The 104,163-nt window shown below is 40.8% G+C and overlaps 3 protein-coding genes across 6 annotated transcripts; 2 read left to right on the forward strand and 1 right to left on the reverse strand.

The window, feature by feature from the left end:
• Window positions 1-6,850: 6,850 nt before the first annotated feature.
• LOC100562128 (cytosolic 5'-nucleotidase 1A) lies at window positions 6,851-25,334 on the reverse strand. Of its 2 annotated transcripts, XM_003214825.4 has the most exons (7): window positions 25,179-25,258; window positions 21,134-21,193; window positions 19,196-19,363; window positions 16,588-16,717; window positions 12,970-13,092; window positions 11,413-11,591; window positions 6,851-10,088 (listed from the first exon to the last, which is right to left on the reverse strand). In XM_003214825.4, exons 2-7 carry the CDS (start codon window positions 21,176-21,178, stop codon window positions 9,756-9,758), a joined length of 978 nt encoding a protein of 325 aa, XP_003214873.1. In that variant the 5' UTR covers window positions 21,179-21,193; window positions 25,179-25,258; the 3' UTR covers window positions 6,851-9,755. The 2 variants fall into 2 exon arrangements, with proteins under 2 accessions (XP_003214873.1, XP_008106296.1); XM_008108089.3 differs by lacking the exon at window positions 21,134-21,193 and having other exon boundaries at window positions 25,179-25,334.
• Window positions 25,335-37,011: 11,677 nt separating this feature from the next.
• On the forward strand, window positions 37,012-92,802 carry syt8 (synaptotagmin 8). 3 transcript variants are annotated; one of them, XM_008108068.3, is made up of 11 exons: window positions 37,012-37,706; window positions 45,525-45,656; window positions 51,234-51,397; window positions 54,463-54,561; window positions 56,017-56,184; window positions 57,650-57,817; window positions 61,588-61,705; window positions 62,164-62,297; window positions 63,789-67,029; window positions 76,592-76,666; window positions 90,938-92,802. In XM_008108068.3, the coding sequence occupies exons 2-9, from the start codon at window positions 45,542-45,544 to the stop codon at window positions 64,020-64,022; spliced, it is 1,200 nt and encodes a 399-aa protein (XP_008106275.2). In that variant the 5' UTR covers window positions 37,012-37,706; window positions 45,525-45,541; the 3' UTR covers window positions 64,023-67,029; window positions 76,592-76,666; window positions 90,938-92,802. The 3 variants fall into 3 exon arrangements, with proteins under 3 accessions (XP_008106275.2, XP_062823704.1, XP_062823702.1); XM_062967634.1 differs by lacking the exons at window positions 37,012-37,706; window positions 45,525-45,656; window positions 51,234-51,397; ... (4 more) ...; window positions 62,164-62,297; window positions 90,938-92,802 and adding exons at window positions 79,372-79,443; window positions 79,959-80,137; window positions 80,708-83,594 and having other exon boundaries at window positions 66,900-67,029; XM_062967632.1 differs by lacking the exons at window positions 37,012-37,706; window positions 45,525-45,656; window positions 51,234-51,397; ... (5 more) ...; window positions 63,789-67,029; window positions 90,938-92,802 and adding exons at window positions 68,544-69,375; window positions 79,372-79,443; window positions 79,959-80,137; window positions 80,708-83,594.
• Window positions 92,803-97,397: 4,595 nt separating this feature from the next.
• On the forward strand, window positions 97,398-103,375 carry tnni2 (troponin I2, fast skeletal type). The gene is made up of 5 exons (XM_003214764.4): window positions 97,398-97,544; window positions 98,748-98,876; window positions 100,214-100,303; window positions 101,155-101,331; window positions 102,934-103,375. The coding sequence occupies exons 1-5, from the start codon at window positions 97,425-97,427 to the stop codon at window positions 103,027-103,029; spliced, it is 612 nt and encodes a 203-aa protein (XP_003214812.2). The 5' UTR covers window positions 97,398-97,424; the 3' UTR covers window positions 103,030-103,375.
• The last annotated feature ends 788 nt before the right edge of the window (window positions 103,376-104,163 follow it).

A 104,163-nucleotide genomic window follows, 5' to 3' on the forward strand; every position in this document is an offset into this window, starting at 1 on the left:
TTCATGTAATGCAGTTCAATACAGTTAGACTGCATTATATGAGTCAATTCTTACCTTTTAAAATTCAGTTCCAAACTGCATTATATGGCAGTGTAGATGGGGCCCAAGGCTCTAATTATTACACCTATATGTTCAAAGATCCACTTGGCCATTGAGCTTACTGGGGCTGGATCTACACTGCAAATGAATGCAGATTGAACTGTATTATATGGTCAGTGCAGACGCATATAATGCAGTTTGAATAGCATTCAACTGTATTATCATATATGGGTCTACATTGACCATATAATGCAATTAAAACTGCATTATTTGGCAGTGTAGATCTAACCTGGGTAATCTCTTAAGTCATGGTTTCTCTGCCTAGGACACTGTCAAGTGTGATGTCGTGGTTTGATTGTTGAACTGGGAGAACAAGGTTTGAGTTACCCATGGAAATTACTTAGTGGCCTTGGGCAATTCATGCTCTCTGTGGCATAAACAGAAGGCAATGGCAGACCTCCTCTAAGTAAATCTTGCCAAGAAAGCCCTAGGATAGAATTGCCGTATGTTGGAGTTGAGTTGAAGGCATATAACAACCATGCCCTTTTCCTTTTTCTATTTAGCTCAGTCAACTTTTGTCCCTCTAGTTCAGCAGTTCTCAAAGTGTGCTTTGCGGAGCCTCTGGGGCTCTGTGAAGCATACTAAGGGGTTCCGCAGTTTCCTCCTCCTCCAATCTTTCCCTCTTCTTTCCTTCTCTCTCCCGTCACCCTCGCTGCCAAAACCTTTTTCAGCCGGCCTTGCTTGCCACCAAAAGCCTTTTTCCCTTACCGTCAAAAGTATTTTTTTCCTCAACTCACTCACCCCCCCCTCCCAAAATGTTTTCCTCCAGATCCTTTTTACCTCGCCTCACTTGCTTCAAAAACCCTATTTCCCTCCCACCATTCAAGGGGTGCTTTGACTGCTTTTCCTGCATGGCAGAATGGAGTTGAACTGGATGGCCCCTGGGGTTGCTCCTATTATTATTGTTATTATTATTATTATTATTATTATTATTATTATTATTACAAAAGCTGGATGGCCATCTGCTTTGATTGTGCTTTTCCTGCATGGCAGATAGGGCTGGACTGGATGGCTGCTGTGGTCTTCCACCGAAATACTGTTAAGTTTATGTTGGAGCCCTCGGTGATGCAGCGGGTTAAACCACTGAGCTGCTGAACTTGCTGATCAAAAGGTCAGGGGTGCGAATCCGGGGAGCAAGGTGAGGTCTCACTATTAGCCCCAGCTTCTGCCAACCTAGTTCTTTGAAAACATGCAAATGTGCGTTGGTCAATAGGTACCACTTTGGCAGGAAGGTAACAGCGCTCCATGCAATCATGCCAGCCACATGACCTTGGTGACGTCAACTGACCATGCCAGCTCTTCAGCTTAGAAATGGAGATGAGCATCAACCCCCAGAGTTGGACATGACTAGGCTTAATGTCAGGGGAAAAGCTTTACGTTTACCCAACCATATGTTGGTCAAAGAGTGTGCCCATGCCTGATAGATATACCGTATATACTCGAAGATAAGACGAGTTTTCCAGCCCTTATTTATGAGCTAAAAAGCCTTCCCCGGCTTATATTCGGGTCAAGGTCAAGCCAGCAGCAGAGCCTGGAGGCCACAGTATGTTTTCTTTTCCAAAATCTCCCTCCTCTGCTTCTCCTCCCAGGCTGGAATTATCTTATTTTTTTTGAGAGAGAGAGAGACAGAGACAAGAAGCGAATGTTTTCAAAAGCAAAAGGAGAGTGAGAGAGAAACCCTTGCAAGCCAGATTGCATGGGTAGAAGGGGAAGAAAAAGAGATATTCTTGCAAATTTGCAGGATTCATTACTATATTATTATTATTATTACTACTACTACTACTACTACTGCAAGATCATTTAGTCCAAAGGGAGGGAAGGAGGGAAAAGAGAGCAACAGAAGGTGTGTATTTCTTTTTATTCCTAAAAATGAGGTGGGTTTTTTTGGGAGGGGGAGAGAAGTTTTTAAAAGCCTTTTCTGGCTACTTTTAGAGTTTGAAAAAGGGAGAAAGAAAAGAGGTGGGAAAGGGCAGGAGAAAAGAGGACAAAGTTGTTTTTAGGGGGACTTTGCTTGCATTTCTTCCTTGGGCAAATGCATGCCCCAAAGCTTCTAAATATTAATATAGATGTTCCCCCTACAAATACATTAATATATGAATTTTCCTCTCATATGTTTACAGGTCTTTGCAAATCCTATGTAAATATATCTAGAGATTTCCATGTACCTGTATATCTGTTCCTATATGTATACATTAATTTTATATATGAATTTTATATGAATTTTACCCTCACATGTTTGCAAGTGGAGAGGGAAAATGCGCACGCGTGTGCACACACACACACACACACACACAGAGAGATGTCTAGATAGATATAAACATTGATAAATAGGGCTTGCAAATATTGCAGGAGGAAAATGCACATAGAAGATTTGCAAAGGTTCCAGGGGGAGATACACATGTGAAATTAGTATATATAATGATAGATCTATATCTAACTCTGCATTGTTTATGTAGGCATTATATGTTTGCCTGTTACTATGTTGGAAGCTGGCCTGAGTCCCCAGGGGGAGATAGATAGGGCAGGGTACAAATGAAGCTGTTGATAATGATGATGATGATGATTATTATTATAAAGTTATTGTTGCTTTTCCACTTATAGAGTTAGTTTACTGTTTTTCTTTGAAATACAGTAAATATTCAAAACATTTAACCCACTGATGCCTCAATTAATGTAATTTTATTGGTATCTAATTTTATTTTTGAAATTTACCAGTAGCTGCTGCATTTCCCACCCTCGGCTTATACTCGAGTCAATAAGTTTTCCCAGTTTTTTGTGGTAAAATTAGGTGCCTCGGCTTATATTCGGGTCGGCTTATACTCGAGTATATACGGTACATTATATATAATATATAATATAATATATAAACATTCCTTGGGGTTCCACAAGAAACTCTTGCTTCAAAAAGGGCTCCATGGCTGAAAAGGTTTGAGAAGCCCTGCTCTAGTCAGACATCAGTTGTATTCATTTATGTTTTCAGCAAATGAACACGGGAGTGTTTTTTTATTTGTCCAGTGTTACAGAAGCCAGCCAGGGCTCTAGGATCCCACTACCCACCATGCCTCTGGATATTCATCCTATCTTTTTAGCTGCAACTTGCTTCTTTTTTGCATTTCTTTTTCACCTTGGTTAATCCCTTCTTACACAAATATTTGACTGAGTCAGCCATTAACATCATCACAAAAGCCTAGGGGATAGGGCTTAATTAAGGAAGTTCATTACATAGTGCTATGCAGTAGATTTGCTTCCTGCAGCAAAGTTTATCCTAGAATAGGTCTAGAAGAGCAAAATGGGGTGCAATAACTATGGCAACTATGCAGTTTTGTTATTGCTATGCAAAATGAAAATGAATTGTGATATTAGGAGTCAGCATAGTTGTGGGGTATTAGTAAAATAAACTTTGATTAATAACTCAGAGTGCATCTACACTGTATAATTAATGCAGTTCGGCAGCACTTTAACTGCCATGGCTCAGTGCTATGGAATCATGGGAGTTGTAGTGTTACAACATATTTAGCCTTTTCTATCAAAGAGAACTAATGTCTCACCGACATAATATTGAGCTATGACAGTGGATTCAAATTGCATTAATCCTATAGTGTAGATGTATTCTCAGTTGGAGCTGTTTTCGTTGGATGCTTTTCTAAGAGTATATCAACAGTTCCTAGAAGATATTAAGACTGGCACCACTAATAGACAACACGAGATGACATCACAGCCGATGTTGGGGGACTGTCAGAGGTGGTCATTCCCCATTTTTTCCTCAAACTCTTGATTGGAAAACTAGGTCATGCAATGACACAGTGTAATGTGCATTTCATATACTATCCCAGTGCTGGCATTCAAAGAAAAATTCCTTGGGCAGTTTGGTTCTGTCAATGGAAGTATACATGGTATGGGTGTTGATGGTGGGGAGTAGGTTGCATCTTCTAAAACTTTTCCTCAGGCAGCAAGACCTCTTCAATTGGGCCTGAATGTAACTTTGTTTTATATAATGTGGCATGTAGCTAAAGAGAGAACAAGAGATACCTTGAACAAAAATGGTGATCCACCTTGGTGTGAATTCTTATTTATGCTTCCTGTTCCAGAAACAGCAGCTTTATCTATCTTGAATTATCTGGGTAAAAACAATGCAGATGTGTATGTTTGAATGCTGCTAGCTTTTACAAATGCATACACATGCATTTCTCTCACACGTACATTGCAGACATGAGAGAGTGTGGTGTCAAGGGAAAGTGTGTTTTTGAAAACTTTAATTTTGGTAACTCTCTTTATGCTGTCCTCTAGTGGACATCACCAGATATAAAAAAGATTGATCTTTTAACCAACCCAGTGGGGTGCACTGATTTGAGTGTTAGATTATGACTCTGGATAACAGGCTTTAGTTCCATACTTGGTCATAGAAACCCACTGGGTTGCTTTGGGCAAATCACATTCTCTCGGTTCCTGTGACCTTTAGGGTTGCCATTAGTTTTTTTTTTTTGGGGGGGGACTTCAAGGCACTCAACAATTAGTGCAGTGCTAATCAAAGTGGTGGTACCTGGAATAGAGAGTATGTTATCTCAGTCAGTGGCCGTCATTTCTTGGAGTTTTATTAGAGAAACAATCATTGTGTAAATATGGTCCTAGTCCTTGACACAGTGAAGAAAAATTGCCAGTCCTCCACAACATATAGCCTGAAAAGCACTGTTTGGTTAACTCTTCAGCTTGTTTTTAAATGAATGCACACACAGAAATTTCTAGTACAATAAGGTCCTGAAATGTGAGACATATCTTTTCAGACAAATATGACACTGGATGTAGCTGAAGAAGAAAGTGGCATGTTCATTCTTTCACAATAGCTTTCTGATGCAACTGTGATCATACCTTGAGGAGTAATTTTGCAAGACTGTGGTTCAACCCTAGGTAAGACAAAGACTGAATGGTAAGAATAAACAATTTCCATTGTTGACCTCATCAGATGGGGGGGGGGGATTGGCAGCATGCGCTACTTCACTGCCACTTCGCCGGTTTCCATTACACGGTGCACAACTACTTCCGGCGGGGCTCTGTGCTTAAAGGGGAAGCAAACATGGGAGGCTTCCCATGTTCTGCCGGGAACAATGGTGGGAAGCCAGACAGTTGATGCTCTCCCTCCTCCTCCCCCGTGGGTGATCAACTGGATGAGTTGGGTGATCTGGGGTGTGAGGCAATGGGTTCCCCATGCCACCCTGAGGTGCACCACTGGAATTGCCACTAGGCATGGTGATTCCGGCGGCCTTTATGATGAGGTCATGAATCTCAAAGAATGAAAAATTCTACAGATGTTTATGACCAAACTTATGTTTGTCTTTGTTATTGTTGTGTCATTTCAGATATATAGCGACTATTATAGGTTTTTCTGAGACTACAAGTATGTAGACTGCTAAGAGTTGCCTAGTTTTTTCATGACAGAGTCGGGATTTAAACTCTGTTCTTCAGAACTGCAGTCCATCATTCAAACCACTATGCCTCCTAAAAACTATTTACTTATATATACAGCAACATTTTATAGTGGTATTTTACACATTTCTACTCACTAGTATAATCTTCCACAATATAAAGTTAACCATAAACTATAATATAGGCAATCACTCATGGCTGAGTATGATTGTCTTCCAAGGGTCGAGTCTTGGTGGTGGGTCCGTAGTGACTGTGGAAACTTATGTTGGATCCGCATGGTTGTTCACAATGAGAACATAGATTTCAAGATGGAAGGCAGCCTCAACAAGTGTTTGCTTGATGCGCCTTCCTCTTGTCATGTTTTCCCATTCACCTTCTATTTGTGCGTCTTCAAAGTCCATAGCATTGTTGGTAACAGTTGACCTCCAGTTAGAGCACTCAAGGGCCAAGGCTTCCCAGTTCTTGGTGTTTATGCCACATTTTTTAAGGTTAGCTTTAAGCCCATCTTAAAATCTCTTTTGCGGTCCACCGACACTCTATTTTCCATTCTTGAGCTGAGAATAAAGTAATTGCTTTGGGAGACAGTGATTGGGCATTTGGAAATTATGGCCAGTCCAGCAAAGTTGATGGTGGAGGATCATGACTTCAATGCTAGTTTTTGCTTCTTCCATAATGCTTATATTTGTCTGCCTGTCTTCCCAAGAGATTTGCAGGATTTTTCAAAGGCAACACTGATGTAATCATATATATTAATCATAGTACATACCCTCCAAGATTTCTCAGAAAATCAGAACAGGTGCCCCCCATCAATATTGAAGTGTCATCAAGATGGTAAATGCAAATAATGAATCAGAACAGACAGGCTAGTTGCAGCAATTTGTTTTTGCCTGAGCCTACTGAGAAGTGCAAACCTTTCCCTCTCTCTTCCCCACTGGGTTAACTGACTGCAAACTACATTTGCACTTTGAACTCAGTTTGAAATAATGGAAGTAATCTAGGGACCAAGGAGCAGAAGGGAGAAATGGGGCAAATTTAAAGGTAGCTGGAAAAGTGAAACAACAGAGGACCCCTCAACCTCTGAGGATGCCTGCCATAGACGTGGGTGAAACATCAGGAAGGAATGCTTCTGGAACATGGCCATACAGCTCGGAAAACTCACAACAACCCAACAGAGGATTAATCAGAACTGCCCCAAATTTGGACAGTTGTAGGATGTGATCTACAGCAAGAAAACCAGAAGTGTAAAATATACCATAGGCAGACAGTTTTCTTTTAAATAGCAACAGAGAAACAAAATATAAGAGGAGCCAATAATTAACATCCACTCACGTTACGTATTAGTTTTGCTTTTACTTCAAATTGTATTTGACAAAATGAAGAAAGACAAAGAAAAATACACTTGTAAAATTATCAACAATTTGTATAGTTATCAAGATGAAATGAAATCGAGAAAAGGCAAAGGAATAGGTCACTAAAGCTAATTTTTCTAGGTATAAACCACACTATGGGATAACTACATTTAATTTACTATTTATAAAGCACCTATATATATGTTAACAAATCCTTATCCTGCTCTATTTGCCTTCAACCTCTTTTCTCAGGCTACAGAAAATTCTACTTTTTTATTTAAAAATGTATAGTACTGTAGTGCAACAATCATCAGCATGTAAACTGTCCCACACTTCTCTTGAACAGGAAGGGTCTTGATCCCACCTTGGAAATATTACTCTTTCAGTGATAATCTTGGCTGGGGAATGCTAGGAGTAGAAAACTATTATTGCATCTGGTTAAAAAAACTAATTGAGGTCCATTTACATTAGAAAGAGAAACCTGTTAAAGTTATATTGATTCAAGTTTTAAAAAAAAAGAGATTCCACTTAAACATTAGGAAGAACATTGTGATGGTAAGAGCTATTAAACAGTGAAATATGCTGCCTTGGAGTGTCCGGAGTCTCCTTCTTTGGAGGTTTTTAAGTAGAGGCTGGATAGCCATCTGTCAGGAGTACAGTAGAGTCTCACTTATCCAACATAAACGGGCTGGCAGAATGTTGGATAAGTGAATATGTTGGATAATAAGGAGGCATTAAGGAAATGCCTATTAAACATCAAATTAGGTTATGATTTTACAAATTTTTTTTTCGTGTCAGGAGCAACCGGAGTTGCTTCTGGAGTGAGAGAATTGGCCGTCTGCAAGAACGTTGCCCAGGGGACGCCCGGATGTTTTGATGTTTTTACCATCCTTGTGGGAGGCTTCTCTCATGTCCCCGCATGGAGCTGGAGCTGATAGAGGGAGCTCATCCACACTCTCCCCAGGTGGGATTCGAACCTGGCAGCTTTCAGGTCAGCAACCCAACCTTCAAGTCACTTAGTCCACTACGCCATCTGGGGGCTCCAGATGAAGCACCAAAACATCATTTTAGACAACAAATTTGGCAGAAAAAGTAGTTCAATACGCAGTAATGCTATGCAGTAATTACTGTATTTATGAATTTAGCACCAAAATATCACGATATATTGAAAACATTGACTACAAAAATGTGTTGGATAATCCAGAACGTTGGATAAGCGAGTGTTGGATAAGTGAGACTCTAGTGTACTTTGATTATGTATCCTTGCATTATCGGAAATTGAACTGAATGGCTCCTGTGGTCTCTTTTAACTCTATGGTTCTGTATTAAATTTCCTCATAAAATTTAAGCTGAATGGCTGCACTAAAACCCTTACCAGAATGAAGTTGTAAAATGTCATCCATGATTATTAGTGATTTATTTCTTTATTGCTGATTTTCTCATGCCTCTCAGCAAAGGTTCTAGGATTACTAGTATCATAATTCAATGCAACAGACAATGCCATCTGGATGCAAAGACCACTCCTTTTCCAGGCTGCCCTTATTACTTGTTGATTTGATATAGCCTTGATAATAAATTAAATTATCATAACGTTTGCTAGCTTTTTAGCATTGTACAAAGCTTAAATGTGGTGTTAAGTTAATGCTGACATTTAAACTTAGGTCAATCACTTTAGTTAAAATATGAATTTAAGAAAGTTGCTTTTTTGTAAGAAAATTTCCAACTCAATTAATAGTGTAATTGATTTTAACAAATTAGTTTTTATCTCCAGACCTATAGGTGCATCATGTTCCCAACTGTGGGCAACAAGTTGTGTGTGGGTGTGTGTGTGTGTGTACATACACACACACACACACACACATAGAGCACCAATCCTACTGAAGTGGGGAAAGCCAACTGTAATTCCTCAAGTTGATTGTAATGAAGGAGCGATAACTGGAAATGAGCCTACCGAATGGAAGCATCTATCAACCCCTTCCAGATTGTGTTAAGGGGAACTGAAGATTCACAGCAAAGGCTTATACTTTTCAAAAATGAATAAATTTACAACTACTTTTTTTTCTGTGAGAAGAAAGCCACGCTCAATTGAAGCAGTCTTTGGAGTTCAGAGTTAATTGGACAGAGGCTCTGGACTGGAATTTTGATGAATTTTTCTCATAAGCCAAGTCCTAGTTTTTATCTCAACTGAATGGGTTCTCCCTCTGTTTCTGAACATGTAGAGCTGCAATTTCACTATGCCCAAATTTAATTAGAAAGTTCCTTCGCACTAACAGAACATAAAACAAGCTGGTGAAGGACAAAAAATGGAGGCAGATGAAAGCAGATGTCAACTTCAAACAACATTTCTATTTTGTACTTTTGAGAATTTTTTTGCTGCTCTGGTTAAATTGTCTTTGCTTTTTGATTTATTCCAGAAGCGGCACAATATTTTGTTTATTTATAGCCTTTCTGCCCAACTCATATCAGTTTTTTAAAAGCATCTGTCCCTTCCTTCAAGCCTTCGCTCTCAAAAGATCTAAAGTAAGAGAAGAAACACGAGAGGGAGAAGAAAAATAAGAAAATGGATGCACAAGATTTGAAGGGGGTTTTTTTGGCTTCATAACCATTGGCTGTCAGCAAGGGAGAGGCAAAACGCAATTGAAGTGGCTTCTAAGAGCTGGTGGTAATCCTGCTTTTCTCCTTGGCTACTGAATGATTTTTCAAGAGAGGCAAAACTCAAGGGAACATCATTGTCAGAAAGGTTTGCAGTGACTTTGCTTTCATTCTCCTTCTCTTCTTCAGCTTTATCTGATTTCATATTTTGTTTTCTTCATGACAAACTATGGTCAGAATGGATTGAGAATTCCACACTTCATTGTCCTTTTAGTCAGAAACTCTGCTCAGTAATCACATGGTAATATGGGCATTTCCATCCTCACTGCCACCAGAAAGGACCAGGGCAGAGGGAACACCAACATCCCGTGCACCTTGTATATTGTGAAGACCATCATCAAAGAAGATGTGGGGCTGGATTTTGGACAAGATGGGGCCTTTCGGAGCTCCATCCATGAAGAAGGCCTCATCAATTGCCAAGCCCCATTTCCTCAGGGTTTTGATGGTCCGGATGCCCATGTCACGGCCACTGCGGGCAGTTACCAAGTAAGTGCGGATGGGGGAGTCCTCTTGACCAAACTTGTTGCGAATTTTCCCAAGGTGCAAAGCAAAGGCTTTCAGTGGCCCCTGTAGAATATGATAGGTAAGAGAGGCAGAGGTGTATTACTCTAGGAAGCAAAAACAGACCAAATTGCTCTATGCAAGTGTGAGTGAGCCACAAGTATTTCAATCTATCCAAAAGCAAACATTCAAATACAGGCATACATCATTTAACAAAGTAGATGTGTTCCTGGGTATTACCTCTTTAACAGAAAATTTGGTGCTAGAAGCAGAAATAATATGAAAAAGAGGAGAGCTTCCTACACTACAAAAAAGGAAGAGCAGTTCAACATGTTTAGCAGACATTTTGTCTAATATAAACTGTATGTGCATATGAAATCAAACAACCAGGTCAGGTAAGCCTTGCATAGGTAAATCAAAAACATTCTGAACCTTCTAGAAATCAATTGAAGCCTTCTTCCAAAGACTATTTGGAGATGCATTATTTCGCTAGCTTCCACTATTCTTATGGTTTCAATTGGCCAAATGTATAGATCCCTCCTTTTTTTAATATAGAGGGTAGGCTGGAGTTGTGGAATTGATGAAGCAGGCTAATCTATTTCCCTTTTTTCCTATATGTTGTTAATACATGCTCAGTGAGGGATTCTGAAGGCAGGTGCTGTATCTGACCTTAGTAGGCAGGTGCACACAGCCGTACTAGGACTGACTAGAATAAAATTCCACCCATAACAGCTCAAGCTTTTATTGCATTGTTAACTGCAGGCAAATTGCTTTAAAACAATACTGTAAAAGTGTGTATTTTCAGCCCTTCTCCATTATCTTCTTAATACTGCAGTTGCTAAAATTCTCCAACTAGACAGAAAACAATAAGGAGTATTTTCTGGAGTATGAAAATACTTTAAAAAATTTTTTGTCAGATACTTTAACTGGGGTATGGCTGGGGTAGCTGTTCTGAAAACAATTTAATAACAGTAAGCAAAGAAGGAAAAGTTCCATCAATTTCAAACATCAAAAATGTTATAGCTTGATTTCTCTGCTAAATAACAGATGTTTTCTGACTTTGGTATTCATTAGATCAGGGTGGGCAAGATGTGGCTTGAAGTGACGTGCAAATCCAAAAAGGAGGGGGAAAGCCTCTTGTTGCAATTTTCTTTTCAAGTAGGTCACACCTCTGTTCCCCACAATGTTTAATAAAGAATACCAATTTTTGGAACCAGAAATAGGTTTCCAATGTCTGATTCCCCTTCCCCTTCCCGACATTGTCCTGAGAAAGCGGGGCACTCTGAATGCTTCCGAGAGTCTCAACAGTTGACCTTTGTTTGGGTCTGAGGAATCTGCTTGACCAACAAAAGTCACCCCCATAGCCTCTGGGGAAAATGCACAACCTTACCTCTCCCATGGGTACTGATTCCATACTTTTCTCATATGCGATAGCTCCCTCCAGTCCCTTTTCACGAAAGACACGGTCAGTTTCATCAGAAAAGAGAACGGCGTCTCCATCAAAGACGACCCGCAGCTGGTTGGTGGGAGCCTGTATCTCTTGCTGGAAGATGAGTGCTGCTGAGACTCCTGTGTATGAAACAGACTATTTACATGTTTTATACTCCTTGTTCAGCAGAGGCACACAGGAGGCTTGGCACAGGCCTCATTTTAAATGTGCCATTTCCTGAGTGAAGATGAGGCAAAGATATGGTGCTATGGGAATTTTACCCTCTTTCACTAGCAGAGGCATAGCATAAGCTTTGAAATGCATGTTTTAAAAGCTTTTCCTTTGCCATGGGTAAGGTAAACAAAAGATAATGGACTTCAAGCAGAAGCCATCAAATTGTTAAAGTACTCACAATCGTCCTTTCTTGTCAGAGTATCATAGACATACCCAACAAACCTTAGTCTCCCTCCTCCCCTCTCTGCCCATCATCTTTTCCTTTTGTCTTCCCCCAGCCTCACCCTTCACACACACCTTATGTTCAACAATAAGCCTTGATCCATGGCTGGTTTCTCTTCCCTTAGGATTAAGGGAGTATTTAGTCTTCAGACCAAGGGTGGGAGCTTCTGGCTCCCTCACACTCTTACAGGTGCATTTTTACCAAAGGAGGAAATGGTTCAAGGAATTCTCTTCTGCTTTTGGCAATGAATTCAAAATGTAGGAAAGGTGATCCCATGTAAACATTTGGAAGAACTTCTTGATGGTAAGACCTATCTGATAGTGGAATCTGCTGCCTTGGAGTGTCATAGAGTTCCCTTCTTTGGAAGTTCTTAAGCACAGTGTAGATGGCCATCTATCTTGTATTTTGCTACAGAAGGTTGGACTAGATGGCCCATGCGGTCTATTCCAACTCTATAATTCTATTATTCTTTCTGACAAGCGATGAACATTTTTAGATGTCATGGCTCACAAATCACAAGGGTACTGCGTTCATGTCATCAGCCTTTGGAGGAAGGATTGCTGGTTGATGTGGCCATCTTTCTTATCAAAAGAAGCACCAAGACTTAAGAAAGTCTTCCCTGTCTCTCACACTGGCTGAATAGGGCAAGGTTTCTCAAGAAGCCTGTACTAAGCAATGTGACTTGTGCAGAATATTAAGAGAAACTCTCTTTCTCTTTAATAGGAAACATGCTTATCTTCCACACTATTTCCCACTCTGGGAAGAATAGTGATTCCAGTTGTGAACTCTACACCACCAGCTGTCCTAAGGATTTATTTTGAGGAAGCCATCTGGTATAAAAATTTGCTGAGAGATTTTAGAGCAGCAGAAGGTTGTTTCTGTGTGTGCTCTAATGGTATGAATTTAATATTGCATGAATGTTTTCCTCAAGAGGGTGCTCACAGAATTTTGTAAACAGACACAAGGGAAGAGACTTGTTGAGGGAGAGACACATCATCAGAGAGATGGCAAAATCTAAGAGCAAGTATTTTGGCTAATGAAGGAAGAGAACAAGTACCAACCTCTCTGAAGTGCATTGCATACATCCTTCCTGTCAGCTGAGAGAAAAAGCTTGACATTATGGGTTTTCAAGTACTGGGTAGAGTCTTCATCACTGACAAAGCAGAACTTGGAGATCTCCAGACCTTAAAATCCAAAAATAAACAACTAATTTGCTAATTACAGTAAAAATGAAAATTCAAGCAATTCTTAGTATCACATATCACAATATCTCATTCACAGGGCCAAACTAGTAAACACTAAACATCCATCATATCCACATTCCACCCATTCTATGAGTGCTGTGCTCGCCACCCACAATTGAAATGTTAATGGTAAATACACATTTGAAACTCTGCAGGAGAAAGGGAAGAAGTAATGTGCATTGCGTTGTAATGTGTATTATTATCTATTGTATTGTTTAATGTGTTATGATGTGTTGTTCTTTTATATTTTGTTATATTGTTTTGTTCTGGGCACGGCCCCATGTAAGCTGCCCCGAGTCCCCATTGGGGAGATGGTGGCGGGGTATAAATAAATTATTATTATTATTATTATTATTATTATTATTATTATTATTATTATTATTATTATTATTATTATGAAGGATGTTTTGGAGTGAACATGAGATCCAAAATGAAAACAAAACAAAACTGCATTATCAAATATGATGATATTGTTTTACAATGAATTAATTTTGCCCCCTTATATCCTATTAGGTAAAAATAAAAGTTTACACAATGCAGGGTAACAATATAATTATATATAAGTCCTTCTTAATAACTTTAACAAAAAATGAAATTTAAAAATGATAGGTTAGTCATCAATAACAATTGCCAAAACCCTTCAAAGCTTGCATAAAAGCATAAAGAGATGGAATTTTATGGATTTTCCCACACAGGGCACTCTATAGCCTTAGAAAGGTTATGCATTTAATGCTGGTTTAATGAGACCCCAGAAAGCAGAACTAGAAATAACCTCTAGTTCAGTGTTTACCCGCTGTTAGGATTTTTGGGAGTTGAAAGCCAACACATTTGGGGACTCACAGGTTGAGAACCACTGCTCTAGGTCTTTAAAGGTCAGTACCAGCTATATTAGCATTTATCTTGCTAATTGGACTCAAACTCCTCCTTGCTTTTTTGTTGCCTGTTGATTACATTTAGGTTGTACTAGCTGGGAGATTTCTGTAGTCCAGGCTTTGCATTAAGTTTGTGGAAATATACCATGTAATGGACTTGAATGGCTCATTCCTGGCTAGTATGCAGATTTCTGTTGAAATGAGCAACCTTCTGGAAATTAAATTCAGGTATCTATTTCTGCCACATTTATCAAAAAAACTGCATCTGTAGCACTGTTGTCACCAGATGTCACTGTAGTGCCATAGGTACAACTAGAGCAAGAAGTCATCCCTCAAGAGCAACCAGTCTTTCACTGAAGCCTAAACTATACATTGTTCTGTATAAATAAGAACTGCAATAGTTGCTAAGAGATGTGTTGCTGGCCAAACTAAATAGGCAGAATTATGATGCATGGTGAAATACATGCATTCTTTCCCTCTGCCACTATCTTGATGAAAATTCACTCTAAAACTGCTGTTAGCCCTGGGAAGGAGCTCCTAGTGGTATAAGTAGAACATTTCTCCTGGAGAAATGACTGATATCCTAGTGCTGGTTTGAGGCAGCTGCCTCTCCCATCAGCAAGTGTACTGCAGAATTATCTCAGCAATATGACTCAGAATTTGAGACCACACCTTTGTTGTCCCCAGGTTGTTTCTGCTTACATAATTCTACAATGTCTTGCTTATTGCTTGTTTCCTCAACATGAAATTTCTGAAAGTTTGATTGCTTTGCTTGGTAAACGTGAAGAGGCTGCAGCAGTATTAATGCTCAATCTCTCAGTCATTAGCATTTCATGCATTTTTAGAATGTGGACCTAGTTACAGCCAGACTGGATGACATGAAGTCTATCTCACTCCCACATGGAAGAAAAGGAGGACATGCAGATTGGAGTTCTATTGGTCCATTATGCTGATCTAGCTACACTGGTTTAGACAGTGCCAGAAGGCAAAACGTCCACAAGCACAGTAGCTGTGATGGAAATAAAGCATTGAACAAATAGGCTGCTTGGAGTTTGCAGATTTTGTCTGTCTTTCATTGCCAGTTGATGAGGATCTGTTCCCTTGTCCATTGGGAAGCTGTTGACTAATGTTCTCACTAATGGAAGTGACCTAATGGAAGTCCCAACTGATCATGGTGGCTGCTACCTTGCCAGTAGGGTTTGGAGGACTTTCACGGTCTCTAAATGGTCCTTAACTAGGCATATGTAGGAATTATGAAAACAAAACAATTGCAAATTCGTAACTCTAGATTATGCATTCATAACTGTCTTTGCAGATTCTGACCAACTGGAAGAGGGGGAGACAACTGGAGAGAAGGAGAGAAAGATATAGAGTTGTTGTTTTTTTTACCTCAGGTAAATACCTTGAGCTCGTCCCTGATGCAAATACACTGCTGTGAAATTATATTTTTGTTGTAGAAATCCCTCCCTCCCTCCCTCTCTCTCTCTCTCTCTCTCTCACACACACACACACACACATATATATATAACACCTGTTATCATGTATATTGCTATAGTAAGGGATTATATATATAATCCTTTACTACAACAAAAAAAAAAATTGTATTTAGAAGAATCTCTACTTAGAAGGAACTCCTGTCATCTGAAGTTGTTTTGATACCCGAGACAGAAAACCCTCAAAGAACCTCTCCCTCCCTGTTAGTCAAGTACAGTTAATATAGTTATAATGAATTAAACGATTAGCTGTTGTTTCATGATAACCATCTCACTCTGCCTAATGGCAGAGCTGGTTCTGCATTAACACATCAAAAGGAAACTCCACCTTTGCCATTACAATGGGACTATGATTTAAATTAATGAAGCTGTGTAACTTCAAATGTTCCAAATCTTTTTTAAGATCATGTTTAAAAGTAGGGTTGGACTATCTATATATCTATACCAAGAATACAGAATCAGTAATAAAGCATGGAATGGCATTAAGAGGATAGAAATGATTGCGTTCCACAAGTAATACATACATGACTATGATGTAAGACATATAAAACCATTAAATTCTGAGTCTAAAATCACTTGGCAACAGTGAACTCGTTCCTAGTCTGGCGTAGATGTGAATGACTCTGCATCGCACTCAATCCCCTCAGTTCTCAAGCACAGATGACCTGGCACTTTTAAATGGATAAATTAAGAGCAGGTTAAAAAAAAGAGGGGGGGGGGGAATCTGTAAGAAAACAAAATTCAGCGTTTTGGTGTTTGTGTATTGGGAGGGCAACCTAAATTCTTTGAGGGCACCAGTTCCTGTCTGACCTTGGAAGCTAAGCAGGTCAGTCCTAGTCAGTAGCTGGATGAGTGACCACCAAAGATTGCCAGGTGCTGGAAGCTATATTTCAGAAGAAGACAATGTCAAACCACCTTGAAGTATTCCTTGCCTAAGAAAACTTTGAAACATTAAGTGGGTGACTATAAGTCAACAGCGACTTGAAGGCACATTAAAAAAATCCACAATGTGGGGGTGTTTCTGGGGGTAAGTGGGAGGAAGCTTGCTCTCTTCAGAGTAGAGAACCTACCATGCTGTTTAGCACTGTTGATGATGCGGGCACCACTCTCTGGGCTGTTATTGGAGAGAACTATGACATCAAAGAGCTTCTTTTCTTCAGGGTTTCTTTCGAGAAGTTTCTTGTTCACAAACTGCACCGCCTGAATGAAGCAGTTATGGGTGCATTATTGTTGGTATCTCAAAATCATGACCATATGTAGATACATTTTGGGTGTTGTTAGATGTATAACTTTTTAAGTAGGAGGGGTTGTAAATGTGGCTCCCTAATGTCCTGGGTGAGTCCTGAAAAAATAAAGGAAAATAAAACAGCTCTACATGTTTCTCTTCTGGGGGTGAGGGCTATGTTTGTAATGGATAACTATTTCAACTGCCTATGACATCTTTGTGACCTCTTCTCAAATCCTCTGTGTAGTTCTGAAAATGTCTTTAAAATCCATAGCATGTTTTGTTTTTGTTTTTTGCAATATAAAACAATGCTTGGAAATACTGGCGGTAGTAGCATCACACTGAAGTTGAATAATTAAATAATTCAGTGGTAAAATGTTACAGGGAAATTAATGTCATAGGGATTGTTAATGAAAAATGTCTAATCATGAAATTGTCTATTTTTTAAAGTAGCAAAATATGTCCATTCAAAAGTAATACATTAAAATAATAGGGAACAATAATGATTACAATGCTGTTGGTGTTCAACAAATGTTATGTTAACTGTTTAACATTTTAATGACTTAAGGGAATGAATTAATTTAATTAGGGAATTGTTTAAGAGCCCTGAGATATAATATATGTTTATAGACAAATATACGGGGTATGTATTGCATATATTGATGTGCAATAATGTTATGGATTTAGGGTTCTGCTGAATGCCCTCTTGGGAATACAGTAGAGTCTCACTTATCCAACACTCACTTATCCAACGTTCTGGATTATCCAACGCATGTTTGTAGTCAATGTTTTCAATGCATTGTGATATTTTGGTGCTAAATTCGTAAATACAGTAATTACTACATGGCATTAATGTGAAATGAACTACTTTTTCTGTCAAATTTGTTGTATAACATGATGTTTTGGTGCTTAATTTGTAAAATCATAACCTATTTTGATGTTTAATAGGCTTTTTCTTAATCTCTCCTTATTATCCAACATATTCGCTTATCCAACATTCTGCCGGCCCGTTTATGTTGGATAAGTGAGACTCTACTGTACTACTCAATCGTGTGAATGTAGATTATGAGAAGCAAGACCTTCAAAGCTAGTCAGGCAATTAAGACTTTTCAAGACAATCTTAATGGGTTGTCAAAGGCTTTCATGGCTGGAAACACTGGGGTGTTGTGTGGTTCCTAGGCTGTATGGCTGTGGTAGAACATGTCCATACAGCCCAGAAACCACACAACACCCCAATCCTAATGGACATTGTAAAATAGGCATGTATCCCTTGTTAATGAGAGCAGCTTTAACAAAGACTATGGAAATAGGCAGAGATTCATTCTGGAATGGAACATGTATTGTCTTTCTACACCAGTGGTTCTCAACCTGTGGGTCCCCAGATGTTTTGGCCTCCAACTCCCAGAAATCTTAACAGCCAGTAAACTGGCTGGCATTTCTGGGAGTTGTAGGCCAAAACACCTGGGGACCTACAGGTTGAGAACCAGTGTTCTACATCTACAGTTAGTGAACTGCATCTATGTAAATGAAAATACTTCTCTGAAGCCAGAATCCAAATGAAGAATTGGATTCGAGACCACAGCTGCAGTTCTGAACATTATGGGCATTTCTGGAGTGTTTAAGTTATGAATACCAAAATCTGCGGATGGTCATTATATACAATAATGTAATAAAATGGTATCCTTTATATAAAATGCAAAATCAAGGTTTTGTTTGGGATTTTTTTGGGGGGAGGGGAGGCGGGAATATCTTAAAGCTATGGATTGTTGAATCCATGGGTACTGTGAGCCAGTCATATAGCAATGTCAGTAAACCTTCGCCCCTCACTTCATTCTAAAGAAACTTGTGTCAAGCTGAATTCATACTGCTTGGAGAACTGAGTGTGTGTGTGTGTGTGTGTGTGTGTGTGTGTGTGTGTGTGTATGTATGTAGTGGGAAAATGGGTAATCTTCCTCAGACTTTAAAGCAGTCATACCTGGTTCAAAATGTGGCTATTTGTATACAGTACATGGGTACAAGACATTGTCTAAAGCCAGGTTCATGGTGAGCAAAAAAGTGAATGTGATCACTGTTTACAGGTGTTGCATCTGTGTTGTGAGCAGAACATCTACAGATTTCAAGATGAAGATTCTCTTTAGAGGACAGTAGGTACTGGCTCTACTATTACCCAGACTAAGGCAGTGGATGTTGGGTGGCATACAAGGAGTCTCAATGGCAACCTCTGGGTATTCCTTCCTGTTGTATAACAAAGCTGTGTGTTATGGGTAGCCAGCTCTGGGCCTGCTACAACAGCTTGTTGCTCTCAAGTATGGTGTAGAAAGCTTTCCCATCATTACTGCCGAAGTAAGATTCAGTTGGCAGTCCATGAAGTTCCTGTAGGTAAAATGGGGTGTACAGAGGAGAGATGGTGTCATTTTGCCTGTTAAAAGTCTTGGGCCATCCTGGCCTTTTACCTGAACAAAAGCAAAGGCTGTTCCTTGCTCCAAGCTGTTGTTCTCATTTTCTTGCTGATGCTTTACATACTCATCCTTTCCTTTGGTCAAGAAGATCTCGTGCTCCTTCTCCAGGTTGAAAATAGCCCTTGTCGTCACAGCAATAACCAAAGCTTCTTTGGGATCTTTCTGCGATAGAGAAGACCAAGAACAAGGTACAGATTTAGCTAACCTGACTAACATTGATTAAATACCAGAAGCAGAGATGAAAGGAATGAGAGCCAACATTTGGATAGCTCCACTTCCCAGTCAAATCCATGACACATATATTAAAGGTTCTTAAGTCATTTATGTTTATAACCTCCTCATATATGTCTGTTTTCTTGGAAACCCAATTGTCTAAAAGATTTTGCAATCTTTTACTTAAGGCAAACGATACATATAACTGTATCCACTGTGAGTATCACAGGTTAATGGAAGTAGCACTTTGAATCAAAGTGTCAGAATGCAGCACCACCAGTATCAACTGATATGCTTCCAAAGGAGAGAAAAAGGACATCAGATGAACCAGCAAAGATGCAGAGGCTTAGCTAACATTCAAGTGGGAGGGATACTGTCTTTGGATTTCCAGTAAATAGGGACTTCCTTCCACTGCACAAGCCCCTGCCTTGTCAGCCAAGATAACGGATGCTGTGTTTCGGAAGGGCACCAGCTTTTTTGTTTCGAGAGCAGCATCCTAATTCCTCCAGTTTAAAGCAGTGGTTCTCAAAATCTGGCCTTACAGATGTTTTGGACAATTTTCAGAATTTCCATTCAGGTTTGATAATAGATTGGGTTTCTGGGGGCTATTGTTTGAAACACCTGGAGAACCAAGGTTTGAGGTGGAATGCTAGACCCATTGTATACAACACCATAGTAAAATGGAGTCTTTCATATAAAACAATAAGATCAAGGTTTGCTTTTTGGACAATTTTCAAGTTGTAGATGGGGGAATCAATTAATACTGAATCAATTGGCCATCTGTACTCAAAATGTATTTGACTATCATTTGATTTCTTTCTTTTTTAAAACTTTTGGTTATGATTTTCTCATGGCTATTTCCCAACCACCCTTAGGGACCTTGGTTTTGGCATCTTAAACCACCTGGCTTTTATTTGCCTACAGCAATGGTGCCAAGTTGTCCATGCATTAGCACACTGTGTTGGTTTGGAGCAAAGAACACCTCAGTATCATATTAAATTATATTTAATACTTTTCTCTGTGCTATTTTCTTTAAGTTCTGTTTTAATTTAGATCTCACACACAGAAGCATACAGTGCTCCTTTACACTGAGGCAGTCCATTGGACTGACATAACCTCATCAGGGTCTCAATAAGTAATCTTGCTACCATAGAGCAGTGTTTCTTAAGCAACCCCATCTGGGGGACTGGCAATTTTGCTCCAATGGGCCAGGGACTTGGTGCCCTATTTGCCTTCTCTTCTACATCTGTACCTTCCATTCTTGGAAACTCCTCAGGGACTGACATGGGTCAATGGCCGACCAATCTGAGTAGCAGTGTCATAAATCATTTGAACTGGAGATGAACCTGGGCTCCTTTGCATATAAAGCATCGGAAATGTTGCTGAGTTATGCAATGCAATAATGAGTTTGTAAAATGATTCCATCAGTTGGCCATACTAATTTTCATCCTGGTGTGTGTGTATAACATGAGCTGACAAGAAATGCATCTGCACAAGAGGGCGCCCAGAAGAAAGCTTCTGGTCATTTTTACTGTGCATTAAATTTGCCATAATCCTAGACTAATATCGGATGACATGAATGAGTTCTTTGTTACATTTTAAAAACAAATCTATTTAAAAATGGAAGGCAGGGAAGTGTAAACACCTACAAGAAACAAAATGACAAAACAACAAAACCAAATCTGAATGTCAACAATTGTTGCTACTTGAATACCTTACCGGGTTCACACTGGTATTGATGATGGTGGTTTCAGGGTCTGACATCTTTTATTTCTTACTCTGAAGGAGAAAATGATACTAAATAAAACTGCCCAGAAAAATAGCATTTTCAGCTGTAAGAACAATTGTTTGGTGTGTTTTACAAACTGTATCCTTCCAAAATAAAGAGAAAAATCTGCAGGATCTGGCATGTGTTTTACTTACAACCTGTTGAGACTATGCTAACATGCTTTCTGTGGAGCTCCATTTGAAAAGTGTTTGGAAACTTTAACTGACCCAGAATGCTGGGACAGAGCTTTGAGCAGGATTAGTAACAGGCAACATGTTGCAAGTTTGAGTTCCTTGTCTCAACATCTTGATTGACTGTTGCTAAGTGTGACCTATAAAGACTTATGCAATTTGAGACTGTCCAGTTTAGAAGACTGCATTCTTCTACAGAAACTTGTTTTGGAGGAAATCCTTCTCTTATAATGATCACTCCGCTTGGGCTCCAGAAGTCCTTGTGAAGATAAGCTAGCATGGCCCCATTTCTCCTATTCTCATGCCAGGAAAGCAAAGATTTTCCTATGCAGGCAGCATTTAATTTGGGTCCCTGCAGGGTCTTTCTTTCTTTCTTTCTTTCTTTCTTTCTGCCTGCCTGCCTGCCTGCCTGCCTGCCTGCCTGCCTGCCTGTCACTTCACTTTTGAGGATGCAATTTTAATAGTATTCTTAATCTGGTCATATTTGAATTGTATTTCTGCTTGCAATTTGTTGTTGCTTTCCATTATTTGGCAAAGCAAGTCCAATCCAGCCCAATATCTTTTTTCCAGTTGTGGCCAACCAGCCAGATCTTTCTGGAAACCTATAACTTCCTTTAGAGTCCTTAAACTTATGTGTTTAAAGACTGTACTCAGGATCCTAAGCATTTCCAGATCTCTTTGAGCTTTTGTGCGCAGGCCTTATGATAGTTACCTTTGTGCCAGTAATAGCAACTCTAAAGACTGAGCTTGTAAATTGGATGAGCTTGGTGAGGATCCTTTGTCTTTTCTGCTCTGGATTAAATAAATGCCAACTCCTGGCTCTTTTCCCAGAATTGCTAACATGGTTTATAGTGAATGCGCCATAGTTTAAGAAAACTGCTCAATATGCTATATGTTTAAAGAGGATGTAGGAGCAAAGCTTCTTGATGCATTGGACTACAGTGCCTCCAAATGTGGAAGGTATAGCCCAGCACATTTGGAAGCACAAATGTTAGAGAAGAAAAAAGCTATATACATACACACAAACTATACATACACGCCACACACACACAGACATATCAGGGATGTAAAAGTTGGCAAATGTGGCCTCCAGGCACAACCATCAGCCCTAGCCAGTGCAGTTGATGAGAATTGCTGGGAGCTGCAGTACAAAAAGACACGGGTAATTACAATTGTTCAGATCTAAATTAATTACGTTAGCTAGTTAATACATTATTTGTGAGCATCGCATAAAATCTCAACAGACCAACAAAATCACCATTAAAGATAAAGTGAATCAGTAGTTCGTAAACTGGAAATCTTTAATGTCAACCTCACTATGTCAGGGAACAATGCCATATTTGTTCCCATTGGCAACATTAGTTTCTGTTCTAGAAACAGTTGTAGGGAAAAAAAACCTGATAATTTGAAGACTGGCAGCAGTTCATGGATGGGCAGTTTTATTAGCAGTTTTACACCTTACTCTATCATTAATCTTTCAAGGACTGTGACCTTACATACTGGAAGATTCCTTCTCTATGAGAGCTACAATCTCAGCATACTGTGCATTGAGCATCCCTTATCTGGAAATCCAAAGTCCGAAAGTGTGCACATGGTTGGCCAAGATAGTAACTCCTTTGTCTTCTGATGGGTCAATGTATACAAACTTTGTTTTATGAACAAAGTTTTTATAAATGTTTTGTATTAAATTATCTTAAGGCTATGACTATAAGATGTATACCACACGTAAATTGATTTCATGTTTAGATTTGAGTCCCATCTCCAAAAGATTTAAAGGCGACTTAAGGCACAGAACAGACTGCACTCTGGCTTCACTAGATGAAGAACTAACTTTAAGAAATGGGGCCACAAAGTGGAGTCCACGACATGCACGTGTGAAGAAGAGCAAACCACAGACCACCTACTACATTGCAGTCTGAGCCCTGCCACATGCACAATGAAGGACCGTCTTACAACGACAACAGAGGCACTCCAAGTGGCCAGCTTCTTGTCAAAGGAAATTTAATATGATGCCAAGTTTTTAACTTTGTTTGTGGTTTTTCTATACATTGTAACTGTATCCTCAATTCGCTTTTGACACAATAAATAAATAATTGTATATATGTGCATATTCCAAAATAAAATGCAAAAATCCAAATCACTTCGGGTCCATTTTGGATAAGGAATGCTCAACCTGTATTTACTTGAAAGGAAGAGCCAGTGAAGTCAATGAGACTTCTAATTTTTAGAAAAGACTAGGAACAGAGTGCAAGAGGTTTAGATTTCTAAACAACTATGTAACTATGATGACATGCTTCCTGATGTCTGAAATCCTGCTAAACTTCTGCAATATTCTTTTAAGCAATTCCTGGCTTAGCTGGCTAAATACACCATGCAAAGTATGCAAATAAGGATGTATCTATACCAGGCATGGACAACTTATGCGGCTGAGGGGGGAAAGGAAGGGGCCTGAGGCTGTTTGGAATGGTGGGAATTGAAGTCCATGGATCAATGATACGGAATCAGGGGAGCTGCAATTTGGTGTGGCGCCAGCACTGTTTGACAGAGAAAGCCGAAAAACTGTAAAACTACAACTCCCAGGCTTCCATAGCAATGAACCATGGCAGTGAAAGTGGCATCAAACTGCATTAAATTATGCAGTTGTAGATGCACTATGAGTCAAGCCAATTTGTAAATTGTAAAAAGCAATTCAAGATGGGTTGTCGAAGGCTTTCATGGCTGGAATCACTGGGTTACTGTGAGTTTTCCAGACTGTATGGCCATGTTCCAGAAGCATTCTCTCCTGACGTTTCACCCACATCTATGGCAGGCATCCTCAGAGGTTGTGAGATCTGTTGGAAACTAGGGAAGTGGGATTTATATATCTGGGGAATGTCCAGGTTGGGAGGAAGAACTTTTGTCTGTTTGAGGCAAGTGGGAATGTTGCAATTAGCCACCTTGATTAGCACGGAAAAGCCTTGCAGCTTCAAAGCCTGGCTGCTTCCTGCCTGAGGGAATCCTTTGTTGGAAGGTGGTAACTGGCCCAGATTGTTTCTTGTCTGGAATTCCCTTGTCTTCTGAGTGTTGTTCTTTATTTATTGTCCTGATTATAGAGCTCTTTTAATACTGGTAGCCAGGAAAGGATTTCCTCCAGCACGAAGCAGTCAGACCTCGAAGCTGCAAGGCTATTCAATGCTAATCAAGTTGGCCAATTGCGACATTCACACCTGTCTCCAAGAGACAACAGACAAGAGTTCTTTCTCCCAAGGGTGGTAGTTATAAGATATATAATCCCCACTTGCCTAGTTTCCAACAGACCTCACAACCCCTGAGGATGCCTGCCATAGATGTGGGCGAAACGTCAGGAGAGAATGCTTCTGGAACATAGCCATACAGCACAGAAACCTCACAGCGACCCAAGTCAAGATGGGCTCGAAAAAGTGCCATAACCTCCCCGTTAATAAGAGAATTGGGTCTCTGGCAGGGATGCGAAGAGCATGCACCAGCAGGAGCCTCATTTTGACCTGCATTCCTAACACTGTCGTACGCAAATGTGGTTTTGGGAGCCCACGGATCCCTCGACTGCAATGAAACTTTGTGACCATTCCAACCTCCTCCTCTTAAGTTTGTCCCTGGGTTAAAAGCAGTTCAGCATCTCCAACCTCTGACCGCCGTTGCGCTCCCGAATGTCCTTTTAAGGGCCGATCCCTAACGGAGCAAGGCAACGGGGAGGACCCACCAACTTTTCCCAGTTTCTAAAGCGCGCCCGGCACAATTCGCAGCTCATGGAGAAGGGGGGACACACGTCCCAAAGTTTCCAACTCACCGCGCTTGACTGCTCCCACATGCAACTTGGATCAGCAGCGGCATTCAGAGTGCGCAATTATAAAAGGAGATGCCTCTCCTTTCAGTTTTCCGGCAACGAGAGAGGCGTCGCTTAGGCTTCTGGGATTTGTAGTCATTGCTTCGTGGTGACTTTGACTTAGCCTGCGAGGGGAAGGGGAAGGAAGGACTCCATTTCCCAGCATGCCCCGCGCTGTCCAGCTGTCAAAACGAGAGGGCGAGGTTTGGGGCTGTTGTGGATGGGTGGATCTTAACAGCATTAATGACAGGTCAGGGATGACTCCGCATCTGCTGAGCTGCAAAGAGCGGGAACCCCAGCATTACATGTATGGCTTGTAGTGGGCAAAGCCTTTCATTTGGGAATAAAGCTAAATGGCCCTCTATCCTAAGCCCTACAAAAGATATATTTCTTTTTTCCCATAAGCTTAGCATGCCTATAATTTTCATCCAGCCTTTTAATTTTATGTGCTCTAAAATAGACAAATATAAATGGGAGTTAAATACAGGCTGAGCAGACCTTATCCAGAAGCCTGAAACCTGAAATATTCCAAAATTTAAAAATGCCAATATATGTGGCTGAGATACAGACTTCATTTCATGCACAAAAAAAATTACAAACATGGTGTATAAAATTCCCTTCAGGCTATGAGTTTAAAATGTATATGAAGCATGAAGGGATATTGTGTTAGACTTGGGTCCCGTCTCCTGATATCTTATTATGTATGTGTATGCAAACATAGGCATTCCAAAATAGCAACAAACAAACAGACAACAACAACAACATTTCTGGTTCCAAGCATCCAAGATACGGGAGGTTCTTACAACACTGCCATATAAAATCCTGAAAATGATCTGCTTTGAATTGGATTATATGGCCGTGTAGACTCATATAATCCATTTCAAAGCAGATAATGTTGATTATCTGCTTTGATAGTCTGGATTATATGGCAGTGTAGAAGGGGCCAAAGGTTTAACTAACATGCAAAAATCACACAATTTTTCATACCAAATAACTTTAAAATTGTTAAGAGAGGTTATTACAACTGATTTTTAATTAATTGTGCATCCCTACTTTCTCATTGATTTCATAATCTCCTTTATCTATAATTCAGTTACATGTTTGAACATTCAAGCATCCCAGACCTCTGGATCTCGGCAGTTGCCTTGGACAAAGCAAAGGATTTTAAAAAAACTTACTTTAATCAAAAGAAGGAGACCTTCAGAAGAAAAATGTCTTCGAGGATGGGATGTGTATGTTTTTCTTTCAAAAGGATGGAATGTTTTTAAAGTAATGTTTAAAAAACTATTTGGTTACAGTGTTGGGTAACAGTATTTACTGTCTTGTGTTCTGACATCTAGCCAGGAGGTGAAATTCTTTTGCAATCTGTAATGACATTCAAACTTATTACTAAAGGTGGTCCAATCCGCATCTTTCACCCTGTTTATATTCCCTGTAAATTCCAAAGCTGCTGACATAGATGGTTCCTCTGGAACTCTAATGCCATCTAACTATATACCACATTTTATTTGATTTTGGAAGCTAAGCAGGGTCAGGGATGATTAGCTTTTGGATGGGAATCAAAGAATCTCCAGGAAGAAGCAGGAAAGAATCCTGTGTCAGGCTCTGGAGTTAGATCATATGATCTGACCAGCTAGTCAGATCATATTGATCTAGATCAGTGGTTCTCAACCTGTGGGTCCCCAGGTGTTTTGGCCTACAACTCCCAGAAACCCCAGCCAGTTCACCAGCTGTTAGGATTTCTGGGAGTTGAAGGCCAAAACATCTGGGGACCCACAGGGTGAGAACCACCGATCTAGATCATAGCTTTATAAACTGTGGGTCGCAATCCCATTTGGGGTTCCCTAAATGAATTTTGGGGGAGGGGGGTCACAATAATGTGTGGCTGTTTTAGACATTGACATGAATCTGTTAGCAAGCCGCCCTGAGTCCCTTCGGGTGAGAAGAGTGGGATATAAATGTGAGAAATAAATAAATAAATAAACTACTTGCAGCAAATGCAAATGCTTCAGCCTCCAATTGAGGCTGCAAACCAAGTATACGAGCATGGCATGAAAAATGTTGAAGATGTACGTCGCCCAGTATAAATTATTCAACCAAGACTTCATTCTTTAAGTAAAAATAAAGAATTAAAGCACACCCATCTCATTAATACGAAAATGTGCTTTTATCTGTCTATATATACCAGTGAAAATATACGTCTATGTTTGTACCACAAAGGCTTCTATATGTACCAAGTTTGGTCCAGATCCATCAAGCCATATAGAATATTTAAAAAAACAAACAAACATATATATTGTCATTTCTTTATCAATAGATAGATAGATATGCCCAGGTCCATGTAAACGTTTCTCTGGTGAAAAGGGGTTTTGAATGGAAAACGTTTAAGAAGCCCTGGTCTAGATCACAGTGGGCAACTATGGGACAACATAGAGTAGTACATGTTTTAAATAGAAAGGGATGTAAACAGTGTGGCTTGTTCTATTCTGAACACGCATCAGATTTAAATGGAAAATATGAGATTTTTGAAACTGGGACACTGCAGAGTGGAGTGTCAGAGGTGTGGACTTTAGTTATTTTGTCAACTGAAATGCATAAACACACACATACACAGGATTCAGACCACCACTGTATGCCCTGACTATATATATATATATATATATATATATATATACACACACACACACACATATTAAAAAATGAAAGTTCACAAAGTGATTCCAGAAGGAAGTGGAGTTGTGTTGGTTATGACCAATCATGTCATAGCTGCTCTGTCTGATTGCTATCTGTGGCATTTGAGGAACCAGATTCCACATACCAGCCACAATGCAGAGAAGTCACACACCAGTTAAAAATAGAATCAAGGGTTTATTCTAAAATTTCCCCTTTTCTAATACAAAAAAGCCAAAGGCTTGTACCCAGGGCCGTAGCCAGAAAAATTTTTTTGGGGGGGGGGCAGGCTGTTGAACCCCTGGCACCCCTCACCCCGCTACAAACCTGTCAATATCTGTTTGAGATAGTGCCTGGAGGGACTCTTAATGTTTTGTGTCTCATAGATTTAGCATGGGGATTTGGTTAACCAGTTAAAATTTATGAGTAAACCAGGTTTTTTTATCAATTGTGAAATTCTAGCTTTTCAAAAGACAACTCGGCAAGGTGGCACTACCTGGAGGAATCCTCCACCTTGTGTGACTGTGGAGCTGAACAAACAACTCAGCATATGTATGCTTGCCCACAATGCCCTGCCTCATGTACAGAGGAGGAGTTGTTTAAAGCTACAGACAATGCGGTTGCTGTTGCCCGCTTTTGGTCCAAAACTATTTAGTTGCTTGTGATTTCTTTTTTTTTTCTTTTTTTCCCCATTATTTGAAATGTATTTGTTGTACAATGCTTTTGACACAAAATAAATAAATAAGCTTTTCAAAAAAAAAAAACAGCACGCATACACACACACACACACACACAGTAGATTCTCACTTATCCAAGCTAAATGGGCCAGCAGAACCTTGGATAAGCAAATATCTTGGATAATAAGGAAGGATTAAGGAAGGGACTAAGATCCCTTACCCCTGATAGAGAAAACAAACAAAGATTGATTTGGATCACATAGAGAGTCAGAGAATGGAATCATAAATCGGCTGGTTGTTGGGCAGAGGAAGGAGTGTCTCTTCCCTTCGCCCAGCACCCGGCGTGGCGAAGGAGCGAGCGAGCAGGTGAAGAGGGAGGGCCTTTGCGGCCTTCCTCCTTCATTCGCCCACCCTCTGTGCCTCGGCTCCTTTGCCACACTGGGGCCGGCAGCACCAGCACCCAGCATGGCGAAGGAGTGAATGAGCGGGTGAAGAGGGAGGGCCTTTGCAACCCCCCTCCTTCACTCGTCCGCCCTCTGTGCCTCGGCTCCTTTGCCATGCCAGAGCCGGCAGCACCAGCGCCCGGCATGATGAAGGAGCAAGCGAACGGGTGAAGGGGGAGGGCCTTTGCGGCCCTCCTCCTTCACTTGCCTGCCCTCCGTGCCTCGGCTCCTTCGCCATGCTGGAGCCAGCAGCACCAGCACCCATCGTGGTGTAGGAGCGAGAGGGAGAGAGAGCCCACCCTCCGTCCCTCGCTCACTCACCCGGCTGGGTTCTGGCAGCACCGGGATCTGGCGGGGTGAGGGGGGGGAGGGAGAGGAATTTGGCTTGGATAGTACAGACACTCGGATGAGCGGGGCTCGGATGAGCGGGGGCTCTACTGTATATATATATAAAGCAAAGCAGCCATGTTAGCAAAATAGTGGGGAGGAAGAGAGCAAGAGGAGGAGAATCTTGCTCACTGACATCTTGTAACTGCCAACATGCTGGCACAAAAGTGGAAGGAACCTATGCACTATGGTAGGTAGCAGGATAGGGAACTATTTGTTTTTTATCATCATTAGCTAGTGATGGGAAAACCATGGGGGAAGGGAGGCAAACTAGCAGTGGGATGCATACGTTGGTTTATCTACTTCATATGATAAAGTCCTTCCACTTTTTCTCCCTTACTTGCCTGAAGAAATATGCTTGTTCCTGAGTAAAGCCCACAAACATTTCTTACAGTACATTTCCTTATCTTACTGTACAAAATATGTCTAACTACTGAGCAGGGCTGTAGATGACAGGCTGACTAAGAGGTGTCCCATTCATGGAATCATCATAAATGGAAGTTATCTTGCTGGCGGTTAACAACAAATACTTTAGAATAATGCCTAGTTAAATCACAGGTCCTCCAGTAATGGGGTATTGTAATTCGTGGCTTGGCAATTACAATATTCCTACAGTAGAAACATTGTCTTCTATGTGGAGAATAATGGGATTCTGTGAAATAAACGAACCCAAAATGCATTACAAAAGAATAGTATTGTGTTTTATAAATGGTTTGGAAGGGTTTTTGGTTAAGTGAATGTCCCATTTTTTCCTAAAGGATGTGTCATGCCCATGGGGTCCCATTTACACTGCCAGAAACTGGATTATAGGGCAGTGTAAATGGAACCTAAGACACTATGGTGTTTCTCTACATTGAGCTGTTCTGGGGCCCCATCTACACTCCTATAGGGCAGTTTCAAAATGCATTGAACTGTATTATATAGCAGTGTAAACTCATATAATGCAGTTCAGTGAAGTTAAACTGCATTATGTGTAGATGGGGCCTGGATTTTATCTGCCCTGCTGTTGGTGCTTCAGGGGAAAAACAACGCCCAGAGGCCTTTTACCTGGAATGCTATTTGCATTACTCACTGACTTCATTGCCAAATAGAAACAGGGCAGACCTGCTCTTGAAGAGATGGAACATTATTGATGTGGAAGTAACCCTGGCAGCCACACAAAAATACTTTCTGGCCTGGTGTTTATTACTTCTTCATTCCAGTATGCAGTGAATAAAAAAGGCAATCCTGGCCAACTTACATGTAGACATATATCACAAATTAGCCCTTATTATTTCAAGCTGCCTTGTTGTGCCAAAGCAAATTTGTTTTGGAATTGTTATGTCAAAAGTGGAATTCCATTGTTTTTCAAAATAAATCTCTAAACCCTCTCTCAAGTCTGTATTAATTCTTGATCACAATTACCTGTAGGTGATAATGCCATTTCTGAGAACTAGGTGAACACCTGATCAGGGCCGGCCGGAGATATTTTTTGATGTGAAGCGGGGGTGCTGAAAAGCGCCCCCGCCACCGGCGCCCTGGCCCCGCCCAGCGTGCCCTGGCCCCGCCTCCCACGCTGCGTGGGAGGCGGGGCCAGGGCGAATAGTGAGGGGGCGGGGCCAGAGTTGGCCCCGCCCCCCGCCCAGCGTGCCCTGGCCACGCCTCCCACGCAGCGTGGGAGGCGGGGCCAGGGCACGCTGGGCGGGGGGGGGGGCAGAGTTGGCCCCGCCTCCCACGCTACCCCCGCTCGCCCGTCTGGCCTTTTGTAGCAGGCCAGACTTCAGCGGAGGTTCCTCCAGGCCGCAATCGCGGCCTGGAGAAACCTCCGCTGAGTCTGGCCTGCTACAAAAGGCCAGACGGGCGAGCGGGGGTAGCGTGGGAGGCGGGGCCAGCTCTGACGCCGCTCCCCCCCCCGCCCAGCGTGCCTTGGCCCCGCCTCCCACGCTGCGTGGGAGGCAGGGCCAAGGCACGCTGGGCGGGGGGGGGGGAGCGGCGTCAGAGCTGGCCCCGCCTCCCACGCTACTCCCGCTCGCCCGTCTGGCCTTTTCTAGCAGGCCAGACGGGCCAGGGCGCACTGGGCGGGAGGCGGGGCACCGTCAGGGCGGTGCCCCGCCTCCCGCCCAGCCTGACGGCGCCCCCCCGGCCTGCGCCCGAGGCGGCGGCGTCAGGTGCCTCATTAGTGGGGCCGGCCCTGCACCTGATGCAAATCCTCAGTTTTTTACTTCAGTTGAGAATAAGCCTGAGATATTTGACTAATGCTTTCTTGAATCCCCCTTCTCTTCAGTGTTATTGATTTAAAAGAGTGGTGCCCCCCCATCCAAATTAATATGGACGCATGATTACATAGGGCAACCATGTGCCACATTTGGCTCTTGAAATGTTGTTGGATTGTAGTTTTCATATAGCCACTGATCAATGTTTCAAGGTGCATCCAGACAGCACCTAAAGTGCGTGCCCTCTCATGTTTTCCCCTGGGGCGTCCAAACGACACCTCAGGTAAAAACTAATTCCTTTGGCATAAAGCAGGAAAACATGTAATTTGTTAGCTGGAAAACCTGGATCTTTCAGAAGACCCGGATTTTTCAAGGTGCAGCCGCTGTGTGGATGGGGACCATAGATCGCATCACGTGACTTCCGTTGCTCATCTACACACCTGTCTCCTGGAGCCCCAGAAACCCGAGATAGCCCCCACCCCCTCCCAAACCCCTCCAGAAAAGCCTTTAAAACAGAAAACAACTTACCTGGCTGCCATGCCCCATACTCCGGAGCTCTTCTGTCACATACAGAGCCGGCCCTAGGTATTTTTCAAGTGTAGGTGAACAGAATTTTGGCGCCCCCCCCCCAACCCAAGCACTGAAAAATAAATGCGTTGGATAAGCGAAAATGTTGGATAATAAGGAAGGATTAAGGAAAAGCCTATTAAACATAAAATTACATTATGATTTTACAAATTAAGCACCAAAACATCATGTTTTACAAAAATCAATAGAAAAAGCAGTTCAATACATGGTAATGTTATGTAGGAATTACTATATTTGCAAATTTAGCACTAAACATTGAACAGGGATATAGGGCAGTGTGGACTTAGATAACCCAGAGAGCCCTCAGTATTAAAAAAAACTCTAAATCAGGACAATAATAACAATAAAGAACAACACTCTGAAAACAGAAGAAATCCAGACAGTAAACAATCAGGGACAGCTAACACCTCCCAAAAAAAGATTCTTCCAGGCAAGAAGAAGCCAGGCCTTGAAGCCACAGGGCCATTAAATGCTAATAAAGGTGATTAATTACAACATTCACACCTGCTTCAGAGAAGAGTTCTTTCTCCCACCCTGGACCTTCTTCAGATATATAAACCCCACATACCTAGCTTCCAAGTTCCCACAGTCCTCACAATCTCTGAAGGCCCCAAAAGTGGGCTCGCATGGTGCGAAGGTGGGATCGTGCCTGCTGGAAGGCCCAACGCGGGCACCGGGAGGCCCAGCGTGGCCGCCGGAAGGCCCGAAGGAGAAGGAGGCGTAGAGTGGTGCCCTCCTCCCAGGATGGTGGCGCCCCCGGGACGATGGCGCCACAGGCAAGTGCCTAGTTCGCCTTATGGTTGGACCGCCTCTGGTCACATAGAAATGATACGCCAGGAGAAGGAGGGGGGGGGATGAAAATCGCTCCTACCCTCCCCCCTTTCTCCGGACACGTCATTTTTACATGCCAGGAGAGCTCCGGAGAAAGGGGAATGGTGACCAGGTAAGTTATTTTCCTTTAAAAGGCTTTTCCGGGGGGGGGGGGGGGTAGTGTCCCGGTGGACCCCCCTCCCCCCAGGAAAGTTCAGATGTTGAGGGGAGGTGTCTGGACTTCAGTCCAGGCACAATCACGTTTAAGAAACGTCATTGCACTCCATGTCACTGAAGTGATTCAACATGGGCAAATTTGACAGATCTCATCCCATGTGGTTGCTCCCCCCACCCATTTTCTTCAGCTGCATAGTGATTCCTGAGCTCAGAAGATGATCTCTGCCATCTTCTCTCCCCCATTCCCCCATTTCTAGATACTTCAGAAATACTTCCCTGATAAGACATCATGGATGCAGAGAGGAAATCCTCCTGCACTATCTGATGAGCTCAATTATACATTGTTTCCTTTCTGTATTACAGGTGTTTAGAAATGGGGGGGGGGGCTGCATGGGATACCATCTTTGGTCTGTATCTCAGAGACCTGACTGGATGAGAAAGGAGAGTGCTAAACTTTTTCAATTCTGCCTGCCAGATTTTTCTGTGCAGCAGCAGGCGAGACCTCAAGGGTGAAGAGGCAGTGTTGCCATGATTTATCATGATTCCGTCCCCCTGACAGGTGCCTTTTCCAACAGTCTGCAGTTTCTGAATATATACACACACCTAAGATTGGGTAGCCAGGACAAAATAGGGATTCTGCTAGTTAGAAGGAAAACCTCTTTGGAAGGAAGAATGCTTGTTGGAGGACAATGCCCTCATCTCTCCTCCACAAGAGATAAATGCCTGAGAAGAAGCATGGAAGAGCTCACTATTTTCCTTCTTGGGGACCTCACTATGTTTCAAATGTAGTCATGATAACAGAGAACATTTTTAAAAGCCCCTTTTAAACTATGGAATTAAAATCCATATATAATTTGAGAGACTTCTGAATTGCTCAGGAATCCTCATATCCCATTCCACCCACACAAAATACACTGAAAACCTTGATGTCCCTATGCAGCATGGTCCTCAATCTGGTTCCTCCTGAAAAACCCTGACTTCAATTTATTCTTCATTTGTGCCTACATAAACACTGGTGCATTCTGGGCTCAGTTGAACATGAGATGTTACCATTTAATCCTGTCCCTCCGATTAATTTTTATGTTTGTGTTGCCTGTGCAACTTCATGGAGACAATCCTGATAACATAGTCAGATAAGCTCAGCTGTCATTAACACATGAAGCTGCCTGCCTTATACTGAGTTATGTGGTTAATCCTTTTAGCTCAATGTTGTCTATACCATGGTTGACCCAAGTCAGAGTCATTCCTGAAATGTAGGAGTAAATGCTGCCTGTGCTGCAGGTCACGTTGTATGAGATCCAAGGCCAGTTAAGCTTGGCTCCTCCTTGGCAGTAAACGATGGAAATAATAAATCAAACAACCAGCAAGTTTGCCACATTTTCATGACCACTAAATCAGTTGTCCATCTCACACTGCCTAGTATCAAGGTGTAACTCTGGAACCCCTTTTCACTACTTGTTTGTAACATTATGGGCCCTTCTGCACTTACTTAATGACCCCTGACTTTCAGTCCCCATCCCCTCCCACAACCCTGAGCTTTCCCTCAGTGGGTGGCTAGATGTCATCCCAAGACAACCAAAGGTATCCAGTCCCCCCACACTCCCATTTACCCCCCCCCCCCATTTAACCAAAGAGTCTGTCCGCAGCGCAGGCCCCTTCATAGAATACTCCAGATGCTTGGAAATGACACATCAGGAGGTGCTGTGTCATTTTCAAGCACCAGGAGTACTCTATGAAGAGGTCTGCACTGCTGGCAGGCCCCTCCAGTAAGTTTTGTGGAGAATGGAGGTCTGGGGGGAGGGGTTGTTGCCAAAGTAGTTAAAGTGGTATCTTAGTAGAATAGCATGAAAGGGCCCCTGGTCTACACTGATGTCTTTAGCAGAAACCTTTCCCATCTAGTGTTGTTGCCTCTTTAAACTGCAGATACAAGGGACTAACCTGGTACTCTGGTACTCCAGGTTTGGAGAATCACTGACCATTGGCCAAAGTGACTGAAGCTCCTGGGAGTAGAAGTTCAAAATGCCTGGAGGACCAGAGTTTGGGAATCGCTGCTCTAGTGGCTCTACCATTGAGCTACTATGGCCTATTCTCACTGAAGTCTTCGCTTACCAAAAAGCACATAGTGAAGTCATGGAAATTTTAGAAATCCTGTACATGTATTCCCATGTACAATTAGATTAATATGGGAACATTTAAATTAATTAATACTTAATTTAAATTAATATGGGAACATTAATATGGGATCAAGCTTTCCAGGTGGTGATGCTGGTGGCACCAAGAGGGGCATGCGTTATACTTTAAGAACTGAACAGGATACTGGAATCGTGTCTTTCATACAACCGGTTTATTTCTTAATGCTTTCCAGTTTATCTGAACTTCTTGTATAATCCTTATGGAGAATTGTACTGCCACTGTCTCTGAAGAAAATATTATGTGCTTGACTTCTTTGAAAATAACTTTTATAGTTCCTCATAGGACGTCAGTTGTCAAAGGGTGTGCCTCCCACAAGGAGCATTTGTGGTTAATGATTAAACTACTTTTTAGTAACAGGCTTTGTTCCTTTACTCTGCACATGGAAAGTGAATCACCAGGTAGAACATTATAAAGAGACTCAGCCGAAAAAGAAACTGAGAGATATATATTCAAAATTACAGTGGTGTATTTCTCTGCAGAGGGGAAGGTACAGTGTTCCTTCTCTACTTCGTGGTCCACTTTTAGCGGATTCACTGTTTCATGGTTTTTCAATCATCTCTAAAAGACTATTATAAATCATAAAAAAATTACAGCCTAAGGAAGGGAGGGAGGAGAAGCCAAAGGGAGAGAAAAGGAGCCCAAGCGGCAACGGGAGGAGAAGGAGGCGATTTATCAACACATGATTGGTTGATAAAGACTTAAAATAGTCTATAACTACTAAAATAATGTATAAATATTAAAATAAATATAGTGTCCCTACTTCACGGTTTTTCACTTATTGTGGCTGGTCCTTGAACATAACCCCCGTGATAAGTGAGGGAACACTGTATACCCAGTATTTTATTATTCACACTTTTAATTTGCCAGTTGTACTTTGTTGAACAGAATCTTGGTGTTACTCTGGACTCGCATGCGCATAACCAATATTCTGTTAATGTAACATCAGACAATGGTTTGCAAATGTTTTGGACTTCAACTCTCACAATTCTTAGCAGCCAGTAAATTGGCTGGGATATCTGCTAGATAAACTTGGGCAATTGACTCGTTCTCAGTTTCAGAGGAAGGGAATGACAAACCCTCTCTGAACAAATCTTGCCAAGTAAATCCCATGACTGGTTCACCTTAAGGTTGCCATAAGTCAGAAATACTTGAAGTCACACAACATAAAATGCAAATCCCATGATTCCATAGGATGTGGAATCACAGTGCTATAATAGTATAGTGTGACAAAACCCAGTGTCGTGTGATACAAAATTCATTTCACTGTGTGTCAGGTTGCTTTGAGATATGCGTACCATCTTCTGAAGTTGTATTCACTGAATGGCCATACACACGTGAGCCCAAACTAATCCCAAGATTTTGTCTCAGTGTATGGCTGTGCAGTGTGAAATGGCCCATTATCTCAGACAACAAGGTTGTACACAGATATCCAATAGAAATGAGAACAACTAGGAAGACGAAAGAACCTTTTCATTTTAGAATATTCAAATTAGGGGGGCATTTTAGGGAATTATAATATCAAAAGGAATAAATGTATTAATATTTAGGAAACAGTTATAAGTATCTATTCATTGTGGTATTCACTACCTAAGATGTAATGGCATCCAGTTTAGTCAGCTTTACAAGGGAATTAGAGGAATTCAGGAAGAGTTAGACAGTAGGAGCCAGTGTGGTGTAAGCATCAGACTATGACTCTTGAGGACAGGGTTCAAATCCCTACTAGACCATGAAAACCTACTAGGTGATCAAGAGGAGTATGCTTGCCATAGTTTTCCAAATGGGATTCTGTTGTATAAAACCACTGAAAATGTGATTTTTTTTGAAGATTTCATAATTATTTCAATCATTTTTTAAAGACAAAGACAACTGAAAGATGTTGAGAAAAGGCAAGAGGAACAAAAACGAGTTTGGAACTTCAAAAATACTTTGCACCCGCAGAAGGCCCTATGCGATGGGCACAACCTGACATGTGAATACACACATCTATTGACTCAAGTTAAGTTTCTGAGGCATTTCTGATGTCCATTAATTTTCTCCCTAGGTTCTGGAAGCCACATCACATTGGGAGTGTCTAGAGATAACTGGTATGAGTCTGTGTGTAAAGGTACATAACGTAAGAACTGAGGTGGGGCTATTCCCTTCAGTCTAGTTTCTCAGTCCACAAAGAAGAATTTCCGGTTTAGTATGTGCTTTACATGAAAAAGACAGCCAATTCTTGCCACTGGGGATTAGGTTCAGCATGTTGGTTTAGGGTCAGCAGACTAAGCTATGATGTACTCCACTCAGGGAAGTGGAATTGTTCAGAATCAGGAAGAAGGATTCTGCTGAGAGATGTGACAAAGAAAACCTAAAGAAGTAAGTGGTCTTGCTAACAGTTCAAATGGCACTTGAATTATTTTTTTTTAAAAGGCACTTGTTTAACCTTGTTAGTTGTTACAGAAGTTATGACATACTACTTTAAAAGATTGCAAATGATCTTTTAAAAAGCCAATATATAAATAAGGAGGTGGCGGGAACAAAATGTATTAACACTGGCTTTAAAGACAGATTGATCTTGAGGAAAAGGTTTTCAGAAATATGTTGTACTGTTTCTGTCTGTTGGTTTTCTCTTTCAAAATGGGTGTGCTTTCAGTTTCTTTGCATCACACTATTTTAACTTTTGCATGATGAGTACTTTTAGCTGCATGTGTTTTTTTCTAAGCTGAGGGAAAGGCAGGCTATAAATAAATATATGATAAACTAAGTTAAGAAGGCAATATATTCAGATGATTTGAGACAACCCTCATATGTACCTCTATCCTGCTTTCCTTAAAGTCTGAATTAGCATTGCCTATGTTTTGAAATGTTAATGATTTTTAATGAGCTCTTTCCACTTGCTTATTATTTGATGGCTTGGTCAAATGAATTATTCTTTTAAAAATTACTGTCTACTATGTAAAGGGCTGCTAAATTTGTAAGACAGCTAAATTTGTGAACTGGGTAGTTCCTCCTTCCTTTGACATATTTTTCATATACTTTTTTTTTAAAAAAAAATTATTTTCCAAACTTGTGAACTGCAGACATAGGCATAGACTTGGACAAACCAAACAAAATTAAAAACACAAACACTAACAAGGACTGTGATAAACCGGGGAGGGGGTTAGGGGATAAGAGAAAATAGGGGGTGGGGGGCTTAGGAGGTAGGGGAATGGAAGGGAGTAGGGTAAGGTAAGAGTTGGGATGTGGAATAAACATGTAATGTACATGGTGGAAAAAAAGAGAAAAAGAGAAAAAGGGTTGTATAAATAAAAAGAAAGAATAAAGGAAAAAAAGGGAAATATAAAGGATATATATTAATATCACTTATTATAACAAAGAGGAAAAACTAGTAATAATAAAAAGACTTCCATCCATTTGCATGGTGTGAGTGTACAAAGTTCATTTCATCTCAAGTCAATTTTTCTGTCTTTATTATTGCAGGCGTTGCCTTCTTTCTTATATCGGAGTTGTTCTTCTTCTCAGAATTCTTCTGTTGTGCCTTCAAATTAGAATTTTAATTTTCTTATCCTTTAGATGATTTTAACAGGTTCCCAGTTCATTTGCTGTTTTGGTCTACCCTGATCATTGGATATTAAATATGTTAGTTTGTCCATATTTGTGATGACTCATGGGCCATGTAGTCCTGTTCCTAGTGCTGTTGTGAATGATGAAGAGGAAAACTTGGGTTTTCCACCATTTCAGCCAGAAAAGGAACTATCCCAGCCAGAAATTGAGCCTTTGCACCTGCAGGAGGCTTGTCTTCCAGAAATCTGCCAAACAAGCCCTGAGTCGAGTTCTCCCCCTTTTTCGCGCCGTAATTATTATCTCCAGCAAAAAGGAGTGCAACAAGCTAATCGCAGGAGTTTGAGAATTGCAGCAAAGCATTCAGATGATTAAGCCTGCTGCCATGAGAAATTTTAGGGAGTCATACATCTGGACACAGAGATTGACTTTAGTTTCTGATTCCCCAGAGAAGTGTTCTCTGGTGGGAAAACGAGGCCTATTTAGGTTCCTTGCTCCCGAAGGAATCTTGCGGAGTCAATTCGTCAGCTACCGGAGCAGCGTGTGTGGACAGCTACTCCTGCTTTCAAGCCTTTGTTCCTGTTCCAAGCCTTCGTTCTCAGCCTTGTTTTCTCCCTGGATCTTGCCTTGTTTCCCGGACCTCGCCAAGTAATTACCACGGATCTTGTTCTTGCTCCTTGTTTCCTTGTTGCCTTGAATCAAGCTTTGTGTGCCAAGAATCAAGTTATTTCCTAGCCTTGCTCAAGTTCATGGACTAAAGGACCTTGTCATCTCCCCTCACTTGCTTGGCAAGTGAGTGTTTCGGTTATTGGATTACAACTTTGGACCTTAATATTTCATATTGGACATTGCTTTTTTGGACTAATTTTGACCTTTCCTGAAAGGTCTACTTCTGGACTATTTCCTATACTTGTTTTTATTAACTTTATATATTTCCTTAATAAAGATATTAGATAGAATCTGGCCTCTGTGTATGGTTATTGGTGCTCTGCAGCCTGGGTCGTGACAATATTCATAATTTCTAGTACCTTGTTTATCCAAGAGTCAATTTCTGGGATTCCTTTCTCTCTCCATTGTCTAGCATAGATCATTCTGGCAGCTGTTGCTAAATAATTGACTAAAGTTTCCTTATTTTATCGTTTTCCATATCCATCATACCTAGAAGGAAGTATTTAGGGTCTAATTTAATCTAATTTAATGTTTTTAAATGTTTGGCGGATTTCTTCCTGATTTTTAAGACTGTAATTTCCTTTTTCTTTTCTTAAGACGTCTTTGTAACTTGGCCAGATTTCTCCTCCTAACTCTTTCCTTTGAAACGCGTCCACAGGAGATATCCATAGGGGCGTTTTTGTGTAGAATTTCCTTTTGTATTTTTCCCACACCTTAATTAGGGAAGAGTGGATGAAATGGTTCCCAAAACCCTTTTCTGTTGTTCCTTTTGCATACCAAATGTAGGCATGCCATCCTTTCCTTAGGTTAGCTCCCTCTAAAGTTAGTAGTTTTATGTTTTTTAAACTCGTCAAGTCTCTTGTCCACATCAGTTTTAGATGGATCGATAAGAGTCATAAGATGCATAAAGAAAAAGATCTTTCAAAAATGGGATTTGGCCAGGAAATATTTGTATGGTCTTCCTTTTCCAGATGCTGTTAGAAAGTAGAGGAGATAAACTCTCAAATTATGCATGTATGCACCCCGTATTAACTTATGCAGCAAGTATAGTAAACCAGGTGGGGCATCATACAATAAGTTAAATGGAATCACATACATATAAATTACAGCTTTATTGAAAACCAGACTGCAGGAATTTCAAAGTAGAACATCTCAAAAACATAGCAACTCAAAGGAGTAAGAGGTGGAGCATTGCCTCTTAACACAGGAAGGCAAAGCTGATTTAATAGATGTCTAATCTATACTTGATCAGTTATCCTCCCTTCTAATTTGGTGTCATCTGCAAATTTGATAAGCATGCCTTTTATTCCACCATCCATATAAATGACCTAGATAATAGAATAGAAGGCACGCTCATCAAATTTGCAGATGACACCAGATTGGAAGGGAGGGTAGTTATTAATACTATAGAAGACAGGATCAGAATTCAAAAAGAGCCTGACAGGCCAAATCTGAATTTCAACAGGGAAAAGGTACAACATCTAAGCAGGAAAAATAAATTGCACAAATATAGGATAAATGACACCTGGCTTGAAAGTAATAAATGCAAAAAACCACAAGCTAAATATGAGTCAACCATGTGATGTGCCAGTCAATTCAACAGTACCAATCAAAACACTACAATTCTGGACTTGGAGCCCCCGGTGGCACAGTGGGTTAAACCCTTATTCTTGCAGGACTGATGAATTGAAGGTTGGGTTGCTGACCTGAAGGTTGCTGGTTCGAATCCAACCCGGGGAAAGTGCAGATGAGCTCCCTCTGTCAGCTCCAGCTTCATGTGGGGACATGAGAGAAGCCTTCCACAAGGATGGTAAAAAGATCAAAACACCAGAGCATTCCCTGGGCAATGTCCAATTCTCTCACACCAGAAGCAGTTTGCAGTTTCTCAAGTTGCTCCTGACATGAGAAAAAAATTCTGGACTGCCATATCAGGAAAGTGGTGTCCAGACTGAGGGAAGTAATGGCCTGATCTCACTGTGCTCACTGTGTCCACTGTGGGCACCACAGTTCAAGAAAGGTATTGACAAGCTGGAACGTGTTCAGGGACAGGTGACCAAGATGATCAGAGATCTGGAACCTAAGCCCGACAAGGAATGGCTAGGGGAGCTGGGTATGCTTAATTTGGAGAAGAGAAGGCTGTGAGGTAACATGATAAGGTAAAGGTAAAGATTTCCCCTGACGTTAAGTCCAGTCATGTCTGACTCTGGGGGTTGGGGCTCATCTCCATTTCTAATTCGAAGAGCCGGCGTGGTCCGTAGACACTTCCAAGGTCATGTGGCCAGCATGACTGCATGGAGCACCGTTACCTTCCCACCGGAGCGGTACCTATTGATCTACTCACATTGGCATGTTTTCGAACTCCTAGGTTGGCAAGAGCTGGAGCTAACAGCGGGCGCTCACTCTGCTCCCGGAGTTTGAACCTGCGACCTTTCAGTCTGCAAGTTCAGCAGCTCAGTGCTTTAACACACTTTGCCACCGGGGCTCCTGGTAACATGATATCTGTTTGTAAATATCTGAAGGAATCTCATGTAGAAAATGCAGCAGGCTTGCTTTCTGCTACTCCACAGACTAGAACACAAATCAATCAATTCAAATTGCAAGAAAAGAGACATCACCTAAGCATTAGAAAGAACTATTTTACTCTAAGGCTGGTTTGACAGTAAAAGAAATTGTTTCAGAGGATGATGGGCTTTCCACCTTTGGTGGTCTTTAAGCAGAAGTTGCATGGGCATCTTTCAGGGGTGCTTTATTTGTGTTTTCCTACATGGCAGGAGTTGGACTAGATGGCTTCTAAGAACTTTTCCACTCCTATGATGTGTGTGTGTGTATGTATATATATGTGTGTGTCTATATCTATATCTATACATATCTCTCAGCAGTTTCCAGCAGAAGGGGAATTTAGGGTCTGAGTGAAAACCTGAACTCTAAAGTACAATAAATTAAATAAGATCAAAAATTTATTTATGATCCCAAGACTTTGTTTTTCTTTCTCATCAGGTTTTGTCAGATGTTGCCAGTTTCTTCTACTTTAAAATGTACAGATTCTTATGTGAATACCTTCACAGGGCATATTTGGTTTTAGCTGTGAAAGTTTTAGTTTTGTAATCCTATTGAGGAGTCAGTCATACAAGTCTGCATTGTCATGTACTGGTTGGATGCCAATGCAATTGTATACTGTCATGACATCAACTGTTTAGGTTTTCCTTATGCCTTTCAGAAGGAACTGCCATGCCTTCATGAGATTCTGCTTTTAAAATTACTAGACTGTGCAGTTCAATGTGAAGTAATAGAGCATATATTTTTTCTCCAGCTAATACAGGAGGGACAAAGTCTGGCATTGGAGTTATATGTGGTCTATGCTCTACTTCCCCAGATTCTTCACATCTTTTATGAGTAAAAAAAGGGTTAAATTCAGGAATCTGCAATGAACAGTATTTCATCTTCATGTAAGGGTTAAGGACTTTTTTCACTGTTTAATAATACCCTCCACCAAATTTTTCTGAACCATATATGGATATCTGTTCACTTCCAAGTTTTGTTTTTATGTGCAAGGCCTGGAGGGTCCCAATGATAGAAAACTGTCCCTCAGCCCACAATGCCCATTGGGATCTTGTGCTTCCTCTTCTGTTCTTAAAAGTAAAAGCAGACAAGGAATAAGAATTACATTTGTTTAATAACATCACATTTAACAGATGGCATACTCATTTCTGATCTGGCGCAACACCCAATAAATATTTAAATAGTGTTTAATTAGTTGAATGCAATTAATAAATGAGGGGTGAATGAGCGTTTTCATGGGCTTATAATCAATTATCACCAGATATACACCTGCTGACATTTGATACAGTCCAGGAACTGAAATATTGTAGTAGAAAACTCTGTGCTTAAAGTCACATCTCATTAAGCAAGAGGAGCCGGAGGAGCCAAACATTAGAATTTACTATATATCACCAGGTTAAAAAATTGAGGTTAAAAAAGTGGTACATCTGAGAATTGTGGGCATCCTAGGATCAGGAGCGGCAATTGAGAGAGTGAGAGGGAAGCTGATGGTGGAACAAAAAGAGCGAGGATGGGGAGGCAGCATCAGCATCAGGTGCAGAGTTGGGGAGGTTTTCCAGCATCTTACAATTGATAGGGTCCTAGATTTGATGAAATACAATAAACAAGCATCTTGTTAGAATTTCTATTAGGATTGTGGGATGTTATGAATCAGCTGGGAGGGTGGGAGTTGTTGCTGTTGTTATTCCTCCACTGAAGCTATAAAGATTTTCAAAAGGCATTTAATTGTGCATTAATTAAAAGTTGATGCTCATTGCTTTCTATCCATGTTTATAAGTGTTTTAAATCCTTACCTCTTGGAAAAGAAGTTGAAGAGGCTCTTTTTATCAAGGAAATCACACATTGCCACTTCCAGCTGCATTTCTTGATTATATTCAAACATGTTAACTCTCAGGATAAGTGGATATAGGGTGGGAGCCAAGATAAATAAGTGTTGCATCTACCACATTTATTTGGTGTGGCTCTTACATGAATGTGTTCCCAGGGAGGAGGCTAATCCTAACATTTTGTTCTGATTAAAAATGTGTAGCAAACAGTAGGAATACATGTAGAAGGAGATAGGCTTTCTTTTTTCTGAGGATAATGTTGCCCGTCTCATCTATTTTTTTTTTCTGCCCTAGTAGGGATTTGACCAAAGCTTGGGAAAACTACTTTCTTGGGCCTGAATCTCCCCAACTAGAGTTGACCCATTGAATCAATTGCTGAATGGTGAACTAATCCTTAGGTACATCTTGTTGATTCAAGGGCTCTCCACTATAACAATTAACAATAAGATACAGGTCTTTGAGTGCAACATCCAGAATCCTCCAGTCTTTGTGGACACATTGGTTGGGAGAGTCTAGAGTTGTAGCCCAAGGAAGTAACTTCAAAGCTTTGATAAGTACAGTAGTCTTTTTCTAAGGGAAATAAGAAGTGCCTCAGTTCTTGCCTCTACTGCTCTTTCTTTCTCTTTGCCTCTGTCATCTCCTTCTCCTCTGGAAGGAAAAAAAAATACCAACTTCATGCTGTTGAATTCCTCCATTTGTGAGGGAGAAACTTAGGTTCACCATGAAGACCCCACAACAACTTCTTGATGAAGCTAAGTTTTTCCCTCATAAATGCGGAAAATGAACAGCATGAGGTTGGTGGTTTTTCCCAGTGGAGGAGAAGGAGATGACAGAGGCAAAGGAAAAGGAAGAGTGGCATAGTCAGGTTTCTCCCTCACATGTGAGGGAAATGAACAGCATGGAGCTGGCAGTTTTGCCATCAATGAGAAGGAAATGACAGAGACAAAAAGAAAGGAACAGTGGCAGTGGCAAAAACTGAGGCACATTTTCTTTACTACCTCCCTCTTTCTCCAAAACAGCCAACCTAATGTTGAATTTTAACACAACCTGGAGCCAAAGTTTTCATATACAACCCTGAAAAAAAGTTCGACACTCTTTCAAATTTCAACCCCACTTCTCAATACTCCAAACTGAGTCTGCAATCTCCGAAGGCCACATTTCCAACTGAGACCAGCAATTCCAGTATCTGTTGGTGGTACCACCTTTGCCACAGGTCAGTTTGGTGCATAGAGAAAGGAAACGTGTAAAGGTAAAACACCTGGAAGATGGAATGGTGGGTTCTAACAGCTACTCTGCTGTAGCACTGGGTGTGACCGCCCTCTTTAAGGTTTAGGCTCGGAGCCTCTGTGAACCACACCAAATCCTAGTGAGGGCTGCCCCCGCCCCCAGACTACACATTGTGCAGGACTGCTCTAGCTGCTCAAAATGTGTTTTACCTATACTTTACATTTGGATAAGTCTGGATTCTGATGCTAAAATGGATTCTGAGATCAACGTAAGCTCTTATTATAATATACATTCAGCATGTGTGACGGTTGGTGATAATTACAAATAACCCATTCTTAATTTTTTTTTCCAGCTCACTTTTCTGGAGCCATGGCTAATGGAACGACATCTGGCACCACGGATGCTCCCAGCAGCCCCAGTAATTCTACAGTAACTAGTACAACCCAGCCAAGCTTCATTGAAAGCCTTATTGACAAAATTCCACGTGAGTAATTTCAAAAGGTAATGGGACAGGTTCAAGCTGAAACCTCCAGCCTGACTGAAAAGTCCCAAATTTTGATTTTGTTATTTAGGATCCTTTTTATTTATTTACACGATGTACAGATTCAGCATAGGCAGAGGCATTTTTGAAACACTCCACAAAAGCGATCACTGAAGTCCACTTTCTGTACAGAAAGCTCTCTAGCACACAGTAGTTCTTTTCACAGACTCCTAAATCACATTGTTCTTAACATGAAGGGTAATTAAGGGTAACGTATGCCTTGAACTCAGGTGATTTTCTTGTTCCAGACATTCCAATAAATTGTGTGGTTTCTATCATGAAAGAATTGGCCAGCTATTGGCTTGGGGCAAGAGGCATGCTACCGCTGTTTACATTGCCACTATTCTCTGTCTTGCCCTGTGATTGAAGTGACCCTCGGAGCTTGGCATTTGTGGCTTGTTTGGTGTCATGGAGAGCAATGTTGGCTGGTTTAGGCAAGCTCTACTGCTCTATATAAAGAGGGTTGCCATAGCCTTCTTTCTCAAATCCAGGCATCTAATTGGCAATTAGTCTAATTATCCAACTTACTCTGATTTGCATTCTGACTATGCAAGCTCAGTTCATTAACTGATGCATTTTTCCTTCCATTATGTTTTCAATTTCACACAATTTTTGTAGTTTCAGCTGATCTAAGAAAACCAGAATAGAATAGGATTTATAATGCTGAACTTGGAAAAAGGAAAATCTAAGTTCAGATTTCTGCTTGGTTAAGGCCCAGGTAAGGCCCAGGCCACCTTTGTCCCCTAGCAAACACACCTTTCAGAGTTGTTATTAGGATTAATAGGGAGAAGGGAGCCACATAAAGGGTTCATATACATTCCTAACAACAATAATACTTTGCACTTTCCAATAACAATAATATCTGCACAGGAATTTCCTGTATTTGCATTGGATCATTATTTCGTATTAACAATTTTTCATGCTAGGCCCCCTTCATGTGGGTCACAAAATACAGAAAGAAGTCAGTTGACCCTCCTGCCTGTGGTAGGCTGCCCCGTTGCTGTTGTAGCTAGAAGCGGGGTGGGGGTGGGGGGGCATCCTATGTCCCTGGGTTGCCTGAGCATGGGATGGCTGTTTTGCATAAGAACTGGCTGCAAATGTTTGCATTGCCATCATTCCGGGGAAAGCTCAAATCTTGCACCATAACCTGGGGTACAGCTACATCAAAACACACTGGGATCAACCCACAAGTGTTTTGTGACTACCCATGGACAGAATTGACCCCACACCAACCTAAACGGCCAGTGTAGATAGGGATATAGAAGGTGAGTTATAAGTGAGTTTAAATGTCCATATCATACTCCAAAGACAAATAACGATGGAATAAGTCTGTCAGAAAAGACTTTCATCTTTGCAATATCATTATTTTGTCCCTCAAATGTGAAGATGCAATCAAACATCATCCTTATTAAGTTTCTATCTACCTCACTTTTTGTTTTGTTTTTTCCTGGCTACTTCTTACCTTAGAATGGCATCATGAAGTGGCCACCTATGGGAGGAAAAGCTTTGGAGTAATGGATTGCATTGTTCCTTTTCTCCCTAATTTACTACATCCTTACTCTTCCCCTTCCCTTGACATAATGCCTGTACAATGCCTTGCTGTCTTGTTCTGGGCTGTGCTGTTACACCTCTTAATCCATTGCCTCCTTTTCTCATTTTATGCCACCACAACTTCCTTCCCTTGAACATTGTCTCTCCTCAGGGCGACCTCTTTTTGGTTCCTTGCATCCTGCTATCTCCCCCCTCTCTCACTTCACCTCACAGCCTACAATGTGTCCCTTCACTGTGTCTTGCCTTGCATCACCTGTACGAATTCCTCTCCCTTACCTTCTTCATTCTGCATGATCACAATGCATCCCCTTGCTTCTTGCATTCGACCATTCTCAATGGTCACTTTCCTTTTCATATAATCTTTCTTCTTCTCACCCCGCACCCTCATAATGTGACACTCTCTTTCTTCTTGTATGCTGTGGCCTGCACCACTTGTTCTGCTGACCTGTGACACATAAGCCACAGGCTTTCTTTTCCATTCATCCTCTTCAGTCATCATAATCCTGACTCTTTTTCGCCTTATGTAGTGTGAGCCATGTGCCCCCTGAACTCCCTGACTTTGCCTGTGCATTTATTGCTATTATTTTCAGCCACCCAGATTCGGACCCTGGAAACATTAGGCTTTGTGACAACTCCAAGTGATCACACTGTCTGATGATTCTGGAAGTTGTAGTCCAAAAACATAGCACTTCAACTTCTGCCTAGATCTTGGCTTTTTCCGTGCTCAGTTGCTCAACTTTCAGTTTCCAGTGATGCCTGCCTAGATATTCTTTCTTCGTAGCTTTAATCCTCTTTTAGGCAGCAGAACAGTTCTGGGAAGTTATGGTTGCTGACTGGCTATAATTGCTAAACAATAATTTCCCTGCGGGCTGCAATTATGGAACAATAGCAGCTGGGGGAAGACGTTTCCTTTGGGTGATTGTCATAGCAGATGAAAGTACATATCAAGAAACATGAAATGTAGTTACATGATAAGATTGGCTCTATGTTCCATTGCTGAATTGTTGGAGTATATGGCGTGTCTGTGTGTAGCAGTATCTGCTTGTCTCAAACCTGTCCAGTGTCCACTCAATGTGCATTGAAAATGCAAAGGCAGTCTTTCTACCTTGCATTTCTTTTTTAGTTTTTAAGAAAATTATTGTGTAAATGACATGTCGAATGTAAAAGAAAACAACTAAAGAAAATCAAATACACATAATACAGATATGCCGTTCCACCAACCCTCCACCCCCTTCCACTACCCATGACTTCTGGCACCACTCAGTGTGAAACTAATATCTCAAAAAGACCTACCTACCTTTATCTTTGCATTGATACATTTTCCTTGCGGCTCCTTTAAAGTCTACTTTTGTCTTCCTTTCTAAATATCCAAATGCAAGCCTCAATTTCCTAGCAAAATCTTCATTATTTTATTCCTGAATGCCATTGAGAACTGTTTACAAGCATTTGTGTGAGCCTACAAATTTAGAAATATTTATTATAGGAATATCACTTATTTACTCTTAGGGATACAGTTATGGCCAGGATCTCTTGCTGTAAGAAAATTCTGTAAGCAAAACCACAGAAAGTACTATCCTCCATAGTATGGGACACATACTGTGGAGATTATATCAAGAAAGTCCCAAATTATGGGAGCCAAACCACTGGCACAGATTTTAGTTGCAGAACAGTGACTTTCAAGGAACACAATTATGCCAAGGCATGTGCTCTTTTTATACCTTTTTTTATAAATACTCTCTTCCTCCTCCTCTTTGGCTGCTGCTGTGTCACCAAAATTTGGCAGTGCAATAGCAATATTGGCAGTGGGGTCTGTGAAAAAGAGAGGATCCAACATGTATTCCATGGGCCATGCTTTACCCTTTAAAAAAACTTACGCTCATGGGAGAACAGAAGAACCTCAAATATTCCATGGGAATATGGGAGTGCATGGGAGTCAGCCAAAATTTTCTTGAGCAATTTTTCATCATTTCCAGAGACCCAGGAGCTGGGCAGGATATCAGTTTGCCCAATAGCAAATAGCCTCCATTAAACACTATATAATATGTTAAAATGTTAATGTACTTTTAAATGTGAGTGGACCACCTTTATATCCTGGGAAACGGTATTTTTAGACTCAGTCTGCCATTGCCCAGGAGTTTTGGTCAATTTTGCTGTTTGTCTTTGTTGTTGTTGTTCACAATAACAGAATAGTTTGTGCAGTTTATATCAGTTAAAGCAGTGGTTCCTAATCTGTGGGTTGCGGGCCACCGGTGGGCTGCAAGACCTAAAACAAGGTCTGTGAGACATGCAAGGAAAACCAGCTCTAAATTATTAAATATGGTTTTCTGTGGGCAGGCAGATGGCGACTACTGGATGGCTTATGTTCTGTATCAGAAACTATTGCTGATGTGGTCTATCCAATGCAATTTTCTGACTCAGCACCAAACTGAATCTAAAGTTGACCAAAGACTGATTTGTAATCCTTTTGGTATTAATGTTGGTGAGTGGTCCCTGGTCAAAACGGTCCTTGGTCAAGAGGTCCCTGGTAAAAAAGAAAGGTTGGGAACCACTGGGTTAAAGGCTGAAAAAGAATCTGGGAATGCTAAGGTTGCATTACACTGGTCAGCCCGGCTATAAAGTTTATGGTGGAATAAGAATAACAGATTTGTAAGGACAATTATGAAGTAGATTTTCACCTATAAAAAGAACCTAGTACCATTTTGGAAACAAGATTGGCATAGTAATGCTTTCCTCACAAATCTATGGCCATCAGCAACAAAGTATGGCCACCAGTATGTTTCCAGTTTCTCTTTTATTGTTTTACAAATTGTATTTGGTAGTGTAAGGCAAGAGAAAACATTGTTTGGCTGTTTGTTCTACATGTTTTACACAAATGTGCCTCTCCATATTCCCTCAAACATATATCCAGCAAGGAAAAAGGGAACTGTGACTGACTCTGCCACCTGGTGGGAGTCATTGTGACAATTGGATGGAAATACATATACCATAAAATAGAATGCCACTGGGTACTTCTGAAGGTGATACAATAAGCACATTCAATTGGCTGTCTTTTCATGTGGTAGAGCTTAAGGGAAAATACTTTGGAGGTCTAGAACTGCCAGAAGTCTTCAACCAGCATGGCCAATGGAAATGTAGTCCAGGGGTGTAATATATTCCTAACTCTGGTGGTAATACTACTAATGTATCTTGTGTCTGAAGTAAAAACTGTATGGAAAGCACACAGTTATTTTCAAAGAAATGTAATTAGTTATAGTTTATGTACAAGTCTCGAGTACTTATTTAACACTATAGTTATAGACTCAAAAACTAATTCATTATTTAGCAAATTCTCCCTCCCTCCCTCCCTCCCTCCCCCCAGTGAGGCCAACCCTCTAGAAACATAAAGTAACTAAAATTATAGGTGTACCACAAAACTAAAGCAGTGTTCTTATCCCTCATGGCGACAAAGCCACCACCGAGAAGGCCCTGTCTCTCATCCCCGCCAGCCGTGCTTGCAAAACAGGTGGGATCGAGAGCAGGGCCTCCCATGCCATATAGTAGCCAATAAAATCACAGGCATTATATAATGTAATTAAAGTAACAATGACATAGTTACATTATATAATGCCTGTGATTTTATTGGCTATTATATGGCAGGGGAGGCCCTGCTCTCGATCCCGCCTGTTTTGCAAGCGCGGCTGGCAGAGACGAGAGACAGGGCCTTCTTGGTGGTGGCCTTGTCACTGTGAGGGATAAGAACACTGTTTTGTAATTTTACTTTCAAGCTCTGAAAGGACCAATAAAACAATGGTGCTTCATTTTTGACATTTTTATCTAGATAGTTTTTTTTAAAAAATTGTACTTCTTGGTGCTTGAAGATGCTACCAGAAATCCCAGTGGTGTTGACTGGCTTTGAGCAAATTTGCTTCTATAAAAACTAAGAATGAACATTTTATCTTTTTTGGTTCTTGTATCCTAATGCTTGAACAGTGCCAAGATGGGCTCTCATAGCCATTGTGATTGCAGTGGGTCTGGTCCTCCTCCTCCTCCTCATCTGCATCATCAAGTGCTGTTGTTGCAGGAAGAAACGCAAGAAGAAGAAAAAAGCTGTCGATATGACTAGCATCAATGGTCCTTCCACCACAAAACGTCTGGTATGTTGTCTCACTGCTCTCTTGCCTATGGTAAAACAAGAGCAAGAATGTCAACCAAAACATGGTGAGTGTTGAGGCAAAACTTGACAAGAGATTTCACAAAATGAATTGTTAGTAGTTTCTTCTGAAAATTTTCATCACAGTCTGGTGAAAGTTAACAAAATGAAGTTTCATGGATTTATCAGTAGAATGGGGTGGGAATACACCTTTGTAGTGCAATCTAGCTGGTCTCAGCAAAGGCTGAGATTGGTAGCTGACTTGGCTGAATTTCTAATGCTTCCTGCTTCTGACAAAAACAAAGAAAAAAATTACTGAAACTAATTAACACAAGTCTGACAAGATGTTATCACCAAGAATGATCAAACCTTAACTACTACCCTGTTTCCCCTAAAATAAGACATCCCCAGAAAATAAGACCTAGTAGAGGTTTTGCTGAATTGCTAAATATAAGGCCTCCCCTGAAAGTAAGACCTAGCAAAATTTTTGTTTGGAAGCATGCCCGCTGAACAGAACACCAGAGCATGCAGGATTGGTAAATGTACGTACCATAGATTGTTGTACATGGAAATAATGGTAGGAACAAGAAATTACTGATAGGATTCACAGTTTGTCTGGTTATACTGGTTTCTGATGACAACTACTGTACAGTATATAATAAATGTTCATTTTTTTGTTCAACAATAAATGTGAATTCTTCTTCATGGAAAAATAAGGCATCCCCTGAAAATAAGACCTAGCGCATCTTTGGGAGCAAAAATTAATATAAGACACTGTCTTATTTTAGGGGAAACACGGTACTTGGATTCTAGTGCCATGTTTATCATGAGTATAAACAGTCTTTATTCAGGAGCACTATGTGCCAAAGTGAAGATATCTTTAAGAGAGTGAAACATTTTGCAAGACCTGGGGCTCTTTCACACTATATAGTAATTGCACTAGAAATTCACCTTCAAACAGCCATGGTTACTAGGCTTGTACACGGATCCATTTTAGCCATTTTCCTTTGGCCAATCCCGCTCCTTTGGCTTGGTTAGATGGCCATAATTGCAAGGGTCCAGCCATCACTGGTTTCTGTCCATAACGGGACCACGTAGCAGCCGATCACAGCTCCTCCTCCTCTTTTTGGGAGCATGCGGTGCACAAAAGACTGCCTCTGCGTGCTCCACCTTCCTGTGAGTCCTGCCTGTTGGGCCATTTGGAATAGAAGAATGTCGTGACGTGTCTTATGCAAGCTGTGACAATGGGGTGACCACTCAATTGTTTTCAGTTGCATCCTCATGCTTCAGTGTGATTGCCTTGCCTTGCTGCTGCACAACTTGATTTTTTCTTGGCTTGGCTTGGCCTCTCTGGATTTTTTTTTCTTTTTTTAAAATTCTTTTTATTTTGTGGGACTGACTGGGTGTTGGGAACGTGCGGATGGGGTGTGTGGCACACACATGTTTGGGGACTTTGGAGAAAGAAATAGCATCTCTTTATCTTTCCTCTTGTGGTATGCTTTACTTTAGAAATATTTGGGTGACTCTGAGAGCCTTGAGTAACTCTTTAGATTCTTTCTTCCTGCCTTCCCCTCCTTCAGAAAATACTTCTAAAAGATAATAATTATTAAAACAAAAAGAAAACCCTCATTCTCAGAAAACAACTGCCTAGTTACCTAGCACCTTCCTTTAGAAACGAGTTTTCTATTTATATCACTCTGTGATGCTTGTCTCTGCCTTCTTAATTTTCTAGTAAAAATATAATAACAATAAGTATTGGCTGACTGCTGCCACTTTCCAGTAGTACAAAGAACAACTACAACACTTAATTGGGCTTCAATCTGTGGAGAAACTTGGCCAGAATCTTCTCCTTCAGAAAATACTTCTAAAAGATAATGATGATGATGATGATGATGATAATAATAAATCCCAGAAAACACAAAGAAAACCCTCAATCTCAGAAAACTACTACCTTACCTACCTACCCTAACCCTAACCCTAAAAATGATGGGAAGGGAAGCCTGGGAAGCTCTCCCATTGCTGCCAATGGGTCAGATCTGGCTGTATTTTTTGGCTGCGGTCTTTAAAAGGCCATCCAGCTGCACGCAGGTTTTTGGAAGGCACGTGAAAATGGATACAGGAGTCTACCTGTATCCGGCCAGCAGAAATGGATTGAGGTTCAGCTGAAATGCACAAACCTAATGAAATTTCAGTGTAGCTCATAAGATGGAAGAATTTCAAATATCTGTTGCAAAATCACCAATACAATGGCCCTTTCACATTTGAATAATAAAAAGGATTAAAAACACTTTGTTGCTTGATACAACACTTTTCAAGGAATCCCTAGGTCCTCCTGTGAGACTCAATGACCAACTTTCACTAGAAGATGAAGTATTCTCTCTAGTAATCTCCAGCACAAATGTTGGATATAACATATTAATCAAATCTGTGAGTAATCAAATTGGCAAAAATTAAACCCACAAATATGGAGGACGATTGTACTAGTTTCCTGTCAGATTTTATTCCGTGTCAAAAGCATTGCATAATAAATAAGTTTAAAAGTGACAAAATAAAGGAAATCACAAGCAGCTAAATAGTTTTAGACCAAAAGTGGGCAACAGCGACCACATTGTCTGTGGCTTTAAACAACTCCTCCTCGGAAGCATAGCAGTTAAAAGGGAATACTAATATAATTGTTTGGTGTGAAATCCACATGCACTTTTCTATATCAGACCAATCTAATTAGGGAAAGAGAAATCCAGGCATTTTATTGGAGCTTGCTTTGGGAGAGAATCCAATTGTTTTTATGTCCATTCCTTTACTTTTGCTTTTGGTGCTCATTGATGGCATCCTGTACAGTTGTGATTTTCCCTGCTTGGTTTAAAAATGGTTCCTCATTAATATATCATTTGAAGTGTGCTTACTGCCTCTGACAAACCTGTTAGGGACTTTGAGCTGATATTCGGCTTCCAAGAGCAAGCAGTCTGTCAATCTGACAGAGTTGTGATGTAATGAGCAAGCTCCCTCCTCTGTTTCCATTACTGAGATTTAACTTTACTGTACTAAGAGGATGCTATTCTCTTGCTGTAGGTCCAACCTGATTTGGAAGACATTGAGTGTGGAAATGAGGAAGAAGAAAAACGCGGAAGGCTGCAATATTCCCTGGAATATGACTTCCGTAGCCAAGAGGTATTGATTCACTAACCGTAAGGTGAAATGCATATATTCCTTTTTTATCATCAAACAGGGCTTCTTTTTTCTTCCCAGCCTTTCAGATCCTTTGTTTTGATATAGCCACTTCTGTGTGTCCTTGCTTGCTTTAGTTATTAATGCCTAGAGCTTAAAAACATTCCTTTTAAAATATTCTCCCAGAATCCCAGAGATTTTTTTAAAAGGTAATATTTCCAAGTTCTAGTAGTCCCTGCAGTATCTTTCCTGTTGACAAAGATGGCAGCAGCTTCCACGTCATGGCAGCAGTAAACCCACTTTAGGTTTTAGATCACATTTTAAAGAAGCTGTTCAAAGTACTATATTCTGTCTTCAGATGATGTTCACCAGCCTGAATAGATCAATTTCAAGTTTGGACCAAGGGTGCATCTACACCAGTGGCTCCCAACATTTTTTTGACCAGGGATCACTTTGACCAGGGACCACTTCAATCAGGGACCACTCTCCAACATTAGTACCCAAAGGGTTACGGATCAGTTTTTGGTCAACTTTAGATTCGGTTTAGTTATTTGGGGTGCTAATTCAGAAAATTGCATTGAATAGACCACACCAGCTCTAATTTCTGATGCAGAACATATGTCATCTAGTTGTTGCCATCTGTTCACCCTCAGAAACCCATTTTTAATAATCTAGAGCCGCGAAACTTATTTTTGGTCTCACAGCCCACCAGTGGGCCATGGCCCCTAGATTGGAAACCACTGATGTACACTGTAGAATTAATGTGGTTTTCTCTGGCTCAGTGCTAGGCATCAGCACCCTTTAGCAGAGAAGGCCAAAGACTTTGTAAAACTAGAACTTCTATGATTCCATAGCATTGAGCCCAAACAGTTAAAGTGATGTCTGCATTAATTCTGCAGTGTTGATGCACCCTAAGATCTTGGGAATACTTGTTGCCTCACTGACAGGGCGGACATTGGAATCACTACCTTCCATTATCTTCCTTCTAGCTCTTAGCTATGTTGATTTTTAGTTCCATTGCTGTCTCACAAACAGACGAATACCTTTATGTTTCAGCATGTATCTAGGAACTGTTTCACATTTAAAGGACTTTCTGTGTTAAAATGTTGTATTATTTTTGTTCTACAGACAGTTTAATACATTTTAAACTTGATTTTTTATGTTTTAGCTATTTGTGGCTTTATTTGCATTTTAAAAATGCAACTTACTTTGAATCCCAGTGTTATGAAAAAGTGGGGTATAAATTTAGTGATGGATTAAAATATATGCCTGACTTTTGAGGTTATAAATGGGATTCCTTCCCATGCTTTGCAACTCCAAATTGGTTTTTTTAAGCTACCTGCTTTTGCTCATTTGTTTTTCCACTCTGATTATAGCCTTTTTCTGTAGTATCTGAGAATATCCAAATATGCATTGTTGCCTAATAATTTTAATATTTTGGCACCGATTCTCTTTCAGATGAAGGTTGGTGTAAAGCAGGCAGCAGATTTGAAGGCCATGGATAGTGGAGGTACCTCTGACCCTTATGTGATTGTCTATCTGACATCTGATATAAGGAAGAAATATGAGACCAAGGTTTACCGTAAGACACTCAACCCAGTTTTCAACGAGAGCTTCATTTTTCATGTGAGTGGATTGCTTTACTTTGGGTCTTTGGGTGAAATCTTCAAAACTACGCAGTGAACACTGTAGTTTAATAGACTCCCACAAGATTATGTCTATTCAGATGGCCAAATGCTATGATGAATCTAATTTTGATAAGCTGAGTAAGTTCTATTGAAATCAATGGGGCAACTTCCATATTAGGCGTTTGGGATTAGAACACTCATTTTCATTATGTAGTCAAAACAGTCTGTACATTGTGTGAAATGTTCATTCAACTACGTAATCCTGAATGCCCAAAATATGGGGATTGCTATAAATTCTGACTATGTGTGAAAGCTTCATACAACAATTTTGTTATGAAAGCTTCATAACAAAAATTATTGACAACATTGCCACATTTCCCAAAGGAAATGTTATTGCTAGTGTAACCGAGTCTCTTCCTTTTAAAGAAAGACTTTAAGATGTTAATGCTTTTAAATTTTGTTAAAGGCATCACAGAGATTTAAAAATTGGTGAATATCTGAAAACAAGTGTGTGTGTGTGTTTAAAAATATCAATAGCTGGGATAATTAAATTGATTAGGATAAACAAAAATAAGTATTTTCCATAGATAAAATAAATAAAATCTACAATTCTCTAATACAAGCTGTGGCAATAGACGTTTGCCTTAAATTGCTTATAAAATTACAAAATGACCATGGGTGATAAATGTATTTGTAGTCATAATAGCTGAAAATGGAGTATCCCTATTCATAGGCAGTATATTTGACAGAAGACAAATGACCTGCTTTCTTTATGCTTCTTTCTGTTCACTGCTGGAGGTTGACTGTTGAACAAGGTTTTCAAGCATGCTTTTATCATGTAATTGGGGGGCCTTATAATGGGGTTGGTGCTTTGTTTATTTATGTTTTAAACTTTTGTATCTTTCAAAAATAATTATATACAGTTAGATGAAATATGTTAACAGTTTTTAAATATAGTGTTAGATTGTTGTTTAAAATATATTGTTAGGTTTTAACTAATATCATAGTTAGAAGAGACCTCGTTGGCCATCCAGTCCAATCCTCTGCCAAGAAGAAGTAAATTCACATTAAAACCATATGTTAGCTGCCTTGAGTCCTAGTCAGCTAGGTGACGGACGGATGGAAGGAAGGAAGGGAGGGAGGAAGGGAGGGAGAAAAGCCAGCAAGATGGACCTTGGGTCCAATTCAATCAGGCAAACTATATATCCTTATACTGTGAAGGCTTGTATCTTGTACAATCAGGGGTGTGATTTCATCAGTTATGTTCAGAAGGATCCATCCAGAAATAAAGGATCTGCCCAAACTGCTGAACTCTAATCCCCAAAAGATAGGTTCAGTACCTTGGATACTTCTCTTAAAATTCAGCCCGAACCCTGGAGTGGATTCACCACCACAGTGAAATGGCCATTATTGGATCCCACTACAGAAATATGGAAATCAGACTGCTTTCTCCTTCTCTCCAGATACCACAGGGAGATGTAGCTGAAAACACGTTGGTGATGCAGGTGTATGATTTCAACCGCTTTTCAAAGCATGACATCATTGGTGAGATGCGCTTGCCTCTTGGCGATGTCGACCTGCAGCATGTCATGGAGCAATGGCATGAGCTCACAGCAGCGAGCAAGATTGAGGTTCGTAACTGGGACAGGTGGGGGGGACAAATAATCTCATAATATAGTGACACATTTAGCAGCATCTGGGGATTTCACCATTATATTAATCAAATATCGACTTCTGTATAATTCAGTACATTTGTATTGCTTTTATCCTTACGTCATTATGATTTTAAATAGGGGAAATGACTTTTTCCTAAACAAAATAAAGATGAGAGAAAATGTATTAAACATCAATCAAATGGAAATGACTTAATCAAAACCTTAAAACCAGCCATCCCAACAGAAAAAACATTATTAAATCCTGCCCTGTGAGTTTCAAGCCTAAATGTGTAGCTCTGTTGTACCAGTTTCCTGGTCACTTGCCTTACCTTAAAACGAGGTCCTTTGATGAAAATCTTAGATTTAAATCCAATTACTAATTCCAATTAGAGTAAATCCTCATCACACCACACCGTCATGAAGATATATGTACAAAACATCCAAGAGATTTATGAGCCAACTTACAATTGCACATCCCCCTCGATGGATTGTCACCTTGACGTGGTGAAGGGGCTTGCGTGTTCTAATGAACCTGAAGGCACAACCATGGGAGTCACACACTCCCAGGAGTGGCCACAGGGGAGGATCCAGACCAAGAACAATCCAAAGATCCAAAGACCTCAACGGCGGAACAGGCGGAGGATAACATGGTACATGTTACAACGGCTGTGAAGGCGGAAGAAGGCTGCAACAGACTGAGAAGCCACTTTCGTTGTGTTAACCACACCACTGCTGAGACCTCAATTTGTGAAGACTGTGTGTTGACCGGCCGTGCACCGACCTCCACACATTAAAAAAAATCACGCACAGGTGTCTTCCAAGAAATGGAGGACCATCATCCTCGAACTACGAGGGATCGCCTAAGTAAGTAATTGCACATCAGTAACTACTGCATACTAGGCTGTAATCCTAGACATTCTCAGTGATTCAACTCTTAGGTATGTTCCATTGGGACAGCTCCTCTTGGAACTAACCATTGGATGTAGGCCTTAAAGCAAAGTTAGGCACGTGATATTTCAAGGAATTTGGTTCTAGCCCATAATGGCTTTAAAGGTCAAAGTCAGGCCATTAAATAGGGTCATGATTTCAGCACAAAACCCTCAGAACGTAACCATAGCAGTCTAATGGAGGGACCCTCACATTGCCTTCCTTTAAGGCTGAGAGTGTGTGACTTGCCCAGTGGGTTCCACGGCTGGACAGGGATTGGAACTCTGGTCCCCCAGAGTCCTACTCCAACACTCAAATTTACCTGAGTCTAATGCATAATTTTTTTGGCTGAATTACATCACCAAAAATAAGGTTTGCATTAATTTGATGGCGCATTAGAATTGTGCATGTAATCCTGCCCGCTTCCTTCTCTCTCCCATGTTCTTTGTTGGTGCTGCCTTGATGCTGCTGCCATCACGGCCATCACCTCCTTCTCCTCCTCTCCTGTCTGGTCAGAGACTCACTCAGTGGCCTCTCCACCTTGACCTGGCAGTCCGAGAGCATAGCCAGGTGCAGATATCTTGCAGCCGCTGCTGTCACCTCCTCCTTCTCTTTCGTTGGATTAGTCACTTGCTCAGCAGCTGCCTCACCTCCTCACCTTGATTGGGCAGCCTGGTAGCTTGGTCTGATGGAGGGACATGGCTTTCCATTGCCTGTCGGATGGTCTACTACTTGTCTCTCTGTTGCAACCTGGCCTGCACTGTTGGGCCTGTCTCAGGATGCAGGCAGCGAAGAGAGCAGGAAGCGGGCACTTCCTAACTGGCCTCATTCATGAAGCCATCAACCCCCCCCCACCACCACCACCACCACCCTGGTTTTCAAGGCCTCATGAATGAGTCCAGTTGGGAACTGAGCAAGACTGGCAAAGGTGTGTGACACCCTATAAACCCGGGTGCCCTACAGTCAACAGAAAATCATTTTTTTTAGTAATGTGCACTTTCAAAATTGAGGTGCGCATTACATTCGATGGCGTATTGTACTTGAGTACTACATCCTACTGATTTATTACTGACATATTGCTGTTGCTGAAGTTGAGCTCCCCTAGGGGGCAGTATCTGGCAATGGTATGGCAATAAAAGACCTCTGGCTCTATTAAACAACACAGTCCTTTGTATCCCTTTTTATACCAGCAAGCCTCCATTTCTTCAAAATTAAGCTGAGGGAATATTCATTTTATATGTCTTTTATCACAAGCTCTGAGTAAACAGAATTGATTGGTTGTTGCAAGGGGCATTGCAAACCCATCTTTTCAATACAGTGGTGCTTTAAAAACCTACACAATGAAAGAAAAATCCAGCTCAATAAATCAACGAATTGCTCCATCTGTCTGCCTGCCTGCCTACTTACCTAATTAAGCTATTGGATCTGGGGATGGCCTGTAACATGGAAAAAAGTGAGAGACAAAAAAAAGTACTGAATCATGTTCAAATAGTCATGAAAACATTTCAGAAAACCTTGCCCTGTAGATGAACACATTACAGTGTTGCCTCACTACTTCCTTGCGACTTGAAGGTTGGGCTGCTGATCTGCAAGCTGCCAGGTTCAAATTCCACCTGGGGAGAGCGCGGATGAGCTTCCTCTTTCAGCTCCAGCTCCATGCGGGGACATGAGAGAAGCCTCCCACAAGGATGGTAAAACATCAAAACATCCGGGTGTCCCCTGGGCAACATCCTTGCAGACGGCCAATTATCTCACTCCAGAAGCGACTTGCAGTTTCTCAAGTCACTCCTGACACGAAAAATTTTTTTAGCACATAATTGGTTGATAAAGACTTAAAATAGTGTATAACAATGTATAAATATTAAAATAAATATAGTGTCCCTACTTTGCGGATTTTCACTTATTGCGGGTGGTCCTGGAACCTAACCCCCACGATAAGTGAAGGAACACTGTCTAGATTTGTACAGAGATTGGAGAAGTTACTTTTCGGAGTGCTGGCAGGGGATTCTGGGAGTTACAAAATGTTTCCAAGCTCTGCATTTCTGCATGCCTTTAAAATAGGTGCTTTGTCTGTTAAATGCTCCCAGAGAACTTTTTTTTCAGTTAGTAAGACTGTGATGACCAGATCTCCCCATATGTTTGCACGAGTTTAAAATAAAACAATTAAATAGGTCTTCATTTAGAGTGGAACAGCAAGGTTGTGAGAAGAGCACAAAAATGTTCCCCATAACAGTTTCATGGTTTAAATTAAATTCATCTCCACAGGCTGTGGTTAGTCCTACTGTTGCAGTCAACATAACTTGCATGCTTCCTGCATTTTCCTTCCAGGAGATTTGATATCAGCATCATGAGAGGGGAATTTGGTTGAAATGACAGAGGGAAAAGTTAAACATCCCTCTGCCATTGTTATTGCTCTTATTAAAACAGGAGCACCCATTCCTGCTTTGGTGTTTGTTTTTTAAAATCTGGAAATTTGATCACGCTTATTTCTGGTCTCTTTTCTCACCTTTAAGCATTGAAAAGTGGCATCAAAGCATCCCATTGTCTCTCCTAAAGAGAGTGGCTGCCACCTTTCACCACTATCAAACCGATGTGAGAGGAGCACTTCTGTGCATATATGGTTTGCCCTTCTTTTACTGCTGTAGTCTCCCAACCTCTCTCCAGTTATTTTCAGATGAGAAGAAAGATTTCTGGGATAAAGAGAATGGCTTCCATGCAGCTTTGGGCACATAGGTCTTTTGGATTCCCTCCTTTTGGCAGTTTGTTGAGGAACAAGGCTCATCGTTCTCACTTTTTCTTTCTTTTTTATTAAATAATAGCAAGAGCATCTGGGAGAGATTTGCATTTCACTGCGTTATGTTCCGAGCACCAGCAAATTAACTGTGGTCATCTTAGAGGCGAAAAAGCTCAAGCGGATGGATCCAAATGGATTGTCAGGTAATAAGAAAGGCTTGTTGAAGCTCATGGCACAGAATCAAATAATATAGCACAGACGAACAGACCATTAATGTACCTCGTTCAGTAGATGTCTAGAAGCCAAGAACCCTTCTTAACTAAATGCAAGATTATACGAGTTGATTTGACTTCCAATCGCCTTTGAGAAAAAGAAAAAAAAACATATCTTGGGCCCCTGTTAAAAGAATTGCAAGGGTATCCAATCTGTCATGAAAGAGAATATGTTTAAGGCTACCAGTATTTATAGCCACAGCCTAAAGATTTGTTACATTTTAGACTGTAAATCACAAAATCAGCAGGATGTTGGCTGGAAGGGTTTTTAGAGTTGTCCTAAAAGTAACACTTCTAGTCACTTTTATATCACAGCGGTTTTGGACAAAAAAATAGGAGCATTTCATTTTACCTTTAATTATTTCTGGCTCTTCTTCCAAATAACCCAGATCCCTATGTCAAAGTGCAACTTATTTTGAACAAAAAGAAGTGGAAGAAAAAGAAAACAAGTGTAAAGAAAAATACTTTAAGTCCCTACTTCAACGAAGCATTTATTTTTGATGTGCCTTTTCATCTGATCCAGGTATGTCTTCTATATTGATGGTGGATACTTGCTTCCAAATTCTGGCAACCATAAAGTGACCCTATCATGGAGTTTTCTAGGGTTGAGAGTGTGTGACTTCCCCAGGGTCATCTAGTGGTTTCCATGGCCAAGTGGGGACTCAAATCCTAGTCTCCACAGCCATACGCCAATGCTCAAACCACTATACTACACTGGCTCTCTGGCACCAATCACTTCATAGTAGGAAATCTTTTGCAGAGCTCAGTCCTGTGTGGAGTGGAAAAACTTTGAAGGTAACTTTGAAAAATGATAAATATAATGACATGGTCAGCAGTGGCAGGATGGTGCTCTTGGATTTCTACCACATCAGTCATGGATGGCATCGGTACATGTCATTCTATTCATCCTTCTTAAAAGTACCCTTCTAGGTTCAGCTCAAATGTTTAGAAATGCACTTGCTCCTGCATTTATATTTACTCTGCCTTTTCTTCTTGCCACATGCACCACATTTTCTGCATTTAAAAATGGATACAAAGGTGTTTTTTTTTGGTTTTTTTTTAAAAGGAAGTACCAACAGCAGATGCAACATAAACCACATGTTTGTTGTTTCTGAAAACCATGAGAGTCACTTTTCCCTGGAATCACCCAGTGGGCATTGCTATCAGCTTAAAGACATGCAATCGTGATAGGAAAAGCCTGTTTCATGAGTTTTTACCCATGTGTTTTTGTCTGGATGAGACAGGGGCTAACAACGTGTTTATGTGTTTGTTTGATTATGTCCTACCTTTGCCCCAAATGAGACCCAAAATGGCTCACAATGCAAATGAAAATGAATTGGTTGAGATAATATATACTGTAGTACAAAAGTTTCAAGTTTAAAGACCAAATTGAACTGAAATATAAACATTTAAAACATATTCAAAATTTAGTACAAGATACAGCAGAGCTGTTCTTCTGCCCCAACACATTTATTTATGTGTGAGATTGGAATCAACCAGAATAGAAATTCACAGTCCCCCAGACATTGTTGGATTGCAGCTCCCATAACGCCTCATCACTGTCACGTCTGTCCAGGGCTTACAGGAGTTGGAACCCATCAATACAGGTGCCTACTAACCATGCACATTATATGATATCAGCCAAAGGTAAGCAATTGCAGACTATTCACCACTGCCAGTGATGAATTATGGGAGCTGCAGTTCAACAACATCTGGAGGGCTATATGCTTGGTAACAATATGATGATGGTTATTAAATCTTAGAATTATAAAGTTGGAGGAGACCACAAGGACCATTCAGTCCAGCCTGTTGCCATTCAGGAAATGGCACTGAATGAACCCTCAACCCAAATTGCTGCTCAAGAATGCCATTTTAGACAACCAATTTTGTGGGAGAGGCATATACTTTCAACATATAATGCCTGCTCTGCAAAAATATATTTCTTGAAACTTCAACCTGGTCTTTTGTCCTTTGGATTTCCTTTCTATACTACTTCTTTGTGCCTTCTTTCCAGAACATTGACCTGGTGATTTCCGTCTGGGATTCTGACAAAGTGACCAAGGATGATCAAATTGGAAAACTGTTCCTCGGCTGCCGAGCAACAGGCAACCAGCTGCGCCACTGGTCAGATATGTTGGCCAATGCCCGCAGACCTGTGGCACAGTGGCACAACTTGCAGCCGGTGGAAGATATTGACAAAACCTTGGGGCTGAAGACACGCTTCAAACTGCCACTACCCGGCAGCTAAGAAAACCCAAAGCCAAACAAAGGGACTTGTCCCTATTCCACTTTGCTTGGCATTAGTGCACTTTCTTCTTGGATGAAGGAACATCTGCTATGCATCACTATATGACATCAGGATCATTTAGAATTAAATGTACTGTATTCTGAGGAAGGTGACTCAATCTTAATTTGAGTCCCAAGAAAGATAAAAGAGCAGTTACCTTACAAACTGAAATATGCCAGAATTCACAATGTAATTTTTTTTCAATGAATCTATCCTTTCATCACAATAGAGAGAAGGACTATACACAAGAGGCAGACACTCATGTACAAGATATGCTGCAAGTTTGGAGTTAATGTGTTGTTGTTAACATTAGGGAGTGAGACCGGTATATGGACTAGTGTGGACCACATATTCCCACCAGACTCAAGGGGAAGAGACAAACTTGTGTAAAGAAATGTAATTACAGCCAGTGCTCATTGTCTTTGCTAATATTTTTAAAAATTGTTGCAGTTCAGCCTTACATGGGATCCTATTAGTATTTTTTCAATAAAAGGAAACAAATAAATCCTCCTTTTCACATCACTTTTGGTAGTTTTAAAATTAAACCGAGAGAAAACTAGATAAGCATTATTGTATATATGTGTGGGAAACAAATTCCATATGGAAACAGTATTCCATATCTCAGAAATATCTGTAAAATGCATTGGGTCAGGCAACTTTAAGGCGTGCACACACACATTGTGCCTTGTGCAGTGCACTACTGTGAATTTTGAAGCAGCATCTAGAATTGAGAGTAATGTTTTTATACCTCAGGTCAGATATTGAGTTACTTTAGAGAAACAGCAGTGTTAAACTATAGTGGCAATTAACTACTTGGAGAGGCTCTCTGTGTGTGTGAGTGTGTGCGCGTGCTTGAAACTATTTACTAAACTGCCTTTTCTGTTCTGAGAACTCTGCTTTTCATACTAGTGCTCATAGGTAACTCACCTATGGTTTCTCAGGCCTAATTGTCAGTCCCAAACAGAGAAAACCCACTGAATTACTTTGAAATATATTCTGCTACCCTGTTTCCCCGAAAATAAGACAGTGTCTTATATTAATTTTTGCTCCCAAAGATGTGCTAGGTCTTATTTTCAGGGGATGTCTTATTTTTTCATGAAGAAGAATTCACATTTATTGTTGAACAAAAAAAAATGAACATCACAAGCCAACATAACCAGACAAACTGTGAATCCTATCAAGAATGTCTTGTTACTGCTACTATTTCTATTAAAATCACATAAAGAGCAATTGGAGTGCATCAATAATATAAACATAATAAGATAAACAGATTAAGAAAAATAACTACAGTTCATGAGGTATCATATCAAGACATATATTGCACTCTACTCCAGTCCATAACATGATATTCCTGTCATTCCTGATTAATTTTCAAGATTAGAATACCCTTCCATAAAAGAGGGAAAAGGCAGCTCAGATTGTGATGTGCATTACAAGTGACAGGTGATCTTCCAGTGTACAAAAATATTGATGTACTTGCCAAATTTCAGAACCAGAAAATGTGATTCACATGAAGAAAAATGTAATTAATTGTTTTATTTTAGAAGAGGGATCTGTAACTGCCAGAGATCCAAGGAATGGATATCCCCATACTGGATCTTAGAAGCTTACATTCCCTTCCCATGTCATCTGTCTTTATCCCCAAAATGTTTTTTTTACTCAAAGGGCTCCTTGTGGCATCTAAGTGGAGTGAAGAACAATTTCAGGGTTTTTGTTAGTTTAGTTTTAAAGCCAAGAGCATCTGGGATCTGCACTGACAGCCTCAAAGGCCCAGTTGGATGGAACAGAAAGAGGATGGAGGGCCACAGGAAACAGCTTGTGGGGTTTGCACATTGCCCATCTCACACATACACTTAGCATTCAGGTGGATGGTCAGAGCACTCTTTTAAGGTCAATGGAAAGTGGGTTTTGCACTACAAGTCCCATCAGGCCTTAGCTATGGAATGGTGGGAGTTGCAGGCCAGCAATGTCTACAGCAGAATGCATGCAAAGAATGGCTTCCTCTGGGTCAAGATGAGCTACATATGGAGCGAATGCTTTTTCTTTCTTCCTAAAGCCATGACGCCTCCTTCCTCATTTGTCTCCCTTCCAAAAAGTAGAAATACAGTAGAGTCTCACTTATCCAACATAAATGGGCTGGCAGAATGTTGGATAAGTGAATATGTTGGATAATAAGGAGGGATTAAGGAAAAGCCTATTAAACATCAAATTAGGTTATGATTTTACAAATTAAGCACCAAAACATCATGTTATACAATGAATTTGACAGAAAAAGTAGTTCAATATGGAGTAATGCTATGTAGTAATTACTGTATTTATGAATTTAGCCCCAAAATATCATGATGTATTGAAAACATTGACTATAAAAATGCGTTGGATAATCCAGAATGTTGGATAAGCGAGTGTTGGATAAGTGAGACTCTACTGTAATAATAATAGACCTTTCTTGAAAAATGTACCTGGTTCTCATACACTATCTGGCACACACCCAGCGAGGAAGAAGGTAGGAAAGGTAGCCACGTGGAAAGTGAGGAAGCTGGAAAGTGAGAAGGCAGGAAGAGTGCGTGCCTCTCCCTTCTTCCATAGCGGCAGCTGCGGAAGGGAAAGGGAAAGGCAGGAGAAAAGGATCTCATTCGCACAGCTCTTCTATCGCTTTTTCTTTCCTCTTCTTCAGCAAATGCCGTCCAAAGGGGGAAGGGACAAGAGCAAGCAGCCCCTTCTCCTTTGCATTCACACAGCACCGGCCAGGAAGGCTAAGGAGAAGCTGCTTCTCTCCCTTTTTCTTTCCCCCTCTTCAGCGAGTGCCGTCCAAAGGGGGAAGGGACAAGAACAAGCAGCCCCTTCTCCTTTGCATTCACACAGCACCGGCCAGGAAGGCTAAGGAGAAGCTTTTTCTCCCACCTTTTCCTTCCCCCTCTTCAGCGAGTGCCGACCAAAGGGGGAAGCGACGGAAGGGAGAGGGGAAAGCGTGAGCAGCACTTTCTTATTTGCACAGCACCAGCTGAGGAAGGAGAAGGGAGCCGCGGCAGCGGCACCAGCGGCTCCCTCCTAGGTCTTACTTTCGGGGGAGGTCTTATATTCGGCAAGTCTCCCAAACCTGTACTAGGTCTTATTTTATGGGGATGTCTTATTTTCGGGGAAACACGGTATTTTTTGCCGTCATGTCCACTTTGATTTATGGTGACCTTATGAGATTCTGACAGATGGCAACTTGCTTTGTTTTAAAAACTTGGTGTGTTTTGGCACTAACAGGGTTGGCCTTCCTCCATTTAATACATTAACGAGGACAACACAAAAGTTGTTATATTCTCTAAAAACATATAGATTATATTATTCTTCATAATGCAGTGCACATAAATATCTTTGGACAGAAATTTCTGGAGTTGTGTAATATACTCTCCAATGAAAATGACAATTAAGTGAACTAAAGATTATCAACCCTGGATATTTACGTACAAACTCAAACAGTCAGAAGAGTAAAAGAAGAAAAGCATTTAAGATGACAGCGACCAGGGGACGCCCAGGTATGTTACCATCCTGCTGGGAGGCTTCTCTCATGTCCCCGCATGGAAGGCTAGGGCTGACAGATGGGAGCTCACCCTGTCTCACAGATTCAGACTGCCAGCCTTCAGGTCAGCAGTTCCTCCGGCACAAGGGTTTAACCCATTGTGCCACTGCGGCCCCCAATAAGCCTGATGGCAGTTAACAATAATAATTCCACAAACTGGCTTTTCTGATCACTTAACATGATCTCAACATTTTAGGGCTTAGAAGCAGTAATCTCAAAATTCGGCTTTCTCAAAGTTATCAATCACAGCATGAATGTGTGTGTGTGTGTGGGGGGGGGGACTGGAAGCTTAATCCATATGTGGTGGGACAGTGAAAAGCTACAAAATTTATTAAAAACTAAGAACAAGATGGAGGTAATATTAGGGATAAAAATGGAGTTGAACAAAAACAATTATTTACTCAGAAAATATAAGATAAAGGTGGAAATAAAGAATGGGGAGAAATCGTAAGAAATTGTAAGATACATGATAGCAGCAACCCGAGCAATGGTAGCCTTAGGATAGAAAGAACAAAGGAAATGGGAACTTAAAATGGTATGAATATTTATCAAATCATATGCTTCAAGATTACATCACTGAAAGGAGAATTAAATATACGAATGGACATCCTAAGGAGAACTGGAAGTCGAAATGGAAAGGGCTTATAGCCAGAGCAAAAGGGAAAGGAATTGAATCAGACAATCTTCATGATCGAACGAATAAAATAATACAAAGAGCAGAGGTACAACTGTTCCTAGAGGGAGGGGGGAGGGTGGAAGAGGGAAGGGGGAAAAATTGATTTAGGTAGCAGATAAGTATTGAAATGTAAAGGATATGAAAACAGGAATTATCAGATTGTTATGAAAATATATGGATTTTTTGGTAATGGTGACTGTGACAATGTCATAATTTACTTATATAACCAAATTATGGAAATCAGGTGGGGGGGGGAGCAACCACTTCATATTCTCCTTTATTTTCATAACAACCCTGTGAGGTAGGTCATAAGAGAGTGTGATTCACCAATTGACTTTTATGTCTCAGTGGGGACTTATAATGGAACCCATTCAATTCCAGTATGATACAATCATCCCTCCATAGTTGTGGCTTGTCCTCCTACAATTATAAGTTCAGCTTCTAGTGGATGTTGGCCATAGAGTCATGATGTAACATCTAGAAGTTCCTGAAGTGATGTTTTTTCAGGTTAAAAAAAGAGCAAATTCTTTATTTTTGAATCCTGTGATTTAGGGAGTTTAGGGAGAGGTATTTAGAACTGCCGGAGATGACTTGTGTCTTCCCTTAAAATTACAGATTCTGGGATTCCATAGTTAATGGAATCATACTGCCATAATTGTGTAGTGCATAAGGGCTGTGACAGAAGATACTAACACTCAGGTCAGGTATAGTTTAGTTGTATAATAATTTAGAGCAGTTTCTGTTCAGGGCTTTTTGTCCACAAACTGTTTGGAAAGAGGTTCAACACATTAGCTTCCTGTCTATATTAGCATAACACAACTTATGAGACATCTCTTTTTTTGAATTCTGAGTGGTGACGTGTGATATCATATGGAAAACAGTATCTTAGAAACACAAAGTGAGCCAATCATAGTGAGTTCTGTGGAAAAATAAATCCTTCATAAATGACTGAGTCTACATGCCTGTTTGATTTATTCAAGCTGTCCAGCAACAGTAGAATACAAGTGTCAGGGACAGCAATAAGGAAGCAAAGCAAAAGAAAGGCTGATAGGTGCTGGTTTGAAAACCAGGTGAGTACTCGTCTATGTACTGCATTTTCCTTTAGCAATTCTTGCTGAGGATATGGAAAAATGCTGCTGAACTTTAAGAAATCTCTGTGACTTGCATCATGAATACTATCCACATGTTTCCTGCTTGTTATTAGACTTTGAAATATGCAAAGGAGCATAGGATTACTGGGACAGAGACTGGAGACTGAGCCAATAAATTCAAATGCAGGAGAAAAGATTTCAGCTAAACCTTGCTATATTCTGACAGCACAAGCTGTTCAACAATGGAATAACTGCTTTGGTGAATTTGCAGGATTTACATTTGAGTGTCCATCTTTCAGGGGGTTGGACTAGATGGCCCTTGTGGTCCCTTCCAATTTTATGATTTGGTTGGATTTCATATTGAACTCAAGGATTTCCCTCTAAGTTAAAGCATTATTCAGGAGTCAGTGGCTTCAGCACAGCCATTATGAAACTCTTCTAATGATTTCAGGTCATTGAAAGCAATGGAATGTGACTTCTTAGCTTTGGCGTCATTGGGCCATGCGTGCAACATAGGTTTCTACCTGCATCAAGCAGAATATATAACTGAATCTGCAGCTTGATAAAATAAGCATAAAATGAAAGAAATCATTTTAAATATTTTTCTGTACAAACCTGAAAGCCATGTTTAGCACTTTACAATTCTGAGATCGAATACTGCTCTTTTATCTACAGCAATTACTGTATTTTATTGTTTTCACCAGAGGGTACTGTGAATTTATGATGTTGTGTTGCCTGTTTATTGCCTATGTTTTGTTCTGCACTTATTGTATTTTGTGTCACACCTTGAGTGTTTTGTGAGCCATCCCGAGTCCCTCAGGGAGATGGTGGTGGGATATTATTATTATTATTATTAATAATAATAATCTAAAATACACTTTTATGACTCATAAATGTGTAGTTGTTTATAGCATAGAAAGATAGCTTACTATGAAGTGTTCAGAAGTGCATACTGAATAAGTGGTGAGATTTCAGATCTGCTGGCACATTTGTTACAATAATGAATACAATAGCTAAGCAAGCCTTAGTACAAAATTGGTACTCTTATGTAATTTATACGTAGGTGAAGTGAGAAAAGAAATGACACCAGCTAAATACCTCATCTTGCTATAAATCTACCATAGATATTTCAGCCATTCACCCAATCGAGCAGGGCAGAAAGAGTAAGATATCAATGGTGTTGTTGCATTTCTAGTATAGAGCATCTGGGCTTAGTTACTGAAGTTTAATAATGGAACAACTATTGAAGCCGAATTTCTCAATTTTATGATGATTATAATCAGGCCTGTAGCAGGGGGGGGGGTAGGGGTTCAACCCCCCCCCCCAATTTTTCAAGTTAAAAAAAACCTGGTTTACTCATGAATTTTAACTGGTTAACCAAATCCCCATGCTAGGTCTATGAGACGCAAAAAAATTAAGAGTCCCTCCAGGCACTATCTCAAGCAGATATTGACAGGTATGTAGCAGCGGGGTGGGGTCTAAGGGTTCAACCCCCCCCCTCCTGAAATTTTCAAAACCCCTCCCAAATTTTTGTTCTGGCTACGACCCTGATTATAATACTAATAAGAATAATAATAATAAGAAGAAACAGAATTTTAGTTCTTGTTCCCTGACTAGCTTTCAGAGTGAAGATAATCTGGTTGCAGTAGTTCATGCATTGACAACATCCTGATCAGATTATGTGCTATTGTGGGGCTGCCTTTGAGGATGACAGAAAAGCTGAGGTTTGCACAGGAAGACGCAAATGTTTGCTATTTCTAACATTATATAGAAAATTGCATTTTAAAAGACTTGTACTTCTAGACTGAGCTCAAAGTGTTAAGTGATAGTGTTAAGAGCCCTACAAAAATAGACAGCTCAACATAAGAGGCTCAATATAAAGAGTACTAGGAGCCCCGGTGGCGAAGTGTGTTAAAGCACTGAGCTGCTGAACTTGCAGACTGAAAGGTCACAGGTTCAAATCCCAGGAGCGGAGTGAGTGCCCGCTGTTAACCCCAGCTTCTGCCAACCTAGCAGTTTGAAAACATGCCAATGTGAGTAGATAACTAGGTACCACTCCGGCGGGAAGGTAACGGTGCTCCATGTAGTGATGCCGGCCACATGACCTTGGAGGTGTCTACGGACAACGCTGGCTCTTCGGCTTAGAAATGGAGATGAGCACCAACCCCCAGAGTCAGACATGACTGGACTTAGCGTCGGGGGAAACCTTTACTTTTACCTATAAAGAGTACTGCTTAGTGCTTAGATAGGTAAAGGTAAGTCCTGTCGTGACCGACTCTGGGGGTTGGTGCTCATCTCCATTTCTAAGCCGAAGAGCCGGCGTTGTCCATAGACACCTCACACTTGCCTCCAACAGACAAGAGTTCTTTCTCTCAGCCTGGACATTCCACAGATATATAAACCCCAATTGCCTAGTTTCCCACAGACCTCACAAACCTCTGGGGGCGAAACGTCAGGAGAGAAAGCTTCTGGAACACGGCCATACTGCCCGAAAGACTCACAGCAACCCAAAGATTAGGTTTATAGCAATGCAACTCTTCAATGCTCTCTCCTCAGGAAACTAAACCTGGCAGGGGTCCCAAGACTGAGAAACGGGGGTTTGCACGCCGCAGGAAACGAAGGTTGTAACCAGACCAAAAGTTGGGGGGCTTGTAGAGAGGAGGTCCACCTGGGCCTGGAAGACTACGTTTCCCACCTTCCCCTGCTCCCGCCCCCATTCCCTCCCGAGGGCTGGCGTGTGTTGTGGGGGGCGGTGGGCGGCGTCTCCCCCCGAGTTCCGGCTCTGGCCGGGGATCCTGCGGACGGGCCGGGAAAGGAGCGCGCAAGCTGGGCCGGCGGCACACGCGTCTCGACTCCTGGTAAGGCTGGCTGGCTGGCTGGCTGTGGGCTCAGGGAGGAGGAAGCTCAGCTTGGACAAGTTAGAAGCTCTATTGCCTCGGCCGCCCCTTAGCATCTATTTCCCGCCCCCCCCCAGTTGGTTTCTGGCTTCTTCCCTTTTGTCGGGCCTGGCCTCCTTTTCTCTGGATCCACGTTGTGATCAGGACAAAAGAAAAGTTCAGAAAGGGGACACGTTTTCCTCTTCGTTATTCCCAGCCCTTCCTCCTCCTGCTTCTCTTAAATAAGATTTCCTGGGAGAAAAGAGAGTTTTGGAAGTTTAGAAATTTCGGAGGGCATTTCTTTGCACACAGACACGCCTCGCAGGCAGAGGGGGTTAGTCTCGGAAAAGTAACTTTCCCAAGCCCTTCATCTTCACCTCACAACCTCTGAGGATGCCTGCCATAGATGTGGGCGAAACGTCCGGAGAGAATGCTTCTGGAACATGGCCATACAGCCTGCAAAACTCACAGCAACCCAGTGATTCCGCCCATGAAAGCCTTCGACAACACGCTTCCATCTTTGTTGGCCCCAGCCCAGGAACTCCCAGCAAAGATGCCTTGGGTCGCTGTGAGTTTTGCGGGCGGTATGGCTATGTTCCAGAAGCATTCTCTCCTGACGTTTCGCCCACATCTATGGCAGGCATCCTCAGAGGTTGTGAGTTCTGTTGGAAACTAGGCATGTGGGGTTTATTCTAACCATATCCCCTTGGAGTGGGCCTGTGTAAACAGCATTTAAAACGTGGTGCTAATTTGCGTCTGTGGGGGTGATTAATGGAGTTGTGATATTGTGTCCTAGCCTGAATGCCAGATGGCGGCTAAATATACAAGGTAGAAAAAAGCCTACATTGTGTACAGAAAAAACTGGGGAAGTGGGAGATGAAGTGGAACAGAAGGGAGTGTATTGATTCAGGATTATTCTTTGCTATTCCCTCCCTTGTGCACCTCCCACGTTATGCTTCTAGGTTTTCTTTGTCCAGTGCAAGGTGAGCAAAGGGAGGGCCAAGGGCCACATTTGTAGCTCTGTGTTGTCGAAGGCTTTCATGGCCGGAATCACTGGGTTGCTGTGAGTTTTCCTGGCGGTCTGGCCATGTTCCGGGCTGTCAGCTCCATTAATCAGAACCACTTTTTTCTGATGTTTCGCCAGCATCTATGGCAGGCATCCTCAGAGGTTAGAAACTAGTCCAAGTGAGGTTTATATATTTGTGGAACAATGTCCAAGTTGGGAGAAATAACTCTTGTCTGCCTGAGGCAGGTGTGAATGTTTCAATTGGCCACCATGGTTAGCATTGAAAAGCCTTTCAGCTTCAAGGTCTGGCTACTTATCGCCTGGGGGAATCCTTTGTTGGGAGCTGTTAGCTGGCCCTGATTGATTCATGTCTGGAATTCTCCTGTTTTCTGAGTCAGACTACATAGAGAAGCCATTGAAATTCACAAGAAGCATGTGGACAATTTCAACAGAAAGGAGGAAGCCATGAAAATGAACAAAATCTGGCTACCAGTATTAAAAATTCTAAAATCAGGATAGCAAATAAAGAAAAGCCACCAGTTTTTCAAAATTATAAGACATCTAGGTGCTACTTTTGTGGGACACTTCTTGCAGGACATTGCATGCCCTTCAATTCTCTACGGGAGGCTATATGGCTGTGTTCTGTCATCAGCTTGTTCTGATAATTCCAGTTTTCCTACACTGGTGTAATTTTATTTTCTTGCATGTCATTTTAAATTAAGCTGCTAAATTGAACAGTTGGGGATGAAATATACATATTTCATCTCCAATTGCTCAATGCAGAAACTTAATTTAAAACGACATGCAAGAAAAACATTGGCAAATCAACAATGCAATTCAGCAATACATCAACCTGCCACCAAACAAAGGCCAAGATGTCGCGTCAGTTGTGTTGCATAAAATTACACGATTGTAGCTAATACAGATACATAAGTCTAGACATTTTAGTTAAGCAACCAACCTCCTAAAACTGGGTCGACTTATCGATGGGTCAAAAACTTATCCGAAAGGAATCATCCCCTTCTGTCAGTAGAATGGCGAAAAGCAAGTGCTTAGTCCATTCCAAGAGAGCCTAAAAGAAGCACCAACCTATCTGCTCTATACTCACTCCAACGTGGCACTGCTTCTGGCCTTTTTGAGTATCTGGGCAAGGAAATTGTGGTGTTCTGGAGGTGGCGTTGGAATGGCATCCACTTATCCACAGCTCATATCAAAACCCATGATTTTGATCCAAAATCCTGCCCTCAGCTTATATATGAAGTCGACTTAATGGTGCTCCATGCAGTCATGCCAGCCACATGACCTTGGAGGTGTCTACGGACAACGCCAGCTCTTTGGCTTAGAAATGGAGATGAACACCAACCCCCAGAGTCGGTCACGACTAGACTTAACGTCAGGGGAAAACCTTTACCTTTACCTATATGCCGTGTACATTTTGTTTATAATAGAGAGATCTAATAAGCAATGAACAAACTTGGAACATACCTGAAATTTTGTTTTCCCAAAGCCTTCTTTGACTTGGTTCAATATTTGGAGATGAGCATTCAACCTGAATTTGCAAGTCGTGAGCTATTAACAGCATCTCCTGGTGATCTCTCATTCCCACACTGCCAAATAATGCAATTTAAGCTTCATTGTATGGTCAGTGTAGATCCGAATAATGCAGTTTGAACTTCATTGAACTGCATTATGTGGGTCTACACCAAGGGTCCCCAAACTAAGGCCCGTGGGCCGGATGCGGCCCTCCAAGGTCATTTACCTGACCCCTGCCTTCAGTTTTAGACTTAGGCTCACCCAAAGTCTGAAATGACTTGAAGGCACACAGCAACAACAGTCCTACTTAACTTGACTATCTCATTGGCCAGAAGCAAACCCACACTTCCCATTGAAATTCTGATAGGTTTATGTTAGTTAAAATTGTTTTTATTTTTAAATATTGTATTATTCTTTCATTATTGTTGTTGTTTATTTTGCACTACAAATAAGACATGTGCAGTGTGCATAGGAATTTGTTCGTATTTTTTTCTTTGCTTAAAAAGTTTGAGGACCCCCTGGTCTACACTAACCATATAATATTCAAACTGTATTATTTGGAAGGGTAGATCCAAGCATAGTTGAAGCTAATTTGTTGGTGCATAACTGGTACTATAAATAATTGGAACAGTGGCTTGTTCTAGTACAGCAAGCAACACATGTACACACAATTACAAAAAAAAACTGCATAACTACATCAGCTTCTAGAGTGAAATGTATCTAGTTGGGAATTGTGATTCTGCAAATGTTGGACTGCAAGTCTCAGTAGCCCTTGCCAGTGTAGCAGGTGGTGGAAAATGTTAGAAATTGCAATATCAGGAAGACCAAATGATCTCCACCTCTGCTAAAGATACTGGCTGAGCATAACAGCATGATTGAGGCATTTTGCAATGCTGACCTCTCCCTTAGGCTGAATTACTTTCATGGCCTATTTTAATTGCCATATTTTCCTATTACGTTTTGCTCAAGGTAATGTGTTACAGTGAATAAACTGTTAAAGCACCTGTTATCTTGCTGGGTTGTTGTGTGTTTTCCGGGCTGTATGGCAATGTTCCCTGGCCATACAGGGAACATGTTCCCTGTGGAACAACAACAACAACAATCTTTATTTATATACCGCCTTATCTCCTCAAGGGACTCAGGGTGGTTTCCAATACAATAGAAAACATGCAACAAGTTAAAAACATAGAGCAATTAGGACATAACACCACATAAATATAAATGCATAAAACATATAATCAGTTAACCTAATGACAAAAACTCCATCAATAAACTCAGATACATTACTTTGTTGTTTTTCAGATTCAGTGGAAACTTTCAGATAATGCATGGAGATTATTTAGAAAGGTTGTATGTGATTTATTATTGGGTTTATAGTCTACCTTTCTGTTGGAATTGCATGCAAGGTAACTAACTTATATATTTTATTTAAAATGTATAAAAATGGGGTCATGTCCTGAGAGAAAAGTGTTCTATATATTAAAAATAAACAAATAAAAATACATATATTAAATAGAAATTATATAAGATAATGTTTTGCTTCAGTTCAGATTTGCCTGGGCTCCTTGGAAACAATATGCTGTTGGTAGGCTGACTCTCCAGAAAATTTGACATTTGGAAAATCCATAAGGAACATCATTTAAACATTACCCCACAATCCTTCAAATGATTTTGCAGATGAATCTGTCATTCAACCTATCATTTTTCCAACTCATTACATCTACTGTAAACATGAGCTGTCGTACTGTAGGTTGAAACCATCTGTTCCTCCATATTTCAGATTTGGATACCATGGAGGAAGTGGTCGGCACACTACTGAACAGAAGATGTGATTCCAGAAAACACGGGGTTGCAGGTAAGTAAGAGAAAGGAGGAAATGGTTGGCAAACCCAATTTATTAGATGCTTGCAAAGACTGCTTTTTCATAAACATGTGTTATTTTAAAACTGTTTTTGTGTGGTCATGCCAGCTGGTAGATTCTGGCAATTGTGTTCCCCCAAAGTAACTTTTCTGTAGTACCCCATGGGCAATTGGATTGTTCAGGTTGAAACTACCTAGTATAATAATTCGCATGACCATGGAAGGGTCTTGGTTTTGGGGCAGAGCAAATGCTTTGTGCTCAACAATAGCTTCTGAGATGCTTTCAGTTTCAGCCTTGGGGTCTCTCTTTGGGAGTAGGAGAGACTTTTGCTCGTAATCTGAAGAGTCACTGTCAATCAGGAGAAAAAGAGCAGCCTGAGAGATGAACTAATGCAAGGGTGGGTAACTACTACATTTCTGCCCCAGGATATTCCACAAAGATTGCCAAAATGGAGAAAATAAGAAAATAGAAGGGGGGGGGGGAGAGAAAGAATAGGCTTCCACCCATCTATTTCAATTTTTGAAAAATTGGCATGTTTTCATGTTTAACAGTGTAAGCAGGCCTGCATAACCTGTGGCTCTCCAGGTATTTTGGAATTCAGTTCCCAGAATTCCTGGCCATTGGACAAGCTGGCTAGGTCTTCTGGGAGTTAGAAGCCCAAACATCTGGAGGGCCATAGTTTGTGCAAGCCTGCAGCCTAAACCAACCCTACCATGGGGTTTACTTGGAAGGGTTGGTCAGAGGTGGTTTGAATTTGCCTCCCTCTGAGGCTCAGAGTGTGTGACATAACCAAGTTTTTCCTGGTTGAGTGGGATTTGAGCCCTGGTCTTACAGTATTATCTAATATGATTAGAATACCATGTATCCAGCACCATCCAAGAGAGCTGAAGAAGACCTTAAGATCATGACGGGAGGGGAGGGGAGGGAGGGGGCGGAGGCGGCTAGTAGGGTGTATCTAGATGCTGTTTTATGTTTTAATATCTTAATGTTAATGGTTTTAAATTGTATTTATATGTTGATTGTTTCTATTGATTTTATGTTATGTTTTATTTGCTTTGTATAATGAGGCACTAAATTTTTGCTTAAATGTATGTTGTGCGCTGCTCTGAGTCCCCTGCGAGGTGAGAAAAGTGGGATAAAAATGAAGATAATGATAATAATAATAATAATAATAATAATAATAATAATAATATCCTACACAGCTTTTTCACACAGGTCTGCCTCACACATAGGATTTCACAATGTTGTTGCAGTTCTTTGGACTACTTTGCTTGTATAACACCCTCAGTGTTTGTCTGCATTTTTGTGTCACTGTGGTCCCTTCCACTGCTCTGGGCAAATGCCTGTTACACAGCAGAGGTTTAATTGACGGTCTGTTACACTCAATTCCATTTGGCCCAAATCATGGAAGGAATGTCACCTTGAGGCTATGGAGTGAGTTCTTGGTTGAGGCATGCATTGCACCTATAGCTCCCTGTATATTTTTTGAAGGGGAACATTTTCCTTGCTCCAGCAAACCTTTCAAGGACAGCATACATTTTAATCACACTTCTGTTCTTACCATCTTTTGATACTGTTCTAAAGAGTTTTTAAAGATAACTCTAAAGTGGTTTGAAAATGCTGTATTACATTCAATGGTTTGTATTTGTGTATTACTTTGAGAGCCCTTATGGGCTGATAGGCAAAACAGAAATACTTTAAATTTTTTGAATGCGATTTTCCTGCTTCTTGGCAGGGGGTTGGACTGGATGGCCCATGAGGTCTCCTCCAACTCTATGATTCTTTGATTCTAAATATTATGACTTAGGACCATTACTTTTTGGTTGATGTGTGCACATACGTTTCAGTGTCGTTCAAGAGCTGGGTGACTTGCTTTATTGGAGCTCCCGGTGGCACAGTGGGTTAAATCCTTGTGCTGGCAGGACTGATGGCTTGATGGTTGGGTTGCTGACCTGAAGGTTTCTGGTTCGGATCCAGCCCCAGGGAGAGCTCCCTCTATCAGCTCCAGTTCCATGCAGAGAAGCCTCCCACAAGGATGGTAAAAACATCAAAATATCTGGGCATTCCCTGGGCAATGTCCTTGCAGTCGGCCAATTCTCTCACACCAGAAGTGACTTGCAGTTTCTCAAGTTGCTCCTGATACGAAAAAAACTTGCTTTATTTTAATTCATTGGGGGTATTAAATACTGTATGATTCTGTGAAGGATTCCATAGCATTAAACCACAGAGATTAAAGAGGTGTCAACCTGCATAAATTCTATAATGTAGATGCAACCTAAATTAAATTGATCTACTCCCATGTAAATGTGTGTGAGCTTCACCCTTGCTTAAAAATGTTTTTTGTTCTGTATCAATTTTGGGATTCATTGGTTCACTGAGGATTTGTGAATTCACTGATCTCATTTTAGGATTAGGGTTCAGCAACGTGGATAACATCTTTAAAGATCACCAGGATTGAATTCACCACTCGGCTGGCAGTTGATTGTAGAGTTGTGCTGGGGGATTTAGAGTTTCCTAGAAAGATGTTTTTTCTAGAAATAGCTAGGTCCTTCAACATAACTGTTCTTCTTCCCCCCAGATGCCATAGAGATTCTTAGACCCAATTAATCAAATTCTCCAGTAATGAAAACTGCAAATATTAAACCTGCAGATGTGGATGTTGACCTGTAATGTGCATTTTTCTCTCTCTGCATTTCCAGGCTTGCTTACAAAGCACCTCCGGAAGGCCTTGCATCTCTCTTCTCCGGTGTCTCTTTCCCAGCATTGTACAGGTAGGCATAAAGCATAGGTTTTCATGAACCAGAGTCCATCTCATCTAAAGGCTTATGCTGTCACTGTTATCTTTTGTTGTTGTTTGCAACTTGCTGATGTGATTAAAATTAAAGATTTAACGAAGCATTTCGTTTTTAACATAACCTTTCAGCATATTATAAACTGAGACACTAACTGAAAGAGAGGAAGAATTTTAACACTGGTAGGAACCGCTGCCTCACACTAAAGAGCTTACAGCTCTTATAAGTGTGCTTATAACAAAACGAAGACTAAAATAAATCAAAAAAATTTTTCCAATCAATTTGAAAGGAGTCTGGTCAACATAAATGTTGTTTCACAGAAAAAGTGGTCATAAGTATCCACAGAGCATTGTATAAAGATCTTGGAATAGTTGCATTTTGAATTGCAGCTCCCAGGGAAATTCCTTGAGCTGTTGTCCCCAAAAGTAGCTTTCCTGAGCTCTGATATTGAAGGTAGTTATTTTACTAACATCCTTTACTGTTCTGTTTTCCAGGTTCCTGTCCAGACTTGATAATGAGCAGGAATGAAGCTCTGGAGCAAAAGAGCAGCAGGGAGGCCTCCTCCAGGATCCAATCACCTGCGAAGACTCGCCGAGTGCTATGTTTATCATTGTCCTCAGATGGTGTCAGGCAGAGCAACAGCCTGGTTTCTCCAAATAATCTTGATGCTCAGGTGAGCTACATCTGTGATTTGCTTTTGCCAAAAAGGCCTAGCCAGATGAGTATGGGGGAAAGAATTGGCTGAGGATGTATATGAAGACCAGGCCACATTACTTGATGTGTTACTGAGCCAGATTGTGGATTGAGTAGTAAAGGGGTCGGAATCACATGGGGCACGGCCATACATCCACCTATTAGTGGGGGCTCTGGAGCCCTCTATGTTGTGTAATTTCCTTTTTTTTTAAATGGACAAGGAGAAAGAGAGAGAATCTTTACCACACTAGAAGTGGGTTTCTGCTTTCTTTTGGGGAGGTGACAATGGTGGTTGAGGGATGTTTTTAATGTCCCTTGCAATGCCTCCTTCCACTAGAAAGAAAATTGATAAGAGAGATTGGGGGAGGGGGGAGTGAGGCAGAACATTTAGTAAACTATAAGCAGAAGGGTGTTGGTGCAGCCGTGGTGATCCAGTGGGCCAAATATTAGTCCCTAGATATTTGGAGTTGACTCACTTCTGCCATAGCACATAATACTCTCAAGCACCAGGAACAAAACTGGTTTCTTTTTTTTCCTTTTCTTTTCCCAGATGAAGCAGGTTTACAGTAGTGGGACAGCTAGAAGCACAGGTTCTTTGGAACGAGCATCATTATTCTGTGTCCCTGTCTTGAGTTCTTCATCCAAATCCACCCTACCCAAGCAAAGGGAATCTCTATCCAAGTCCAAATCTTTTGTGAAGTCCTTGTTGTCTACACCACTGCTGCAGAATAACAGCTCTGAATGTGATAACAGTCTCCTCTCTATTTCTGATTCCAAGAAGAATTACTGTGGGAGTCTCAAATCAGAGATGGACCATGAGGCTGAGATGGCAACAGTGCACAGCTTTAACCAGTTGGAGCCACTCATCTGCAGGGTAACAGACTGCATATATGTGGGAAACCTCAGTGCAGGTTATAGTGGTCAAACACTGTGCAAAAACAACATTGACAGCATCATCGACATGAGCAGTTTGCCCAGGGAGTGTAGAATGAGCTTCATCCCATGCACCTGTCACCGAGGACCCCAGCATAGCTGGTCCCGCCTCAAGGTTCATATCCAAGCCTCCTTGGAAGAGGATTGCCTTTCCTTGCAGCAGCCATGCTTCTGGGACATCAATGCCTGCATCAGTGCCTCTCTGGAGAAAAGGAAGCGGGTTCTGATTCATTGCCGCGATGGTTATTCTCTGGCTCCTACTTGTGTCATCCAGTACCTGATGATTAAACATCACATGAGGCTGTTGGCTGCTTATGAGTTTGTCAGGGCAAGGTACCCAGTAAATATCCGTGAGTGCCACCGTGACCTGCTGGTGGGTTTGGAGAGGTCTCTGTGGCCAGGAGAATTGGACATGGAGAATTTCAAACAGGCCATGTCAAGGAAGATAGCATGGACGTAGCAGCCAGACTCATAGGTGAAGGTGGGCATTTGATGCACATAGAGCTGCTTCAGTCACACAGAAGGAGCTGTGAACATGTGGGGTAGGAGGCCACATGCTTCATTTTGCATGCACCTCCTTTCCTGGTACCTGGCTTGTACCCTGGAGTACAGGAATGAGAAGAACACTCTTCAATTTTTTTCATCCTTGTCAACATACTTGGCTGAAAGAAAATAGCATCTCTGCAAGAACTTTTTTTACACTTTGATACTTTTTGTGAAAAATCCATTTGCACAAAAAAAGTAGATGCTTTGTGCAATTTTTTGTGCTAAATGTCTATTTTGCATGAAATACACTGTTTTCTTTGGAGGGACATCTTTTTGTGCCAAAACCAGTTTCTACCCTGCAAAAACTGGATTTTGTTTCAGAAGCATTTTTATTACAAGCAAGTTAAAAATGTGAACAATTTTTGGAAAAAAATTCCAAAACATTTGTCATCTCACTGGGAATTTTAAATGATGGTGTGTTTATACGTGAATGTACAAATGATATAAGATCTGTATCACTAAAAAGGAAGATGCAGGTTAGAGAAGGCTCCATTTTTAAAAAAATCCAAGCTCATCTAAATTACAATTCCCCACACTTCCTCAAACAGCGTGACCATATTGCTGCCCTGCGGTGGTTGAGGGCGGGAGAGGTCTGGAAACTAATCCAAACGTTTAATTCTCCAAACTCTGACTTTTAGTTGCTTTTAATTTGAATCCCCATTTCCTGTTTCTGTGAGAAGGTTGGTGTTCAAAAACATGGAATCACTGACATCATATCTGTTCTAGACCTTGGTGACTGTACAGGACATTGGAATGTTATGCTGAAATATAACCAGGCTTTTCTACAAAGCTACCACAACTAGTACAGTAAAACATTCTTGGCCAGACTGTGGTTACCTGAAACTATGGATCTGATCTGAGCTTTTCTGTGTCAGATTCTAAGGACTGACTTTTGCATGTAGAGCTTGTTCTTTTTCTCTGAGTCACCTGTGCTTTGGGAAAGACTACAGCTCCCAGTACCTTTATGTTAGCATGGCTGTGCTAGGTGCAAGATTCTGGGAGTTACTGATCTTTAAAAATAATATTCAAAAGTTCTCCTGACAATGTTTGCTATTTTTTTAAAAGTGTTTTTCCTAGTAAGAGAAAAGGAACTTCTGGTAACAGAAGTTTCACTTCCTAACTACTGTGAATCTTAGGCTGGATCTACACTGCCCTATATCTCAGGAACTATCACAGATTATCTGCTTATCCTAGACTTTCTTGCAGTGTAGACTCTTATAACCCAGTTCAAAGCAGATAATTTGGGATCAGATCCTGGGATATAGGGCAGTGTAGATGCAACCTTAGTAATACTACTGATTTCTAGAAGTTCATAACAAACCAATAAGCCAACCATTCAAAGTTTGTTGGTATTTGTGGAAAAAGCAGTTAGTACTGAAGTATAATCAAGATATGGAAACATGCCAAGTCCTGGTGGTGTGCATAAACCTCCGCTTGAACAGGAAGCCCTTCCTATCCAGTAGTACTAATAGCCAACCTTTCTAGATGTAAGGATTAGAAAGTTGCCTTGTTGTTACCATGAAACCTTGAGCTCCCCAGAAAGTTAAACATGACATCCCATACCAAAGCTTGGGTTTGTGTGTGTGTGCGCGCTTCTGTTAATTTCAGTGGTCTTTCTGAGTCCACACTTGGATGCTGCATAGGCAGTTTGAAAATACATGTGCTGAATTGCCTCCTTTAGCTGCTAGGCCTGTTAACAAAACTCTGTAAACATGGTAGCTCAGCATTTACAAGAGGCATGGTAGGTCTCTTATTTGTCAAGGTAATCTTGAAATTAGGCTCCACATTAAAAATTCTAGTATATCTCAGGAAAATAATTTAGCTCTAACTTGTGAAATCCCAATATCTGTGTAAAAGGCTGTGAATGAAGGAGTGACTCATCAGGTGTGGAGTTTAATGGTGGTGTTTAACAATTATGGATTCTACTTGGAATAAAGTAGATATTTATTAATTCTTCACTCACTTGCTATACTTTTTTCTTGTTTCTCACTGATCATGGTTTTTAGGATTTTCAGCTTCAAGTTGGAATAATGGAGGTACAGTGTTCCCCCGCTACTTTTGCGGGTTTTTTATATGCTTCTGGGACAAGGCCATACAGCCCTCCCTCCCTTGCAGGCACAAAAGGGCCCTGGCTGAGGCATGCAGCCTGTCCTGTCCTCCTCAGCCACCTGCAGGGAGTGCCACTACGCCCGCCCTGCGCCTCATCGCCTCAAAGAACCACCACAAAGGAGGGCCTGGCTCCGAGAGCCCGCACCAGCCGAGCAGCGGGCCCCTTTCCTCTTCCGCCCCTGCTGGATCCCTGAGGGCCCCATTTGGGACAGCATCACCGCGCATGGTGTCCCTGCCGCCGCTGCCAGCGCTCCATGCACGCATGCCCCGCTGCCACCACCAACACTGTGCGTGTGCGCCCCACCTCCAAGTCCTTGCACTAAGTCCTCTGCAGCTTGATGGCTACAGCTTCAGGAATACAGTACTGTACTTTAAAAGAGGGAGGGGGAGGGGGACGCTATAATTATTAAAATAACATAGTGTCCCTACTTCACGGATTTTAACTTATCGCGGGTGGTCCTAGAATGGAACACCCACGGTAAGTGAGGGAACACTGTATTTATTCATTCTTACCTCACGAGCTATAACTTTTGCTTGTTTTTTATTTGAAACATTTTTGTTAGAAACACTGCATCTCCATTCCAATGCAATGACCAGTATACTTAGGTTTAAATCTTACTAATAGTCCTGTTTAGAGTAGACCTACTGAAACAGTGGTATTAATCTAGTTCTTGATTGATTAAATGGGTTGAGACTTACGAAGGGAATGTCAAGCTTACTCTGTATCAAGGAGGGGAACAAGGCTTGGAATGGGGAGAGGAATGAGTTGGCTTTTGAACAGGCGGGGGGGGGGGCTTGAGGGGCTTCAACCCCCGCCCCCCGAAATTCTCAGGGTGGTCTGCGAGAAGGCCTTACTGATATTATTTAAACTGTTATGTTTATTCATATCATGATCTGATCACCATGCACAATATATCCCATATGCATGGGGGTATTGAGATAACGATACAAAAGGTTTGCTAGGGTAGATCCTCTCTCACTGACTCAGCCCCCCCCCCCCCCCAAAGCAAAATCCTGGCTACCGGCCTGCTCTTGAATATTACTTCTGATCTTGCATACTAGCTTTCTTTCTTCCTCTAGCATATGCAAAGGATTGTGGACCTAGCTTTACTGAAGTCATTGGGATTTAAATTACTTAGCTTCATCATGTTCTCATTCAGTTGGCTGCTTCCACAAAAGCTTCCATATCAACCCACTTGCTGAATTGCCCTTTGACTGTTGCATTGACTGCTGTTCTACCACCAGATGGCAAAACAAAACTGTCTTCCCCAACATGACAAGTGAGATGAACGCAGGACTCTTATAAGTTGATAAAGCACAGTCCTCTGTTCTATTGCAAAACATCATGCAGCCAGCTCAAAACACTCCCTCCTCTCTAGCTGAGCTGCATCACATCCGCTGCTGAGACCGTTCCTCTTTGCACTGCAGTCCTGCACCAGCACACCGTCTCCAGCCCAGGAACACGTTCCAAAGGTGCTGCAGTGGGAAGGTTGCTGTAACACTCTGCTTGTTTGCCATTAGAGAGGCTCTGGTTGGTGTTTACATTTCCCTTTCTAGTCAGACCAGAGCAAGAACTGTTTACATGAAAATCAAAGGAAAGGTGGGTTTTTGGTAACCTGACTTCCAAGGCCAGGATCCTATGGAAAACTTATTTACTCAATGGTGAGACACAATATAGGTAAATTGCATCCATTTCATGGATCTACTAAAAAGAGTGCAGTGGGTTAAACCCTTATGCTGACAAGACTGATGACTTGAACGTTGGGTTGCTGACCTGAAGGTTGCTGGTTCGAATCCAACCTGGGGAGAGTGTGGAAGAGCTCCCTTTATCCACTCCAGCTCCATGCAGGAACATGAGAGAAGCCTCCCACAAGGATGGTTAAAACATCAAAAACATACAGACATCCCCTGGGCAACATCCTTGCAGACGGCAATTCTCTCACACCAGAAGCGACTTGCAGTTCCTCAAGTCGCTCCTGACATGAAAAAAAAATTGATCTACTCAATTTGGGATTAGCAAAAAGATCTAGGCCAGTATCTTATAATTAATTTAAAACGACTTCCTTTTTTTCAAGACAAGAAGTGCTCCAAGGCTTTGGACCGCAACTATGGCAGACTAAAACGGTTTCAGTTTCATTCATAACCACATCCATGTCCCCAAAAGAAAGCACATTTCTTTCTGTCAGCGTTAGCTAAAGTAATACCATCCCTGTGCTCTACCAATCCTCTTTAAATTGTGCTGTCACTGGAATGAGATTTGCTGGACGCTGCAAGAATCATTTATACTTCAGGATTGCCTTGGGTGCTGTAATCCTGCTTTGGTGTATCTTTGAACTAAGGTCTTGTACCTGCACAGCATGTCAGACATGGAAGTATTACGTCTGCTAGAAGCATTGAAAAGGGAACTGCCAGAGGGATGGGGAGGCACAGAGTGAGAATATCCCAAATCCACTGACTACCATGAAGCTTCATAATCCATCTTCCTTGGATATCAACTTGAATAACTGATTTTCATGGACAGCTTAAAGCGACCAATGAATATGATTATCATTCTCTTTGTACTTCAATTATGCCTAAAGGGGTGCTGCTGTGATATAGTGGGGAAGTGATTCATGTGGACTGCAAGAAACTGGGTTCAACCTCCTGCTTAATTGTGAAATTCGTTGGGTGGCCTTCAAAAAGTTAATGTAACATAGTGTTTGGACCGAAACAAAGCTGAGGATCAACCTAAACGTTTGACCTTTCCCCGGTAACAGGTAACAAATCTCTTCTTTTCCCTCCAGATCCTTACTCAAAGCAAGGATCTAGACTGGAATTTTTGTGGGGGAAAAGGATTTAAAGTTTTACCCCAGGTTTGGCCTTGATCAGTATTGTTGGGAGAGTGAAGAGTTTCAAGCAATTGGCCAAGAAGGAAGATACTTCCCTCTGTTTACTTGCAAAGCTGTGGATTCAGATCCTGCAATGTAAAGAACTTGCTAGTGGCTCTGGGGAAGCAACTGTTTTTTACCTTTAGGTTGCTCTCAGGTCTCTTCACATCTCAATACAGAGAAGAATATGAAGGGGTATTGGGGATGGAGTGGGGGTTAAGACATTGCTTCTCTGAAAAATTCTGCCTTCCTATAAAAAACCATTCAGCCCTGAAATTTCTAGCATTTTGGAAAGTGAGGCTTTGAAAATGGTTTACAGCCTTTCTGTTGATATTTGCATACCGTGTTTCCCCGAAAATAAGACAGTGTCTTATATTAATTTTCTCTCCCAAAGATGCTCTAAGTCTTATTTTCAGGGGATGTCTTATTTTTCCATGAAGAAGAATTCACATTTATTGTTGAACAACAAAAAAATGAACTTTTATTATATACTGTACAGTAGTTGTCATCACAAACCAGCATAACCAGACAAACTGTGAATCCTATCAAGAATTCCTTGTTATTTCCATGTACAACACTCTATGGTACATACATTTACCGATCCTGCATGCTCTGGTGTTCTGTTCGGCAGGCATGCTTCCAAACAAAACCTTTGCTAGGTCTTACTTTCAGGGGAGGCCTTATATTTAGCAATTCAGCAAAACTTCTACTAGGTCTTATTTTCTGGGGATGTCTTATTTTAGGGAAAACAGGGTATCCTTGGATGTATTTCTAAATGTTCAGCTGATGTTTCAAGTTACTGCAATGTTAGAAAGATGGAGATTGAAGGAAAATCCAATTGAGAAGCAGAATTCTTATTGGGGGCAATGCTCTCATTTTTACTTGATCTCATATAGCTATACCACTGAGGTCCCTTCTACACTGCCATATAAAATCCAGATTATCTGCTTTGAACTGGATGATATCACAGTGTAGATTTATATAATCTAGATCAAAGCAGATAATGTGAATTATCTGCTTTGATAATCTGGATTATATAACAGTGTAGAAGGGGGCTGTGAATATTTACCTAATTTACAAGGTATTGTAATGATGACAATATTGTGAGCCAGCATTGTGTACTTTTGTTCAAGTTATAGAGTTGTCATAGGTAAGAAATGACTTCAGGGCACAAAACAACAGTCGGCCACAAAGGATTGTTGCAAATGGCGAAATCCCATGTGTATTTGAAGGAAGAATGTAATACAAATTTGATAAAGCGACTCTAAAAGCACACAGGTGTTGCAATAATAATAATAATAATCACAAGCTGGAAAAAAATTACAGAGAATGAACATGTCAAGCTACTCTGGGACTTCTGAATTCAGATAGACAAAGTTTTGGAGCACAATACTCCTGACCTCACGATGGTGTTAAAAAACAAAGTATGGATTGTCGATGTTGCAGGATTGAGGAGAAACAACTGGAAAAGCTGACACGATATGAGGATTTAAAGATCGAATTACAAAGACTGGCACAAGCCAGTCAAGGTGGTCCCAGTGGTGATCGGCACATTGGGTGCAGTACCTAAAGACCTTGGCCTGCACTTAAACACAATCGGCACTGACAAAATCCCCACCTGCCAGCTGCAGAAGGCCACCTTACTGGGATCTGCACGCATCATTCACCAATACATCACACAGTCCTAGACACTCGGAAAGTGTCTGACGTGTGATCCAATACAACAGCCAGCAGAGTGTCTGCTGTGGACTCATCTTGTTGTGTTTCAAATAATAATAATAATAACAACTTTATTTTTGTATCCCGCCCCATCTCCCCGGAGGGACTTGGGGTAGCTCACATGGAGACTGAGCCTGGTACATCATAAAATACAGTATCATTACATTTAGAACAAGAACATATAATGGTTGTCTGTATTGAGTGGATGTTCAAAATGTAAGTTTTGTTCTCGTTCTCTTCATTAAAAATGGATCTTATGTGACACAATTTCCCAGAGTTATTGTCTGCTGTTTATTGTTTAAAAGAAATTATTCTGCCTCTGCTGAGAAGTAAATATACCTACAGTATCTCCTCCGTTGTAATTATTCTGCAATAGACTACTATGTTTGCCTCCTCCAAGACTTCCTAAATTGCCTGTGTTTCTTGAGGGTGGAGGTTTGTATTTCTGGACCCTTGCACCCCATTGGTCTGAGGAAGCCTCCATGCCCTTAAAGAGAGGATGGCTTTTTTGCAGAGCTGTTCAAGACACCCATTTATACCTCCTCAGCCAGCCAGCTGCCTGTGGCTTGCCAGTCGATCGTGTCCTCCCACCAGTGCTGTCTGTTTTTCTCCTTGGGACTTAGGTGAGCCCTCTGCATGCCTCTTTTTCATCCCAGTTGCATCTTAAAGGGAGGAATTGGAAATATGGTGATTCCTAAATTAACCATGTTTGGCTTGGGGAAAGGACTGAGACTCCATCGTTGAAGGAAAAAGTCTGACCTCTTGGCATCTGTCGGTCTTTTCTCTTTTTCAGTCTTTCTGTTAACTGTGATCCTGTTTGTCCAACAATGTTCCCCCCCAGAGTTTGAAAAAAAAAGGTTTTCCTGGACTACAACTCCCAGAAGCCCCCAACTAGGTGGATTCTGGTAGTCCAGAAAAGCAGCTTTCTTAAGGTCTGAACTTTTTTTGATTTCTCGTCACCAGCAGATGCCATTTTGCTGTCATAATTGCAGAGCTGGAAAACTCCCGTTTCCTCTATTCAGATTTAACCCCAATATGCTGAGTAAGGAAACTTAGAAGGTTAGATATGGATATTCACATCCAAAAACCTGAACCAGCCTGTTTCTTGTGAAAATGCCTGCCAAAAATGCTTTACCAAAAGGAAACTCTTGTGGCCCAAGCTTGGTTCAGCTTGCAGTTTGGGACAGTACTAAAGTACTAAGAACTGTTTGTTAAAAGAGAAGAGAGGAAGAGGCAGTGCTTCACTGCCTGATTTTCTTTGCACTTAGTAGCAGGGACAGATTAAAATAGGGAAGGAAGTAATGTTGTTTTTTAATTTCCATGGACACAAGTGTTGCGCTGCTGACATTTTTTGCATGTCAAGCTCTTTAGCGCTGATACCTTTGCCACCTGTGGCTGCCACAGTGACTCCCTCACTCTCTTCCCAAGTACTGTGACTTGACCATGGAGGCAACCCAAGGAGACAGCTGCTGTTCCTTGAGGGCCATTTTTAGAAGCACTTTCTTCTCAGTTATGTGAGAAGCCCTTACACATTTCTCAGGATAGGGTTTCTTTGGGGAGATCAGCTATTGCCATCTGGATGTCCTTGCTGGCCATTTTTAACCCCTTCTTGTCCAACTCCTGAGCATTTTCAGAGTTATTAGTATGTTACTTAATGAGAGAAAATGTCACATGTGTTTTAAACCATCAGTTTTAAAAGTGCACAGCTATCCCATATGGCAGCACTGTAGCTTGTTCCCACGAAGTCATTACAATGAAAGTACAGAAGAGTCTCGCTTATCCAACCTTCGCTTATTCAACGTTCTGTATTATCCAACGCAGTCTGCCTTTAAGTAGTCAATGTTTTTGTAGTCAATGTTTTCAATACATTGTGATGTTTTGGTGCTAAATTCGTAATTACAGTAATTACTACATAATGTTACCGCGTATTGAACAGCTTTTTCTGTCAATTTGTTGTAAAACATGATGTTTTGCTGCTTAGTTGTAAAATCATAACGTAATTTGATGTTTAATAGGGTTTTCCTTAATCCTACCTTATTATCCAACATTTTTGCTTATCCAACGTTCTGCCGACCCGTTTATGTTGGATAAGTGACACTCTACTGTATCCCGAAAATGGAGTTATGCACAATATTCTAATTGGTATACATACACATGTTGGAAAATATATCACTCACCAAGAACATAGTTGATGCTATTGGGTAAATCACAAAAACACCTTTGGTCCCCTATTATTATTATTATTATTATTATTATTATTATTATTATTATTAATAATAATAATAACAACAATTATTATTATTATGTTTATACCCTTCTTTTTCTCTCTATGAGGAGACTCAAAGCAGCTTCATGAAAGATGCATCCTGGCATTTAGAGGGAAAACTCATTGTCCTAGATTGTAAACTTTAGAAAAACTTGGTGTATGATGGTGTCCCTCATTCTGATTGAGGACATTTTTGGCAACTCTCCATAATTGTGGTAATGTTTTTCCCTTTCAACACAAGCAGGGCCATTGGGAAATAAGGGCAGAGCAGCTTCTGCTTTTCCAACTAATATCATGAGTGCTTTTGTTTCATAATATAATATCCTTTGATTTATTACAGGGACTCATCAACCACACCAAGATGTCTTCTGAGTAAGTTACCATTGTGTTTGTCATGTGGATTTTTTTTAAAAAAAGAGATGACTTGAACATAAAATAATACAATATACACATGCAATGTGATCTCTAGAACCTTTATTATAAGACATAGCTTGTTTAAACAGTAGGGAGCAACGTTTTGCACTTCACACTGTCTGGAGGTACTACATGTGTAGAAGAGACTTTTGTACACACATCTCATTATTTAATGGGATGGGAACAGGCACACATAAATATATTGAGTGCAGAACTTGAGAAAAATTCCTTTTGTGAAGTGTAGCTTCCAGCATCTCTAGCTACAATGGCAGTGCCAATGCTGACTAGAGATACTGGGCATTTTCTTCCAAAAATATCTCAATAGTCAATATTGAGATATTGAGAATACTCAATATCTTGAGTATTCCTTATCCAAAATGCCTGGGACCATAAGAATTTCAGATTTATTTTTGGGGAGGTGGGAGAGAGTCTAGAATCTGGGTTGCTGTGAGTTTTCCAGACTGTATGGCCATGTTCTAGACAAACTCACTTATGCTTCATGAACAAAGAGTTTTGTGCATAAAACAAATTTGTATATGCTGAACCATCAGAAAAGAAAGGTCGCACTATCTCAACTATCCATGTGGACAATTTAGATTTTGGAGCATTTCAAATGTCCAATGTCCAAAAAAAGGGATACTCAACCTGTATTTCTAAGTATGGAACTCTCATGTCCCATCCAGTGGTCAGACTTGCACCTATGGAAAATTTTCAAAAAGGTTAAAATTCTTCTGCTTAGCTGGATTTGGGCTTCCTCTCTTTCCTGCCAAATATCAGCTAATTTGCTAAAGTTATATACAATCTTTTTGAACTATTTCACCTGAGAAGTCTGACCAGAGCTGTGCTTTTTCTATGGAATTTCATTTTATTCTAACAATACCTTTTCCCCTTCTTCTCTCCGTTCCTCCTTGTGACTATCTCTTTCTCTCCAACCAGAGAGGAGGTAAGTTTTTTTCCACTTTACCTTTTTTTGAAGTAGGTGGACATAGGTAGAATTACAGAGCAATATGGTAACAATATGATGGAGTACCAATCCTGAAGTAAAAGCTTCCAATTGTGAAGAAGCTCTCTTAAAGCTAAAACCATTGATTGGCAACCATAACTTATTTTCTTGCCTCCTCATATTTTCCTATAAATTAGCTTCAAATTTCCTATTCTCATTAACCCACAATTCATAAAGAAGATAAAAACCTGCATCCCTATCTCTCAGGCCCCTACATTTGAGGATTTGATCCCAGATTGTCATCTTAGCTCAGATTATATGGCAGTGGAGACTCAAAGCAGATAATCTGGGATCAGATCCCAGAATATAGGGCAGTGTAGATCCAGCCTCAGAAAGTGTTGCTTGATACTTTTTGTCGGAAATCTTACTAGTAGTCCAATATCCTCTACACGTAGAGCTCACAAACATGATCCCCATATCTGTTCAATGTTCAAGCCATCCCTTTAGGTACACCCTAATACCTATCATAAAATATGCATGAAAATAAGAGATAGCTCAATTGACCAAGCTATGGCTCATGGTTTCTTTTAGTCCTATTATTGAGGTGACCATTGTAATAAGAAAACTAGTATCCCTATTTGTCTTTCTGCTAGCAGCCTGTTGTTGTGTGTCTTCAAGTAATTTCCAATTTGTGGCAACTCTAAGGCAACTCTATCATAGGGTTTTCTTGACAAAATTTGTTCAAAGGGGCTTTACCTTTCCATTCCTCTACAGTTTAGAGAATGTGACTTGCTCAAATGGGTTTCCATGTCCAAGTGGGGATTCAAACTCAGATCTCTGGAACTGAAGCTTAAGACTCAAATCACTATATCCTGGCTTTACCAGCTTTGATTGTTTGTTATTCATATCACTCTAACTAAAGAGCCATTGGGTTAGAATATCAGGAATGAATTTGACCAAAAGGTTCATTCCTGCATCTTTAAAGTGGCAATATTGCCTGCCTAGATCATGTCATTTCATTCTGCAGGAGGGCAATGAAAGCTGAGACATGCACAGCTGAAACTAACAATAAACCTCTCCTTCATTTTTCATGAGGTCTATGAGACTAACAAGTACCTTGTGTGCTTGAGAAAGTTTTTGATGGAACAACTGATGGATTTATTTTGTTTTGCTCAAACTTTGTTATGGACTCTAGAATCCATTCAAAGAGCTTTAGCACAACCTGGACATGTCCTTCCTCAGCTAAGTTGTTTTGTTTGTTCCATGGCACTGAGTCGGCAGCATCACTGATCCTTTATGTTCACTGGGTATGTGATTTTTCTGAGGTTGCCATAGGATTTATCTCACACTTGGAGAGATGAATCAGGGTCAATAATGTAACTGATTCTTTGCCACGCCAGAGATCCATATGCATGTAAGATGAGGAACTTTGTACCATAACAGATGTTACTTGGACCCAAACATTGTGGGAATATATATCCTGGAATCCTATTGGTTAGTCTAACTGGACAAGACCCACCAGATCAGCTGTTGGATGACGAGTCAACACAGATGTGACTAAAGTTCTCTTTGTACTCAGTGTATAGCCGCTTTGAGTTTCTGTATGGAGAGAAAAAGCGGGATATAAATAAACATAATAATAAATAATAATATTGTACTGTCGGTCTTACATGTTGAAGTGAGCATCCTTTTTTATTTCTTGATATGCTCCCTAATCCTCTTTTTTATCTGATATCTAAGGCAGCTTACCCGAAAAGCATTCTTGATCAGTTCAACACCATTAAAGATATTGTATGTAAACTACTAAACAAAATCAATACACCAGTACCAGAGAATAAACAGACACAGAGTCTACAATATTGATTAGTATGCTATTCCCTGAAAGGATTTGTAAAGGGAAAAATGTGATTTGTCAGCCTCCTAGCAGTCAATAAAGAGGTTTGAGTCGTTGGAGAGATAGTTTCACACTGAAGGAGAAACCACTGAAAAGACACTGCTTTTTATAACTACCTTCCAGGCCTCTGAAATCCAGGAAAGTTGAGCCCAACTTGTTGATCTGAACATCATAAAAATGGTTCTTCCCATTTATATCAATTTATTTTATTTACTCACCACTTGGAAGCAAACACCAAAATCTCCACAGCTAAGTCAGTACTGGATCCCCATCCCTATAAATTTGAATTGCACACTAGAAGAGTTTTTAGTCAGTGAATTTCTACAAGATTCATTTCAGAGCATGCATAAGGACATTCAGGATAGATTTGACCAAATACTATTGCAGTTGAGCTAAGTCATTCCACTGACTTTAGAAGATACTTCTAAAGGCCAAATTGTGATCTGGGGCTGTCCTCAGACTTTGGTGACCTTATCAGGTTTCTTAAAACTAGCATGACTTGGACTGAAGGTCCTCCAGTGAAAGTACAGCTTGTCACACATAAATTATTTGGAATGTGAATCACTATTCCCTTTGCACCGAGGCATCACAGACAGAATGCACCATGATGCCAAGTAGGTAATGTGTGGATGTAAAAGATCCAATTAGCAACGTTTAATGAAAAACCCTGATATCTATATGTAGCTTGCAGGTGAGGGAAATATGGACACATGCAGTACCAGGGTCCAAAATAATTTGTGGAAGATATGTTTTGTCCCCCCCCCCCCCACCAAATGTCCCTAATCTTTTATTTTAACATCAAGGAAATAGGAAGTTGACTTCTGTATCACTTCCTCTTATAAAAGGGGGCCTCCTCTGGGCCTAAAATGGCTGAGGAGGAAGTCGACATAGCAAAATTCCCTGCTGCAGGGTGCATCTCCCAGAGATTCCTCAATAATTCCCATTTTCTGATTGATCTGTACATTGAAGTTGTATCAAAAGACCAGAAATTTTCCACACAGTAGATTGAGGGCAGGGCCGAGAGCAGGACAAACAACCATTGAGATCAATGTGTTGTCGAAGGCTTTCATGGCCGGGATCACAGGGTTGTTGTATGTTTTCCGGGTGGTATGGCCATGAATACTTCTGGAATTCCAAAGAATTATTCATGTTCCTCAACCTTCTTCTCAAGATAAGTTCAGGAACTTGTATAGCCTTTCAAGTTCAGATGAAAATGTAGAGGGGATTCATCAACCCACTGACACACAAGCTGTCAGCTACCATTGGTTGGGAGAAGAAAAGACAGAACAGCAGAGTGAAGAAAAGGACAAAATAGGTGCTTCACTCTTTCCCCACCTAATCTTTCTCCAATCAAAATGTCCTTGTCAAACCCCAACTGGTGCTTCTTTGTGAAGAAAGGTCTGCATTCCACAGGGAAACAGTAGTGGCTACTTCAAAAAATTACAGTGCTTGAGCTTTTTGGCAGTTATTTATTTCACACATCTGAATTTACCTTTTCAACCGAAATCCCATATCAAAAGATATGGACAAGTTCATCCTTTAAATATCGCAAGGACATTCTCTAAGGTCCCAAATTTGAACCCTCTTTTTCCAGGAGGTTGCCAGAGATCCTCCAAAGCCTTGGAAGTCTCATCAAACCTTGATTGCAATGAAATTTCTCTGGAGCTCTGGGGAGTTTCACCCTCTCTCTGCCATTGCAGAACCAGAACTCCTAGCGTTTCTGGGTTTTGAAAAGTTGTAGGATATGCTCTGAATATAAGACACACATGCTATGATCCAACAAGGATAAGCTAAGAGTAGCAATTTCATGTTTTTTACCTTGAAGAATATAGCTGGTAGAAAATTGTCAAAGCATTCCTTGCCAGGAACGGCAGAGTATATAACACATAAGAGCATTTTTGCATCCTGAACATATCACCAAAGAGTGTACAACTAGCACAATCCACATTTCTTCAGCTGTCTCTAGGTTCTTCCATTCCGCCAAAGCTGCCCTTTTCCTTATAGGGGAGATTGGCAAATGATGGCCCTCCCAATGTAAGCACTAGTTATTGTTATCCAACAGCTGGAGGGCCTTAATTGGCCAGATTTTGCCAGATGTTGGTGAATTTGCTAGAAATTATAGCCTAATATCTAGAGAGCCTCACTTTGCCACCTTTGCTTATGGCAGTGGTTCTCAACCTGTGGGTCCCCAGATGTTTTGGCCTCCAACTCCCAGAAATCCCAGCCAGTTTACCAGCTGTTAGGATTTCTGGGAGTTGAAGGCCAAAACATCTGGGGACACACAGGGTGAGAACCACTGGCTTACAGCATACAATGACTTTTGGGCATTGCTTCTTAGCCTGAATTCTTCTCCCCTATGTCTTGTTAAAATCTGGAGGCATGCATTCATAAACAGATGCTGAAGTCTTATCTGTTAATTATACTTTTGGTCCCTTGTCCATTTGGCTTCAGTCATCGGTCTTTGATTATTATGATTCTAGAATTTTAAACAGTGTTCTAAATAAATACCTTATGAGAGCCAGTATAATAAAGCGGTTTGAATGCTGGACTGGGTTGCAAGGAGTTGAGGGACCAAGTCCGCACAAAAAAAAAACCACTGGTTGACTTTGAACACAATCTTTCAGCCTTGGAGGAAAGCAATGCCAAACCTCCACTGAATAAATCTCGCCAAGAAAATCCTCATATAGGATCATCCTAAGTCCACATGAAGGCATGTCAAAACAAAATATTTAAATTGGACTGATTGCTGAATGCTTTAAAATATTTGTATTATGAATTGTTTTAACTTTAACTTCTGTCACAAGCTGCTTTGGATCCCATATTGGCAGAAAGGAAGATATTCTATAATTTTGTTGTTGTTATATGCCGCAAGTCCTTTCCTACTTGGCAAACCTATCATGAGATTTTCTTGGCAGAATTTGCTTGTCAGAGGTTGTCCTTGCTTTCTTCTGAAGCTGAGACAATGTGATTTCCTCAAGGCCTACCAGGTGTGGTAGGCTAGGCTTCCATGGCCAAATGGGGATTCAGACCCTGGTCTCCCAGTGCCCTAGTCTAACACTCAAACTACTAGACCATAGTGGCTCTGTCATCAATTAATTAAAGTTGAATTATTTTATTTATTTGTTTGCATGTTTGTTTTGCTAACCAATTGTGTAGAAAAAACTGATATTCCTCCTCTCTATCACATGTCTCTCTTGGTATAGCATTTCATGAACTGGATCGGTTGGTAGAATAAGCCAGTGATTGTGTTCTCAAAGCCCCTTAGCCCTGGAAGCTCAAGAGACTGTGCTTTGGGCTCTGAGGTTTAGTAAAACCAGTTCTAATAGCTGGCATCATTATTATAGCAATGCTGCTTTCTTCTCAAAGACCCTGGGTCTAATCACCACTGCTCTGAGGAAGGGGACAGGATCAAAAATAGAATAGGCAGAGAAACAGGATACAATTAGAGACGTTCTTTTTTCTCTTTAAGTTATGTTTATTTAGCAGTTAGAGACTTTCTTCAGCTACAAAGGCTACTGTTTTAATACCACCCCACATTTGCATGGAGGCAGAGGAGGGGATCCTTAGGAAAGACGCATGCAAAAATATGGTTTATGGAAGGATTACTTCAAGCACTGTTTAACCCAATTCTTTCTCATTTTCTTTGTATTTCAGAAAAAGAAAAGGGCAATTACTGCCCGCCGGCAGCATCTCAAGGTAACTACTGATTCTTGTGAGTCATAACAACAGATACGATTCTTCTTGTTTTGGAGAAGAGATGTGGTTTGTAAGAATAGCCCCAAGTTCCCTGACATTCATCTTCCAGACTGTTGGGTAAGAGTGTCCTGTCTTCAGCAGCACTGCTTGCCATCTACAGAAAGAAAGAAAAATTAACTGGAACTAGAACTAGTCTGAATGTCCAAAATTTTGCCCATTTTTAATTAGTCATTGATGGAGCGCTCTAAATTTTCTGGGGTTTTCCTCCTTTTCTGAAACCAGGACCATCAGTTCAGGCTGCAGTGTAGAACACAGATCTGGTCCAAACATGTAGCATAGGTGCTAAGACTACTCCGTGTTCACTTACTATCTCAGCATCTTCTCTCCTCAAAAGCTCTTTGCCCAGATCATGATATTTCTGATATGGGAGATGCTCTCAAGATAACAGGAAAATTATTGGACAAACCACAGTAAGATAAACCAAAGGTATGGGAAGGTATGGGAAAGAGTTCCTTATTTGGCTAAAAGCCAACAACCCTTCTTTCCACATGGATGAACCAATTACATGTGGAAAAAATGGAACTTAGCTTGATCTGGAATCCAATAACAATAGTTTTAATTTGGCACAACCATTAACTGACACTAAGCAGCTGTGACTTGCCCAATGAATACACAGCAGAAACTAATTGTAAATACTGTGTGTATCTACTACACAATTCAAACAGTTTCAGCACCTCTTTAACTGTCATGGCTCCATCTTGAGGAATAGCTTGGTGAGGTTCTTAGAAATCTCTGCTATTCAGCTCTAGCACTGAGGTTCAGGACCAGAGATCTCCAGCAGAAAATTCCAAGTATCTCATAAACTACAAACCCCAGGATTCACTAGGATGAAGAAAATTAAGGTGGTATCAAACTCCTTTAACTTTGCAGTGTGGATACAAATATAATCTTACAATTTACCCCAAAAGAACTTCTGACTTTATCTTGTGCTATTTTAAATGCCACGCTCTTTATCCTGACACTAGGAAAAGTATTTGTTCCTGGAGCAAGGCTGTGCTTGTACCCTCCTGGAGCAAGGCTGTTTTTGCATAGGAACGGTTTTTTGTCTGTGACTTCTTTGTTGCACTTTCACTTTTGCACACTTATGCGTGGGCACTCATGCAAACACTCATAATGGTGTTTCTCCCACTCCTATTCCCATAGAGTGTTATGCTCCAAATTGCTGCTACTGAACTTGAGAAAGAAGCTGTTGCCAAAGAACAAGAAAAAGCTGACTACCTGGCAGAGCACTGCCACCCTCTTCAACTCCCAAGTTCCATGCAAGATCTACAGGTAATTATTTGACTTACCCACTCCCTTGCACTATTCATTGATACACAAAGACAGCTGGGGCTGATTCCAGTTCTCCTCAGATATTGATGATCTACAATTCCCATATTTCCTCACCACTGGGTCTGATGGAAACTGAAGTCCAACAACATCACCCAGAGACTCACAAGTTCTCCAGCCAGGCTTCAATTTTCAAACCTCACTTGGAATGCTGTGACATTCCAATCTGCTGGGATTGCCAGTATTCTACTTTGGGCCAAGCTGAGCAGTATATGTTACCGTCAATGGGAGAGAGGACTACATTTGAGCATTATTCACCCAGTAGATATCCTGCCCCCAATGAAATTTTCCTTTAGTTCATAAGGGCAAATCCAGATGGTAGTTTTGAAAATTATTTTGCAAGCATATACACGAGACTGTCTCACACTTTGGACTTGACCAGTGAACAATAGGCGATCTCAGGTTTGTGGATTACATGGTTGTGGGATCCAGTATACAGTACTTATGGCAGTGTGGATTTGTGCTACGAGTATATGTTATGTTTAGAAAAAGGAATCTACCAGGATTTTGCTATGGGAGGGGAATCAGAATATTGTCCTTCACAAAAGAATTCTGCCCTTCTAATGACTTTTTTTCAGTCCTACCTTTCTAACATTTGAAAGCGAGACATTGAATATTGTCCACACCTTATACCCTTGGCAACTTTGGCCTTTTCTTGCAATTCCTAAGCTGTTTTTATAGATGATCAACTAAATTTTTAATGTGCTGCAATGCTGGAAATTTGGGAACAGAAGTTGTGGGGTGGGGGTGGGGGCAGAATTCTTACTTTCAGGAGGGGCAATGCTATCATTTTGCCCCCTCCCAGTAGCTACATGCCTGCAAATGAAATAAATGAAGTTACTCAACTTTGGAAGAAAGCCCTATATTGCTAAGACTTGGAGAGAATTCAGGGTGATTGAGGAATCTATTTTTTAACAAAACTGGATCAAATGCATACTCCATGGAGATCTACAAAATATACCCTGCCGTAACTTCTCCTATTCCAATCCAGGTGTTTTAGGAGCATGTTATGGGGAGTGTTCACTAGTCATTTTGTGTCGCTATCCCCGCCACTCACCCCCCAGTCTGACTCTTTAAGAAAGCTTTCTACTCGGTTTAGGTTCTCAGATTTTAAAGAAATAAACCTTACTGTGAACTCACTATAAAAATGTCTGTAATCGTCTGTGTCACAGAGTCAACACACATGTTTCTCTGCAGAGAGCTGGAAATGCCAGCAACTGAAATGAGGAATACATGTCTTAAGAAACCTTCTTTAATAATCTGTACTTGTTGCTCAACAGGAACTGTGCAAAAAGTTGCATGCCAAGGTAGAGGAAGTTGATGAGGAAAGATATGACACAGAGATGAAATTACAGAAAACTACCAAGGAGGTAATTTTTTTTCCTAACACATCAAAATCTGTTTTATTTTAAAGGTATAAAATGAACTCAGGAATCCTTTGAGAGTAACTGGGCAATCTATTCTTTTCAGTTAATCCCAAAGGTGCTACTTGATTTCTCTATTGCCTTTTATGCTAAACAAGCACTCTGCTTTCTTTAAATAATAAGTGTAGGTGTGATTTTGGGATTTCATGTGCATCAATGTTTCCATTTCTGATCTAGCTACCTTTCTGTACAGGGGACCAGTATTCTGCCAACAGGTACTTGGTTGGCAGTACTTTCAATTAGTCAAACATTATATCAGGAGAATGGTGCACTAGGAAGATCTGAAGAAAAAAACATCCATGAAATGTTTAGACATTATTTCTAGATATAGGCAAGGTATGAATTCACCAGTCTTGCTTTATGTAATTAGGTACACATTTACAATAACGTTTGAGTGTATACCACACTATATATTCAATGGGACAGGAAAACATCTCCATTTCCACCCTCAGTCTTCACCAAACAGTACATTTAGCATTTTTGGAAAGTACAGCAGCTAAGTAGTGGGGTTTTTTTTGGGGGGGGGCGGATTGGTCATCGTGTGAAGTCAGTAGATAATTATGATGTATGAAACAGAAGAAAGAAATTACTTATGCAGGTGTAAGTAGGAGTTACATCAGAATAAGTCATTAGCAGGATGACATCTACCCAGCATACCCTGATTCAGATGATGAGAACTATGATTCTAGATGAGTGCTATCCTGTGAATTGACATGTTCTTTGCTCCCTTCCTCCCTCTTGTCACTTTTTGTCAACACTGGATTTCTTTGTTTCCTTCTCCCCTTTTCTCTTTCTAGCTTGAAGATCTGAGCCAGAAACTGTTTGACCTGAGGGGCAAGTTCAAGAGGCCTCCTCTGAAGAGAGTCCGCATGTCAGCTGACGCTATGCTGAGGGCTTTGTTGGGCTCAAAACACAAAGTCTGCATGGATCTGAGAGCTAACCTGAAGCAAGTCAAGAAGGAAGACACTGAGAAGGTATCTGGTGGAGAGATTAAAAGAAGCATACTCCACAGACTTGAGCAGCGCTTAGCAAAGTGGTTGCGAAAAACCCTCACCAGCTTTGAAAGAGCTGGCCTGTAAAAAGATATGGGCAAATTGCAATACCATCCAAGTGGGTGACCAATAACACAACAGGTTGCTATCACCTCTATTGTTGCTGCTATCCTGGCTTTTTCCTAATCTGTGACTCAAAGTGTCTTACAACCATTAAAAGAAACATGACTTAAAATATATCACATTCAAAAGTTAAAAATATCATTAACCTGTCCATAAACAAATTAAAAAAACATAGCTATCAAAAGCAACAACTAAACAAAACACGGATTCTCAGCTCAGTCCTCTTGTAACAATCAGTCTTCGCAAACTGTCCCCTCCTTAAAAGTCTTAACCCGCCCATAGAAAGATAGCAAGGAGAATGCCAATCTAACCTTTCTTAGGAATTCCAGAGCCTGGGATCTCAGACCAGTATACAATAAAACCAACCCATCTAATTTAAACTTATGTAAAAAGGGATTTTAAAAGGCAAAATTGGAGCTGGTTAACATAGTTTAAAATAATTTAAAACAATTTATGTTAATTTGTAATTTATTTATTCAATTTATATCCCACCATTCTCCCAGCACAGAGTTCAAGGTGGGTTGTGAAAATTGGTGTAAAACCAATTAGGCTTCTTTGAACAGCTATGGTTTCACTCTGTATCAGAATGAGAGCAATTTGGGTGCCAATTGGACTGCCAAAGAGTGGATATTCCATAACTGGGGTGCCACAGTAGAACATTCTCTCCTGTGTCCTCCCAGGCATTTTCCCCTGGTTGATGAGGCACACAGGAAGGACATTCCAGGAGGTCTTGCTGGATTGTGTGTGTGTGTGTATGGAGAGATACTCCCTCAAATATCGAAATCCCAGACCATTAAATGTAATTATCAGCATGTTATTATGACATATTCATTCCTCTTAAAAGTAACTTCCCAAGTTCTGCAAAGAGGATAAAAACCAGACAAGATATTCAGCCAGAAAGCCTAACTGGGGTGTACTGTGTGTGAATTGTGTTGGCTGTCCCAATTAGAACCAATCCATTGAATTGATGAGTCATAGGGTGCATCTACACTGTAGAATTAATGCAGTTTGACATCACTCAAACTGCTGTGGTTAAATTCTATAGAACCCTGTGAGCTGTAGTTTTACAAGGTCTTTAGCCATCTCTGCTAGGGAGTGCTGGTGCCTCACCAAACTACATTTCCCAAGATTCCATAGAATGCAGCCATGACAGCTAAACTATGGTCAAACTACATTAATTCTACAGTGTAGATGCGCCCTTAGAAAAGTGTTCACTCACTATTTAAGGGCTGGTTAAATGAACCTGCCCAAATTGGGACTATCCAGTGAGATTCATGCCTTGGATTGCAACTCCCAGGATCCTGCAGACAGCTCAGTCTGTAACCATTTGGGCTGCAGAATTCTGGAAGATGAAAGAACCTTTCCCAACCTCTGTATAAATGAATATAACAATCTGTAACCCCTGTTGGCCCTGCCAGGATGTTAACCAAGCCCTGAACATTTTTCTTCTTATTTCTATAGGAGAAGGATCTGCGTGATGTTGGTGACTGGAGAAAGAACATTGAGGAGAAATCTGGAATGGAGGGCAGGAAGAAGATGTTTGAAGGTGGCGAGTAAGAAGAACCAGTCAGCTGTTCAGTCTAATCCTCATCCTTGTCCAAGTCCCAATGCTTCTTTGCCACCTATTTTGCCACCTCATATCTTGCCGATTTTTTACAGTGCTCTTTGTGGGATGACCATCCTTAGGCAATTGTACTTCATAGAGCAACAGAAACTACCCGCAGCTTGACCCCGCTGTATCACTACTGGGCAAGCAATTGTTTGAGCTGCAAAACATCTTAAATATATTTTGCAACTGTGCTAGCTTCATGAGCCTAAACAAGTCAGCCTTGATTCAATCAATTGGGTAGGATCTGTAGCTGCAAATAAACTGAACAAATGTAAATAAAGCTTTGAAAGTATGGCTGAACGTTTAAGTCTTGGGAGACTAAGGCATGAAATGGCGGTGTGTCATATGGCCCTTTATTTATTTTTGCTGGTGTAGAAACTTGCTCTTAGATCTCTCACAGATACAAAGTAAATGCACTCTTTTTAAACTATACGGTGAAGTATCACTTCAAGAGAATTTGCTTGGGACTTGCCATAAAAGTAATGTGGCCACCAGGAAACATTCCCAACATTAAAGTAGTAACATCTGATTTTGTGTTGCACTCAAAATTAAGTTTTCTAATACCTTTCTAACACAATAGAGGAACATTTTGCATAAATATCCTAGGGCACTAAGTCCCACAAAATTATGACACAATCAGAACCTTTCAGTTTATATGCATAAATGTGTATATGAATAATCTAAAGAAAATTGTGTGTGAATAGATTAGGGGGGGGGGGGGTGAGAGAGAACATTATCACTATCCTAGTAATAAAACTGGCCTAATATGGTAAGTTTTGGCTCTTTGGGGTTATTGAATGAAAGCCATAGATCTAACTGGAATTCGATGTTATGGCCTAAACCCACAGAACCAATGACACATAAATACAGACTTATTCAACAAATGTTTCAATGGGTTGACAACAATGACAACAATGATTGTTGTCAGCTCTTCAGATGTTGCCAAGTGGTGAACCTCCAAGCATATATCACTACTGCCAATGCTGTCTATGGATGTTGGCCTTGCAGTCCAACAACATTTTTAGAGTTGCATGATTCCTGCTTCTGATTTAAACCTAAATCTAGTATTTTCAGAAAGCCAA

This window comes from Anolis carolinensis, chromosome 1 (assembly GCF_035594765.1).
Source record: "Anolis carolinensis isolate JA03-04 chromosome 1, rAnoCar3.1.pri, whole genome shotgun sequence".
NCBI classification, from domain to species: Eukaryota; Metazoa; Chordata; class Lepidosauria; order Squamata; family Dactyloidae; genus Anolis; species Anolis carolinensis.

Coding starts and splice junctions, on each gene's coding strand:
- LOC100562128 (XM_003214825.4), bottom strand. CDS start 21,178: ATGTCAGACCCTGAAACCACCATCATCAATACCAGTGTGAACCCG. Junction 16,718..19,195: donor CAGCCTTTGCTTTTGTTCAG/GTAAAAGGCCAG, acceptor TGCTTCATTCAG/GCGGTGCAGTTTGTGAACAA. Junction 11,592..12,969: donor ATGCAATGCACTTCAGAGAG/GTTGGTACTTGT, acceptor TTTCATACACAG/GAGTCTCAGCAGCACTCATC.
- syt8 (XM_008108068.3), top strand. CDS start 45,542: ATGGCTAATGGAACGACATCTGGCACCACGGATGCTCCCAGCAGCCCC. Junction 51,398..54,462: donor CTTCCACCACAAAACGTCTG/GTATGTTGTCTC, acceptor CTCTTGCTGTAG/GTCCAACCTGATTTGGAAGA. Junction 54,562..56,016: donor ATGACTTCCGTAGCCAAGAG/GTATTGATTCAC, acceptor ATTCTCTTTCAG/ATGAAGGTTGGTGTAAAGCA.
- tnni2 (XM_003214764.4), top strand. CDS start 97,425: ATGCAAAAATATGGTTTATGGAAGGATTACTTCAAGCACTGTTTAACC. Junction 98,877..100,213: donor GTTCCATGCAAGATCTACAG/GTAATTATTTGA, acceptor GTTGCTCAACAG/GAACTGTGCAAAAAGTTGCA. Junction 101,332..102,933: donor AGAAGGAAGACACTGAGAAG/GTATCTGGTGGA, acceptor TTATTTCTATAG/GAGAAGGATCTGCGTGATGT.